The sequence below is a fragment of the Miniopterus natalensis genome, chromosome 5, assembly GCF_054644295.1.
Source record: "Miniopterus natalensis isolate mMinNat1 chromosome 5, mMinNat1.hap1, whole genome shotgun sequence".
NCBI classification, from domain to species: Eukaryota; Metazoa; Chordata; class Mammalia; order Chiroptera; family Miniopteridae; genus Miniopterus; species Miniopterus natalensis.
In genome coordinates this window covers 58,067,125-58,210,076 of record NC_142085.1, presented here as the reverse complement: position 1 = coordinate 58,210,076, position 142,952 = coordinate 58,067,125, and the positions used below count along the sequence as shown (strand labels likewise).

Below are 142,952 nucleotides of genomic sequence, written 5' to 3'. Positions count from 1 at the left end.
TTCTAGTTCCTTCAGGTATAAAGTTAAATTGTTTATTTGGGATTTTTCTAGAGGTGGACACTTCAGCTATAAACTTCCTCTTAGAACTGCTTTTGCTATATCCCATAAATTTTGGAAAGTTGTGTTTTCAATTTCATTTGCCTCAAAATATTTTTTGATTTTCTGTTTAATTTCCTCTTTGATCCTCTGATGGTTTAGTAGCATGTTGTTTAGTCTCCACGTTTATCTTTTTCCCGGTTTTCTTTCTATAGTTGACTTATAGTTTCATGCCGTTGAAGTCAGAAAAGGCGCTTGATATGATTTCAGTCTCCTTGAATTTATTGAGATTTGTTTTGTGGCCTAATATATGATCAATATTGGAGAATGTCCCATGTGCACTTGAAAAGAATGCATATGCTGCAATCTTTGGACAAAATGTTCTGTAAATATCTATTAAGTTGATTTGGTCTAATATGACATTTAAGGCTATTGTTTCCTATGACTTCCTGTCTGATGATCTATCCATTGATCTAAGTGGGGCGTTAAACCTGTGTTTAGCATTTTAATTTTGCAAATATCAAAGGGAAAACCTTAAATATGATTTCTTGTTTGAATGCTTTCTAAAAGAATTTACTTCTAAATGCCTTAAGCTACTGAATAAAGCAAAATTTTGGTTGTCAAGAGAAACTACATTCTATTTCTATGCCTACACCTGCAACTAACTTATATTGTGACATTGGATTGATCTCTTGCCTCATTTTCTCCATCTGAAAATATGAAACTGTTTATATACAACTACCTCATAGGAATGGTATGTTCCCTAATGAGTTCCTATTTATAAAGCACTTTGAGATCATGAGATAAAAGGATTTATAAAATATAAAAACATATCTGTTCTTTACGTCTAAATGCCAACAGTAACTGTACACCTATATAGACCTTTCATCTGTAGTTTATATTATTTAAACTTATTATTTAATAACCAAAATATCCTTACTGACTCACTCTATTCAGAAATGCCAGTCTTTCCTATTTAGGACAGCCTTATTTTTCAGCTAAATATTAAGACTTTTCCACCCTCCAAGATATTTTCTCCATCTAGCCCAATTCAGCATAGATGCTCATACTAAAGTGCTAAATTATGTGGTCATGGATTTTCAATTATGCTATATGTAATGCAATATATGCTACCTGCTATGCTACCATTTTAATATTTTAAATTGAGAAGCCAACAATATCTCTGCATTACCTTAGTGGCTAAAGCATAATCTTTCAGTGTCTCTATTCTCCAAATCATAAAATAAGAATAGTACTGTAATGGTGATTATTTGGTACAAAGCTGGAGTACTACTGAACTGTTACAACAGAAATAAAATTTAAACACATATACACTTACACACACAACCTACGAACCTTATTGTGAATGCTTTGATTAAAAATACATGCACAAAGCCCGAGAGCGTGGCTCAGTGGTTGAGCATCCACCTATCACCCAGGAGATGGCTGTTTGATTCAAGTCAGGTCACATGCCCGGGGTTCAGGCTCGATCCCCAGCAGGGAGCATGAAGGAGGCAGCTGTTAATGACTCATCATTGCTGTTTCTCTCTCTCCCCCCACCCTTGCTCTCTCTGAAATCAATTAAAAAATATATTTTAAAAAAGTTTTAAAAATAGACGCACAGAAATTCTACAACCGTGACTTGTAACTAACGATAAATGAAGAATTTCTTGCAAAAACCTGAAATGAGACTTTTAGAATTAGAAATGAGACTGATTAATTCTTTAGAAATGAGACTGAATTAACTCTCTGACCTTGACTTCCTCACCTCTTTCAGAAATCCCCTCAACCGGCTCCTTGCCTAGTATTCCCCCTAATCCTCCCAAGTCCAGGTTAATAAGCTCCTTGATATACCTCTTCCCTAGTTCTCCCGGACACAAGGCTGCCAACTCGTGCTGCAGGTGCTTTTCTGCCCGGCGCCCGGCTCTCCATCCCGCTGACCCCGTGACCTTGGATTTCTTGCCCCCAGAACCGCGAGAAAACGAACTGCTATTGTTTGAGCCACCCGGTCTGTGATACTGTTATAGTAGCCCTAGCAAGCTAATACGCATAATAAAACCACTGTAAAATAGTAATAACAATAAGCACTGTGAAAAAGAAACAAAAGCCCCAAAATGGAGTCGCTTTTTTCTTTTCCCCCAACCTTTCCCAGCAATCCCGCCCCCAGGTTCCAATTCGGGCCGCCCCTCCCCTGGGCTTCCCCATCCCAACTCCCAGGGGCCTGGGGGCCCCCTCTGCTCCCCAAGACTTGCCCTCCTCCCCACAGAAACTTACCCAAGGAAACAGACGCAGGGCTCCTCGCGAGCAGCCACGCCGAAGGCCGCAGCGGGCGGGAGGGGACGGGGGACCTGAGCGCGGTGGCGGTGGCGGTGGCGGTGGCGGGCTCGGGTTACCGTGTCTGGGCCGCCGGGCGCGTCAGCGGGGGGCTGCTAGGTTAGCGCGCCGCTCGGGGCCTGACCTTTCCCGCCGACTCGGGCTCGGCGTTCACACAACATGGCCGCCGCCCAACATGGCGTCGCTTGTGCTCGTTAAGGCACCAAACCAAGACCTAACACCTGACCCAGCTGCAGCCTCAGCCTCCCGCGGGAGGGGAATTTTAAACCAATCCGTTCAGAATTCCCTGCTGAATGCGCTTTCCATCCTGGGGATGTTCGATCAAAGGCTGAGCATATACCTGACGCACAGGTTTTTAAAACAAAACAAAACAAAACAAAACAAAACAACTTGTGGAAGGAAGTTATCTGTCAAACAGGTCAGGGAGGAAGTATGAATTCAAACATGAACGGACGGGGAGTTGGGCTCGATGATCTTCGAAAAGCCTTCAAGTTGAGGACCTCTGACTCCTCTGGTTTTCATGAGAAATTCTGGAAAGTGCTGACAAAGCGGGGGAGGTGTCCGGGCCCTTTTGAGCGCTCTCCGATGGACACTCACGAGCACGGCAGGGGAGCCCCGGGTGCGGCGCGGCGGAAGGAGCGGCCGGCCCGCGGAGGCCCCGCTGGCTCCCGTCAGGCCCCGCGCCGAGGCCCCGCTGGCTCCCGTCAGGCCCCGCGCCGAGGCCGCCAGTTCAAGCCCGCCCGGGGCTGCGCCTCCCCCACATCAATGTTCCCCCCCCTTCCGCTCTCCCTCTCTCAAAAAAAAAAAAAAAAAAAAAAACGGAAAAAATATCCTCTGGTGAGAATTAACTAAAAATATATATATAATTTTAAAAAAAGAACATGACAGGGTAAGAGAGAGCACCAAAGAAAAAGAGAAGGAAGTGGATGATTAGGCAATTTAACTGGAATTAAACGAAGCATTCTATCTATCCACCCTCCAGCCCGTCCATAGTCCAATAAAAAATGATAGAGTAGAACTATTTTAAAACGAAGATTATATTAGTTTCCTATTACTGCGGTAACATTCACCACCATCCCAGTGGCTGAAGACAGCACAGACTGACTCTCCTACCGTTCTGGAGGTCAGAGATCTAAAACGTTACTGGGCCAAAACCGGGGTGCGATCAGGGCTGGTTTCTTCTGCGGTTTCCAAGGGAAACTGTGTCCCCTGCCTCCTCCAGCTTCCAAAGGCTGCCAACATTCTCTGTGAGCTGGCGACGTCGCTCCAATCTCTGGCTCCCTTTCTGACTGACACTCCTGACTCCTCTAATAAGGACCCTTGTGATTACTTGGGGTCCATCCAGGTATTCAGCATAATCTTCTCATCTCAGGGTGCTTAACTTAATCGTCTTTTATCATGTAAGGGTACACATTCACAGGTTCTGAGGGTTATTAGGACGCGGCCTTCTTTAGGAGGCCATTACTCTGGCAAGCATTTGCTTTCATTGTGAGAAATATGATGGGAAAGTATTCAAAACTGAGGCCACTGACCCAGCATTTGTAGGAAATATGCAATTACAGAGCATGGTGGTGGGAAAGCAATGAATCAGGATTCAGGGGACCTGGGTTCTAGTCCTGTCCCTGCCGTTAGCTGGCTGTAGGACCTTGAGCAAGTCATTCCCTCTTCCCTGGAATTTTCCTTGCCTTTGAAATAAACTCTATAATTTTCTGCTGGGGAATTGTTAAACCAGCACTCTTGGCCGAATTTTTCTTCCTTGTGATAAACTTTCCTAAAAGTTTTTGTTCACTGTTGCTATGAACCAAATGTTTCTCTTCATAGCCAGAAAAACTCTGGGGCACTTTACAAAGCATGCCATTCAGTCTCTGTAATGGTGTCAGTCTGCACTCTGTGCGTGTCATTCAAGTCTCTTAAGAAAATTATGTTCTCCTGGAGAATATTATGCTAAGTGAAATAAGCCAGGCAGCGAAAGACAAACATCACATGATCTCGCTTACACGTGGAATCTAAAGAACTTAATACACTGATGAACAGAACAGATTCAATGACGTGGGAGCATAGATGAGACTGACGAATGTCAGAGGGATGGAGGAGGGCAGGTGGGTGGAGGGGGAGAGAGTAACCAAAGAATTTATAGGCACATATGCACAACCCAAGGACAGGGACAATGGTGGGGAGGGGCCTGGGGAGGGGGGAGGGACGGGGTGGAACGGGCCATTGGGGACAAAAAAGGGGCATTTGTAATATTTTAAACAAAACTAAAATTTTTAAAAAAAGAAAGAAAATTATGTTCTAAAGGTCATTAAGACTTATGAATTCTATATGAATACAACATCCTAGGCTTGTTCGCTGAAATACTATTTGAAACTATGGTTTAAATATTGTACATGAATTCACTTATTCAGCAAACACTCACTGAGCATCTACTAGGTGCAAAGCACGGTGCTAGGCTGATTCCTGGCAAGCTTGGTACTTGAGTATAATAAACACTACAATACCTAATAGATTAAGTGGAATGCCTGAACATTTCCAGCCAGCAGACAATTCAATGAACATTCATGAGGACTAAGCAGAGGAAATAAAGAACTTGAGTTCTCTAACCTTAAGTAATGCCATACAAATATAATATAAGGCAATATATGAAAATTGCCTCAATATCAAGGTAGGGTTTTTTTCCAAAGTTTTCAGTTTCCTTTATAACTTATAAAACAAGTGTCAGCCTTCACCTCTACCACCTTCTACGTGCTGCTTCTTCTACTACAGGAATATGAAAACAGGCATTTTGACCATAGCTTCTGAGTATTTTTCCTGTTACAAATAGTATAATCCCATTTTTTAATTTTGAAAGTATGTGAGTGGTTTTTCCCTACAGGATGGAATTTTGAGTGTGTGTGTTTTTCTTTTTCATTTCTCTACATTTTCTAATTTTTTAATAATGAATAATTATTTACCATATAAAGAATATATAAAAATGTTTTAATAGAAAATAGATCCTTACCTCTTATGATGAATTTATCCTCAATGTAAGCGCTCTGTTGAAAAAGGTAGACATACTACTCAATATCCACAATAGTAGTGCATGTCTATACCACCTGATAGCTTTTAAGTAATAATTATAGTAATAAAGCATTTATGAGATTGCAGGTTTAAATTTTGACTTCTCTCCAACTCATTCTGGAACCTTGGGAACTGTTCAACTTCTCTGCACTGTGGTTTTTGGCCATATTTCTTCCCCAACCTGGCACAAGTTAAGAGCAATATGGGCTTTGATGGTCAAACAGCCTTTGAAAACATTTTATTTATTATATTTATAATCACTAATGGTCACTTTATGATGTAAAAAATTGAGGGAGCTAATTTGGCACAATTATTGTAAATCTCTCTAAACTAGTCAGTCTCAAAACTTGACGAGCTAATTAATTTCCAAATTAGATACTAAATTCTCATTGAAAATCAACAGGAGAAAGACAAGCTAATATAAGCACCTGTGTAAGGTTATAATTTTTGTTTTTCACAAGCATTCACAAAACACTTTCTTTTTTCTTAACATCTTTATTTTTGAAAGTATTATAAATGTCCCCTTTTCCCCATTGACCCCCTCCAGCCCACTCCCACCAGTACGGTTATAATTTAACCAGTGGTTCCCATTTGAGGTGACCACCTTCCTACACAGAAAAGGAAATATTTAACACTTTTATCTGTTTTCTTCCATGGAGTTTGAAGGGATTTACAATTGAGAAGCAGTAATGAATTATTCTAACTCCAGCTACTTTCACAAATTTCAGGATGGAGCCCAATTCACAAATACAGCACATCAAAGGTAGTAGTCTTATGAGAGGGTTGTACTCCTTTACTCAACCCCAGAAGGATTAAGTCACCCAAGACCACATGATTACAAAAAGAGGAGGGTAGATCGTTGAGTTTCCAGTCTCTGAAGCAATTCAGGAGCCCTGTTTGGTGTTTTCCTGGATCACACAGACCTCCTTTATACTTTTCAGCCCCAACAATCTCTAGTACTCAAGTATTTTGGCTTGGTGTTTCAGTCCTGCTCCCTTATTCATTCAACAGCCATTTTTGAACACCTGTCCCATGCCAGCCACTGTATTAAATGTTAGGGGAAAACCCAACACGTAGTATTGTGCCATTCACAAGCCAGTTTCAAACACCATGTCATTTGGCCATGTAAAGTGAGCTATTTAGAGTCAAGACCCAAGATTTCTGGTCCCTACTTATTTCTTTCTCTCCTGTAGAGCACCTCCTAATGGTGCTTAAAGGCAAGACCTTGGCTGCTGACAATCTGTGGCTAAGGGGACATTGTGGGTCAGCCCTGCTCTGACCCGTTTTTGAAACTGACCAACTCTTTATGAAGAGGTTGGCAAATGGTATGAAACAAATTTTGTCAATCTTCTTACTACTGTTGTAGCATAATTTTAATTGGGATAAAAAGCTGTGGAACTAGGTTTTCCTTGTTAGACTAGAAATCAGGAAGGCAACATGTCAAGAAATCTAGAAAACAGCAGTGGAACACTGTGCTGATGTGCATTTAGTGCTCGGCGGAGGGCAACAGGTGGAAGCAGGAAATGGATGGTGTCCAGGAATTGCTACACATATTTCAAGCAATTATCTACTTGCCTCACAAACCAAAAGGGTTTTGGGTGTTATTTTCCATTTTTTAACAATACTGTACTTTCCAGAGCAACCAAAAATTTAAAAGCCTTTTAGATTATCATCTTGAAAACAGCCCTGAGGACAGATAAAACTCAAAAAAAACCCACCAGACCCACCTAAAGTGGCAATGATCCTGTTCCTTTGAGCACTTGGTCAACAACTATTTATTGAACATCTATTTGTCAGGCTTTCTTGGGGATACAGTGGTTTGTACAAAAGCCTGACAAGCTTTCAGCTCAGAGTCAGCCTAGGTGCAATTTTTTTCCGTCATCTGGAACCTGGGTTCATCCAACACCAGCCGCCTCCACCATGCCGCCTAAATTCAACCCCAACAAGATTAAAGTCTTATATCTGAGGTACCCCAATGGGGAAGTTGGTGCCATATCTCACCTGGCCCCCAAGGGTAGCCCCCTGGGCCTGTCTCCAAAAAAGGTTGGTGATGACATCGCCAAGGCAACCAGTGGTTGGAAGGGTCTGAGGATTACAGTGAAGCTGACCATTCAGAACAGGCAGGCCCAGATTGAGGTAGCACTTTCTGCCTCTGCCCCAATAGTCAAAGCCCTCAAAAAACCGCCAAGAGACAGAAAGAAGCAAAAACAAGACAAACAAAAGAACAAAACATTAAGCATAGTAGAAATACAACTTTTGATGAGATTGTGAACATTGCCCAACAGATGCTGCACTGATTTTAACTAAAGAACTCTCTGAGTCCGGCTGGCATGGCTCAGTGGTTGAGCGGCGACCCATGAACCAAGGGACCACAGTTTAATTCCCAGTCAGGGCTCAATCCCCCAGTGGGGGGCATGCAGGAGGCAGCCAATCGATGATTCTCTCTCATGACTGATGTTTCTATCTCTCTCTCCCTCTCCCTTCCTCTCTTTGAAATCAATAAAAACATATTTAAAAATAGAACTCTCTAAAATCATTAAAAAGACCTGGGGACTGTCCAGTCTATGGGCTGCCACCCTTACAAATGCCCAGCTAGTTAAATTTTTTTCACTTCTCTGTCTCCCTCCTTAAGCTCACTGAAGGGAGAGACTGTGTGGCATCTATTAACCCCCAGCAGCTAGCACAGTAATTGGTGTTGGTGAAGGAATAAATACACAAAATATGCAGTGGAATGCCCAGCTAGTTAAGGACTACAAAGGCAAATATTTCAACTAAAGATCATTTGACAACCAAAACAAAAGACAGACAAGGACGCTGCTGGGAAATGGTCAGAGAAGGAGATGACACTTCAACTCAGCCTTGAAGGACAAGAGAGAACAGCACATGCAGAGCTCCTAAAGCAAAAAGTCCTGGGCTGCTCCCTCAGCCTAGAGAACAGAGAGGGAAAACATACAAGATGAGATCTGAAATGGAGCGGGAGCCAGATGAAGAAGGGCCTGGAGGTAGAGGAGGCAGCTGCGTTTTATTCCGAGTCCAGCGGAGAGCCCTAAGAGAAGTGGAGTGGCAGCTTCTCGAGTGTGTGTTTTCATCTGTGCCACACACAGTGGCAACAACATTAAAGTAAAATGGCCACCTAACGTGGCACCAAAGTGACCACCACCTTTGCCTCATTCATTTGGATACTACTTTGGAGGATTAACTATGACTATCTATGTTTTATTCTTTACTAAACACTTCCTTTTTAATAAAGATTGTGCCAGGTTTTACCCAAGTTATCACATTAAATCTTTATACAAACTACATCCAAACCATCTGTGAGTCTTTGACAAGAGGCTTCAGAGGCCTCCCTGTGCCAGGGCATCGAAGCCGGGTTGTTGAGATGACATTCTGATAACACAGCAGGAAGAGAGTCGAGATGAGAATCTGCTTCCGCAACATTTTCCACACCAAGGCCAATAAATGTGCTGTAGATTTTGATCAGGAGTAAAATCCTTCCTTCACTCAGCATGTATTTTAGGGCACCGGAGATATGAAAACGGATAGAACGCAATCCCAGTCCTTGTCCTAGTCGCGTAGTATGGAATCTACCGTTGTGAGTACATGAAACAGTCCCTTCCTCCCTTTCCCTGCCCAAAAGGCCACTAGCTGCCACTCACTGCAGGCGGCAGCAGTGGCAGTGTCCACACACGGGAGATCCTGGGCGCTGGGTGCTGGGGTCTGTTTCTTTGTTTCATTAAATTGCTGTCTCTCTCAGCCCGTGTGGCCCACTCCATTCATCCAGCCACACCAAGGAAAATGGACACCTTAACTGGAAAACCCAGCTAAGGTGGTTGGAGAGTTGGGGTTGGCAGTGTTAGGAAAACACTGTGGCTAGGAACAGCGGGCTTTACAGTTTTCACACTGATTGCCAAGGTCACCCTGCTCTGAATCTGGAAGATACAAGGGAGCCAACAGGACAAGTACAGGTTAGAGTTTAGAGAAAAGAGGGAGGGAGGAGTAACAGCATCTCATTGTGGGGTCTGGGGATGCTCCATGAAGCAGGTGACTTCTGAGTCAATGGGAAGGGAGGGCATGTAAACCAGAGAGGCCATTTTTCAAGCAGGTTAGCTAATGAGAGACAGAGAGAGAGAAACAGGGAGGGAGGAATGGAAGAGAGAGAGGGAGAGAGGGAGAAAGAGAGGGGGCATTAGTTAGAAGGAAACAGAGGATTCAATCAGGGCATGTTTTAACACCAGAGTGACTTGAGCATGGGTGCAGGTTGAGAGACAAAGCAGAGGTGGCTGAAGGAGCAAGCTCTCAGAGGGGCTGTGAGGCGACCGGCGTGGCCCAAGCAGAGTGGGCAGCTCACCGTGTGTCCTGGGGAGAGCAGGTGAGGTTAGTTGTAAATGTAGATAAAATGGAGCGGAAGCAGGCTGTTCAGGTCTTGAAACTGTGTAGCTCAATTTTCTCAATGAAGTAGGGAGTCCATTCCTGAGGCTGATGAGGATCGATCAGGGGAGGCTCAGAAAGAGAGAAGAAGCTTTGCAAAAGTCATTGAAGGCTGCTAATTAGAGACAGAGAGGTCTTGTTGTGGTTTACGGGTGTGTAGTTTCCTTTAGCAAATGACAGAAGCCTGGATGTCCCTTGGAGGGAGGTAGACTGTGGAGTGAGCAATAGAATGTCAGAGGAAGGGGTGGTAAAGTTCAAGTTATCAACTGGATAGTCAAGACTAGATAGAAATGTCAGAGGTCAACAGAGGACTGACGCACTTTGACAAAGTAGGGAGGCATGAGATTGGCGGGGGAAGAGGAAGTATGGGCGTGAGATTGTGATAGCTGGAAAAACTGTGAACTGGGTCAAATAGTGTCTTCCAAAAGTCTATGTCCACCCAGAACCTCAGAATGTGACCTTATTTGGTAATAGGCTCTTTGCACATGTAATTAGTTAAGAAGTCCTACTGCATTAGAGTAGGCCCTAAATCCAATGACTGGTCTTCTTTTAAGAAAATGAGATACAGGGATACACACACAGAGAGAGAGGAGAAACAGAAAGGGACAGAGATGGGAGTGACACCTCTAGAAACCAAACAATACCAAGGATTGCTGGCAACTTCCAGGAGCTAGGAGCAAGGCATGGAACAGATTCTCCTTAAGGCTTGTGGAAGGAAGTCACTCTACCAACACTTTGATTTTGGACTTCTAGTCTCCAGAACTGTGAGCAAATAAATTTCTGTTGCTTTAAGGCATTCAGTTTATGATATTTGTTATGACGATCCAGACAGGAAGAAGGTTATGGTTGGAGAGTTGGGGTTGACAGAGGCAGCGTCCCCTCCCCCACTTTTGTGCTCTGCCACAGCAGTGAGGAGGAAGAGAGTTGGTAGATGCTAGGGAGAGCCTGTGAGGTGGACTCGTGGAACTTGGCAACTCATTAGGTGATAGGCTGGCGAGGGGAGGGAAAGTGCATAAAAGGGGCAAAAATGATTCCAAGGTTTCACAGTCAGTAAATGAGAGACCACCTACCCTGATCACCTCATTCTGTGAATGGCACTACCATCCTCCCAGAGAAGAGGGCGCCGTCTGAGAAGATTCAGTAATCTTGGTGTCTTCTCTGTTCCCACTCTACCCACTTGATGATCTCCCTCTGGATGTGTGGAGATAGCAGCCACCTTCAGCAAGTCCTGAGCCTGGGCCCCCTCCGGTCAGCAGGGGCTGTGGCTCCAGGCAGGGCTGGGAAACTGCAGTCAGGGGTTACCTCCTCCCGTTTCTAGATCACAGCCAAACCTGCTCCTGCTTCTTGTCCCGAGGAATGGAGTGAAGAAATAAAACGGAGTCACTGTGGTCAGCTGCTGAATTATTAAAATAAAGTAGGCTGAGGAATGAAGAAATAATTCTATTCTTTGCCTCAACTAGCCTGAGAACTTAAACTTCTGAACTTTCTAGTCCAAGTCAATGCCTGGATATACATCAGATCCTCAGATGACCATCAGAGTGACTTCAAGAAGAAATATTGTTCCATTGTTTAGACCACCAGACATCTGAAGATGACTATCTTCGACCAATTCACAGGCTAAGAATGCAGGACTGTAAGATCTTTTAAGTAAGCTTTGCTGTTTATTTCTAGCCAAAGCCTTCTGACTCTTTTTGAGTATGTCCAAAAGGACCCATCTCCTAATGTTGTCATATCTGATTCCGACAGCAAGTTGTTGTTGTTGTTCTTTTTTGTTTATAAGTACAACACCTCGGTCTACATTCCTGGCATAGAAACAAAGAGCTGGCTAAAGATAATACCTTATTCTATGGAGCCCTGGAGGTCAAAACCAGAGGATCAGGGTGGGCAGCTCTCTTCAAGAGCCTGAAAGCCCTTTTCCTCCCCACACAATTTTGGTCTCCCCTTCCCTCTGTTTGCTCAGACGATTCTTAGCTGTAATAGAATCCTTTTGCTCTGTTTGCAGCCTGATACCAAGAGAGAATTCATGCTTATTTATTAAACCTTTGGAAAGAATAGAGTTGAGTAGGATGAAAATTAAGACTAGAATCAAATCAAAGGCTTAGTTGATCTATTATGCATGCTACCACCCACGTAGCCCAGCTCTGCTGATTGAGAGATAAGGGGGAAAGGGCTGGAGGGGAAGAACCACCAGAAACAGGTGAAAGGAAAGTTTTCTTTACTGAAGACTCTTCTAGTCCACAGCTCTGTGTCATCCAGTGATATAACCACATTTCAGGGCCACTGTAGCATAGTAGGAGTACAGGAGAAATGCAAGCTTCTCATTAATCCATTCAGTGTTTTGAGTACCTACCGTGTCCTGGGCATTGTGTGAGTAAGGCTCTAGGAAAATAAAGAATATACACTCCCTGTTCTTGTGTAGTGGCAAGGATTGGGGATTAAGGCCTGGTACCCAGCACACAGAGGAGGGAACTGTAGCTACCACCTGGGGAAGTTGGGAAGGTTTCAAGGAGGAGATGATAATTCAGGTAATTCAGCAAGGAGAATAGAAGATAGGTAAGTATTAGAAACAGCATGTACTAAAGTAGAGTTGTAAAGAACATATTTTGTTCAAGGAACATTAAGAAACTGAAGGCAGCCCAATCGGCATGGCTCAGAGGTTGAGCATCGCCCTAGGATCCAGGAGATCACTGTTCGATTCCTGGTCAGGGCACATGCCCAGGTTTCAGGCTCGATCCCCTGTTGGGGGCGTGCAGGAGGCAGACGATCAATGACTCTGTCATCATTGATGTTTCTATCTCTCTCTCTTTCTCCCTTCCTAACATTTAAGAAAGAAAGAAAGAAAGAAAGAAAGGAAAGGAAGGAAGGAAGGAAGGAAGGAAGGAAGGAAGGAAGGAAGGAAGGAAGGAAGGAAGGAAGGAAGGAAGAAAGAAAGAAAGAAAGAAAGAAAGAAAGAAAGAAAGAAAGAAAGAAAGAAAGAAAGAAAGAAAGAAAGAAAGAAAGAAAGAGGGAGGGAGGGAGGGAGGGAGGGAGGGAGGGAGGGAGGGAGGGAGGGAGGGAGGGAGGGAGGGAGGGAGGGACTGAAGGCAATGGCAGGGGATGTGGCCAGAGAGATAGGCTGGGACTATACTATGAAGAACCTTTTCTACCACACTAGACATTTGGATTTTATCATGTGATGGAGCTCTTCTGGGAGTCTTATGTTTTTAACATTTTAATTTGTTAAAAAATTATCTTTAGTTGATTTTAGAGAGGAAGGGAGAGAGAGAGAGAGAAACATCAATTGGTTGCCTCCCGCACACACCCCAGCCAGGGCTGGGGATCAAGCCTGCAACCGAGGTACGTGCCCTTGGCTGGGATCGAACCGGGGACCCTTCAGTCCGAGGGCTGACACTCTAACCACTGAGCAAAACCACCCAGGGCCAACCCGCCACCTTTTGGTGTACAGGATGATGCTCCAGTCAACTGAGCCGCACCAGCCACTTAAAGACTCTGCTGGGAGTCTTCAGGTAGGAAAGCTGCTTGGTGAGATCTTAGCTTTAAAACGATAGATTGGACTGAGGCTGGGAGGTTAGGGATGAACAATGACAGGCAAGGATATGGCGAGAAGAGGAAACTGGCAGAAGAGAGGGAGGGGAGAGAGCCAAGGCGAACTTTGAGACTCCCGGCTGGGCAACTGGGTGCACGGCAGTGCTCTTAACGGAGACGAGGGCGACAACATAGGCGGCGGGTTTGCCAGGGGAGCTGCACGGTCATTCCAAACCCGGGTACGGCACGCGGGTGCTCTCCGGGAAGGCCCAGGAAGCAGCCACCGGCAGACCCCATAGGGCAGGAGCAGGGACAAGCCTGCGGCGGAGATGCACCCACGGGGGGAGTCAAATGGATGCTACCACACGGTGTAGGAGTTAAGTATGAAAGTATGAGCTACAGACCAGAAGGTACCCAGAAGAGCTGGTGACCCAAGAGGCGGGAGCATGATAGATGGAGAAAGCTTTAAGGAGTAGAACACAAGAGTCTTCCACACTGGACAAACATCTGTGGGGAAGGGGAAGGAAAGCTCTCGGGTGGAAAGCAGCTGAAATCCTTCCTGTCTTTTTCTGTGTTTGGCTCTTGTCCACTGCCTCTGGCCTCATCCCTGCTCCAAATCTAACCCTGCGAGCCACAGGGGCGTCAACGCCAGGTGGACAGGTTAGTCCTTTCTGGGCAGCTCACTCGCTGCAACCTGGGAAGGAAAAGCAATTTATTTTCCTTGTTATAAGGTTTATTTTTTCACTATTATGAAATAAAAGATAAAATAAAAGAAAATTTGAAAATAATAAAAAAGGAGAGAATACTTATAATTTCAAAACCCACCATTAACCTTGTGGTATATTTCCTTCTTGTCGTCTTCTACATGCATTGGGGTTTTGCTTATTGTTACTTTTGTTTTATATATACATATAATGGTTCATTTAAAATGATATTATAAGCTATGTTATTATACATGTTTCATAAGTAACATGTTTAGGGGCTGCAGAAATTACTTTGATTGGAAATAATAATTTTTTGAATAGGTTATAACATGTTCTGGTAAAAAATTCAAAATGCAAAACGGGTGTACATGAAAACTAAGTCTCTCCAATGTTTACCTCCCTGCCACCCAGTTCACCTCAAACATAAAACTGGTTCCAGTCTGTTGTGTGTTCTTCCAGAGATATATGCAAATATGCTTTTGCAAATAAATGTTCCTTTTCCTCCCCCTAATGGTAGCATATTATACACAGTGTCTGTATTTTCTTTTTCTCACTTACCAGTGTATCTTGGAGTCTGCTCCAGGTTGCTAAATTAAAGTTTCTTGTTCTATTTATTGGAAAAACAATTTCTTATATGGTTCTCCCAGGAACAACTGGGCCCTCCCTTGAGCCAAAGTGACAGTAAGTGGCCTGCCTGCCAGGTCTGCCCACGTGAGACAAGAATGTGAAGCCTGAGATTTCCATCACCCGCCCACAGAATAGGTGCACTCAGAGACCCAGGACGCAGGAATATCTCGTTAATAAATGGAAGCAGCAAGTACAGAGAAAACAAGACGGGAAGAGTGAACTTTGCTCCAGAAATAAGGTTGTTTTCTCTCTCTCATTCACTGACTTGTGCAAATCCACATACTCCAGGACAACTCCCCAGCCTTCAGACTCTCCAATGCCTCAAATGCAGATGGATTCAATGGCCCTAACAAGTGAAGGGAAAGTCTTGGTATCCATAATGGGAGCTGCTCAAGCAATGGATCTTGTATCTTTGCTCCAGGTCCATTGCTGCGATTCTAATATAGGTCCTTGTCATTTCTGATCTGGGCTCCAATGAAGGCTTTCAGGTTGGTATTCTTTCTTCTGTTCCAGCCTTCTGTATTGGCCAGGACTATGTTCAGCTGTAACAGCAATGTTTACCTCAGTAGTTTTAAACAGCCAGGGCTTTATTATTTTCATGTAACAAAAAATCTGGGTGTGGGTTGATCAGAGCTCATATAGCTGCTCAAGGGTGTCATCTAAAAACCAAACTCATTCTATCTGCCCATTCTGTATCCTCGATATGAAATCTTCCTCCTCATGGTTGCAAGATGGCTGCTGCACCTCCAGATATTGTATCCTTCCCCCAGATAGGAAAAAGAAGAGTGTAAGGCAAAGTGACATACCTTTTCATCAGTTAAACGATAGCTTTCCCTGAGACTATTGGCTGTCCACTCAGTAGACTTCCAAAGTATATCTCATTAGCCACTTACGTTGTCACATACCACCCCTTGTGCCAAGGGAACCAGTCAATTTGCATTTTTGGCTGAACACATCAATGCCTTGAACAAAAACCAGGGTTTTGTTAGTAAAGAATTGATATCTAGAGCACCTGCTATATCTTCTCCAACATAGGCCCTGCTTCGAACCCTTCAGTGGTTTTCTACTGCTCTGAAAGCAAATCTAAAACCTTTAAAGTTGCTGTTATGGACTGAATTGTGTGTCCCCCCTCCAAATCCAAATGTTGAAGACCTAACCCCATTAGAAGATAAACTAAGGCAAAAATTTATTTGAATCGGGCAGCATCCAATCAAACAGGCAGAAAGAAGCTGTACAAAATGAAAGACTTTTTATAGGCAGAAGAGAGGAGGAACAAGGAAACTATTCTATGTGAAAAAGCCAGTTGCTTATCAGGAGTTTACTTTAAGGAATCACAGAGCAGAGTGCCTAACTGCTGTTGATCAGGTAATTCCTAATTGATTGATTCAAGATTCCATTTCTGGGAGAGCTGAAACTAAGTGTTGGTTTGGTGCCCTGGGACTTAGCATAAGTAACCCCATTTCGAGCCTGTTGTCTTGTTTTCTAACAACCAATACTTCAGAATGTAACTACATTTGGAGATAGGGCCTTTTGAAAAGTAATTAAGTTAAAAGGATGCCTTTAGGATGGGCCCTACTCAAATCTGACTAGTGCCCTTATAAGAAGAGTAAAGTAGGACCTACAGAGAGACACCAGGGATGCATGGGCATGGAGGAAATGCCCATCTGCAAAAAGATGACCATTTGCAAACCAAGGAGAGAGGCCTCAGGAGAAAGCAAATCTGCTGACATATCAATCCTGGTCTTCCAGCCTCCATTTCTCCACTGTGGGAAAATAAAGTTCTGTTATTTAAGCCATCTAGTCTGTGCTATTTTGTTATGATAGCCTGTGATATTGTGATTTATAATAAGTAATATATATTCGGTCTTCCTCCCATTCTGGGTACAAAGCTCCTAAAACCCTTGGATGATGAGAGCAGAGGAGGATGTTTGTTATGTTAATGAGGACACTTTTGGAAAGCCCTTAGATAACCTAAGGGTGGAAGCTCGTTGTCAGGGGAACCAACCATGTGATTAGAGCATTGAAAATTTCAATCCTTGTCCCCCAAACTTCATCTTGGTCTATGATTTAATCAATCACACCTATGGAATGAAGCCTCCATAGAGCTTCCAGATTGGTGAACACCTAGAGATTTTTGGAGAGTGGTGAGCCTAGAGGGCATAGAAGCGTGGTGCCCCTTCCTACATTGCCTCACCCATCTCTTCTACCTGGCCATTCCTAAGTTATATCCCTTACAATAAACCAGTGATCTAGTGAGTAAAATGTTTCTCTGAGTTCTGTGAGCCACTCTAGCAAATTAATCAAACCTAAGGAGAAGGTCATTGGAGCTTCCAATCTGTATCTGGGTTGGTCAGAAGCACAGAAAACATGGACTTGCGATGTTTGAGGCGTCTGAAGGTGGGGGGCAGCAGTCTTATAGAGCTGAGTGCTTAACCTGTGGAATCTGATGCTATCTCTAGGTAGACTGTGATAGAATTCAGCTACTTATTTGGCAGTGTGGGGGGAAAAGCACACATAATCTAAAGCAAACTAATTCAGTTGCTTAAAACATCTCAGCATGATCTGGATCCCCACTAACCTTGGGCTCCCTCTGATGCCATTCTCCCTCCTAGGCAGGCTGGCCTTCTCTAGTTACTAGAACAGGTGAGCCCTGTTTCAGGCTCTGGGCCTTTGCATGCACCTCCTTGCTTTTGAAATACCCAACTCCTTGTCCCATAGTTCACATATAACTTACTCTGATACTTCCCTGGCCACTCCATAGAACAAAGAGGCTCCCTGATATTCACTATCCCAGTTCTTGGCGTATTTCTTTTAGAGATCTTATGAAAGATTATGATGTGTAATAATTTTGATTACTTTTGTCACCAGTTGTTTGTCTTTTCTAGTAGAAGATCTCAGCCTCCATAAAGGTGGGAACCTATCTAATTCATAGTTGTGTCTCTATGGCTAGGACATCCTATACTTTCAATTAATAATTTCTGAAAAAGTAAATGGAATGTATGGAATGTATGTTGTCTGGTATTTCCTGTTGGTTAAATTTATATTTACTATGTGTTGAATGAAAGGAGGACGAGCAAGCCTGGCCTTTCTAGATGGAAGATGAGTGGCAGTTGGATACAATCACCACTAACAAATATGCCCCTGGGGTTTGGGGAATGACACTCTGTGCTTCCTTTAAGCCACTTAATGCGTTTTTCTGACTTCACTGGCTTGGAGTAAAGATAATCTTTTTTTAATCTATTTTTATTGATTTTTTTAGAGAGAGAAAAAGGAAGAGGGATAGAGAGAAACATTGATCGGCTGCCTCCTACACGCCCCCTACTGCAACCTGGGCACATGAATCGAACCGGTGACCACTTGGTTCACTCAACCACTGAGCAACACAGGTTGAGCAGAATAAAGATGATCTTCCAAGCAGTTTGCTTGTTAGTGGTTTTACTAACAGCATGGTGAGGGAAGAGTTTGGAAGTAATCGTGTGACTTAAAATTGGTCAGAATTTCATCAACTGCAGTGCATTCTCTTCTAACTCTGTTCCAACTCCACCTAGCTTAAGCAAACACATATCACAAAAGCTGAACTGTTCCACAAAAGACTAACAAATAGAAATTGGTATCTGCTTCAAGTCTCTAACACAGAGCCAGAAGTAAAAGGAATCTGTTATAATCTACACATCTAACATGAAACCAAGATTCACAGCAGTGATTCCCCTGCCTCAGCTGGCCCTAAACATCTCCTAGTCTGAGAAACCCCTGCCTGCCAGATTGCTGGAACAATGCAATATTATTTCAAAACATCTAAGTTTATGCAAAAGCAGAGAGACCAATTAATCAAAACAGGATATAATGAGTTCTTGAAGTTCCATTAATAAAATCTACTTCAAAAGGTATTTGTAGCCGGCTGGGTGTGGCTCAGCAGTTGAGCATCAACCTATGACCCAGGAGATCACCGTTCGATTCCGAGTCAGGGCACATGCCCGGGTTGTGGGCTCAACCCCCAGTAGAGGGGGCGTGCAGGAGGCAGCCGATCAATGACTCTCTCCTCATTGATGTTTCTATCTCTTTCCCTCTCCCTTCCTCTCTCTGAAATCAATAAAGACATGTGTGTTTTTTGTGTGTGTTTTTAAAATATATATATATTTGTACTTTCTGTCCCAAAGGTTTTAGAGCTTCTGAATATGTTTAAGGGGAGCAAAAATATTATGTTTCTGCTAAATGAATCTAATATGAGCAGAGTTGGCTAATCACCTCAATAATTAGCTCAGGGCTTTGCCTCTAAAAGATATCCAAATATTAGTTTTCCAATTTTTCTCATTTTATAACCATAGGTATGTCCTATTTTAAAAGACCATTGTATTTCTGAAAGGTTTTGGGGTGAACAACATTTTTGGAAACAAAATAATCTAATATCTAAAGATGCCAACTATTTTAGGAATCCTTATACTGAATTTTGTTTGAAATATTAATAAATATTTTAATGAAAATGTTCACTTTCTAATTCTTCATATTTATAAAAGTAGATTTTTGAGACTCAGATTTGTTTGTCTTAAAGTTTAAAAAGGATTACACACCATAACCAAGTAGGATTTATCTCAGGAATGTAAGATTGGCTTAACATAGAAAAATCAGTTAATGTAATATATCATACCAATACAACAAAGGTCAAATTCCACAGGATCATCTCAGTAGATACAGAAATTTCATTTGACAAAATTCAAGACCCCTTTATAATAAAATCACTTAACAAACTATGAATAGAAAGGAATTTCCTCAACCTGGCACAGGGCATCTACAAAAAACTTATAGTAAACATCATAATGGCGAAAGACTGGGTACTTTCCCCCTAAGACAGGGAAAAAGAGCAGAATGGTCTTTCTCCCATTTCTTTTTCTTTTTTAATATATCTTTATTGACTTCAGGGAGAGGAAAGGAGAAGGAGAGAGAAATAGAAACATCAATGATGAGAGAGTCATTGATCGGCTGCAGCCCACAACCCGGGCATGTGCCCTGACCGGGAATCGAACCCTGATCACCTGGATCCTAGGTCGATGCTCAACCGCTGAGCCACGCCCAGCCGGGCTCTCCCATTTCTCTTCAACATTGTGCAGGACATTCCAGCCAGGGCAATTAGGCAAGAATTAGAAATAGAAGACACCTAGATTGTAAAAGAAGAAGTAAAACTGTCCTATTAGCTGACAATGTGATCTTACATTGACACCCAATTAAAAATAAGGGGAGATCTAAATAGATATTTTTCCAAGGAAGATATACAAATAGCTAATTAGCACATCAAAAGATGCTTAACATAAACTGGTCATCAGAGAAATGTAAATCAAAACAACGAGAAACATATCTGCCTGAAAACAGCTCACGACACAGTTATTTATAAATAGCATCCAAAAAAACAAAAACACGAGATATTATTTCACACCCAATATGATGGCTATAATAAAAATGGTAAAGAACAAATGTTGGTGAGAATGTGGAGAAATTAGAAGCCTCATACATTGCAGGTGGGAATGTAAAAAAGTACAGCTGCCACAGAAAATAGTTTGGAGATTCCTCAAAAAGTTAGACATAATTACACATGAATTTAAATCTGCTCTTATCACCCTACGAATGACCTTTCTCCCCTCTGAAGCCCCAAAGCAACTTACCTCTTCCTTAGCTCAGAATATCATTATTACCCCATTTTCCCTTTCTGCCTCAGAACCTTGAATGTATGTGGGGTTCCCATAAATACATATGTAATTAAATGTGGTCATTTTCTCTTGTTACTCTGTCTCATGTTGATTTGATTATTAAACCAGCCAGAAGAACCTAGAAGGGAAGATAGGGAAAAGTTTCATTCTCTGCCATAGCCTCATGTGACAAAGTTTGGAGATTTTCATTACCTTCATCATCATCTTCTGAATACATTCCAAATTCCTTCAAGGTCGGTTCCCAGAACTGGAACAAATTCTGTGTAGATGTGATTTGAGCAGATTTGAGTACACTGGGACTCTATTACCTCTGCTTTTTTATTACTAGATGTTCCTATCAGGCTTTGCTGTTTTCAGACTTTGCTGTCTATCTCATGTATATTATTTCAGTCAACCTGAATATTCTACTCCTGTCAGTGCAGCTTAAATTTCTGTGAACTTTTCTGGAAGTCTGCTCACACTGATCACTGACGTTGGGTTTGTTTCCCAACTGTACAAACACGCCTCCCTTATCCTTCCTATGTTCATGTTCTCTTTTCTACTTCTGACTGAACTTTTCACTTATTAACTTTCTCCTTTTGGCTTCAGTTCATCTTCCTAGCCTACCAAGTTATTTTATATACCAAGATATTTTACATTTATGACATTTTATATTCTTACTGCTTTGTGTAATCCACAAACTTAATGTCTTCTCTTTATTCAAGTGCAAAAAAAATTGTTTGAGACAAAGGTCAAGGACAGAGTCCTTAGGCTGGCCAATAAAGATTACCTTTTGCAGATATCACAGATTTATTTATCATTCATCAAAATTATTTGGGTACAGTAGTTCTTCAAATTGCTTTAAATTGGCCTAAGTGCTCACACCTTAGATATCTTGAGAATATAGTAGATTAGTAATTAGAAGACAGGGGTTCTAGATGTTGTATAATTTCAAACAAGTTACTTAATCTCTCTAAACCTTTGTTTCATCAACTAGAAATTATATAGTACCTCCTTACTGTACCTCTTAGAGAATACTTTAAATATCAAATAAAACAAGCATGTGAAAATGCTTTCTAAAAATATTAGAAAAGCTCTAGCACATTATATATAACAATTACAAAAGGAAATATTAAAGCCCAATAATAAAATAACTAAATAAAATTTAACACATATAATTGAATATTATGTAGCTATCAAAAATGGTATTTAAAAAAAATTAATGACAGGAAAATGCTTATAGTATAACATTGATTTTAAAGAGCAGGACACCTAGTAATTAACTCTACTAGTAATGGGCTGATTACTGAAGGGGGAATAAAGGAGTTTTGACAAAATTTCTATTTCTTGATCTTGATAATGGTTAGACAATGTGTTCACTTTATAAAAATTCATCACATTCACTCACCTAAGCACTTCCCTGTATATGGGAATTCATTTAAGAAAAATTTACTTCAAAAAATTTTACATTTTTAATGGACCTGCCTTTTGACCCAGTGATCCCACTTCTAGGAATATATCCTAAGAAACCCGAAACACCAATCAGAAAGAATATATGCCCCCCGATGTTCACAGCAGTGCAATTTACAATAGTTAAGATCTGGAAACAGCCCAAGTGCCCCTCAGTAGATGAGTGGATAAAAAAGCTGTGGGACATTTACACCATGGAATATTACGCAGCTGTGAAGAAGAAGGATCTCTTACCCTTTGGGACAGTATGGAGGGACCTGGAGAAAATTATGCTAAGTGAAATAAGGCCAGCAGAGAAAGAAAAACATCACATGATCTCGCTTATATGTGGAATCTAAAGAACTTAATAAACTGATGAACAGAATAGATTCAATGACATGGAAGCATAGATGAGGCTGACGAACGTCAGAGGGATGGAGGAGGGCAGGTGGGTGGAGGGGGAGAGAGTAACCAAGAATTTTTGTGCTTATATACACAACCCAAGGACATGGACAATGGTGGGAGAGGGACTGGGGAGGGGAGTGGGACGGGGTGAAACGGGTCATTGGGGAGAAAAAGGGACATCTGTAATATTTTATAGAAAAATTTAAAAATTTTAAATAGCCCGGCCGGGTGTGGCTCAGCGGTTGAGTGTCAACCTAGGATCCAGCTGATCGGGGTTTGATTCCCGGTCAGGGCACATGCCCAGGTTGCGGGCTCGATCAATGACCCTCTCATCATCGATGTTTCTATCTGTCTCTCTCCCTCTCCTTTCCTCTCTCTGAAATCAATAAAGATATATAAAAATAAATAAATAAATAAATAAATAAATAAATAAATAAATAAATAAATAAAAATTTTAAATAAATTAAAAAATTTTATTTTTATAAAACTAGAACTCCAAATACTATTGTAAAATATTATTTTAAAACCCATATTTTTAAGAAGTAGCAAGTAGTACAGCAAATGTTAATAGGTGACATCTCCAGATGGTGAGACTACAGGTGACTTTTATTCTCTTCTCTGCAACTCTCTTCAATAATCAGAAAAACAATTTGTCTTTTCATAATCAGGGGAAAATCAAATCTGTATTTTAAAGAAAATGCTTTCTAAATTGTAAACATATACAATGGAAGGCATTATTCTAGCACAGTGCCTGAAACATAATGCTTGAGAAGAGTGGAGTGAATGATTACTCCTTTAGGTACTAGGCAAGTACCCCTTTCAAAAATGGAAGGGAATCAGCTGACACCCAGCTCCCAGAGAACTCGTGCTGGCTCCTAGCAATGATTACCTCCATTTCTAAGGTCTCCCTCTATGGAGGAAGCTGCTGGGGACAAAATTCAGACACATTTATGACATAGGCTAGCTCTAAATGATGAGCCCAGTGAATGGAAAAGGGGAATAATGGGCACAGAGATGAGTTCTCACACTCTTTCTGTCAGTGCCATAAAACCCAAGCTGCCTCTGAGAGGCTGAGCCAGAGGTGCTGTTGCAGGTTGTCATTTAAAGTCATGTCTCAGTCAGGCCCTGGCTGGGTAGCTCGGTTAGAGTGTCGTCCCGATACACCAAGGTTGGGGGTTCAATGCCTGGTCAGGACACAGACAAGAATCAACCAATGAAGGTATAAATAAGTGGAACAACAAATCAATGTTTCTCTCTCTTTCCCCCTTCCTTTCTCTCTCTAAAAAATAAAATAATAAAATAATAAAATAAAATAAAACAGGTTATTAAAAAAATAATGTCTCAGTCAGGTTGCCTTCCCATCTGCTTTTGTCACATGACTCTGGGGAGCTAGCTAAGAGATTAAAAAATAAACCTCTCCAAGTCCGTTGGAAATGCATCAGTTAAATAGGTTGTGCTTTGGCCTCCAGGCAACTCTTTCTCAGCTCACTTGCAGTGTTTGAGAGGGACAGAGGGGTTACCTGAACACAGCCTCAACTCTGGTTGCAGGTCCCTTCCCCTGGTCTGGTTCTAGAGGTAGTGTTTCTGCAGCCCTGGATTCCAGCTAAGTGGGAGAGCATGCCTTGCAGAGCCAACATCTGCTACTCTGCTTCTAGCTGAGCCCTCAGAAACCCAGCTTTGAGCTTGAGAAATCAATCTCGATCCAGTAAGTGTACTTAAAACTCAGGGGCTTTGATCTTTGCTTGGCAAAAGCCCTAACTGCTAAGTACTAGAGGCTTTGCCATTTCCTCTTTATCTGTCTTCTTTCATGCTGGCCCCAGCCCTGCTTAGTGGCAGGGGTACCCCTTTCAAAAATGGAAGAGAATCAGCTGACACAATGCCAGACTTTTGTCCCAGATTTGGAACACACCCAGAGAGTGGGGATGAAGGATCGGTGGTGGTGAGGAGGGTTGGGGGAGGGAAGAGAAAGTTCTTTAAAGGAAGCAACAGAACAAAAACAGAATTAAAATGCATGGTTATCTTCAAAGAAAGGCCTACCTTACATTTATGCCGTATTTTAAAACTTTTTTCCCAAAGGGCTTTGAAATGGAAAGAGCGCAGACTGGCTTCAATTCAACCACGGCGCAGTTAAAAACCCTACCACGGCCCACTCCGGGTGGCACAGGAAACAGTGAAATCGTTGCTGTTCTTACACTTGAACAGCGCAAATCGGTGTGAGAGGAAAACAACATATGTTTAAAAGCAAGTTGACTTTCTTTCCACAGCTCGCATAAAGCTCAAGCCAGCAAGCCCGTTTTACCCTGTTCACAGCGGCTTATTTAAGTGGATATGAATAATATTCTACACAATTTTATAATGTACATATGCTAGGATATATTTGCCTTCAATGCAATTAGAAGATGTTTTGATCATTTCTGCATGATCTATTGAAAGCGCATTAAGGTCAAATGAAGACCCTGTATTTTTTGCAGGTTCTGTATTTTATAATAGACTGATAGCTGAAATTTCATTAAAAAAGCAAAGCAACCTTCCCTTGTTGGTCAAGTTTTAACAGCGGTTTTAACACATTGTATGCGGGAAACGTATTTATACGTTTTACATAGACTGGTGGTAGAGCGCGCGATGAAAACTACCCATAAACAATGTGTTAACGTCCGTTTTAAAGCTTCCTTGATTCCTTTCCTGACCCCACCCCTCTGAAGGGTAGGGAGGCAAAATGGCTATACATGTAAATAAAAGGAAAGAGAGATTGGAAGAAGCTAGATAATCAGGTAATTGAAAACTGACTTGGGGTCAGTTCTTTTTCCCCCCTTCCTTCCTTGACTTAGGTAATAACATCTCTACTTTGGATTATGTTGAATACCAAGAAAAAAAAAATCAGCATTTAAGTTATAAAAAAGGAATCAAATTTTATGAAGTCATATATAGCTTAGTATTAGTATTAACATCCTACAAAAATTACGAAGAGCTTGGTATTTAAAAAAATAACAGCAGCAACAAAAACCCTAACTTGCTTTCCTCATCTACCAAAATACAAAATTAAGTAAAACTTAAGACAGGCAATTTACCATCTCTATTGAAATAAATACATATTCCCTAATTTTATATATGTTGTGTCCTGAAGTTCAAAAACAAGTGACAAAATGCACTTCTCACAGAAACAGTGATATAAATGAAGGATCAAGGGTTCCAGATGGTTCTACAACTATAACAAAAAGACTTTTCAATAAAGTTTTTGAATTAGATTTAAGTACTACATAATACTTCTCTTAGTGAAGCGGATGCATTCAAACACTTACTAGACACTCTTATCAAATATAAAAATTACATAGGAAACAAAGATCTATTACAAATCTCAAACAAGAGGTTATAGATTAAAGCAAACATACAAAAAACACCCTTAAGACAACATCCCACATACAGATGTGCTAAATTTACATTAAGATTGGAAATTGTTGGGGTAGGTCTTCCTGGTGGGGACGGGTCAAGGTGTCACAGGGTCCATCCTGTAAGTGGCTGGTGAGAGACCCATTGCTTTGCCTTCTGAAGTGCTATCTCCATTAGCATTAGCTGCTCCAGTCAGGGGCCAGGCACTGGGGAGGGACTATGCATCCATCATTTCTGATGCCCTTGTATGACTCCCCTTCTCCCCAACTAAGGTTCATCTACTTGCAGATGGCACAGTATGCGTCATTTTAGCCCCTTTTCCCTATTTAGGCATAAAAAGTAAATGTCTGCTTCAGATCTAAAACTGTGTGGGGTTTTGGTTAAATGTATAATCAAGCAACAAGGGTAAATGAGTGATACTAGCTCCCTCATTTTTATGGAGAAGACATTATTAGCCATCTGGAAAGGGGAGAGGGAAGAAAAATGGATTTACAAGAGAAGGGAAAGGATGCAGAAGGTAAAACTGAGGCTCTAGCTTTGCTTTAGTGTTAGCACACCCACATAAATGCATGCACATCTGGGCACAGAGGAGCTCCTTGACATGGAATTGAAAACAAAAGCATTTCTACTTCATGTAACAAGTTATGTTTATGTATGCTTGTGCTTTTACACCATAACTGGCTTGCACTTGTATAAAGGAGCTTCTCTGCCAGGGACTCAATCAAGGAACCTAAATTCTACACTTAGGAAAAACAAGTAAACAACACTAAAAGGAGGAAGTAGAAAGTGTTTTCCCATTTTCCTAGGCACAGGGCAGGTGTTCAAGAAAATTTTTGGAGGGCTCCAATATGGCAGCAAAGTAGGTAGGTATTATACTCACCTCCTCCCAGGAACAAACTGGAATTACAACTATATAATATATAGAGCAAGCAACCTGAATAACCAAGTGAAGACTAGCTGAACAGAAGTGTTATAACCAAGGATTTACAGAAGCCACATCTAGACCAGTAGGCAGGGCAGAGACATGAAAAGGGCCAACCCTAGCCCCACATGTGGTGGCTGAGGTTCTAGAAAAATATCTCAGCTGTGGGCGTTCCCCCTGAGAAGTGTGGGGTCTCAACCCCAAGCTGTGCCACGCAGCCCAGAGCACCAGAGCTGGAAAGAGGCACCCACATAATATTTGGCTGTGAAAATCAGTGGGGATTCTCTCTACCAGGGAGACACAGGGGTCTGCTAAACACACAGGCACCCTCTTAAAGGGCCAATGCACAACATCTCATTCACAGCCTCTCACCCTGGGCTCTGGCAGAGGGAGGGCAGGGCAGACTAGTCACATGAGGAGACTGGGGTTTGTGGCTCTGGGAGAGGTAAAGGGACAGCCTCCAGGATCCCTGTGCTGTCACTCTCCCACACCGCAGATACCATCATTCTTGGGTGGAGCACTCCCCTCCATACATCATCAGCCTGGGGGAATGTAATAGTCCCATCCTCTGGACTCCATCACCCCACCCCATGGAGCTTGCACCCTACTGAGTCAGCTGCTTAGGCTGGGGTGTAGAGGTCTGGGCAGATTCAGGAGGTGTCAGTGACTTAGTTATAAATCTTTGGGGCAGGGGTCATTCTCCCAACTTTCCCGTGAATCTAACTGGTGCCTCCTCCTCACAGGACACCCACTACCCCACTCTCCATGCTACTCATGGCTGCACCTTCTCAAAGTCTAGGCAGAAATTGGGACAGAGTTGAGTGGCTCTGGCAGAAAGGCCACTTCCTTTACCTTTTTCCAAGCCTGATCCACACCTCCCCCTAATGGAAGATCCACTAGCCTCATCTGGCAGCACAGCCCTGCTAAGATCAGGCTCCTGTCAGAATCTAGAACAGAGTTGTGTAGCTCTAGGACAGGAGCCATTTTCCCTAGCACACCCAACTGCTGCAGAACCATCCCTTCACATGGCCAAATCTTAGTCTGTTTGGGCCTGAAAAACTCTGCTGGCCTTACCCTCACAACTCCCTGAGAGCTGACGCTACCACAGAGGTGTGTGAGCACATAGGAGGTGGCAGCTAGACATTGCACACCCTGGGCCATTTGCTAAGCAGCCTCAGACCCAGTACTGGAACCAAGTTTGAACCTCTATCAATCTGGTGAACACCATTCACCCCTACATGGTGACTCACTGAGAACCTACCTCATGCAACTCAAATAATGACACAGGCTCTTTCAGTGACTAAGCTTAACAGTAGCCGGCAGGTGGAGGCAAGTCTCAGGGTGCCTTGGACTTTTGCTGACCTATCCCCTGTCCCCACGTCGGTAAAAGCTGGCCTTGGTGTACAGCTTGATCCTTCCTGCACACCCAGGCCCAGCAGTGGATCGCTTTGTAGCTCCAAACAGGTTGCCCAGAGCCAGTTACAGGGAGCATCTGACATTGGACCTCACCAGAATCTCTCCTAAGGGGCCCCAGAACCAACACACCCAGAGGCCAGCTTCAGACAACAGAGCAAGGTCCAATTAGCTTCACAAGCGGCATATCCAAGGGGAGATTTCGACCCTGCTGAGGTGAATTCTGCTTTGGGTGGTCAGCACCTGCACAATAGCTTGTATACCATGATCTGGGTTGATCCTCACAGTCAGCCACCCTGAGGGGTGACCCCATACACAGATGGGACAATAGTAATCATGAATCAGTTATAACAGAAGGGCCCATATAATTCACACAAGGGACATTCTTAGAGCATCCAGCTCAGGTTATCAAGGGGACTTGCCACTGGGTCCCACAGGACACCTACTACACAATGCCACCCTGTCAAGACTGGGAGACATAGAATAGAAACACATACAATAAATAGAAACACACACAAAGAGGTAGCTAATATGGGAAGAAAAAGAAACATGTCCCATATGAAAGAACAGGCAGTATCTCCAGAAAAAGAGCTAATATAAATGAAGGCAATTTATCAGATATAGAGATCAAAAAATGGCTATAAGGATGCTCAAAGGACTTAGTGAGAACTACAACAGCATGAAAAAGGACACAGAAATAATAAAGAACCAGTCAGAAAGGAAGAATACATTATCTGAAATGAAGGATATACTAGAAGGAACAACAGGAAGTGGGTGAAGCAGAGAATCAAATCAGCAATTTGCAAAACAAGGTAGCAAAACGAAAAGAAAATTTTTTAAAAATATAGTTTAAGGGACCTTTGGGACAACATGAAGTCTAACAAAATCAACATCATAGGAGTACCAGAAGGAGAAGAACAAGAGCTCAAGAACATATTTGAACAAATAATGACCAAAAACTTCCCTAACCTGGTGAAGAAAAAAGACACACCAGTCCAGGAAGTGCAGAAAGTCCCAAACAAGGTAAACCCAAAGGGGCCTATAGAGATATTATAATTAAAATGGTAAAGAAATTAAAAAAAAAAAAAGGAAAAAAAAAGCCCAGCCAGCGTGGCTCAGTGGTTGATCTAGGAGATCATGGTTTGATTCCCAGTTCAAGGCACATGCCTGGGTTGCAGGCTTGATCCCCAGTAGAGGGCATGCAGGAGGCAGCCAATCAATGACTCTCTCATCATTGATGTTTCTGTCTCTTTCTCTCTCCCTTCCTCTCTCTGAAATAATCAATAAAGATAGATATATATATATTTTTTTAAATGGCAAAGAGGACACAGAGAGAACCTTAGCCCTGGCCTGGTGGCTCAGTTGGTTGGAGCACTGTCCTATACACCAAAAAGGTTGTGGGTTTGATTTCCAGTCAGGGCACATACCTAGGTTGTGGGTTCCATCCCTGGTTAGGGGAGGCAACCCATCAGTGCTCCTCTCTCACAATGATGCTTCTCTCTCTCTCTAAAAAAAAAAAAAAAAAAAAATTAATTTAAAATACTTAAAAAACCCAAAACACTAACCAAGATTTGGAAGCAGCCCAACTTCCCATCAGTAGATGAGTGGATAAAAAAAAAAACACCTGTGGTACATTTACACAATCAATGGAATACCACTCGCCGTAAAAAAAAAAAAAAAAAAAGGAAAGCGTGCCTTTTGCAACAGCATGGATGGACATGGAAAGTATTATGCTAAATAACATAAGCCAGTCAGAGAAAGACAAGTACCATATTTTACTTACACAGGGAATCTAATTAACAAAATAAACTTATAAAGAAAATAGAAACAGACTCATAGATACAGAGAACAGACTGACAGCTGTCAGTGGGGAGAGGGTTGGCAGGCTGGGTGAAAAAGGTGAAGGGATTAAGCAAAAACAAACAAAAAACCTCATAGATACAGATTACCAGAGGGAATGGTGGGGTGGGGAGAGGTAGAAAAGGTAAAGGGGAGATAAATGGTGACGGAAGGAGGCTTGACTTGCAGTGGTCAACACACAATACAATATACAGATGATGTATTACAGAGTTGTACACTTGAAAACTATATAATTTTACTAACCAATGTTACCCCAGTAAATTCAATAAAAATATAAAAAATAAAAATAAAATTTCAAAACAAGCTGTTTGGCTTACTCAGTGTGCAAACACCTAGGACCTTCGTGTAACCTTTACCCTAAAGTGCCCTGTGTGTCTTAAATCCTACTCATTTTCTCCTTTTTCTGTCTACCCCTATCAAAACTTCTTTTCTCTCAGAGAAGGTGGGTTGGGCACCACTTAGTAAAATCTCTTAAAATAATCAATAGTAAGGTGATACATCAATGATCAGGTAGTAGACATCTCTCTTAGAGACCTGTTTTATGACAGAAAGCTTAAAATCTCAAATTAATCTCTAACTGGTAGCAAAACAACTGAAAAGTGAAAAATAAAAGCGAGGTTGTAGGTATATGTTGGGAGAAGGGGTTAACTTTCCAGGTAGGTCATACTGAGTGTGTATACAGTTCCTTTGAGCCATTTCTTCTTTTCATGGCTTCCTCCTTTTATCTAAAGTTTAACTCAGAAATTCTCTGAGATATCAATGGCTGTTCTGGAGATCCCTCCCCTGCCTCATCCACCCAATGAGATAGGTGACTTTGCAGGCTGGGTGGACAAATGGAAATATACCAGAGAAAAAATGGCACACTAGGCTGTAATGTCTCAAGTAAGAGGCTTACTTTCAACCTAATAATAGTATATTACTGTTCATAATATATAATATATATTTAGGTAAGTTATTATGTTATAAAAATATACAATCAAATCTTGTAAGAACTTTGAAATGACAGATGCCTGATAACTCTTTATGTAAACAGACTATAATAAAACTAGTTACTGGCTAAGTTCCATCAATTTTTTTTAATTCTCTTTGATTTTTTCTCCTGGTCTTCTGTTATCCTTTCTGCAGGTCGCTTCTTCAGCCCCTTCATTTTCCTGGTTTGTAATTTGCTTAGGTCTTGCTTCTGCATATGAATCCTTCCATAAGTTGTACCAAAAGTATCATGGGAGACATTTTTCTTCTTTTTTGGCTATAAAATAGAATATATATATTTAACGGTCTCTGCTATTATGAATTGGTAAAAAAAAAGTCGAATGTACAAGTACGTTACTAATAATTTCCATTAGTGAGCACCCCTTCAATGTTATAGCCCATAGTCCTATCAACCTTTCTTCTCAAATTCAAGTGTACATAGAAATTAATTGCGGATCTTGTTAAAATGCAGATCCTAATTCAGTAGGTCTAAGGTGGGACCTGAGATTCACTATTTCTAATCCCCAAGTAAATTGTCAGACCCCACACTCCAATAGACTACACTAACCTTTTTAACGTGCACTAAGAGAATTTCCTGTGTTTAAAGAATCGTGACTATCATATCTTTATTGGCATTCCAGAGATGCCATCTCTACTGGTCTTTTAAAACCATTCAAAAGTCAAAACATTTTTTACGCAAGTGTGGGCTACACATCCTGCGCTCTAAATCCCCAGTCTTCACAATGTCCAAAACAATTTTTCCTTTTGCTGAAAATGGGGAGCAGCCTTGGCTACCAGAAAGTTCTCAGCCACACTTGATCCTGGTTTCTGCAACTCTTTCATTATCCTTTGTGGTTCGCTTATTTGCTTCCTCCTTTTCTTGTCTCTGAAAGTCTGATTTTATCTATTATATTGATCTCTTTAGTATGTCCTTTAATGGATGCCACAAGTCCTTTTTGGAAAGAGTAGAATAAACAATCCACAAGTCATGTACCTTGAGGGCTTTTGGCATTTTCATGGATAACTTATAAAGGTCATCTGAAGCCAGATGTGTCCTCCTCAGCACCAGATCTAATGAGGGTCCCATCTCTTCCAATTCAATCCGTGGTGTTCTGCAACCAGATTTCTTCAACAGCAGCCTTCGTGAAATAAGAAAAAAATGTTGCTCTGACTTTGATAAACATCCTATTCCCACCCAATATTTTTGTCCAAGAGAATTACAGTTCCACAAAATGATATAAAATCTTTAGAAAGGCTAAGCATCTTAACTACTTTACACATTTAGGCCAAGTGTATTATTTGATTCACAGTTTAAAAAATAAAAAACTATACAATATTGTTGAGAAACAGCAAGTGAGATAGACAATTCTTCTAAGAAATGGAATCTTTTGATCTGACTTCATTTTACATTACGATTTACATAAGCATGAAAATAATTTTAATTGGATCTTTAAAACATTATGTTTAATGTTTCTCTAAGACCTATTTAGAATCAACTTTTCTCCACAGCACAGACATTTCCTGATCTCTATAGATTGGAATGAACTTTAAAATCTTAATATAACTACAACTTTCTGGATACCATATGTCCAAATAGCTCTGGATCTGGAAACATATGAGGGATATAGTGGGGAGGAGGGGAGACCAGCAAATTCTTTTTATGAGTGATACCACAAAAACAGCTGAAAGACTTGAAGATTATCCAAGCTGACTCAATTTGTTACAGTGGCCACATCTCCATATGGAAAAACAGAAGTGACTGAGTAACAATGTTTATATAAGATCAGCTTTTTCACACAAAAGCTGGAGTGTACGAGAAGCAACAGGTGATACGAAAGAAGAAAAAAGAAAAGGAAAGCACAGTAAGGAATGCCCAGGAGAGCAGCAAACACCAGGAAGTGCGTGTGCAAATGCTCATTACCAGCCCTTCGGGCCTTAAGTGCGTCACATGCAGATGGCCAACCAATACAGTCCACCCATGGGAGGTGCATTTACTGGCCACAGGAAAAGTCACAGTGATAAATATGCTGTATAAGACACAGTAATTTATAGCCAATTGAACAAGTCAAAAAAGAAAAATATCCCACCAGCCTAGAATACATAAAGAGCTGAAATGTTAAAACAAAACAAAAAAAAGCTATATGAACATTAAATGATAAATAGATAAATGAATATTAGTATGGGACTTGCGAAGGGAGCAAGCACAGGGGAAAAGAGCCTAAAAGAGAGTCCTTAGGCAGCCATTCTCTTCATATGGTTCCAGGAGAGAGGAACACCTGTCTCAGGCTCACTAAGGGGAAAATATTTTTAGAAGCCAAAGTTGGCTGGTTCAGGGCATCTTCCCAAAGAGCTAATTCCAAGCATACAGGAGCAGTGATCATTTGACTGTCACATCACACATACTTCTGCATTTGCATCCACATTTTCAGTACCTCCAAATAAACCATATTTGTAATGCTGAACTCATATCAAGATTAGTATCTTGATGAACGTCAAGAAAAAAAGGGTTTAATCCACAACTTAAGAAACCAGAGATATTACATATAAAATTTCGATTAAAAAGTTTTCTACTGTTGCCCTGCCAGTGTAGCTCAGTTGGTTGGGTGTCATCCCGTGTACCAAAAGGCTGCTGGTTGGATTCTTGGTCAGGGCACGTGCCTGTGTTGCAGGCTCAATCCCCGGTTGGGGGTATGCAGGAGACAGCCAATCGATTTTTTTTTTTCTGTCTCTCTCCCCCTCTCCCTTCCTCTCTAATTAAAAAATCAATTAAAAAAATTTTTGTTAAGTTTTCTATTGCTTAAAATGCTCATTTTCAAGTAAGTGGAAAACCTGTCGATTCAGGAAAGTTCATAGCATGCCTAATGGATTCAGATCACCCGAGTACCACTATATGTGGCAAAACTGCTTTAAAGCACCTTTTTATTTATAGAAGTGTCCTCCTAACAAAGTAATTTTTAATGGTATATAAAATTGTTTCCAAATAACTACATATGTTGCTGTTTATCAAAGAACTAAGTTACAGTGCCATCCTGTCTATGTAAATGACCTAATCTTAATCACTTCACTGAGCATGCTTACTGCCAGAAACAGAAGGAAATGCTCTCTAGTTTTCAGTTCCCTGCACGTGGTTTCTGATGATAGGACTTATCATCCTTTCTCTTTATTAAGCTTTTAATAGTGATATACATATATTTAAGTATATCTTTATTGATTTCAGAGAGAGAAAGGGAGAGGGGGAGATAGAAACATCCATGATTAGAGTCACTGATCGGCTGCCTCCTGCACACCCCCGACTGGGGATCAAGCCCACAAACCCAGGCATATGCCCTTACCGGGAATCAAACCTCGATCTCCTGGATCATAGGTCAATGCTCAACCGCCCAGCCACGCCACCCCAACTAATAGTTATATTTAGAATCTAAAATTATCACTTGTTAATCCTTTAAAAAACAACCTTACTCTTTTTCACAGGAAATGTATTAACAGAGGATTTATAAATGATTTTTGTGATCACACTAAGAAAAACAAAGACTATCGTTGACTCATTAAAAACAAGCAAAATTAAAACCATTTCCTTCACCTTCGCCCCATTATACACACTGCAACTTTTTTTTAAAGATACTGTAACCTCCCCAATCCAAGTTTTCATTTTCCATGGTTTCAGTTAGCCATGGTCAACAGTGGTTCAAAAACAGAAAATAGAAAATTCCAGAAATAAACTATTCAGAAGTTTTAAACTGCACATTGCTCTAAGTAGCCTCCTGAAAGTTCACACCATCCTGCCCTGTCAGGCCCAGGACATCAGTCGTCCCTTTGCCCAGCATCCCCATGCCGTACAAGCTTCCTGACCGTCACGGAGCAGCCACTGCTCCTGTATGCTTAGAATTACCTTTGGGAAGATGCCCTGAACCGTCAAGGTATTGCAGTGCTTGTGTTCCAGTTACCCTTATTTTACTTAATAATGGCCCCAAAGTACAAGAGTAGTGACACTAACAGGCCAGATATGCCAAAGAGAAGCCATAAAGTGCTTCCTTTAAGGGAAAAAGTGAAAGCTCTCAATTCAATAGAAGGAAAAAAATCATATACTGAGGTTGCTCAGATCTATGGTAAGAATGAATCTTCTATCCATGAAATTACAAAGGAAAAAAACACCTATGCTGTCTTACCTCAAACTGCTAAGGTTAAGGCCATAGTGCTTGATAAGTGCTTAGTTAAGACTGAAAGAGATATTAAGTTGGTGGGTGGAAGACATGAAGAGAACACGTGTTCTGAATGACAGCAATATGCTGCACCAGAAAACATCGAGCCTATCCGGGGACTTCAGCAAGGGATCTCCTAAAACAAGTGACTAAGTCATTCCCTGCAAGTAAGGGACGGTTATAGATTTAGGAATAGGTTTGGACTGAAAATATTTCAATTCCAGGCTTTCCTATCTCCAACCAAATATCTATTGCCCAGAACTTTTACATCGTATGCATCTCCATCTCAGATACTAACCTCAAGCTTTCTTTTCCCTATAAGCTCTAAATCAAAAGTGACATTCAGTTCTGCAAGACCATATGGTACGAGATACAGGGACACAAAGACAAAGAGAACTCAGTTCCTTCCCTCTCAAATGGGCTCCAGCTATTAGACATGTTAATTTCCATATACTGTTAAATATTATTTGCATACTTCTTGAGAAAGACTGGCATTACCACTCTTATTCAAACTGTAATTTCCTTCTTTTCCTTCTTTGCATATCCCTCTCTTCTGCTGAGATTCTGTTCTCATTACTTAAACCCCTTGCCTAGTAGGGCATGTCTGCTTGTAAAGCTATGCTAACACTTCATGCTTTGCTTATTTCTCCCCACAAAACCTAACCAATGCCACTGCAAAGGCACACGTGGAAGTTACTAAAGATTTTCATATTAATGGCTCTGGACCCATATCAAATAAAGTCTTCTAAGAAATACAAACTGCCAGTCACATAAAAGGAAATAACTGTTATAGGATATACAGGAAGAGGTCAGTAGCACTGATCTATTTCCCCAGTAGGTCAGGTCAAGGGTTATAGTAATATAATTTCATGTTCAGAATTCCTTTCATCCAAGCTCAAACCATTTTTATAAGCCTTACTAACCTTCACAAATAATGTGTATGAATATTACCTGTTACTTTTATCAATTGCTTAAGATCTGACGCACAGTAAAAGAGGTCAGGGCTCTGGACTAGTAGCTCTGTTGGTTAGAGGGTCATCCTTGAAGGGGGACAGGACCAAGTACAGCCTGCACAATGTCAGAGGAGCCACACTGTCAGACACTGTGATTTAGACCCAACGGAAGACAGAGAACCCAATTCTAAGTCTGTCATAGTCCTACCTCTACCTGCGCCCTCTTTCCCTCTTATAAAGGACCAATCTCAGAGGGACCTCAAAATTACCCAAGTGGTATTGCTACATTTGCAAATGAAAGACAGAGGCCCTGAGAAGTGACCTGCCCACATCATGTGGCTGAGCTCCAGCCCAGAGAGACAGGCCACTAACCTCAGAGGTGATGCTCATTCCTGGGAACAACTCTTTCTTCCCCTCCAAGAGTCACACGGCCTCTGGAGACTAAGCTAATCCATATACTCAGTCATTTTCCCAGTAGCAGTTAGTTCTCAATTATACTGTCCATTTTCTATTTCAAATCAATAGCTAACAGGCCTTATAGGGCATATATGAAACACCTGGAATTAAAATTTTACACTATGATTTTTACTCTCTGATTTTTAAAATTAAAATTTTTTTTCCATTATAGGAGCTGCCATGCTAACCTAATAGTGATTCCACGAATTATATTTTTCTTGAAGTAAATGGGTACGTGGATGTGTACAGTTACATTGCTAATTTATCCTTGTTCAGAAGTCTGATTTCTTAATTCTTTTTTAATTTTTTCCCTGTGCTTCTTTTTTTCTTTACAAATTAATCTTTCTTTTCACTAAATACAAGTTCTGACACTTTCTTTGAAACTGTTCACTATGAGAGAGTTTTTAAGGTATTATTAGTCATTTCATCTGTATCCTCATGGTCTTCTTGTTTAACAAAAAATTATGTCAGTGATTATTCATCTTTTATTTCTTGTTCTCTAAATAGGAGATACCAACTTTATAATAAAATATACTCTTAAAAGCCTCAAAATCAAGTTGGAAAATTCAAACAACAGATTTAAAGGGTTTTCAAGTTTAACAAGCCAAAAATGATTATAAAATCCTTGATTATATCTTGTAGTCATGTGGATATTTTATTGCATTTCCTTCTATTATTACTGAAAGGAGAGGAAAATAGAAAAACACAAGTGGTGGTATTAGTCATATGGTAAGAAGAACTGAGTATCTCTGACTCAATACAGTTGAGACAAAGATGGAAATTATTGACAGAAGAGACGAATATTCAGTTTCATTTGGATGCTTACTGGACATAAGCTGGTCAATCACGTATCAACACTGAGGCTTCTAGGCTGCCCTGCCATGCCACAGCGCAAAGTAACCATCAGCCTGAATCTGATGTTCAAAGGCAGGCAGTTTGTCAAAGTCAATGTACTCTCTAGGCTCTATCAACTCAAAAGGTACAACTGTAGCATGTCATCAAGCATTTTAATAAAAACAAAATCAGCTTGTTAAGATTTATACTGTGGTGGGGGTGGGGCAGAAGGTCTACGCTGAAGAAAGAGGGCAAATGAATCTAGGCACTGAGTCTCATTCCTTTCAGACTCCATTTTTTTAGACTCAGGGTTTTAAGATTTGCTTTGGCTGGTGTAGGTCTTGTGGCTTGGTGCTCTAAATCTAGTCAAGAAAAATAAGGACACTGCATAAAAGTAGGGAGGGTCAAGACTGCATTAGTGTTCTAAGCTCAGAGGGAGTGCAGCGCTAGGTGCTCCAGGGACCTGTAGGGTTTCAGACAGAAGTGAGCAGGGGAATGAAAAACTTGAGGACCAGCACAGAATAGCCACTGCTATTCTGCAAACTTTCCAAACAAACTTTTGGCCCAAAATCAATTCTAAGTTTGAGCTCTATAAAACAGTCACACTAAAATACTAACCATGGGGATTAATAGAAACATGCTAAGAAATGCACTTACTTATAGCTTCGAAAGTAAATCTTCCCATTCAGTGCAGTGAAGTGAAGGACACAGTCTAAACCGGCCAGGCGGATATTTGAAACTGTGGGGCCTCTGAAAAAATCTAAAAGCACACATTAAATTGTTTAAAAAAAAAGACTAACATGCTTTTAAAATTCAGTTATAAACAGCTGCATTCTAAATGCTCTGGTTTGTACCAATACTTACCTAAAAAGATAAGATAGATAGCATAAAACTAATCCCTGAAAACTGTCTGATTGTTCATCCCACCCCTCTACTAATCCCAACTATTTCTCTGTTTAGTTTATTAAGCCATTTTAATTTTTCAGTTTTGAAGTTCTTCCTCTAAACCAATGCTCAGCACAGAAGTGTCATATTTACCATAGATGTTAACTACCATGACGTAGAATTTTAACCTATAAGACAGGTAGGTTAAGATGACAAATTTCTATAAAAATGGCTGTTAAAACACTGGCTATTAAATGAGGGTTTGTTTTATGGCAGAGGCCAACAAGCAAGAAAAGTCTAACAAGAAGTTTCAATTATATGAACAAAGGATAAAAAAACTAAATTGTTAAAGGCAGAAAAGAACCAACATCAGTGATTACGCTTTTCCCCCCCAAAGATTGATGATCATACCACTGGTGGCACATGAGATGATTTTAAATGATATACAAGCAATATAATTTACTATATTATTTGTTTTATCATATACTATTTTTAATTCATTGTAGGAACATAAACTTCCCTTTTAAAAAGGAAACCACTCTTATTCAACACAGACTGGAAGTCCTAGCCACAGCGATTAGACAAGAAGAAAACATAAAAGGCATCCAAATTAGAAAGGAGAAAATAAAACGGTCATTATTTGCAGAAAACATGATATTATACATAGAAAATCCTAAAGACACCACCAAAAAACTATTAGATTTAATAAATGAATTCAGCAAGGTAGCAAGATACAAAATCAACACCCCAAAATCGATGGCATTTTTATACACCAATAATGTACTCTCAGAAAGAGAAACTAAAAAAAAATCCCATTTACCATTGCAACTAAAAAAATAAGATACCTAGGAACAAACTTAACCAAAGATACAACAGACCTGTACTTGGAAAACTACAGTACACTAAAAAAAGAAATAGAGGAAGATATAAACAAATGGGGAAATATACCATGTTCATGGATTGGAAGAATTAACACCATTAAAATGTCCATACTATCCAAAACAATCTATAAATTCAATGCAATCCCTATTAAAATACCAACAGCATATTTCACAGATCTAGAACAAACACTTCAAAAATTTATATGGAACCAAAAAACACCCCAAATAGCCATGGCAGTCTTGAGAAAAGAACAAAGTTGGAGGGATCACAATACCAGATATCAAGTTATACTACAAAGCCAACGTAATCAAAACAGCCTGGTACTGGCACAAGAACAGACATACAGAGCAGTGGAACAGAACAGAGACCCAAGAATTGACAGACGCCATTATGGTCAATATTAATTGACAAAGGAGGCAAGAACATACAGTGGAGTAAAGACAGTCTCTTCAATAAACTGTGGTGGGAAAATTGGACAGGTACATGGGAAAAAATGAAACTAGACCACTAACTTACACCATACAAAACTAAACTCAAAATGAATAAAGACTTAAATGTAAGACATGAAACTATAAAAATCCTAGAAAATGTAGGCAGCAAAATCTGACATCTCTCATAGTAATATGTTTGCTGACACATCTCCTAGGGCAGGAGAAACAAAGGAGAAAATAAACAAATGAGACTATATCAAAATAAAAAGCTTCTGCACAGCAAAATAAACCATCAACAAAACAAAAAGGGAGCCCACTGTATGGGAGAACATATTTGCCAATGACACATCTGATAAAGGGTTAATATCCAAAATATATAAGGAACTCATACAACTTAACAAAAGGAAGACAACCCAATTAAAAAGTGGGTAAAGGACCTAAATAGGCACTTCTCCAAAGAGGACATACAGATGGCTGTAGATGGCTAAGAAACATATGAAAAAATGCTCAACGTAGCTAATCATCAGAGAGATGCAAATTAAACCCACAATGAGGTATCACTTCACACCTGTCAGAATGGCAACCATCAACAAATCAAGAAATGACAAGTGCTGGCAAGGGTGTGGACAAAAGGGAACCCTAATATACTGCTGGTGGGAATGCAGACTGGTGTGGCCACTATGGAAAAGCAGTATGGAGTTTCCTTAAAAAATGAAAAGTTAACCTGCCATTTAACCTAGTGATCCCACTTCTAGGAATATATCCTGAGAAACCTGAAACACCAATCACAAAGAACTTATGCCCTCCATGTTCATAGCACAATTTACAATAGCCAAGATCTGGAAACAGTCCAAGTGCCCATCAGTAGATGAGCAGATAAAAAAGCTGTGGCACATTTACACCATGGAATACTATGCAGCTATAAAAAAGAAGGATCATTTATCCTTTGGCACAACAAGGAGGGAATTGGAGAATATTATGCTAAATGAAATAAGCCAGTCGAGAAAGACAAATACCACATGATCTTGCTTATATGTGGAATGTAATAAACAAAATGAACTGATGAACCAAATGGACCCAGAGACATAGAGCATGGAACAGACTGGGGGACCTCAGAGGGAAGGTGGGGAGGGGAGAATGGGTAGGAAGAGATTAACCGAAGAACTTACATGTTTATAAGCATAACCCATGGACACAGACATTGGCATGGGGATGCCTGGGGGTGGGTGCGGGTGGAGGGGATCAATGGGGGCAAAAAGGGGACATCTGTAATATTTTCAACAATATTTCAACAATAAAGATAAGAGAAAAAAAACTATAATATTTTCTCTAAGTTACAAGTCTAAGGGAAACTAGAAATGCTACTGGCAAAAAAAAAAAAGGGGGGAGGTAATTTAAAGAAAAATCCCCAGTGAACAATACTATGAGTACTAACTACATGGACTTTGCTAAAGCTATGAAGGCAGCACATGAATGAAAGAAGTCTGGAAAACAGCAATCAAGATTGGTCCCTACATTTTACTGCTAAAAGGATTAAACCCCAAGGAGGATAAATGGAAATACACCGATAACATTTAATAAGAAAACTGTATACATAAGTTTACCCAACTTAATTCCTTAGGAAGAGCTGCCCCGAGGCAAGTGACGCAGTAAACAGGAAATCTCATTCTGTCCCAATCTGTAGCCACCCAGCATTTTTCTTCCCTCTTCCCATTAGCTCATAAGATAAGGCTTATCTCCATGTGCATGGACATATATATCTTTTTTGTTTGCTTTTCCTTTCTTGTGGTTAACTGAAAGAAAATCACAGCACTTAATATGCATGCACATGTATACACCACCCTTCCCTACTACACCAAACAAAAATCTCTCAGGAATATTTTTATAAACCAAGTACATACTTTTTCAAGGTATTTGATTTATATTTTCATCATAATTTATGAATAGCTTTTCCATGATTTTGCCAAAACCTGACTATTCTGCAGTGGTCAAGTTACTAAAGCCCCACTCCTTGTTGTGGAGGCATTACTGAAGCCATAGTTATTCTAGGAACCAAGATATGTACATTTCAGTCTCTGCTAAAATAGCTTTTGTAATGCAAAACTTGCAGGCATATGTTTTTTCCATAGCTTTTTAAAAAAAAATTTTTTTTTAATGGTTTTGCCTGGCCGGGCGTGGCTCAGTAGTTGAGTGTCAACCTAGGATCCAGGCGATCGGGGTTCAATTCCCGGTCAGGGCACATGCCCAGGTTGCGGGCTCGATCCCCAGTCAGGGGGGTGCAGGAGGCAGCCAAACAATGACTCTCTCATCATTGATGTTTCTATCTCTCGCTCCCTTTCCTTTCCTCTCTCTGAAATCAATAAAGATATATATTTTTTAAAATCTTTAAAATTGGTTTTAAAGAAAGGAGGAGAGGAAGAGAGAAACATCGATCTTCTGCCTCCTGCATGCCCCCTACGGGGCATCGAGCCTGCAACCCTGGCATGTGTCCTGACAGGGAAATGAACCAGCAACCTCCCGGTACAGTGGACTACGGTCAACCAACTGACCCACTGAGGCCAGCGCTACTTTTCCCATAAGCTTTTAAGAATGAAAAGAAAAAAAAGAGAAATGAAAGTAGAAAGTTTTAAGAACACTGACTCTTACACACCACATACAAAAATTAATTCAAAATGGATCATAAACCTAAATGTAAATCTAAAACTATTAAGACTTCAAAAAAAAAATATAAGAAGAATCTTTGCAATCTTAGGATAAGCAAAGGTTTCTTAAATAAAACACAGTAAGAACATATCAGTAGAGAAAAAAATGTCTCAAAGAGATGTCCCAAAAAATTAAATAATTCTGCTCTTTGAAAGATATTGTTAAAACAAAAAGGCTGGGAGAAAATATTCAAAGATTATATATCACACATAGAAGGACAAAGGATTTCTCTCTCTCTTTTCCTCTCTCTCTCACACACACAAGCGTGCACACATACACACCCCTGCCTTATTACTCAATAATAATAAGACTAAACACAGAACTAAAAAAATTCTGGCAAAGATTTGAATAGACACTTCACCAAAGATATATGAATGGCCAATAAGCACATGAAAAGATGTCAAACATCATTAGTCATTAGAAAATACAAATTAAAACTGCAAGAATACCAATACTTTATTTTGTAGATCTGGCTTTGGGAACACATTACTATCAGTATACAACACACATTAGAATAACTAAAATGAAAAGGAATGGTCTACCAAGCATTGGCAAGAAGTCAGAGTAACTGGAGCTCTCATACACTGTTAGTGGGAATGTAAAATGGGACAACCTCATTGGAAAGCAATTTGGTGGTTTCTTAAAATGTTAGACATACACTATTCAAATGACTCTACCATTCTATTCCTAGATATTTACCCAATAGAAATGAAAACATATGCCCTTACAGAAATTTGTATATAAATATTCATAGCAGCCCTACTGATAATAGTCAAAAGCTGGAATCAACCTAAATGTCTATTGGCTGATGAAGGAATAAATAAATTATGGACTAGCTATAAATGGAATACTGCTTGGCAATAAAAAGAAATGACTACTGATACACACAACAACACAGATGAATCTAAAAAAAATTAGGTGAAGAAGCCAGAAAAGTACACACTATACAATTCCATTTACCTAAAATTCTAGAAAATGCAAACTAACCTATAATTAGCACAGAAAGCACAACAGTGTTTGCTTAGAATAGAGAAAAAGGATGGACTGCAACCCTGGCCGGGTGGCTCAGCTGGTTGGAGTGTCACCCCATACACCAAAAGGTCGTGGGTTTGATTCCTGGTCAAGGCAACCAAACATTTCTCTCTCTCCTCTCTCTCTAAAATCAGTATTAAAAAAAACAAAAACATATCCTCGGGTAAGGAAAGAAAAAAGATGGATTGCAAAGTGTTGCATCCAACAAGGAACTGGTTCACACCAAGATCCTAGTAAAGAACTGTACAGCCCTGGCTGGTGTAGCTCAGTGGATAGTGCTGGCACGAGCACCGCAGGGTCTTGAGTTTGATTCCTGCTCAAGGTCACAAGCCTGGGTTGCAGGTTCAATCCCTGCCCCTAGTCCGGGCATGTGCAGGAGGCAACCAACCAACCAACCAATCAATCTCTCCCTCCCCGCCCTTCCACTTTCTCGAAAAAAAAATAAAAAGAAAAAAAAATAAATGGAAAAAATACCCTCAAGTAAGGATTAACAAATACTAACAATAAAATAAAAGGAGGAGTTTTCACTGGCTGAACTCCAAGGCCAAAAAAAAAAATAAAACAATTACTGCATTGTGCTCATTGACAGCACATGGTACTAACGGTGGTACGAGTCCCACCAGGCCACAAGAAGGGGGCCAAGCTGGCTCCTGAGGAGGAAAAGATTTTAAACAAACAAACAAAAAATAATCAAAGAAAATTCAGAAGAAATGTGATGAAAGAAAAAAGAATAATCAGCACTCTTCTACAGGAGTAGTTCCAGCAGGGCAAGTTTCTGGCATGCATCGCTCCAAGATGAGGCCAATACGGCTGAGCAAGTGGCTACATGCTTGAGGACAAGAAGCTGGAGTTCTAGCTGAGGAAAATCAAGGCCCAGAAAGGCAAATAAATCCCTCTCCCTCCTATCTTAGCTCATGCAATAAACGTGTTTATTGTTAAAAAGAAAAATTAGGATAGCTGAACCTAAAAATAGGTATTTACTGGTTTTTGGTAAAGAAAGTAGGACCCACTAAAATTAACCACAAATCTATATAATATTTAAGAAACAGAAATAAAATCCAGGATGAACAAAATGGGTACCTGCCGTGAAAATACTGAAGAAGTTAACTTTTCTTTCTGGCCAGTCATGAGAGAGAGAGAGAGAGAGAGAAAGAGAGAGAGAGAGAGGGAGACACACACAACACACACACACACACACACACACACACACACACGAGAGAGAGAGAGAGAGAGAGAGAGAGAGAGAGAGAGAGAGAGAGAGACACACACACAACACACACACACCCTCTTCCTAGAGAGAAAGAGACACACACACACACACACACCACACCCCCCCCCCTCCTAGAAGGAAGAAAGCCTTTGATAAAATTCTCTTTCCCTACTGCTCTACTTTATTTCGTTTGAACACAAAACATAAGCCAGAAGTCTGCAGCCACCTTACCTCATATTTGTATTAAAAATTCAATTTCCCTTGGTACCCAACAATCTCACTCCATTCCTCTACCTTTCTTTCTTCTTTCCCTAGATCCCTTTATTGTTTCACTCCCTCCCCTCATCACTGAAATATATGGATATTCCTGCCACCTAGTGGAAGCACAAAATAAGAGCAAGTTTTTATAAAAAGTATTTAAACAAAAGCAAACAAAGCATTCTCCCTTATAACAAATTATAAGTACTACCCTCACTGACAATAGAAGAACTAGGGGAATAAAGGGCAGGAAATCTGGGCCAATGCAGTACAAGTAATAGTAATTTTAGCTTAGCTAGAAAAACACCCTTGATATTTTTGGGTGCATAATATTAAAGGAAAGAAATGTTGGTCATTGTCTTTCATATATGATTTTTTTTAAATTCATGAAAAATAAAGGGAAGAACCTATAGCAAAGACTCTGCAGGGCTCTTGTTCACCACCACATGATGGATAGTAGAGGCAGAAAAGTTTTGGGTTTTGATTCTGGCTCACCTACTTAATAGCTCTTAACCTCTCTGAGCCTCCATTTTCCCACCTGTGAAATGGAATGTCGCCAAAATCAGGAGCTTTAGAAAGGATTAAATAGGTTATAGTGGTACTCAGTTTTCTTTTCTTTTTTTAATATATTTTTATTGATTTCAGAGAGAGGAAAGGAGAAGGAGAGAGCGAGACAGAAACATCAATGATGAGAGAGTCATTGATCGGCTGCCTAGCCCGCAACCCGGGCATGTGCCCTGACTGGGAATCAAACCCCGATCGCCTGGATCCTAGGTCGATGCTCAACCGCAGAGCCACACGCAGCCAGGCGGTACTCAGTTTTCTGAGAAGTCATTTAGTAATAAGAGAAATGAGAAGTTCTGAAAATTGTAAACCCAGCACTAAGACCATAAATAATCCCAATAAGAAAAACTGAAAGTGGTATGTCTGTCCACAAACCTTTTCTAGTCAACTCAGAACTGTAAAGAGCATGTATACAATTTATTTATAATATATACACCACCAACTTTTCAAAAGTGATCTAAGGCCAAGTATATAAAAATCCAAAAGGGCAACCAAAAAAGTCAATGGCTTAGCTTACAAGCTTGTAAGAACGATGCAAGAGAAGTTCAAATGAAATAAGTTTAAACTTGAGATAATGCTGAGTATCAGAAGTGTTTGTAGCTCTAGGTACAAACTAAATTTCTTTCCAGAGTTAGAAAAGAGCTGCAGATGTCACTGCAGAATATTAACTATTAGTAACAGTTAAGAAATCACGGAGAACAATTATGCCAGCTTTTCAAAAAAAGGAAGAAAAAGTGGTTCAAAACTGGTAAAATTAATGTCAATCCCAGACGATGGCAATAACTATACACTGGATTTTAAGAAGGTGATTTGTGAACACATAGGAAAGAATGTGGTCGTTACACAGAGTGTTAGGAACTAGCATATCTCACTAAGAATAAGTCATCTATGAAACAATATTACAAGGTTATTGTGAGAATGAAGCAAAATATATAACATACCTAGCATACACTTGGCACTTAAGATAACAATAATTAAATAAAAGGAGCTGGGGGGCTCACTGAGGATTTCCTGGGAAAGAAATAAAATTTGCAAGAACAGAAGCAAGCATATAAATAAGCATGAAATCAGAAAAAACAATAGGAATATGGATAACATATTTTCAATAAACCACTTTTAATGGAAAAGAAAGGAAGAAAATTGGAGGAGATCAAGAAAGCAAGTTTCAGTATGAAAAGCATCATATATCAGATTAAGAAAAACTAGTAGAGGTTTTTAATGGAAAGTGAATGATGTAATAACCACCTTGAAAATTGAACTTTTCAATTTTCTAAACTGAATTTAATGATGTCAAAAATGACAGAAGATGGGTGTGAGGGTTTTATAAAGTGTAAAATGCTATATAAATAGTTTGATACCAAAGTTACTATAGCATCAAGAATGTAATAATGACCTATAGAGTAAAACATCCCTTTAGCTCTCCCCTGCTAGTGAGGAATAAAGAAAATAATGAAAAGAGAAGAAACCAAAAAGAAAAAGTTGTATACCTAGAGTGACATGGCAAAGCACCACCGATGACAGTCAGATTGCGTACCTGAGCTACCCTGTGCATAAGTATTAAAACACTTACCAATGAGAAGGCTTTTTAGCCTTCGGTAGTCTTCTGTTACATCAAAATCATTACCAGCAAATATTAACATGGGTTTTGTTCCCTCAGGGCATTTACTATTCTACGAAACAAAAAATGTAATTATATAATTATCAAGTCTAAATTGTTTAATTGAGGATTTAAAAAGTAGTTTAATACTGCTCAGCCGGGTGTCACTCAGCGGTTGAGCATCGGCCTAGGATCCAGGAGATCGGGGTTCGATTCCAGGTCAGGGCACATGCCCAGGTTGCGGGCTAGGCAGCCGATCAATGACTCTCTCATCATTGATGTTTCTATCTCTCTCTCTCCCCCCTCCTTTCCTCTCTCTGAAATCAATAAAGATACATTAAAAAAAAAAAAAGTAGTTAATACTTATATGTAATGATTCATTTTCAGATTTCCTAAACTGTCCTAAAACTAGTCTATGAATGCTGATTTTAGACTTAAAACCAGAGTCGGGATTTTTAAACTTACAGATTTTTATATTAAAAATAATTTTTCATTCCACTCCTTCACGTTGCCAAATGAAAAAGTGGCCAAAGAAAGACATAAACTACCTGTTAACATTATTCTATGCAAAGAATAAAATATGAAGTTAAACTTGCTTAAAAAACAAACAAACAAAAAACAAAGCCCTCTAATAGTCAAAATAAATTTAATTTCTTTGAATTATTTGTACTGCTGTGCCTTTCCTACTGTATCACATAAACAGTATTTTTAAATGAAACATAAACTACCAACTAAACATTCACATGGGAAACAATATAATTTTATACAAGCCATAGAAAGTATGTGCTAATCCTCAGCAGGGTTGAAGCTCTTACTGGAAAAAGTATTTTGTTCAGTTCTGGATTTTCTACACCAAGAAGAATGTGATGTAAGTAATAAGAGGATTTAGATTTAAAAGCTACTGAAGTTAAAGAAAATCAAATAGAAAAAAACTCTTTAACTGAAGGATTAATTTATAAAGAAAGGTAAACAGCTGTTGTCTGAGCTTCCCAATGATTCTAATACCTCTGCTCTGACATCAATCAAGATTATCCAAATCCGGCAAAAAAAATACTTTTAAAAAAAGAAGAAAAAAACTGGAAAAAAGACAAACATCCCCTACTGTAGGACCAAAAGCCACCTGTTGCTGCTTCCCTAGTCATCAAACCACTCTTGTTGGCATTCTCTGCTTCCAAATCCTGAAACTTAACTGTCTACTTAGGAGATGTGCCTAAGGCCTGTCTGTCTGATCAAGGGCCTAAATGGACTTTCCAGATCCAATGACTCCACTGTGCTCCATCTGTCCTAACTGGCCCTCCTACTGCTATCCCTAGGTCTACAGAGGTTATTCAAATACTAAGAGAAAGTGAGGAAACACCAACTACAACTTTGGCTTTCAAACCATCCTGGCCACAATGCATAGCAATAAAGAATATTATTTTAAGTCATGACCCAAAATACACATCATAAAAATATAATTAAACAAATTATGTAAAACAGAACTTATCATGTAGATCACTGATATTTTTCACAATGTAAAACCACTGGAACTAGAAGAAACTACAACAGAAGAGCTTTATTCCAATAGCCTGAAAGGTACTATAATTTTAAATACTATATAAATACCATGATATAGTATAATAAAAATACTATAATTATGAAGTCCTTGAACTAACCTACTTAAGTGTTATTAAAAAAAAAAAAAAAAACACAGAAAAATAATTCTAATAAATTATAAACTTTTCAAATAAAATATCCTAGGAAAGTGTGATATAAGTTATACTACCTAATATAACATCAACTAGCCTTAAATTTTAATCATCTCACTCATTAAGGTTTATTTTATACAGAAACCTCCCAGAAGTTTGGCCATCTTAGAAAACAGGCTCCTAGAATAATCACGCCATTTCCTGGTAACATCTAATCTAACGTTGCTTAAGAATTAACAGAGGGCCTGGGCCTGGCCGGGTGTGGCTCAGTGGTTGAGCATCGACCCAGGATCCAGGAGATCGGGGATCGATTCCTGGTCAGGGCATATGCCCGGGTTGCGGGCTCCATCCCCAGCTGGGGGCATGCAGGAGGCAGCTGATCAGTGACTCTCTCATCATTGATGTTTCTCTCTCTCTCTCTCCCCCTCCTTTCCTCTCTCTGAAATCAATAAAGATATGTTTAAAAAATAAAATAAAATAAATCTTATCTAAAAAAAAAGAAGAATTAACAGAGGGATGAGGCTTGGCAATAAAAGTAGGCAAGTGAAATAGGAAATACCTGGTGAAGATGTCTTGAAAATGAGGCCGAGTAAAGAGAGAATAAATATAAGGAAAAAGTAGAACAAAATATGCAATCCAGCCCTGGCTAGCATGGTAAGTGGTTAGAGCGTGAGCCTCTGGACCAAAGGGTCTTGGGTTCGATTCCCGGTCAAGGGCACATGCCTATGTTGCAGGTTCATTCCCCGGCCCCAGCTGGGGTGTGTGGGGGAGGCAACCAATTGGTGTATCTCTCTCACATAGATGTTTCTCTCTCTCACCCTCCTTCCCTCCCTTCCACTCTCTAAAAAAAAAAAATCAATGGAAAAAATATCCTCGGGTGAGGATTAACAAAAAACAAAAACAGAAAAACATGCAATCTAAAACAGACTAAAACCTGTAACCAAATAATGGGGTAAAAAGTGAAGGGCTGAATAACAGTCTATGCAGGGATTGCCAATGTAAGCATATACTCAGCAATTAATGAATTTTGTAGTTATGGATATGCTCCATGAGTGAAAATTTAGTCTTCAGTTTAAATGGTTATTGTTAAGAATGAGCCCTGAAAAACAATTCATGGTCCAGTTTACAAGCTGCAGTGATAGAAGTATTTCTTTGCTTTGGAAGTGAAGTGGAAAGAGTAGAGGGGTTGGCATGCAGGCAATAGTCAGTGCTCATGCCCACTAACTGGTGACCAAGCTAGCAGCAGTGGCAAAGGTAAAATGGGGACATCTGCTGGGACTTGTGCACAGCCCCAAAGAAAAACTGTAAAGAGTGATGGCTTCCCATAATAAAGCACCACTGTTTACACACGTTACAAAATGCCTTCCAAAACAGTATTTTCAATAAGCATTTTCACGTATATTATCTCAGCTGATGTTATACCTACTCAATACTTGATTGTAATTGAGGGTCCTGGAAGTAACTGACTTTATCAGGTAATAAATCATCTAAATGGCCAAGACAGGCCTCAAACCCCAGTGTTCAGCCTCTGAATCCAATCTCAGGCTCTGTTCTACACTGTACCTGAGGAAGCTGCGGCAGCTAAGTGGGGACCTGGTAAAGGCCTTTTCTCAAACCCACAGGAAGCCTGAAAGTCATGCCCTCTTCCTCTTTTTAGAGGAGGTTGGGAAAAGGAGTTATTATATATTTGTTACAATTCTTTCAACTATATCGCGAACCTCAAAGACCCATAAACTGAGAACTATTGTATTTTCCATTACAAACTTCAATATCCTTCCTTTCAAAGCCCTAATTGGTTATATAATTTACTGTATGTATGACTCTAATTCACCAACGGAATTCCTCTGGGCTTCAATCTCTAAATCTATACAAGAGGGAAAATAATTTCAGCCTTTCATAGGGTAGCTTTGAAATCTACATGAAATAATGTATTTGATGGAACAGATTAAGTCAAGAATAAGAGTTCTGAAGGAATACAGCCCAATTTGGACCCAGGAGCTGAATTAGGACAGTTCTCTTGCCTTTCTAAGACTATTTACTACTTTCTAGTTCATAATCCATTCAAACAAAAAAGACACAAAGAAGCAAGTCCTTAAGGGGAGGCCTGAGCTAGCAATTTGGTGGCTAGTAGCCAAAATATTATACAGGATCAGTTAAAGCTTCCTAGGTTTAGAACAGGGTTCACTTTGAAAATTCTAGTATTTCTATAGCTCTATAAAATAGGTGCTGTGATAACTCAAAGGGAGAGGATAGCATTGAAACCATGGCCTAGACAATAGTTAGTAATCACTCTGAAGTCTAACTATAAGATGACCCATATCTGTTATCTGCTATAAATATATTCCTCTCTTTAAAGTAAAGGTAAAATGAAATTGTGCTTTTATCTTAGAGCACAACAGTATAAAAACAAAGTTCTTTTTTATTTAAAGATGTCTTTATTGATTTCAGAGAGAGGGAGGGAGGGAGAAAAACATCAGGGATGAGAGTCATTGACTGGCTGCCTCCTGCATGCCCCCTGTGCCCTGAACCAGGAATAGAGCCTCCATCTCCTGGATCATAGGTCGATGCTCAACCACTGAGCCACGCCAGCCAGGCAGTTCTTTCTTATTTAAGCTACAAAACTGTATCAACACTCTTTACCACAAGATGTCACTATTGCCCAAAAGTAACTTTACAAAATGTTTCTTATTTTCATCAGTATCTTACCTTAATATCTTTTAGAGAGACAAACTTCTCAATACCTAATTCAATCATATCCAGTACATGGTAGTCATACATACGACCTAGAAGGAAAATACATTTTCTTTTAAGCATTTATTTTTCCCAAACAGCTTATCTGCAATGTTCCCACTTATCTGCAATGTTCAAAATGTTCTAATATCCGCTTCTTTTCTTTCTCCTTATACCCCTTTAACATGTCTGCTCTTCTTTAAATTTTCAACACAGGATAGAGTATTGTAATCTTGGTCCTGGAAGGGATCTTAGAGATCATTTAGCCAACCTCCCTTATTTTACAGAAGAGTAAATAAAGGCTCACAGATGGTAGGGGGTTTGCTTGCCTAAGCCATTGAGTATGCCAGACCAAGTCTCAAAACACATGAGCAAGGGGTTATTTTTTCAAATGTATCCATTAAACAGATATTTATTAGGAAAGGGTTAATGTATTCAAGTAGGAATGCTACTTTGTTTTTTTTTCCTACTCTAATACTGATTTAGGATATATGTTTTATATTAGAAAAATATCTACAACTTGAGGTAGGGTAGTATCTTTCTTTACCTTTAGACCAATAGACAAAAAATTTTATTCCCAAGTCACATGGAAAAAATATTAGTCTAGAGTTTACTAGTTACTCCTGACTCCTCAACATCATCAATTAATTGTCAAAGAAGTGACTCTATAAATAAAAATACAAAAAAGTAAAGGATACTTACCTATTACTAGGTTATTTGGCCGCTTCTTATTATGGGAGCCAAACATAAATAAAGAACAATCTGACTTCTTTGAAAAGAATTCCTATAAAACCAAAGAAATTCCATTCAATCAATAAATATAAGAAACTTAAGAATTATATCTCTAAACTAAAAAAAAAAAAAAAAAAAAAAAAAAAAGTGTATCAGTTTTTTACAGTGGAAGTTAATGGAGACTTAATGAATTATGTGGGAATAAACAGATAAAAAGAACTTTATTTCTACTTTTTACTTCAAATTTTCTGACTTGGGGTTTATAGGGAAAAGGTGTAAGTTCAAAACAAAAAATATGTGAAAACTATTAGGTTAATAAATAGATAGAGACCATTTATATTTTCAACTATGCAGTTATTTTGAAAGAGCAGACCAAGTATTTCATTTGCTGAACAGATGCCTTTCCTCATGGGATATTACTACGTATCATTAATCAACATGGTGTTTTTAGATGTTTATAGCTGGACTCGAGTTTACAATGTGTATGTCTACTTTTCTTTTTTCTTAATTTTATTTATCTTATTAATCTTAGAGAGAGGGAGGGGGAGAGAGAGAGAGAGAGAAAAGAGAGGGAGAGAGAGAAAAGAGAGGGAGAGAGAAACATCTATCAGTTGCCTCCCGAATGCACCCTGACTGGGGATCAAACCCACCAGCTTTTGGTGTATGAGATGACACTCCAACCAACTGAGCCACACCAGCCAGGGTGCATATGTCTATTTTTCTTCTTAAATTTATCTTTATTGTAGTATTACAGATGTCCCCTTTTTTTCTACCCATTGATCCCCTCCACCTCGCATCAGCCCCACCCCCAGGCTTGCAAGCAGTGAATAATAGGTACTAGTGATAGTGAAATGTAAGTTCTATAGTCATATTTTGAAAGTATAAAAGTCTTATTTCCCCTCCATTTTATATCAGAATTCTCTCACATAGGATGATTTCTAATTTTTAAAAATCATATATTAGAAGTACTAAATAAATTAGTCTGAATAATCACTTACATGCTCTCTTAAATCAAAAGAATTTCATACTTACCAATGATGTCTGATCCTCAAATGGTCTCGTAATATTTTTCCTACAAATATTTTTTAAAAGGTGAGGCTAATTTTAATAATCTTAATAATTCAACCATAACAATATATAAGTAAATATAATTCTATATTCAGATGATCAAAAAAAGCTAGAAAGACATTCATTCATTCAAGTATTTATTTAGTGCCTATTATGTGCTAGGCATTGTTCTAGGAGCTAGAGATACGATAATACCATGTCAAACAAGAGCATTGCTTTTTTGATCTTACATTCTATTGGGAAAAACTAAACAATTTCAAAAAATAGTAACTGTTGTGACAAAAAATGAAATAGGGTATTGTGTCAGTGTGAAAAGTGGATGACTATTTGAGGTGAGACTTGAAAAATGAGGAGTTAGCCATGGAAAAGATTTGAGGTTAGGAGTTCTGCAGGAAGAAGGAATAGAAGCAACAAAGATTCTGAGATGGAAATAAGCTTAGACTATTCAAGAAACAGAAAGAAGGCAAGCGTCTCTGGGGCTTAGTGAGCAAAGGGATAATGGGGGTTAAAGATGTAGACACAGCCCTAGCCGGTATGGCTCAGTGGGCTGAAGGGTCCCGGGTTTGATTCCAACCAAGGGCATGTACCTGGGTTGCAGGCTCGATCCCTGGCCCTCTCAGGGCACGTGCAGGAGGCAACCAGTCGATGTGTCTCTCACATCGATGTTTCTCTCTCTCTCCCTTCCACTCTCTCTGAAAAGCAATGAAAAAAATATCCTCAGGTGAGGATTTAAAAAAAAAAAAAAAATGTAGACACAACCCAGATATGTAGTACCTTTTCGGGCAAGGTTAAGGAATGACTGGACTGAAATTTCCCTTTAAAGGACTGCTCTGTCTTCTATATGAGAAGGGAATGGAGTATTGTAAGAGTGAAAGGAGTCAGTAAGAAGCTATAGCAATAACCCAGGAGAGAAAGAAAAAAATGGGGGATTGGATCGTAGTAGTAGTAGTGAAGATGGAGAAGCAGTAGGTAGAGAAATGTAGAACATGCTATCTTTCATGCAAAAGAGAGAGAAATAATATATATTTTTATTTGCTTAAATATTCATAAAGAAATTCTGATAAAATGTTAAGAAACTAGTGATAGTTGTTCTGGAATAAGTGTGGTTTATATTTTCGTGTATAATTTCTGATTTTTAATCATAAAATTTAATAAAACAGTTCATAATTTTTATAAATTTAAAGAGAAAATCGTATGTACAACATGATCTCAATTTTGTTTAAAGAATAGACATACAGATATAAAAATAAATGGGGAGGAAATTATGTCAAAATGTACCGCGCTTATCTATGGGTGATTACTTACCCATTATCCTAATTATTAAGATAAATACATTATTACTTTTATAATCAGTAAAAAAAAAAAGTATTTTGATTAATAGCTTACAGCAATTCACAAATAAGAAAATATGACCTGTTGAAAACATATGGAAATATAAGTTAAACAGAATATCATTTTCATTTCTTCTTCCTTTTTTTTTTTTAAAGTATGTTTTGTTGATTTCAGAGAGAGGAAGGGTGAGGGGGAGAGAGAGAGAGAGAGATACACCAATGATGAGAGTCACTGATCAGCTGCCTCCTGCACCCTCCCTGCTGGGGATCGAGCCCACAACCCAAGCATGAGCCCTGACTGGGAATCAAACCACCATCTCCGGGATCATAAGCTGATGCTCAACCACTGAGTCACACTGGCCGGACTTATTTTCATTTCTTAATTTTAAAAAATAAACCAAAAGTAGGTAAAGGCCCATGAAATTTATATATTGAATTCTCCCAAAAGGGGAAACTTTTCAAAAAGCAATAATGTTAATATGCTGTATTGGACATGAAGTTGTAACCTGTAACATCAAGTCTAGGAATCTCATATAGGAACTAATTCAAAAGGTATCTCCTTTGTGTAAGAATGGCCACTTTAGCATTATTTATAAGAACAAAAAAGTGAAAAACCCAAATTCCCCCAAATTAAGGAAAAAGGCATTAGACTGGCATTAAAAATAATACTGAGCCCTGGCCAGGTAGCTCAGTTGGTTAGAGCGTCACCGTGATAAGCCAAGGTTGTGGGTTTGATCTCCAGTGAGGGCATATACAAGAATCAATCAATGAATGTATAAATAAATGTAACAACAAACTGATGTTTCTCTCTTTCTCCCTTCCTCTCACTCTCTAAAATCAATAAATAAATTTTTAAAATTAAAAAATAATAATAATACTGAAGGGACCACCATTTATAACATAACTGGAAAAGGTTTGATATAAATTGCATATATAAAACAACAGAGATAAATTTTAAATTCATTTTGCTAATGAAAAAAGACACCAGAGGCTACATGTCATATAACTCCATTTATGTGACATTCTGAAAACGGAAACACTAAGGATGTAAAACAAATCACTGGTTACAGAGGGGAGAAAGGGGAAGGACTATAACAGAGCACTGCATGAAGGAATTTTCAGGATAATGGAACTGTTTCTGTATGACTGAGTTGCAGACACAACTCAATGCATCTGCTGAAACCCACAAAATTGTACACTACAAAGAGTAAATTTTACATACATAAATTAAGATGTGGTAGAAAACCCAAAACAGAATGAAACAATAATAAACAACCCTAACTGTAGTAAAAATGAATAGCAACTGCATTGAAGGGGCTGAAAAAAAAAACACCCCAAAACCTAAGCTAAGTTAAATTGGAAAACTATATTTTGATTGGTTACTGTAAGGCTAAAGACACACACAGGAAAATTCTGTACTCTAGTTACAACATTGTTTCTTATAGGATTAGACAATCTGAAACTATGTATATACTACAATTATATGAGTAAGTAAATATATTATAAATAATGGAAGCCAGGTTTCTTACTGTCAGAAGTTACAAACAAGAAAAGGAGAAAGGCTAAAATGAAGTCTGTGGTACTGGATTGGAATTGAAAGTATCAGTATGAACACAAGGTTTTAAAATACATAGGGGGGGCAAAAGTAGGTTTACAGTTGTGAGTTTGCAAAACACAGTTCTTGTATTATTTATTAATTATTGTATTATTTTCCATACAAACAACTGTAAACTTAATTTTGCTCCACCCTGTATATGATTTTTCAATTCTCACCAGAGGATATGTTGTTTTAAAGATTTTTGGACAGAGAGGAAGGGAGACAGAGAGAGAAACATTGATGTGAGAGAAACACATCAATTAGTTGCCCCCTGCATACACCCCTGTACACACCACAGTAATTACTGTTGTAGACTAGATCCACAGATGGATGCTAAAAGTTTAAGAATAAGAATTATGTGCACCCAGCTGGCGTGGCCCAGTGGTTGAGCATCATCCTATGATCCAGGAGATTGAGGTTCAATTCCCAGTCCCAGCACATGCCCAGGCTTTGAGCTCGATCCCCAGTAGGGGGTGTGCAGGAGGCAGCTGAACACTGACACTCTCTCTTTCCCTCTCCCTTCCTCTCTCTGAAATCAAAACAGACATATAAAAAAAGAAAAAGGATTATTTGCATAGTCTTTGCATAGTCTCAAAGCATCTCCTTCAAACTTTGTAATTTACTAATTACAAAGAGAAAAGCAGTAACTTCATAGTGGAGAAACCCAGCAGACACCACTTTAACCAAGGTTAACGCCACAAGTACAAGGCATCTTGTACTCCCTGGTAAGATTTACTGAGAAAAGCCATCACTTTTGTGGTATTATTTTTTTTTCTCCCCCAATACTACGGAGAAGATATGCAGATTCAAAAAACAGAGTCACATACAGAAACAAAACATAATGGACCAAAAAAAAAAGAGAGAGACACCGTAGGCATTCGAGGAGGGAGGGGACTTTTGTGGTATTCTTGCCAAAAATGTATAACCTCAATCTATTCATGAGAACCTTAAGGCAAATCCAAAATGAGGGATATTTTACAAAATAATTGACAAGTACTCATCAAAAGTGCCAAGGTAATGAAAGACTGAAGAGCTGTCACAAATTGGAGGAAACCACGGGGACATGACAACTAAATGCAATGTGGGACCCTGGTAGAGAAAAAGGACCTTAGTGGAAAAACTGGTCCAAACCAAATTAAGTCTGTAATTTAGTTAACATTATTGTACCAATGTTAATTTCTTACTTTTGACAATTACACTATAGCTATGGAAGATGTAACATTAAGGGAAGCTGGGTGGCCCTGGAGCATGTGGCTCAGTTGGTTGAGTGTCGTACCATGCACCAAAACGTCACTGGTTTGATTCCGGGTCACGGCATCTGCCCAGGTTTCAGGCTCAATCCCCAGTAGGGGGCATACAGGAGACAGCCAATAGATGTTTCTCTCTCTCTAAAATCAATACAAACATATTTTAAAAAAGAAAGAGCGCCCGGCTGGGTATGGCTCAGTGGTTGAGTGTCGTCAACCTAGGATCGAGGCGATCAGGGTTAGATTCCCGTTCAGGGCACATGCCAGGGTTGCAGGCTCGATCCCCAGTCAGGGGCGTGCAGGAGGCAGCTGATCAATGACTCTCTCATCATTGATGTTTCTCTCTCTTTCTCCCCCTCTCCTTTCCTCTCTCTAAAATCAATAGAGAGATATTTTTAAAAATAAAAATTAAAGAAATAGAAAGAAGCTGGGTGAAGGACATGGGAATGCTAATTTTTTGCAACTTTTCTGTAAGTCTATAATTATTTCAAAATAACATATGCTACTATTATAATGATGTAAAACTATTCACTACAAATGAAAACAGACTGGAAAGAAACTTAAAAATACAAATAGCTATATATAAGGAACTATAGTGGGGGGTTTCTGTTTTGTTTTGTGTAAATATATCTTTATTGGTTTCAGAGAGAGGAAGGGAGAGGGAGAGAGATAGAAACCTCAATGATGAGAGAGAGTCATTGATCGGCTGCCTCCTGGATGCCCCGGACTGGGGATGGAGCTGGCAACCCGAGCATGTGCCCTGACCAGGAATCGAACTGCTATCTCCTGGATCCTAGGTCAATGCTCAACCACTGAGCCATGCCCAGGCGGGCCTATAGTTGTTGTTTTCTTAAAAAAAAATTTTTCTAAATCTTTCATAGAGTGGTTGTTACTTTTACACTGTAGTAATACAATTTAAAGTAAAGTAAAAGAAATCATGACTTACTTTTTATACAGAACGCCATATGGTTTTTTCAACGCATACTGTAAAAAAAAATAATTTAAAGCTTTCAAAGCAGAGGTAAAAATAAAGCATTGGAACAGTCATTACACAGGATTATTCTAGTCCCTAAATCCTATTCTGATGTCTTCTGCTTGACTACCTTTTGATCACTTATAACAACCTGCAACATAAACTTAATATTCTAATTCAGACTGGACCTTCCTAATTACAATTTTCTATGCTCTTTGAATAGTCTATCCAACTTAAATGCCTCCCTTCATTTCTTTAAATTCTACCTACTCTGTTCTTTCCAGGAAAATAATTTTAGAGTAGAAAGAAGAGTAGAAGAAAACCGAAAAAATAAATCCTATCAGGAAAGGCTGATAGAATTGATATAATGTCTGGAGAAAGAGAACTGAGAAAGTCATAATAATGACAATCAGAATACTAGCTAGTTTAAACATAGCCCTTTAAAAAGTTCCTGTTAGTCAATCTCTTTTCACTTTTTTCCTACTTCTTTTCACTCATCCACTAATAATCACTTATTGCCTATATGGTCAGTACTGCTTTACCATAGGTAATAAAGATCTAAGGCATTACCTTGCATTAGAGGAAGGGGTAAATGAAGGAAAACAACGAAAAATGAGGTGAAATAATCATTCATTAACTATTAGAGCTGGCAAACAAAAGAAATTCAGCAGTAAAATCTATCATTTTAAGTACTAACACTTATGATGATCCTTGACCACATTTCCCTGCCTCAGTGGAATGGACATTACCACCTATTCTTGACAACTCCAGAGTCATCAGTATGAGTGTTAGCCATTGTAATAATTTGTAATATTGTACTGTTCTTAGAGATTACTTAAATATGTAGGGTTATTGTGCTGAAAGGATTTGGGGAAGACGGGAGAAGTAACCCATTAACACAACTGACATTCAGACAGCCATAAAGGATGAGCATATACTAGACACTCAGGAATCTGAATTGACTATTGTGTTTAACAAGCACAGGGAATTTAGTCAAGTTTAAGAATCTATTCAATTACTTAGTCATTTTAACTCAAAGAATCTATCTGCTGCACTCAAGGCCTAAATATTCAACTACTTATTATATATCCCTACAGACTATGCCTTTCATTCACTGATTAAACATTTACTGAGTATTTATTGAGCACCTACCATGTGTCAGACACTGGGCTAGACACCAGGTTACAGAAGTGCATAAAGCTTTTACCTTCACCACTGAAATCACATGTCCTAAACTGAACATATCACTTTCCCCCAAAATCTGCTCCACACGATACATTCTTTAATTGGCATTATTGCTCATCAGGCACCAAAGACAGAAAGCTGGTAAGTCATACTTCTTACTCATGCCCAAACTCTTTTACCTTCAACATCTATTTTCTCTGATCATCTCTCATTTTCATTGCCACCACAGGACTCCAGATGCTCTTTATCTGCTGACAGCAAAGACTTAATTTCCTACATTTGCTTCAACCCTTTCTAGTCAAGCTGATTAAAAGCATCGTATCTCTCACTTAAAATCTTTCAATGGTTCCACTTGAGCTTTCAGAATAAAGCTCAAACTCCATGTTATTGCCTTATCCTGCCTATTCTTCTAGTTTCATCTAACCCGCTCTTCTTTCACCATCCCAATTATCTGCAGTTCCCCAATGCATCATGCTCCTTCCTTCACACTTTGAACAAGCTTTTTCTCAGCCTTGGAAACCATTCTCTTCCCTCCCTGATCTTGCTCTAACGCTGCCTCCCATCCCACCTCATGCATGCCTCTAGCGCAGCACTCAATTCACAATGTTACAATTTTTTACTTGTCTGTCTCCCTCACTAAGCTCATTGAAGGGAGAGACTGTGTTTTAAATAACTATTAATCCCCAGCACCTAACACGGTAACTGGTGTTGGTGAAGGAATATACAGTAATACCCAGTTATTTCACTTTACAAATTAGATACAGTATGTTCCTTAAATGTGAGCAAAACAAATTTTAGTAACTGAAACCAGCTGCTTTAAGGAAAACCGGTAATCAGTGCCTTGGTAAAGCACAGAGCATCCAACCCGTGCTTTTCTCTAAGGCTAGTCATTCTTAAAGCTAGAATAACTTACCCATGTATTTATGTGTCCAGCAGCCTGATTCATACGTGCCCCTGACCGGGAATCAAACCCACGGTCCTTCGATGTGTGGGCTGATGCTCTAACTACTGAGCAACACCGCCCAGGGCTCAAAACTATTTTAAAAATGAGGATATATATACGTACCACATCTCTAAGTACTTGTGTCACTGTTGAATTTGCATTTCCCCCTTTAATAAGCATGGCATTTTTAATATTTTCACTGAGTTTCGGTTCTCTCTTCTCAAGGAATCTCTTGGCTCTTTTCGTTTTGGGCTTTCTGTTCAGAAAAATCACAATTCATAACAACTTAAAACATTTTCTTCATATTATAAAACCATAACTTGACTAATGTGCATAATCTTAAAAATCAACAGAAACATTACATAACATTTAGCAGTTAGGGTTCCAACATTAAACAAAATCTCATTTTTTAAGAAGATAATTGGTAAAAAATATCATTTATTACTGCTAAGTAAGTTAATTTTATTAGCTTTTGTTTTTTTTAAAGGCTTTCCTTTTAATATTCCCAGCATTCTTTTATTACTGCTTCTATCAAACCTTTTTTTATTAAAGGGGAAAAAGAACTCAAGCGAATACTGTTGCTATTTTCTCACTTATATGTGGAATCTAAAGAACTTAATAAACTGATGAACAAAACAGATTCAGTGACATGGAAGCATGGAATAGACTGGCAAATCTCAGAGGGAAGGTGGGGGTGGATGAGTGGGTGGGGGAGGAGAGATTAACCAAAGAATTTATATGCATACATGCACAACCCAAGGACACAGACAGTAGTGCGGTGAGAGACTGGGGAGAGGGGTGAAAGGGGTCAATGGGGAGAAAAAGAGACATCTGTAATATTTTGAACAATTAGAAAAGCAGTCAAACTATACTCTGTAACCTAACACAAAGAATTGCACACCAACTGCTGATCAACTTGTGGGCAGTTGCTAAACATAAGGAGGTTAATTATTGCTTATCTTTCCTCCAAGTTTAAGACCACAATGCCTGTCCTAGCCAGTTGCTCACTGGTTAGAGTGTCTGCCCGAGGACTGAAGGGTCCAGGTTCAGTTCCAGCCAAGGGCATGTACCTCCAGTGCAGGCTCAATGCAGGAGGCAACCAATCTATGTGTCTCTTTCACATCAATGTTCCCCTCTCTCCCTCCCTCCCTCTCTCTCCCTCGCCCCCTTCCACTCTCTGAAAAGCAATGGAAAAAATATCCCCGGTGAGGATAAAAAAAATAAAATAAAAGACAATGCCTGCCAGGAAGTATACACTATCCCACTTCAACATCACTGCTGAAAAAGTCACATACTGTCACCAAAGGGGAATCGCTCTATTAAGGCTTAATCTTCACCAAGACCTATGAGACAAGTACAATTATAATCTTCAATTTATAGGTGAGGCAGTTGAGGCCAGGGAGGTAGTCTGCCCAAGGTCACACAGCTTATAAGTAGGCAAATCTTCAAAATGAGCTAGATTTAAAACTCATCTAGACCAATCACCCTGCAAAATATGAAGGAAAAACAAATCCATTATTCTGATTTTATAATGTGACAGAAATAGAATGTTTTTATACTTTCCTGTTCAGAAAAAGGGCTTCCCCTCTGCTTCCACTACAGTGAGATCTTGCTTTCCCAATAGTTCTCTGCCATCTACTGAAAGAATTCCTCCTCTCTTAAATAACTATTACCTTCCCTCCTTCTTCCAGGCCCATGGGCACTTCAGGAAAGAGGAAACACACACACACACCAGAATATACACACACTTTAGTCTACCGTGCATATTTTAAATATTCTCCTCCAGATAAAATGTTAAGCACATCGAGCACATATAAAGCTTCTAATCATTTAATGGTTGATAACACACACACATTATTTATTAAACCAAACCAAGAGGTATTTAGTGTGTCTATATAACAATATAAACGCTATATGCTCTACAATGTGGATTATTACTTCTCACTAACCAGCAATGAATGCATATACGTTACATATTATAAAACATGTAACACCTTAAACGTTTTATTTGCTATTTGTCCCCCAATTAGACTAGTTTTACTAATCTGTCATCTTTGCAGTCCCCACATCTAGAGGTATAGCGAATGCACTTAAGAAATCTCTAAACTGATACTAAAATACTTTGTTGTTTACATGTTAACCCAGGTAAATTGTAAGAAAACCACAGCAAACAACAGCAGGGCCTTGTAGGAGACCAACAAATGCTTTTCCAATTGATTCAAAACAGACATCACTCAAGGATAACTCATAGACGTGTACAAGGTTGGGAGGGAAAGAAAAAGCTAATGAGCATTTTTACGCGCTGTAGCAAAGGCTTTACGCCCATTCTCTCAAATAATCCCCCCAGTTCTACGAGGTACCATTACGAACGCTATTTCACAGAGTGAGACTCGGGGAAATTAAATGGCCCCAAGTCGCAAAGCTTCAGTGGACGCCGCCGGTTTGTCATCTGGATCTGTCAGATTCCGAGGCCTGGGTTTGTAACCTGCGCCTCTCCCACCTCCCTCGCACTTCGGCAACCAGCGCCTTTCTAACTGGCTAGGATAACCTGCGCGACCTCCCCCCGCGGCTGCCACGGTGGCTGCCCCGCTCCGCGCTCCCAGCAGGCGGCACCGACCCGGGGAGACCCAGGCCGGGGCACGGACAGGCCTCCCCCCGGCTCCGAGCAGCGAGTGTACGGATGCAGAAGGGTAACCGGGGGCGCGGGGTGCAGTGGCTACATCACTCCATCCCTCCGGAGGAGCCCTTCTACCCCACGTTCCCCGCGGCTGGGAGTCGGCGAACTTACACAACCCGATCCAAGGCGTCCATCGCTCCCGCAACGCGAGCTGAACAAACGAACACACGTGCACCGAGCGGGTACCGCGGCGCAGCCCGTGCCCGGAACAGGCGGAACCGGAACCTGCGCGAACGTCACTTCCTGGGACCGCCGCGCCTCGGACGCCTGGAGGCGCTAGCGGGCATTCGGGGGTGGAATCGCGTTCTGTTCCCTTGGTTACGGGTTTTCGCAGCGCCTAGGTCCCGGAAATTAAAGCTCTAAGCAACATCGCCTCTAGCAGCTTCGCGTACACACCTGTGTGTAGATCCTGAGTCACCCCTTCAGGGACCAGGTGTAATTCTTCTAAGAATACCCCAGGATGGTAAAAGGGTTGATAGGTACTCCTACAGTCACTAAAAATACCAATGTGCAATGTGCACTTTTTACCCAACTGTGAGATCAGTGAGACAGCTTATAATTACCGCAGTGTCTGGCACATTTGTGTCTATTCAAATCTTTGCCCATTTAAAAATATATATTTTTTATTGACCTTTTAGAGAGGAAGGGAGAGGGAGAAAGAGAAACACCCATGTGAGTGGAGAACGTCAATTTGCTGCCTCCTGGACGCCCCCTACCGGGGGATCGAGCATTCAATCCAGGCCTGTGCCCTGACAGGAAACCAACCAGCAACCTCTAGATGCAGACGCCCAACCAATTGAGCCACACTGGCCAGGGCTCCATCCAATTACTTTTAATCTGTGTGTCTGTATATATAACGTGGGTTTCTTGCCCTGACCTGTGTGACTCAGCTGGTTGGACCATACACTGAGTGGTCATGGGTTCTAGTCCCCGTTCAGGGCACATACCCAGGTTTTGGGTTTGATCCCTGGTCAGGATACATTCGCGACCAATGTTCCTCCCTCACACTGATGTCTCTCTGCCCTCTCTCTTCCTCTCTCACAAAAATAAAAGTATATCCCCAGGTGAGGATTAAAAAATAAATAGCCCGCCGGTGGGGCTCAGTGGTTGAGCGTGGACCCACGAACCAAGAGGTCAGAGTTCCACGACGCGTCAGGGCGCATGCCCGGTTCGGGCTCCATCCCCAGGAGGGGCCTGCAGGAGGCAGCCCACCCATGTTTCTCTCTCACGGATGTTTTTCTCTCTCTATGCCTCTCCCTTCCTTTCTCTCTAAAATCAATAAAAACATATGTTTTAAAAAATAAATAATGCGGGTTTCTTGTAGATAACAGTTGGGTCTTGTTTCTTGATCCACTCCGACAATCTCTGTGTTTTGATTAGTGTAATTAGACCACTGCCCTTCAAAGTGATTTTTTTATATAGTTGAATTAATATCGACCACATCTATTTGTTTTCTATATGTTGCCCGCGTTCTTTCTTCTCTTCCAATCTTCTGCTGCCTTTTGCGGTTTAATTGAACATATGACTCCAGTTCCTCTTCTTTTTAGCATATTTGGTTACACTTTTTAAAAATATATCTTTATTGATTTCAGAGAGGAAGGGAGAGAGAGCGCGAGCCCGAGGGTCCCTGACGCGCAGCCTCCGCAGGCCCCGCGCCAGAATCCAACCGCCTCTCCCGGTCCCGCCTCCACGATGCTCGGCCGCTGAGCCACGCCAGCCGGGCTGGCTTATACTTCTTAAACACTTTTTTAGAGGTTGCCTTTTACAGCACGGAGGCCCAGGGAAAGGGCCCCCAAACTGAAAATGTACCGCCATAAGCCGAGGGCAGTGGCAGCCTGAGGAAAGAGGGTTACTCCGCGTGGTAACTGGGGGAGGCGGGCGAGGGACATTGACAAACGCGCTGCATTTTGGGAAGGTGCCGGACAAAATGGATCCAAAACGCGCCGCCTGGCAAGTGCCGCATAGGATGAAAGCGGGGAGGAGAGCCACGGGCACTAGTGCAGGAGTGCCAACAGGTACAAGAAACGACAGGCCTGACCGGGCCAAGACGTGGGCCTGTGCCGGCAGCCAGCAGACCGAGGGGCGGAGGCGGGCGGGTGCGGGTGGCGGGCGGCAGTTCCCCGGGGCCGGGCGCCCGGGCGGCCTCGGCTCCGCGCTGAGCTCCGGTCCAGCGCGTGTCAGGCAGCGGTCACCTCTCTAGAAGCTCGAAAAGGATTTTTAAGAAATGGATTTTTCCCTTGGAGCAGCCAGAAGGAATGCAGCCCTACCTACACCTTGATTTTATCTCCGTAAGATCGGAATCTTGAATTTGACACCCAGAACAGTAACATAAATTTATGTTACTTTAAGCCACTGTTTGTAGGAATTTCTTACAGCAGCACTAGGGCACTAATACAATCACAAATTGGGAGCATCGAATATGAATAGAAAATAGCTTAAGACATGAGAGTGAAAATCTTATTTTAGATCTGAGAAAAGTAGGACCTCTGCTACCATGACATGAAAAAGAAACTTTTTTTAACCCTTACTGAGGATGTTTTTATTTTTTTTCAAGACAGAGGGAGGGAGGGAGAGGAAAAAACATCCATTGCCTTCCGTACACGCACCACAACCAGGGACCAAACCCACAACCTGGGCATGTGCCCGTCCAAGAATCGAACCAGAGGCCTTTGATGCACAGGACGATGTTCCACCAACTGAGCCACACTGGCCAGGGTTACCTTGACAATTTTATTAATGATATGCAAGTATGGCTACATTAAACCCAGATACGAAATACCAGTAACTGCCACCCCCCCAAATATAAACAAAAAAATTAACAAAAAAACAGTACCTAGAAACTAAAAATTGTCATTAAAAAAGGTATATTCACTCTGCATTGAATTAATAATGTAAAGTGTACTAGACAATTTCATAAACAGAATTTTCTTATTCCACAAGGAAATAATGGTGGAAATGATAAAAGTCATAAAATCCATCTCCAAAGTCAATAAAAACTTTTCTGAAAGATTATGCAAGCCTTATGCTTGAAGTTTGTTCAGTTTCACCCTAGCCGGTTGCTCAGTGGTTAGAGCATCAGCTGGCAGAATGGTCACGGGTTCGATTCCGGCCAACAGCACATACCTGGGTTACAGGCTCGATCCCTGGCCTGGTCAGGGTGAGTGCAACCAATCGTGTCTCTCACGCCAACAGTTCTCTCTCTCTCTCTCTCCCTTTCCTTTCCACTCTCTCTGAAAAACAATGGCAAAAATATCCTCAGGTGAGGATTAAAAAAAAAGAAGCTTGTTCAGTTTCACATAGGCTGTTGGAACAAAAGTAAATGAAGCCTGGCTGGCGTGGCTCAGCAGCTGAGCATCAACCTATGATGCAGATCACAGTTCAATCCCCGGTCAGAGCACATACCCGGGTTGTGGGCTTCATTCCCCAGTGGGGAAGCATGCAGGAGGCAGCCAGTCAATGGCTCTCATCATTGATGTTTCTCTCTCTCCCTTTCTCTCTCTGAAATCAATGAAGATATATTTATTTTTTAAAAGTAAATGAAAAATAGATTCTTAAAATTTTTAAACTGCTGTTGAATGAACAGAAAAACATGTATCAACAGTTTCACTAAACTGGCCACGTGTCAATAAATTTATGATGATCCATGTATTACATAATGAACAAATGGGTGAATTTTCAAACATTTCAATAATGGCCTGAAGGAATGATGCCCGTTGAGACAGCTTAACAATATGGTCCTTTTGAGTAGAGTATCATTATTTGTAAGCAAAAACCACCCATTGCACTCAGTGTCAGAAGTAGAAGTTAGTGTGACAGCTAGAGACTAGTTCCAAGATTAGTTTGTAAGTAATCCTGGTAAGTTAGTAAGGCAGATCAACGGTGTAGAAATCCTAGTTTTACAAAGTATTCCATAGTTGAAAAAAATATATTTTTACTAAATTTGAAACATTTAATCTTATTAATAGATAAGGAGCTAAAACATGCACTCTTTGGAACTTATGACTTTATTTTCCTCTTCAATTTAAGGTATAAAGTACCTCATAGTCTAGATGTTCCTTTTGCAAGATTACAAATCTCAGGAATCTTCCACTCAACTTCTTTATACTTTTCTAAATAGTTCAAGTTTGCTGAAATGCATACTGTGTCAATTAGGATTAAGTGTGGTATTACAGAGTGAGTTAAACAAGTTATTTCACTCAGGTAAAGGCCAGAGGTGGGCAGTTGCGATGAACAGCAGCAGCAGTCACAGGTTTGGAATGACATTCACACTCACAGGACCCAGTAAGCCTTGCGGGACCCAGCCGGGCACTAGATTCACTTTGTAGGAAATGGCACAACAGCATGAGCTGTTTCAGCAGGAGTCTTTACCCCAGCTGCCCAAGTGTCAACTCAGGTGTAAGGGAAGATCATTGGGTGGGTACAGAAGCCATGCTGGCTTAGAAGCTTCATGTTCCCTAAGAAACAGTATCTCTTGAAATAGCCCATAGGGTCTTTGTAATAAAGAAACATAGCATTTAAGACCAAAGCCCATGCTTTCCAAAGGCCTTTTATAGTTCTTGTCAGTCTTCCTGGCCCAGATATAATTTACCAGTAAAGGGTCATCTTTAATCATAAACAATATTGCCTGGCATCACAGCTGATGTTCTTTTAGTATCTTGTCTAATACAATTCCAGAGAAAACAGTGCTGAAAAGTTAACTTGAGGCCTTTTTACTGGGAGAGTTTTATTAACTCTATTCATAGCAGTCCAGGGCAGCATCATAAAATTAGGACCCAATCTTCTATCTTCTTGCTCTGCCACTCATGGCCTCTATTTCCAAGGCTACTTTATAGTCCAAGAAGCCTGCTGGAGCTCTAGCCATCACATCCATGTTCCAGCAGAAAGAGAGATGAGCTGGCCCATTTCTGTTTACACCTTAAGGTTTAAGGAAACTTCCCAGAATCATCTATCACTCAACACTTCTAATTCCATGACACTGGCCAGAACTTGGTCATATGGCCATATATATACCAAGAAAAGCTAGGCACACTGATAACCAGAATAAATCCTGGGGTTCTATTCCAAAGGAAAAAAGAAAGAACAGATACTGGACAAGGTTATTAGCAGTTTCCTACATATACATATGATGGGGAAAACAAGCTTTTTAATAAACAAAAGCTAAGGCCAAAGTCACATAAAAATTGGGAAGATATACATGCTTATGGTTTGGAAATGTTTTAAATGAAGTTTTTTTGTAAAAAGTTACACAACTTATTGAAGAAAAAATTCCTCATTTATAACATTAGTTATCTAACTTGTCATAACATACAATTATATCTCCAACAGTTATGATGTAATTAATGTAAGATGTGTTTTAACTTATTAGTACCAGGTTAAACCACATGAAATTGCCTGCTTTTTATAGTCAGAAACAATCAGATATTGGCAATTTCATACAGTTCGATCAAAGTTTGTGAATATTTTATGTAAAAAAATAAAAATTAGAGCAGATCTAGGTAATCACAATAGAATGTTACAGCTAAATTCCAATAATCTTTTTCAAGTGGGAAAGGAATGGAATTACAGCTGGGATAGCAGGAACTTAACCTTTATCCTTAAGCACTTGCGAATTATTTTTCTGTTCCTAGATAATTACTGTGGTAGACTGGATAATGACCCCCCCCCCCCCCCCAAAGATTCTCATGCCCTACTGCTCAGTTCTATACCTGTTGAAGTTACATAGCAAAAAGGACTCTGCAGATCAATTAAGGTTATAGACCTTCAAATAGTGAAGTCATCCAGGTGGACCCAGTATAATCAAATGGACCGTTAAAGGTGGAAGGCAAGAAAGATTGGTCAGATAGGATAATTGAAGCAGAATAGATATTAAGCAGGAGAGGAACCTGACCTGCCATTGCTGGCTTTGAAGAGAAGGGGACCATGAGCCAAGGAATGCAGGCAGCCTCTAGAGGCTGGGAATGACCCTTAGCTGACAGCAAGGAAATGGGACCTTGATCCTTCAATCTCAAGGAACCGAATTCTGCCAATAACTGAATGAACAAGGAAATGTCATCTCCACCCCTACCTTCCATTCCAGAAAAGAATGAAGTCCTGCCAACACCTTGATTTTAGCCCAGGTAAGACCCATGTCAGACTGCTGACCTACAAAACTGTATGAAAATACATTTGTGTTGTTTTATCTACTAAATTTGTGGTAATTTGTGATGATTATAATAGAAAACTTATATACTTACCTTAGTAAAACCTCCAGTTTAAAGGACTCATCAATGTTCCCTATAGTTATTTTAACCATTTTTTTTTTAATCCTCACTCGAGGACATGATTTTTTATATTGGTTTTTTAAAAAAAATATGTCTTTATTGATTTCAGAGAGAGGAAAGGAGAGGGAGAGAGAAACATCAACGATGAGAAAGTCATTGATCAGCTGCCTCCTGCACGCTCCCTACTGGGGACTGAGCCCGCAACCTGGGCATGTGCCCTGACCAGGAATCGAACCTCGATCTCCTGGATCCTAGGTCAATGCTCAACTGCTGAGCCACTCCAGCCGGGCTATATTGATATTTTTAGAGAGAAAGCAGGGGGGAATGGAGGGAGAAAAACACCAGTGTAAGTAACATTTATTGGTTGGCTCCTGTACATGCCCCATCTAGGGGTCAAACCTACAACCTGGATATGTGCCCTGACCAGGAATTGAACCTGCTACCTTTTGGTGTAAAGGACACTCCAGCCAACTGAGCCACACTGGCCAGGGCTAACCATATTTTTTAAAAATTCTATCTGTTCCTTAATGATTATGATATATTAAGTTGTAGCTATAACTGAAAATGTGTACAACCAATAAAAATAATAAAATACTGAACAACTGAAAGCTACACAATTATTTTATATAAAAACTTTTAAAAATTCTGACTATTATTAAAAACCATTTCATTTAGGAGTGATTTCTAAGGTAGCATCTTGAGTTTCCATAAAAACAGAACTTTCTGTTTCAGAAGGAATATCAGTAAGAGGACCAGAATCTTCTATTTCCAAGTGTGGTGATTTCTCCTGTTCATAACTCAGGTTTGAATTATCTTTCATTTGAATCTCTTGCTCTTCCAATTCCACAGGTTTATCTGGGGCTGGAGCTACAACTTCTTCATCTTCATTTTCATGTAGAAAGTTACAAATCATGTTGGGTCTATAGGAAAAATCATTATCCTCGATTTGCAGCCATTCCACACCACCTAATTGGGGGGGTGAGTGGGGAGTATTTAAAGGTGGGAAGACAAACCAAGAAAGAAACATAAACAATGAATTTTAGTTATTTAAGTATATTCTTCTTTAAATTTTCATCCCATCAATATATGTCAAAGTAAAACTCCAACATAAACCAAGAACCATGGTTCCTGTAACTACTAATAAATAATCACATAATTTCCATCTTACTTGGAGACCTTGTTATGCTTATAGAGTATATATCATCAAAATCACTAAAAGTGCCCGGCTGGGCATGGCTCAGTGGTTGAGCATCAACCTAGAATCTAGGAGATCATGGTTCGATTCCCAGTCAGGGCACATGCCCAAGGTTGCAGGCTTGATCCCCAGTCAGGGGCATGCAGGAAGCAGGTCATGAATGATGACTCTCTCATCACTGATGTTTCTCTCTCTCTCCCTCTCCCTTCCTCTCTCTGAAATCAGTAAAGATATATTTTTTAAAAATCACTAAAAGTAACCTACTTTAGTTACTATTCCAAGCTTGTCTTCCATAGTTCAATACCCAACTTATTCTGAGAGATAATTTGAGCTCTCACTACCATCTCATACCTTAGACTCTAAGGCTTCGAGTAAGGAAGACTGTCACTTCTCTACCATTTTCTCCTTACCCACTTAGTTTTCATAATACCATGGAAGATTCTACTCTATCATCTCAAATCAGCACTTATGTGTCATCCTGAGTTGGGACATCCAATTATCAAATAAAACACCTCTCAAAAAACCATGAAAAAATGTGTTTTCTTTCCTATACTCAAAGTCAAAGCCCTAACCCCTCAATAAACCCCTATAATCAAGAACTGCTCCAATAATGCTAGTAATTTTTTCTTTTATTCTTATTACCCTTTCAGGAAAATATTTTCCATGGATCCTCAATAGTTTTTTTGTTGTTTTTTTAGTTTCAGGGTTAATATTTAATGCTTAAAGTCTGTGATACTTGCAACAGTGTTTTGGGTTGTTTTGAAAAAAGTTTAGGCTTATTAAGAATTTTTTCCCCAGCCCGGCCGGGCGTGGCTCAGGGGTTGAGTGTCGACCTAGGATCCAGGTGATCGGGGTTCCATTCCCAGTCAGGGCACATGCCCGGGTTGTGGGCTCGATCAATGACTCTCATCATTGATGTTTCTATCTCTCTCTCTCCCTTTCCCTTCCTCTCTGAAATCAATATATTTAAAAAAAAAAAAAGAATTTTTTCCCCCAGTGTTGCAACAAAATATAGTTTTTTTGTAGTTATTTGCTTAATTCTTTTTTTTCCTTTTTACTGAATTTATCGGGGCCTCATTAATTTCTACAGCAAGCCCAAGCTGTTTAGTCTCATCCTTAAAATTTCATTAGATATTAAGATACCCCAACCTCTCTCACCACCCTATTCCCTCTTCCATCTGCTCCTATTCCTCACCATTAACTCTTCTGCAGCTGTTTGTTGACACTGTCTAACTGCTGATCCCATGGGTCTTCTCATGTTATTCCTATATAGTCTCCATCAAAAATTGATTAGTCCTGCCCAGCAAGCGTGGCTCAGTGGTTCAGCATCGACCTAGGATCCAGGAGATCAAGGTTCGATTCCCAGTCAGGGCACATGCCCGGGTTGTGGGCTCAACCCCCAGCAAGGGGCGTGCAGGAGGCAGCTGGTCAATGACTCTCTCATGATTGATGTTTCTCTCTCTTCCCCCTCTCCCTTCCTCTCTCTGAAATCAATAAAGGTATATATATTTTTAAAAATTGACTAGTCCTTTTCTCTCCAGTTCAGCTTCAACTACTGACCTGCATACTTTTTCCTGCAAGAGCACTGTTCTGCCACTCACCCAGGTTCAAAACCTTGAAGCCATTCTCTCTTTTTTTTTTCCCAGGGGAGATCATAAACACAGACCTCTACTACCACAAATTATGCAGTTGAATTTCCCACATTTAGGGAAATAGTAGGGGTCAGCACATCTGGAGTGCAACGGATAAGCCTCACCCTGAGAAAACCACCTTCCTAATCATGGTATCTCCCCTGCCAGGTAAGTATTGACACCATTCTTTACTCTTACTTAGTATAAAACTTGCCACATAAAAGATACTTAAAATTAACTGAATGAAATGGGTGTTGTTACATTCAGCCATGTGTTTCAATGTGATTTACTTTTATTTTTTTATTTTTTAAAATATATCTTTATTGCTTTCAGAGAGAGGAAGGGAGAGGGAGAGAGAGATAGAAACATCACTGATGAGAGAGTCATTGTTCAGCTGCCTCCTACATGCCCCCGACTGGGGTTTGAGCCCGCAAACTGGACATGTGCCCTGACCAGGAATTGAACCACAATCTCCTGGATCCTAGGTCGATGCTCAACCGCTGAGCCACACCTGGCTGGGCATGATTTACTTTTAGAGTGCAAGTTTCTAAAAGGTAAGGCCCACATCTCCTATCTGTTCTGTTCTGCCTCCAGCACATTGCCATGTTTGGTAGCCAGCCTCCAGATGGTCCCCAATGATCCTCACCTTCCTGTTATTCAAGCCCCGTGTAGTCCCCTCCCACACCGAATAGGATACTGCAGAAATGACAGAATGACTTCGAAGACTAGTTCATAAAAGACACCATGGCTTCTACCTTGTTCTCATGGACCAGGTGATCTGGGAGGAACCAGCTGTCATGTCTGGAGGGCACTCAAACAGTACTACGGGGAGGCAAGGAACTGAAGGCTCATGCTAACAGCCAGCACAAACTTGCCAGCCACCTGAGTGAGCTATCTTATAATTAGATCTTCCAGCCTTACTCAAGGCTTCATATATTGCAGCCCACCCAACATACTGACCGCAACCTCAGGGGGCCCCAGCCGGGACCACCTAGCTGAGTACTCCCAAACAGTGGGGTGTTGTTGTTCTAAGCCATTATGCAGCAACAGATAATACAGCCATGAATAATTGGTTACTCATTTATTTGATCAAACAAAACACCCAAATCTTCTCAAAGATCTATCAGATTACTAAAGACCACAGGAGAGGAAGTTCTATAATTTCCTTTAATAAGAGTACCTAAATGCTAGCTAAGCTTCTCTGATATGTATCTCCTTCTGAAGTTCATTCTATAACTTCAAATACCTCCTTCTTCCTGTTATTTTCATAGTGCCTAAAAAAGGGGATGGTTTGGTGATATACATGATAAGAACAAAGACTTGTTCTGCAGTTACGTTAGTATAATTAATTTCTACATGATTAATGTACCTTCAAATGTTTATTCCTTAAAATACAATAAATCTATCAAGCCATGAATATTCATCATTAGAGTCATATTTACAAGAGTTCCAAATTGTCTTTGAGCAATGAGCTCTTCAACCATCAGGTGATTATTTGTTCATCTCTACAAATATGTGCTGCTATGGGTGCAAGAAGCACTGGTCTAAAGTCTAGTCTGGGGCAATCAGCAACTAGAGAAGGTTAAATGAATGATAACTAAGAACTAGACTCAGGAATAACAACTGTGGTCCTCAAGTCCCTTCCTCACATACAAAGCCAGCTTCTTTCAGCTGTAAGTTTCTTGGGAAAGACTGCTACAGCTGCCAAAAGTTTCCAGGAGATCCTCTGAGGTTACACCTTGGTAATCCGGAACTGCTATCATCTTATCTTCTCCACTTACAAAGAATTTTAATTTTTAAAAAAAGCCCTGACAGGTTTGAATCAGTGGTTAGAGCACTGGCCTTCAAACTGAAGGGTTGTGGGTTCGATTCCCACCCAGTCAAGGGTGCATACCTCAGTCAAGGGCACATACCTCGGTTGCAGGCTTGATCCCGCCACCGTCCATGTGCCTGTGGGAGGCAACCAATCGATGCGTCTCTCTCACACTGATGTTTCTCCCTCTCTCTCCCCTCTACTCTCTCTAAAGAAAAACCAATAAGAAAAAAATATCCTTGGGCGAGGATTTAAAAAAAATTTTTTTTAATTTATTTTTAATTTAAAAATAAAATAAAGGAGATTGCTGACTTCCCTAGGGGTTGGAGATCATGTCAAGTTTCTTTTTTTTTTTTATCCCCACCTGATGGTATTTTTCCCATTGCTTTTGAGAGAGAGTAGAAGGGGGAGAAAGAGAAAGAGAGAAAGATCGATGTGAGAGAGACACATCGATTGATTGCCTCCCACACAAGCCCTGACCGGTGTCAGGGATCAAGCCTGCAACAGAAGTATGTGCCCTTGGCCGGAACCGAACCCTTCAGTCTGAGGGCCTCTAACCACTGAGCCAAACCAGCTAGGGCATGTCAAGTTTCTTGACAAACTCCCCACAACTATTTCCAATGCAAAGCAGATAGAGATTTCTAATATGTCCCCAGTGCCCTCTACTACTTTTGAGTTCAACTGAATTTTAAATCTATGTTTGGTTCTCTTCATGGAGCACCCTCAATAATATATTTAACATATTACATATAGTCATTACTATAAAGTACAAAAAATGTCCTGGTAGCAATGTGTCACTGTCAAAACCAATATTAAATCACCTATTTTCAGAGAACTATGTGAACTAACCTATGCTTTCTTCTCCTTCCTTCTTTTCTGTCAGAAGAGTTCTTGTCATGCTGAGCTTCTTCATTGTATGGCATTTATATTTTAGCACTGTTTTATTGTTGCCTTCTGCATCTACTAGAACATAAAATGAACTCAATTATTATACTGCTTAAAGGAATATAATAAATACAATGCAAATAAAATAATCATAGTAAGCCTCAATAATTCCAATTTAGTTAGGCTGAACGACTTCCTATCTAGATTTTGGAGTAAGTTCAAGATTTAACTCATCCCTCCTGCTCCAAGCAGAGAAGTGACAGATAAAATACATAAGAACTGAAGGCACAACTGGACTCAAAACAACAAACAACTCTAGGGGACAGCCACACAGAGCTATGAGTGAGATTAAAGTTATGTGCCTGCTAGGCTCCAGCCCTAAAGTAGGAAAGTGGAGCCAGAAATTTGGCTTTACTAAGGGGTAATGAGGTCTAAAATTCTACCACACAAAATAAAGGACCAAAGTCAGACTTACTACTTAAAGCCCAAGACTGGATGGAGTCAGCACATTCTCAATCATGAGGGAAGGCTGAGAAAAAACATGCTGCCAACCCGCTGCCTAGGGTTACAGCTTTAAAGAAAACTGGGCATAGGCAGGAGGGAGGATGAGGCTATGAGCTAAGAATGTGAAACACACTGCAGACTTCCATTAACTGCTACTGTGAGTGTAACTGACACGCATTTGAAAGCAACATGAAATTGTCACTATTTAGCCCAAATCCTTCATTTCATATTGTTGAACCCAACACACAGTCATCAATCTAGCAATTCCATTTCTAAGCGTATACTTTATACATTATTACATATATGCACAGAGAGAATAAAAATATTCACAGAATAAGAATATTCACAGAAGCATAATTAATAACATGGGCTCTGGCCCTGGCCACTGTGACTTAATTGGTTGAGCATCGTCCCATGCACCAAAAGGTAGTTGTTTCAATTCCTGGTAAGGGCACATGCCCAGGTTGCTGACTTGATCCCGGGTCAGGGTGCATGAGGGAGGCAGAGAGGCAGCCGATTGTTTTTCTCTCACACACTGATGTTTCTCTCTTTCTCTCTCTCTCTAAAAAAATCAGTAAAAACATATTTAAAAAAAACACACACATGTGCTCTGGAGCAGATCATCAGGGTTCAAATCCTGACTCTGCTTCTTACTTTGTATATGACCTTGGGAATGTTATTTGCCTGTTCTGTGCTTCAGTTTTTTTCCAATATAAAATGAAGTTAACAATGAGATCTACCTCGTAAACTTGTGAGAATTAAATGTTAAAACATGTAACATTCAGAATAGTGCTTGACATATATATAGAAGGCATTCAATAAGTTTTAGTTATTGATTATTACTGGTAAAAATGGAAGCAACCAACATGTCCATTAACTGGAGAATAATTTGTGGTACAGTCACAAACGGAATACTAAGAAACAAGGGAAACAGAGTTATATACACACACACACACACACACACACACATATATGTATCAGTATGAATCTCAAAACGTATCTCTATTTGAAAAAAGATTATAGAATGATATGCACAATATGCTATAACATATAAAGTTTGAAAATATACAAAAATGCTATTTATTCTTTGTGCATGCATACATATGTAATATAAAATCAGGTATAGGAAAGAAAAACACCAACTTCAGGTAAATGACTGATGACAGAAGGCAAAGTTTGGAGAGGGGTATACAAGGGGCTTCAACTGTATCTAGAATGCTTTTTAACTATCTGGCAAAATGGTTGAATTTGATACAGCTAGACAATGGGTACATGAAATGTTTCATTTTAATATTCACTGTACCTAAGTATGTTTTAAATATTTCATAGTAAAAAGAGTTAGCATGGTAATTACTTACCATGTTCAACATTTTCTTCAAATATAACACAGGTCCCAAGAGTGTCTGGGGAAAAATTTAAAGACAACTTGCTAAGAAATAACAGAGCTACTTTCTCCAAAAAGCATATTTAAAAAGGAGTTTCACCTCTCTGACATCTTCCTACCTTCATACTCTCCAGCAAAGACATAGCTGTCCATTTGCAGAATGGGCCTCTCAGTGTCAATTCCCTACATCAGAATATAGGAGCATAAAAATCATGAAAAAAAGCATTAGGGGTTGGATAAAATGGGTGAAGGTGGTCAAAAGATACAAACTTCCAATTATAAAATAAATGTCCTGGGGATGTAATGTGCAGCATGGTTACTACAGTCAAAAATACTCTATTGTATATTTTGAAACTTGCTAAGAGAATAAATCTTAAAAGTTCTCATCACAAAAAAATTAAATGTATAACTATGTGTGGTAATGGATGTTTACTAGACTTACTGGCAGTGATCATTTCATAATACATACAAATACTGAATCATTATGTCATACCCCTGAAATATAGTATGTTAATTATATATCAATTTTTTAAAAAAAGAAAGCCCAGCTGGGCGTGGCTTAGTGGTTAAGGATCAGCGTAGGATCCAGGAGATCACAGTTCAATTCCTTATCAGGGCACATGCCTGGGTTGCAGGCTTGATCCCCAGGTCAGGGGCGTGCAGGAGGCAGCCGATCAATGACTCTCCCATCACTGATGTTTCTATTTCTCTCTTCCTCTCCCTTCCTCTCTCTGAAATCAATAAAAAAAAATTTTTAATAAATAAAATAAAATATAAAAGAAAATAATAAAAGAAAAAAGAAAAAGCCACATGTAATCTTGCTACCAAGGAGATGGATCTCCGAAACCTGGGGAACCTCTTAGAGCTTCCTGTCCTGGCAAGCACAAGGTAAGTTAAAACTACACCCTGAAGGCTGCTTAATTCATACCCAAGTAAACAGGTCTATTTCAGTCAATATGCTCTTCAAGTTAAGGTAAGAACGGAGGAAGTTTTGTCAACAGTAGCTCCAAGATTTTAAAGCAAAGTGATAAAGCAGGCGGTAACTTTGAATACCATGGCTCCAGACAGCACAGTGTGAGGTACCTTCTCCCCTTCTCCACGTTCAAAAGGTGCATGTGTATCTGATTATCCTCTCTCCCGCCTCACTACCTAAAACGATGCTATGTATATATACACATATATATCTCAAAGTGCCACCTCCTCCGCGTCTTTAACTCTCTGCAGCCACACACCCAGGCGCCCGAGCAGTCAGGCACTGTCTCCCATCTGCTCCCGCAGCCGCCTGGGCATCTACGATTGTCTTTAGAGTTCACTGCTCAGTAACATGGAATTAATACATCAGTCTTTGGGGGGAGAGAGTTCACCATTCATTCTTGTTCTTCATTTAAGAAAATCTACAACCATCCCCCAATTCCAGAAGACTCACCAAAACCTTGCATTTATTTTCACATTTTGAGAGAAAGTCTGAATCGATAATTCCCGAAAATTCCACCAGAACCAGCTGCTCCTGGTGGAGGACAGAAGGGTTAACAAGCTGGCGTGCGCGGGGTGCAGCAAGAGGCAGTTCACAGGAGCACCCCAAACCCCCATCGCAACGACCCCACCTCCGCCAAAACGGGGCCCTGCTTCGGGGACGGAAGCAAGCGGCGTTACCTAAGGCGACTTCCTCTGCGTCCGCACTCTGAGGACAGCTCCTCAGAGCAATCAGGCCTGAGGCCAGCTCCCTCGCCCCCCCGCGGGCCGCCCTAGCTCCGCTCCGACCGCCCGGGGCGAGCGGCGGCCCAGGCGGCTCCGAGCTGCCGGCCGCATCCCGACTCCCTCCCCCTCGCGCAGCCGGCGCGGCCCTCACCGCCACCGCCCCTCGCGCAGGCTTCGGTCGTAGCTCTCACCGCGCCCCCTACCTCCTCTTCCTCATCCCCGGGACTCGGATCCTCGGCTGCCGCCATGATCCCACTCCTCCCCGCAGCCCCGGAGCGGCTGGCCACGCCCACCGCCGCCGCCATCTTGAGTACGGGCAGCCCCCTCCCCTTTCCGCCCGGTCTTGCTGCTGCTCAGGCCCTAACCCACTGCTGCCAGGAGGCGGGATGGCCGCTGCAGTGCCCACGTGGAGGCGGTTGCGGGCCCTCTCCTTGTTCCTTTCTTGAGCGCAGGAGCCGGGTCCCTGGCAGGCTTGGGAGGGCCTGTGACCGAGGGATCGCTTAGGCACCAGCCCAGGTGGGAGGAGAGGACCGATGAGGGAGAGAAGATAGAGAAGGTGCAAGCAAGGAAACCAGGTGCAGGGAAACAGAGGCCTTGTGTTAGCCGAGCCTACTTTCTTGGGAAGAAATAATTAATATTGTGGAGGAAAAAAGGAGAAGTAACTTCACAGGGTGAGCCGATCATAAATTCCTAAGTGGACAGGTCATGGTGGGTAGTCACACGCCAGGCATGTAACTTTTTAGTAAAAGGCTTGTATCTGCCTTAAGCAAGCCCTGTCGGTTGCTTCTCTGCAACTAGGTTAACACACCTTTGAAATAAGCAGTAATCTTGTTAACTGTCCTGGAATCCAGTCCCTGCAGTGCTTTCTCCCACAGCCTTGTAAACTTCCTTAGTTCTCGCCTTAATCAGATGCATAAAAGAAGCTTATTCCCTGGAGCATTTGAGATCTTGCTCAGAGACACAGGTTGGCAGTTTGGCTCAAACTCATAAAAACTCTCCACAGGTATAAACAGTCTTATGTTACAATATCTTGTGAGCACTAATCCTGATTCAGGTTTTCTCTGAGCCAAATTGAGAGCGTATTTCAGATTAACTAGTGTGTGGGCTTTAGAATGAGCTGCCCAAAGATATGCTTCTGTGATATGCAGATTGTTGATCTAAGGGCAATTTTAGCTTCAGGCTCAAGACAAACTTCTTTACCTAGATCTTAAATTACTGTACTTGTCCATAATAAGAGATTATCAGCGATAACCTTTTTGAGCCACCTACCTATATGGCACGGAAGCTTATGTTTACTAAATATCTGCTCTTCTTACCCTGCAATGACCCTTGGAAGACCCCTAGGCATTATTTTACCTCATCCCTAGCTTATCCCTGTCTTATACACCTCACTCTCCCTTTCTATCTCTGAACCTGTCCTGCAGGGGGGAGGGAGGGACTCTGACTCTCCCATGTAAGTGGGGTTCCCATACATACCTATGTGTTAAATGTAATTTTCTCTTGCTAATCTGTCTCGTGTCTATTTAATTATTAGACCAGCCAGAAGAATCTTGGGGCTATAGGAAAGTTTGTTCCTCCCCCGCACTAACCCCCACTATGAAAAAAGCCCTGGGCTAGAAAGTAGACTTGGTTTTCAGGCCTGTAGGAGCATAGGATCTAGAAGAGGAAAATAAAGGGACCCAACCAATTATGCACTAATCAGATTGTCTTACATGCTATAAGAGATACAAATTATTATGGGAGTGCAGAGGTCTGAGAAGTGAAGTTTGGGGTAGCCTTCTCTTTTTTTTTTGAGAATTTTTATGAGTTTATTTGAGTCAAACTGACAACATATGCCAGGGAGCAAAATCTCAAATGCTCCTGGGCAGAATTTCTTTCTTCCTTTCTTTTTTTTTAAGATTTTTAAATTGATTTTTAGAGAGAGAGGAAGGGAGACAGAGAGAGAGAGAGAGAGAGAGAAACATGGATCTGCTGCCTCCTGCACGCCCCCTACCAGGGTTCCATCCCGAAACCCAGCATGTGCCCTCACTAGAAATCAAACCCACAACCCTTCAGTAAACAGGAAGATACCCGACCAATTGAGTCACAGAGACCAGGGCCAGAATTTTCTTAAAGTAACCTCATGGATCGTTCTGATTATAAAATAAAGGATTTTTGTACACGAGACAAAATGATCTAGCTCCAAAGAACATGAGCTATGAGGTCCAATACTTGTCCAGTTCTGCTGCATTATTAGCAGCAAGGCCTTATGCAAGTTGTTTATTGTGAGGATTAAATGAGATACTGAATATAAAATAGACTTAGCCCAGTATTTGACACATTAAACACTTAATATGTCTTTATTAGTAGTAGTAATATACAAAATTTGAGAGTATCATGACTTTTAAAAAACATTTTCATATATATCTTTCAGGTTCTTTCTATTTACATATTTTAAAAAAAGAATCTGTTCAAATCGTACATTTGTTTATGTCGTCTATTTACTTTTCTCACAATATGCAGGATAAGGCAGGTTCTTGCATGTTTTCCATGGTAAATACAGATCTGCATCATAATTTTTAGTAACAGCAGCATAATATTTACTGTATAATATTGAGAATACACAACGCTTTAGTAAACGTCCTTGTACACTCTAACCCAATTGCCTCATTAAGTGATTTCATAGTTTAAAAAACAAAAAAAGCAGAACCCTCAACCTGACAGAAGTTGTAGATTCGAATTCTAGATCTGAAGCATAATAATTGCTATCTGGGACAAGCTGCTGCACTTTCTCAACCTCAGTGTTCTTATTTATCGAGGATAAAAATATTTATATTATTTTCTATTTTTATTTGAAGATTAGACCATGTACCTGGAAGTACTTTGTAAATTGAAAAATTACAGAAATTGTCAGATTTTATTGGGGTAAGGGGTAGATAAAGAAGAGAGCAAGCCAAGCTGAGGTAGCACAGGTGCTAAGGCTGGAGGAAGGCATGTGGGTGTAGCAAGGTCAGTGTGACAACTCAGGATGTCCCTTTCAGATAAACATGCTTCATACTTCTAGTCAGGGTTTTTATTGTTTACTCTTTATGAAGTAATTATTTATTTTGAATGACTTCCAAAAGGATACTGAGTGAAAAGTAAGCCTTCCATACCTGTCCCACTGTTCCCCTTTTTATAGGCAACCTTTTTTTTTTACCAGTTTCTTAAGTATCTCTTCAGAGATATTCTATGTATTTACAGAAACATGTATACAAAATCTGTAAAGTAATTTTCATATTCAAACATAGCACACAGACTAGAAAAACATTCCTTTGTAAGGAAAGAAGACATTATAGTACTGGCTCCATGGCCTAGAGCTCATGCCCTTCGAAAATTAGCTTAAAGGTTGAAACCACTCTCACACAGAAAACAGGAACTTATTGGGCAGAATAACTCATCAACATTGGCTTTGAAAGAGGAAGAAAAAAGCCTTTTGGTGATTGGGAGGAATTTCCATGGTATATAGTTGGAGTTTATTCTTAATAGTTTTACTTTCAATCCTGAAAAAAGGTAAGGTCCAGATGCCAGCTTAAAAAGACTAAATTACCTTCATTATCTTTGCTCCTGTCGGGCGTGGCTCAGCAGTTGAGCATCGACCTAGGATCCAGGCAATCAGGGTTCAATTCCTGGTCAGGGCACATGCCCGGGTTGCGGGAGGCAGCCGATCAATGACTCTCTCATCATTGATGTTTCTCTCTCTCTACCTCTCCTTTCCTCTCTCTGAAATCAATAAAGATATATATATTTAAAAATAGAAGCAATAAACAAGATGTGGTATATTTATATAATGGAATATTATTCAGCAATAAAAAGGAATGACATACAGATACATGCTACGGCATTGCCAAACTTGAAAACAGTACTTTAAGAAGCCAGACACAAAAGGCCACATATTTAATGAGTCCATTTATATGAGATGTACAGAACAGGCAAGCCTATATAGAGAGAAAGATTAGTGGTTGCCAGGGCCTGGGGGGAAGGGGAATGGGGAATGACTGCTACTGGATGTGGGGGTTTTTTTGGGAGTGATGAAAATGTTCAGGAATTAGTGGTGATGGTTGCAGAACTCTGTGAATACTGTAAACTAAAAATCACTGAATTGCAGACTTTAAGAGTAAATTTTATAGTATGTGAATTATATCTTTAAAAGCTGTTATTTAAAACTAACAATAGTAGAAGCAGCTAGTTTCAAACTGAACAGAGAAAAGAAAATTACTTGGGTGATTAAAGAAAAATCTTTGAAGGCCAGATGAGAGCCAGATACCATGGAAGCTACATAGCAGAAGTACCAAAAAAAAAAAAAAAAAAAAGGCTTAAGGACCCATGTCTGGAAGTTGGAAGGCTCTGATAAGGGCTGTCATTAGCTTCTTTTTTATTTTGTTTTTTACATTTTTATCGGTTTCAGAGAGAGAGGAAGGGAGAGGGAAAGAGAGAAACATCAATAATGAGAGCCATTGACTGGCTGCCTCCTATACACTCCCTGCTGGGGATCGAGCCGAAAACCTGGGCTTGTGCCCTGACCGGGAATTTAACCTCGATCTGGATCATAGGCTGATGCTCAACCACTGAGTCACTCTGCTCATTAGCTTCTTTTAACTGGACACTCTTTAGGCCTCATGATAGTCTCAAGAGGTAATAATTATGAAGAGTCATATTCAAAATATTTATGGACTAGTAGGGCACAGCACTCAGCCATGCTGGAGTAAGGTCATGGGAAAGCTGGGTAATGTCTAGAGCCAGCTAGAGGCTTGAGGCTGTTTCTTTTCACTGACTGATAGGGAAGTTTCAATAATTTAAGAGCTGGTATGGTTTCACCAGTACATACACGCTGACTGTCAGCCCTCATTAGTCTAACAGCCATTTTATACATTAGAAAACTGAAACAGAAAATTAGGAAACTTGCTTGTGTGACTTTTTCCTCTATACTGTTATCTTTTCTGGGAAAGCAGGGGAACCTTAAAAGTCCAACTGAGATGCCAACCCCTGCATCAGGCTAGCTAGAGTCAGAGGAATGAGATGGAACATTCAACCTCAGTAGAGTTAAAAGGGGAGACAAAGAACTAGGGAAAGGCACAGATAAAACTGGGCCAGCCACATCAATCTGTACTGCAAGACTTGAGTGACATTAGGATCAGTGTCTCTTTTTCTGTGAACTTGTCCATCACAGTGTAACTACATGGAAAAAAGAACCCTTATTTTCTTTTTTATTTATTGATTTTTAGAGAGGACGGGAGAGAGAGAGAGAAACATCGATATGTTGTTCCACTTATTTATGCATTCATTGATTGATTCTTGTAGGTGCCCTGACTGAGGATCTAATCCTAAACCTTGGCATATTGGGACAAAGCTCTAACCAACTGAGCTACCTGGACAGAGCAGAAATCTTATTTTCTTTAATCTGGCTTTTTATTTTGCTTTTTTTCCTTTGACTCAAACTGACATCATTCAGCACTCTGACTTACCCACATCCCTCTCTCTTGCTTAATCATTAAGCCCTTAGGACAATGAGGTTCTGGTCAGCATCCAGTAGCCTTAGAAACAAGGTCCTGGGTCTGTTCACTATTGAGACAGAGTTTTCAATCAAACTAAACATAGTATTATCTTGGCCTCAGTTTTAGCTCAGGACCCAGGAACAGATACTTGTGAATTGGACAGAACAACTCCATGGCTGACATCAGGACCAAATGCAATGATCAGTTAACCCCCTACCTAACACCAGTCAATCAGTAGAGGCCATGACCCTAACTCTATTAGTCATCATGATTATTTTTTCCCTATATAATTCATCCCCAGGAAGCCATTGGAGAGCCAGGTCTTTGAGCATGAGCTACCTGTGACTCCGGGCATGGCTCCATCTCCCTAATAAATCCTTACTTTCCAGTCTTCAGCCCACATCGGCTACTGCTGAGATTCCCATGGTTAAAGACACACAGATTCTTTCCTGTTTTGTGTTTTTTTGTACCCTCACCGGAGGATATTTTTTCCATTGCTTTTCAGAGAGTAGAAGGGAGGAAGAGAGAGAGAAACATCGAAGCATATCGATTGGTTGCCTCTGCATGCATCCCAACCAGGGCCTGGGATTGAGCCTGCAACCAAGGTCTACTTTAACCGCTGAGCCAAGCCGGCTAGGGCAGCCACACAGATTCTTGAAGTGCAGGGACTCTGCTTCCTCAGAGCGTGGGAATTCCTGCCATGTTGGGAACCTTAGTGTCCAGCCTTTCTAAGCAGACCACAGGTCCTGGCACCTGTCTAGGGTGCTGCTAGGGGAATGAGGTCACACCAATTTACACTCCTTCCCAACCTAAGGAAATCTCCATTTTTTTTCCTTCTGTTTTCAATAAAGGCACCCTCTCTTTTTCACTCTCAAACATCTAGCATACTTTCTTCAGTGAGTTCACTCTAACAACAGGTAGGAAAAGGCACGATCTTCAAGTAACTTAAGCTTTCCATTCTTTAGACATCCCAGATAAAGGATTACAAATGGCCTGACTACCTGCTTGGAAGGCATAAAGGGGACAATGTAGGGCATTAGTATCTTCATAAAGTATCTGCCATATCAATAAACTCTTTTTGGGAAAAATCAAACCTTGTCTTGTTGGTTTTAAGAGTTAAAGGAATTTTCATTCACCCCTAGGTTCACCCTAGGAGCCCAAGGGCTCAAAGTGCTCATTGAAAAGAGATTTGGTGGCTGTGGCTATCCTAGTACCCCGGAGATCTTGCGTGGTTCCTGAGGCATTGCAAGAAAGGGAGTCATGGTGAGAGGAGTAACGGATAAACCCTAAACCCATGGGAATTTTCTATAAAGGAAGAAAATTCCAAGTGTTCTAAGTAATGAAGTTCTACAACTAAGAAGTTATGGGCAAAAGTAAAAAAGGAAAGAAAAAAAAGTTAGGAGTAACAAAAGGAGGGAAAATTACAAGTACAATTTTAAAAAGCCATGTAATGGCCCTGGCCAGGTAGCTCAGTTAGAACATTGGCCCGACACGCCAAGATTTCGGGCTTGATCTGAGTCAGGGCACATACAAGAAGCAACCAATGAATGCACAAATAAGTGGAACAACAAATGGATATTTCTCTCTTCCTCCGTTTTTCTCTCTCTCTCTTCCTCCCTCTCCACTCCCCCCCTAAATCAATAAATGTAAAAAAGAAGAGTCATGTAAGGGACAAATTGCAGGTTTTGTGCAGCCACAGTTGGATCTAATAGAAAAAATCTAATTTGGTGGAGAGGGAAAATTTATTTTAATTGTAGTTAACAAGAGGAATCTTATTTAAAAATTCAGAAATATAATTTCTGAGAAATATAGATGGGGTTTTATACTCAGTATTTAAAAGCCTGCCACTAGGAGGAGACAAATGAATTAAAAATTGTTTAATCGGTTTTCTTTAGAACACATTTCCTAAATTAAGAAGAGCCTCATGAAAAATATATTTAGTAGAATCATTTTGTTTTAAAAATGAATATTTTTCTTTTTGTTTATTATTTTTAATATTTTAATTGATTTTGAGAGAGAAAGGAAGGGAAAGGAGAGGGAGAGAGAAACAGAAAGAACAATGTGAAAGCAGAACATCTATTGGGGCTGCCTCCTGCATGCCCTCTACTAGGGATGGAGGCCGAAACCCAGGCGTGTGACCTGACTGAGAATTGAACCAGGAAACTTTTGCTGCACAGGACCATACCCAGTCAACTGAGCAACACCACTGAGCCACACTGACCAGGGCTATTTATTTATTTATTTATTTATTTATTTATTTATTTATTTATAAATAAAGAGAGCAGAAAGAGAGAGAGAAGCACATCGATGTGAGAAAGAAACATTGATTCTCTGCCTCCCACACATGTGCCGAATGGGGATAAAATCTGAAACCTGGGTATGTGCCCTTACCGGGAATCAAACCCTCCACCTTTTGGTGTACTGGATGACGCTCCAACCAACCTAACCACATATGGATTTTAGAAAATTTATACCTTACTCTGTTTTAGATCTGAAAACTAAATGTTAGATCAGTGGCTCTCAAACTTCAGCTGCACCAGAATCACCTGGAGGGCAGATTTTCAGCCATAAACATAGAGTTTCTGATTCACTAGGTCTGGTATAGAACAGGACAGAAAATATACATTTCTAACAAGTTCCCAGGTAATGCTTATGCTTCTGGTCTGGGGAACATAGTTTAAGAACCATTGTGCTAGATGACCATAGAAGTAAACCATTTTTCAACAACCAGATTCAATTCGATATTGAGAACTTACTAACTAAAGTATTTCAGTTTGTTGGAAAGTAACTTAGTATTGGAAATAAGATTAAAATGATCATTTTTGGAGGGCTATGAATCCAAAAGAAAGCAGTTTAATAGAGGCACAGCACTACTGGAAGCTATTGGAGTGTGTTTTAGACAGTGGTGAAGTTAAATGGCACAGAGAAAGCCTGAGAGCAGAGAGACCAAGTGGAGCCTACAGAATCTTTTTCAACCAAGGGCAAGGTACCCTATATGAAGCACTGGATAAACACAGAAAATTGTCCTAAAGCATCATTTTGGCTCACTGACCAGTAACTAAAAGCATTCTTTTAACATTAAGACAAAAATATATGGAGGGTGAAAAGTCTGCGTAATTTTTTTTTTTTTTTATAAATTGTCCCCAAAGTGGTGCACTGTTCCAGAGGCATTGCAGTACTGGATCTATGTGCAGCGTGGGTGGAGCACGCTCCTGTTCCATCTCCCTGCTCCACAAATCCATTTAATATGTTGTCCTCAGACGGAGGACGTATCAGATGTTAAACTGATTAAGAACAGATACCTACCCTGGATCTTAGCCAAAAGGCTGAGAAGAGATTGCATAACCTTTAAAATTGATAGGAGCCCACCAAGATATTTCTCCAAAGTGGGTAGAGAAAGATTTAAAAGTTGCTTAGGGTTACATTCCCTAAGAGTACCATCCTCCATATGGTCTACATTTTCTCTGTAGTTAGAAGTACTTTCATGAAAAAGTCTGAGAAATACTGGTGTAGGTCAAAAGTAAATGACAGCTTGGAACATCATGACGACATTTATAGCTAGAAGAAACAGACACAAGTCCAGGAAGCACAGAGAGTTCCAAACAAGATGAACCCAAAGAGGCCCACACCAAGACATCATAATTAAAATGCAAAAGGTTAAAGACAAAGGGATAACCTTCAAAGCAGCAAGAGAAAAGCAGTTAGTTACCTACAAGGGAGCTCCAATAAGACTAGCAGCTGATTTCTCAGCAGAAACTTTGCAGGCCAGAAGGGAGTGGCAAGAAATATTCAAAGTGAAGAAAATTATGGAACTACAACCAAGATTGCTCTACCCAGCAAAGCTATCATTTAGAATTGAAGGTCAGATAAAGTGCTTCCCAGATAAGAAAAAGCTAAAGGAGTTCACCACCACCAGACCAGCACTACAGGAAATGTTGAAGGGTCTTCTTTACGAAGAAGGAGAAAAATAAATGATCAAAAATATGAACAAAAAAGTGGCAGTAAATATATGTCTATCAATGATTGAATCGAAAAAACAAAATAAACGAACAAACAGAACATTTTTAAAAAATATGTTTTTATTGATTTCAGAGAGAAGAAGGAAGAGAGAGAGAGAAACATCAGTGATGAGAGAGTCATTGATCGGCTGCCTCCTGCATGCCCCGCACTGGGGATCGAGCCCGCAACCCGGGCATGTGCCCTGACCTGGAATCGAACCGTGATCTCCTGGTTCGTGGGTTGACACTCAACCACTGAGCCCCGCCGTTCGGGCAGAACAGAACATTTTGATGGTTGCCAGATGGGAGGGTGCTGGGGGGATGGGTGAAAAAGGTGAAGGGATTAAGAAGAGCAAATTGGTAGTAACAGAACAGATATGGGGATGTCAAGTACAGCCTATATAATCCAGTCAATAATACTGGAATAACTACATATGGTGTCAGATGAGTACGGGAATAATCAGGATGATCACTTAGTAAGTTACATAATGTCTAATCACCTGGAGCAAATATAATATTGTATGTCATCTGTAATAAAAAAATAAAAAAATTTAAAAAACAAAAAGAAATAGGACTTGGGTGGCTGCATAAATGAAGAGGCGAAAACGAGAAAGTTGTTTTTAAAACCTCCCAGTTATGAGCCTGAGAGTCATTTTAGAAGTGGGCTATTGGCGACACGAGGTAGAGCCCCAGCTGCTCTGTCCAAACAGATAAAGGAATAATTAAGCAGGCTGTGCTTCTCAAGTGCGCCCCAGACCTGTGTGGCGAGCATGCCCGGGATTCTGTTACAGTGGCAGTGCCCAGGCCCTAGCCCAGACTAAATCGGAAATGCTGGGAATGCGGCCCAACAATTTGTGCAGCAACGAGCTGTCCAGGTAGTTCTGACGCACAATTAAGTAGAAAATTGAGCTAAGCCAGTTCGATTTCTTTTTTTTCCTTTCAAGAATTTTAAGTGGGATATAGAGAGAGAGAATCAGTCTGTTGGTCGTGGGGAGAGAAGCTAAAAGTTGGTTATACACAGACTGTGAGTAAGCTGGAATTATGAGTAAGCGGAAGCTACAACTAAGTGAAGTCATTGGCTGGTAGTCACAGAGACAGAGAGCACGGTGACAGCCTGTGGTTGGGAAGTAGTGCATTCCTGCGGCAGCCGAGAGTGACAAGTTGACTCAGTCTTCAGGTGTGCGTGGAATTTGTCCAGTTCCACGTTCATTTTAGTTCCCAATTGAAGCCCAATCAGATTGCTATTCTTAGGTTCCTGTGATATTATTATCTTTTTTGTCACATGTATCCTTAAAATAGACAGACTTCCCATTAACTGAAGTGACCTCAGTGGATCTGTGTTCCTAAAATATAAAGAGCTGATAAGGCTCCAAAGTAGATGGAACAAAAGTTTAAATTAATAAAAAAAAAACACTTGCTTTTTTAAAAAAATATATGGACACTTATTTTTAAATTAAAAAATAAAATAAAATTTACCATCTTAATCATTTTAAAGTGTACAGTTCAGTAGTTAAGTATATTTACGTTGTTGTGAAACTAATTCCCAGAAGGTTTTCATCTTGCAAAGAATTACTTTTTTAAAAATTACACATTGATGAAATGTATTTTAATGTCATCACCTTTTCCCTTATACAACTGAATAATTTCAGGTCTGATGCTTAGGTTCATACTTGGAGTTTGGGGATTTTTTGTCTGTTTTATTTTGTCTACTTGTTGTCACTCTGAAACAGTACTATTGTCTTTTCATCTGGGATGGCTCTTGACCTCTCCTCTCATTTCCTTTAGTTCCTGCCCTGATCCAGGTCTAAATGTCCCACTCTTAGACTTCAACATCTTCCATGTATGGTGGCTTTAACTTTTCTTTTTCTAATTTTTATATTTTTATAATTTTCACATTTTTCATATTGATCATCAAATAGTTATATTCATGCAGTTCAGGTAGAGTTATAAACATTAAAGATTCAATCAACGATTGATAAGTGAGGCAGCAACCTCAGCTGGCTTTCTCAATAACTTAGCACCCTAACTTGCCTGGATCCTTGACCTCACTTCTGGTAAAAGAGGGGTTGAATTAGAAGAGATAATGTCTCCATTTTCTCCCATCCCTGACAATGCCTATACCATTATGTTTTGCTTTATCATCTTGATGGCATTTTCCTTTATTTACATAATGTTACTTATTAAATAACTTGGTCTTACAGAATTAATTTTGTGTGCATGTGTGTTTAAATATATCTTTATTGATTTCAGAGAGAGGAAGGGAGAGGGTGAGAGAGAGATAGAAACATCAATGATGAGAGTCATTGATCGGCTGCCTCCTGCACGCCCCACACTGGGGATTGAGCCCAAAACCCAGGCACATGCCCTGACTGGGAATCGAATCGTGATCTCCTGGATCCTATGTCATGCTCAACCGCTGAGCCATGCTGGCCGGGTAGAGAATTAATGTTTTGTTACCAATACATTACAAGAAAAGAAGAGAAGTCAAAGTTCTAAGAACAAAACTGTTTATATTTAGGGTGTTTCAAATGTTTTAATTTGTTATGACATTTTGGGTCGTATCAGAACGTACCATACCTTATCAAACCTCACACTCTTCCTCTTCACCCACCAACTAACCCTTTTGTTCTAACCACGCCAATCTGTTGAAACTATACATCCTGCCTTCCCCCCACACACACTGGGCCTTTGCTAATGTTATTTGCTCCACCAGGCTGAACTTTGTTTCATTTCAGTCAATGCCCATTGCTTCTGTTACTCCAAGAAACCTGCCCTGACTTACGTTCATTTATCAAAGCCACATTTACTGAGTACTTAATTATTTGCCAAGCCCTCCCTCCACTTTTCATGTGAATTTCTGTATGCAACTTTAAATACTGTTGTTCATATTCTGTTTTGTATTTGTTAGTTTGCATATATGTATTTTTTTTCTCACCTCGATTTTACTTTTTAATCTTTTTAATACTTACCTGAGGATATTTCTTCCATTGCTTTCTCAGAGAGAGTGGAAGGGAGAGAGAGAGAGAGAGAGAGAGAGAGAGAGAGAGAGAGAGAGAGAGAGAAACATCCATTGGTTGCCTGCTGCATGTGCCCCAACCAGGGTAGGGGATCGAGCCTACAACTGAGGTACATGCCCTTGGCTGGAATCAAACCCGGAACCCGGACCCTTCAGTCCTCAGGCCGACACTCTAACCATTGAGCCAAACTGGCTAGGGCCTCACCTCGATTTTAATGCCTTAAGTTAATGTTTTAGGCTTCTTTGTACAGTGTTGTGGGTTCATTAAAGTTATTGAATGAATGGATGGATAAATGAAGTAAATAATGTGGAACTAGTTTAACTCAGAGGAATCTGAGGGAAACATTTGATTAGAATTTAAAAGTTATCCATGGAGCCGGTTTGGCTCAGTGGTTAGAGCATTGGCCCGTGGACTGAAGGGCCAAGGGAACGTACCTCAGTTGCAGGTTCAATCCCCATGATCCTCACATGAGCGGGAAGCAACCAATTGATGTGTCTCTCTCACACCGATGTTTCTCTCTCCCTCCCCCTTCCACTTTCTCTGAAGAGCAATGGAAAAAATATCCTCAGGTGAGGATTAAAAAAAAAAGTTATTTTAAGTCCAAACAGCTTTGAGGGTTATGTTGTGGATGATTCAATTGAGAGGCTTCTGTCTGCACTATACACTCCTCCTTAAGTATTTTATTTTTTATTGATTGATTGACCCCCCTCCACCCTGCACCCCCCCCCCCCACAGCATTCACCACACTATTGTCTGTGTCCACTATTGTCTGCGTTATGCATATAACTTCTTAGGTTAATCATTCCCCACCCACCCCTGTCTTCCCTCTGAGATTTGTCAGTCTGTTCCATGCTTCTGTGTCTCAATCTATTTTGTTCATCGGTTTATTTTGTTCATTAGATTCCACATATGAGTAAGATCATATGGTACTTGTCTTTCTCTAGCTGGCTTATTTCACTTAGCATAATACTCTCCAGATCCCTCCATGCTGTCTCAAAGGGTAAGGGATCCTTCCTTTTAACAGCTGCATAGTATTCCATGGTGTGAATGTCCAAGAAGATGCTTGATATTATTTCAATCTTCTTGAAATTGTAGAGACTGATTTTGTGTCCTAATGTGTGGTCTATCTTTGAGAATGTCCCACGTGCACTTGAGGAGAATATGTATTTGCAGCTTTGGTAACCCACAGAGTTTGTCCTTTCTTCCTTTCACCTTTTCTGTTCCAGAGACATTGACACATGAAACCAGGATACTGCCTTATTGCAGGGTAAGCCTGCAACAAAGAAACCCTAGATCTTTTACCACATGCTGATGAGCCAGAGATCACTACTCAGTCTTTTGTACTGCTTCCCCATAATTAAAACTCGCCTAAAAAGGGCAAGGATTCAAAATGAGTCTGGCATGTTTTCTTACTTACAAGAAAGCATTGTGTAGCTACAAAGGGCAACAAAACACAAAGCCTATTGTAACAACAGTCCTACGGCCAAGTCATCTCCTGTCCCAAGTCTCTGGAGATCATGTTGACTCCGGGGCCTCTTCTTCCTTCCCACTCTTGTCTCCTGGAGTTTTGCTAGCCTCTGACAGAACCAAATCAGAGGGTTTATAGCTCCCCATACCCCTTCCATTCTCAAGTGAGACGAGCTTTGGCAGCTGATCCCTCAAGGACAGATCCTTGACAGCAGGTGTGCCTGGGAAGTTTAAGGACAGTTTTTCTATAATAGGCTCCTTGTTGGTACATGTATCCAGACTGGATGTGATTAATTGACTCTTAAATGTAGGCTTTCTTCTTATCATGTGACTCCTGGAAAGTTACTTAAGATTAGAATTTTCATTTCCCTATTTGTAAAAAAGAACTTACAATAAATGCTAGTGCTAGACAGAACTTGTAAGGCAATTTACTATAACCCCTTAAATTTTTATACAGACTAGATCTAGAGAGGTTGAGGAATTTACTTAAGATCAAAGAGTGGGGTCAGGAATAAAAGTTGTGCAATTTAGTTAATTTTGCTATTAACAAAGGGCTAAAATTGGGGAATTTTGCTTGATGATTAAAATGCTATTGGTATTTTACTTTTTTTTTTTAAGATCTATTTGGTTTTATTAAGTGATTCATGAATCAGGCTACATTCCTTCTAGCAACTAGAAGAGTGCTCTCGTATTTTACTTTTTGATATTAATTATTTCTGACAATCTAGCTATGGAATAAAAAGATAAAGAACTGTTTTCTAGTATTTCATCCAATGAGAATATGAAATTATTACTATTAAACAAATATATATTACTATTAAACAGAAGGTCTAAAAGTTTTAAAGTTTCTTTGAATACATACATTTTATAATAATTTGGGATCATAATTTTAATTAATATATTAATAAATTGATTCTTTTAAAGTTGCAAGAATAGTACAAAGAATCCCCAGTCTTCACATTATAACATTAAATATATATATATATAGTTATATATACTCTTTTTTTAACCATTTAAGTGTAAGTTGCAGACATGATGGCCTTCAAACCTTAATTCTTTTTTTAAAACATGTTTTTATTGATTTGAGAGAGAGAGGAAGGGAGAGGGAGAGAAAGGGAGGAGACTCTCCATCGATGGGCAACCTCCTGTATTCCTCCCCCCTGGGATGGAACTGCAACTCGGGCACGCGCCCTGACCGGGAATCGAACTGGGGACCTTCTGGTGCCTGGGACGACGTTCAACCAACTGAGCTACACCGGCCGGAGCCTAACCTAATACCACACCCTGTAACTGTAGAGTAATCCAGTATCGGTCTTTTCAGCAACACCCACTCAGGCAGCTAATAATCGTGGTTGATAGCATCATTTTTAAATGGTAGCCTCTTCTGACTTGAACAATGGTAGATAAAAATCAGCTGTAAGAACAATACTCTAGCCTGTCATTCAACGGATATTTAATAAAGAGGGAGCTGGCGCCCTAGTGGGTGGAAGAATAAAACATCCATATTTTGCTCATTTGAGAGTTGCTGAGCTCCACAAAGTTGTTTTCTCTCTCTCTGTCTCTCTGTCTCTCTGTCTCTCTTTTATGCCCTATTTTCTCCTTATACACTGAAGCATTTTCTTTCAGAAGAAGAGGATTTAAAATAAAATTGTAGGTGCTCACAGGTGAAGGATTGAGGGATCAGATCAGGGATGTAAAGAGACCAGCTCTGAGCTCTCCAAGGATTCAGTTTTGTCTTCTCAGTTTCTTTATTGTGTTAGCTGTTTCTGCTTTTATGGAAGTTGAAGGACATCAAATAGGTCTTTAAGAAGTTTCTCTTCCTTGCTTCTATTGCATTGTCTTCCACATGACGTTAACGTTCAGCGGGTGCTTGCAGTACCAAGGAAACTCTTTCATTTGTCACCTTGAGTACACATTCTGTCTAACTCTGCACGTGAATCCTGATTACTCTGATTAACAGTCATAGATATTGTGAGATCATATTAAGGATACAGTGGACAATGAACACAGGTGCCCTCATCATAAAGCTGCCACAGGAGCTCTGAGTCGCAACAAGGGGGGTGGGGACAGAAGGTCAATAATAATACAGTACGTGGCATTTAGTTAAGTGCACTGGATTTCCAGGGCTACCCTTTGTGAACAAAGCACTCTTGTGTAGGAAGTTAGTTGTCATCACTATAGATCAGCATAAATAACCCTAGAGCAAAATGTCCTGCGTAAGCCAAGTTCCTCTCTATGAGCAAGAGAGTTTTATAGCAACAATTTTGTTTTGTTTTTTATTTTAATTTTTATTTATTTATTTATTTATTTATTTATTTATTTATTTAATCTTCACCCAAGGATGAGTTTATTGATTTTAGAGAGAGAGGAAGAGAGAGGGAGAGAGAAAGAGAGAAACAACAATGTGAGAAAGAAACATTGACCTCTTGCCTCCCCCACACCCCCCAACCCAGAATCAAAGAGGCAACCTTCTGGTGTGTGGGAAGATGCTCCGACCGACTGAGCCCCTGGCCAGGGCCATAGCAACAAGTTTACAGCAACAATCAGGCCTTTATTCCTGGTTTTAAGCACCAACATTTGGAACACACTTATTTCTATTTAAGAGGACAATTCTGTGAAAGATAGCTAAACTTCAGTTCCAGCCTCAGCTCCCGATGTGAAACAGCTTCTTACCAGAGGCCTAGGACGTGACTGGCTGGCTTGGGAACGTCTAGGACCGTGAGGGCACCACCATCTTTCTGGTGCCAGTGTGTCTTCGGTAATTAAGGTCTAAAGAAAAATACTTTTAAATGTGAACACAAATAAAATGCACTTTATTTTTGTTGCCCTGATAAATAAAAACATAAATAAAGTAAAAAAAAAAAAAAAAATTCCAACTAACCTATTGCCTGCTGCAGAAACGCAGAGTCAGCGACTCTTTATCAGGCTCCTCTGGTACATGACACTCTTCATGTGCTCATGAATGTGGGAATATTTTACAAAGTTGATGCAATTTGATTAGATTGCACTATGCTTTTTCCACAAGATACTGTTTCTTTTCATATTTTGAGCGATGTGGGATAGAAACTAGTTAAGGCTAAGAGCATTCAACATTAAACAAAAATTTTCCAGTCTTAAAAAAGTAGTTGTCATTGGATCTTTCTCTTCTTTTGTTTCACCTCATTCTTTAAAATGACATCTTCACTATAAGCAATGAACACCACTGAGTATCATCTTAACCAAATTCCCTCATTTGCATTTATTTTTCTCAAGTATTAACTCATATACCTGGGTTGGGTTTTTAAATTTTTTTTTTAAGGAGGGAGGCGCTTGATTCAGTGGCATAGAACTCCTATAACGGTTCATCACAATTTTCCACGTGGAAGTTACTCCGGTAGGTGAGGATCATAAATGGGCATCGCCAGTGGCTTTTCATAAGCCCCCGATAACTTTAGATAAACTTTAGGAAGAAGAAAAGAATATTTTACTTACATTATGCTAAATTAACAGCATCTATCCATCTTTCATGAACTTGTGTTCCACAGAACACTTCCCAGTATCTAATAAACAATTTGAGAGTGCGGGACCATGTGTGAGTTATTATTGTGTTCTTTGGTGTTGAGCACAAAACAGTACACACCTTGTAGGAGATTTATATACACTTGATGAATTGGAACAATTCGTTGCAAAACACCAGTTTGCAGATAAAAATTTAGTACATCAGGGCAAAAAAAGGATTGACTTGGGGAAACAAAGAAACCTCAGTTCTTATGTCCCTAATATGAAAACCTCATATATTTCTGTTCAGAAGTATATAACTCAATCCAACGGGGTGCCATTTAAAGTGGAAGCTTGGAAAAAAAAGATAAAATATAATAATAAGTAATTTTAAATTTCTTATGGTATTGCATTTGAGAGTATTGATGTTCTCTTTGGAAAAATGACTTTTTTAACTGGCATGGAAAGAAAGTGTTGCACTAGTAGTGGGGTTGTGGGGAAAGGCAACAGAAGTTTCTTAGAGCACTTAATCATGTCAGGGCTAACTTCCTGTCACAGATGTCACATCCTGGATTAGTCATGAGATAAGAAGTCCAGAACATGACCCAAAATGACAAATTATAATACAAAACTTAGATATAAGTGCTTTTCTTATTAAAGAAATGAATGAAAGAAAAAGCCTCGTGATCTTTAAGCAACTTCTTTAAGCCAAGAGCTGCCTCCTTTATAAAATGAGAAAGTTGTGTTGGATAATATTAGGTCCCTCCCGCACCGCTTACTTAATGCTCTTTCAGGATCAAAAAGTTCTCATGGCTGAAACAAGGAACCGACAAAAACCAGTTACGGTGAAAATAATGATAAAGATGACGATAGAATAATACATGGCATCACCTTTCAGTCATGCAAATCGGTGGATTCCTGCGGCGCTGTACCAGGCACTTTGATGTCACCCACAGTTATATTGCCCACCTTTGCCATTAAAGGGATTTACTGTGTTCTAGAGATAGACTGACTACACAGCAGCGTGGCGGTCAGGGCCTTTCTGTTCCAGTGCCGGGGGTGCAGCTCTCTAAGCTTCCTTCTTCTGCAAGTTATGAGCCGGGCGGTCACGCGCTGGTGTTCCCCACTGTCCTGTAGTCTCCCGCAGGGCAGGGTCACACCCCACTCATGTCTAGATCCCATTCCACCCGGCACAGTGCTTTGCTGACAGTAGGCACTCAATAAATGTCACTTGAATGATCTCTGACTATAAAATAATGGTGAAACTTAGTTTTCAAATGGCATTTCACACTAGAAACTATAATATTCATCTAGTATCTACCACCTAAAATATTTTCTTATGCTCATTAAACTTCAGACCCTTTCCTTAGGAGTCAGGTCAGGCTCACCCTTGTCCACGAAGCACTAACTGGTTGTTAGAGCCCTCGATGATGGCCTCTAATTTTTTGTATCACTCAGGTGGCCTAGCATATTGGGTGACATATTGGGTCTATATTGCGTTAGATTTTAAGTTTATCACAGAGAAGAGGAGTTCCATGTCTCCTTGTACCCTGTAAACACGGTGCATTCACAACAAAGGTGCTAAATAAATATTTATGTGTAATAAATAGTGATCATAATGGTCAATAATTCATGATTTACTGTTAAGATCAGTTGTTTATAGCAAACCCCAAAGTATTTTAGCTGCATGTTTTCTATGAGGAAGGTGCTTTGGGCACGGCAGCTTTGCTCCTGTGTTCCTTGGTGCAGGCCTCCTCCAAGTGCCTGCAGCCTGTCACAGCTTAAACCCAGGCAGAGCCTTCTGTGTATTTTATTGTCTTAGTTTTCCTGGAAGTCAGGAGATTTGGATGAAGAGCAAATGTTTAAGAAAAGAAATAAAGAAAATAAAAATGTTTTCCATGAGTTAACTGTGAATATGTTGTACATGAGTTAACTGTGAACATATTGTACAAAGGGTAACCAAAGAACAGACTAGCAGATTTTGAGGACATTATATCTAATGGAATAATCTGGATACACACAATTGAAAATATGTAATAATATATAACATAGAAATATAAATGTAATATATCAAATGTGATTGTATCTCCATACTCCAGAACTAGTCAAAGAAGGCCTGAGGGAAGGAGAGAGGCAAAAAGAGAGCAGAAGGAAAGAAGGAAAAAAAGGCAAGATCATATGGGTCTAGGGAGGAGGGATGGTACTAAGTGGAGTTTTGTGGAGACTGTGCGTGGCCTTTGGGTGGTATATTTAGCCAACTGGGTTACAGGAGTGGAGCTCACACTTCACAGCAGGTTAAGAAACTGGTAGTAAGGAGGAAAAGTTAAATTGATAAGGGGCCTTAAGGCTCAGTGTAGATAATGTACAGTTTCTATGAGGAGCTGCTTTAAAGGTTTATGAAAAAGAATTTATGACGTGTTCAAAACAGTGCTTGAGGAAAATGAATCTTGCTATAACAACAATAGTAACATTTATTGAACACTTACTATATGCCAGGTGCATATACAGGGGTGGGCGAAAGTAGGTTTTCAGTTGTGCGTACACCAACCAGTTTATTCTTTTATTATTATTTATTATTGTATTATTTCTTATACAAACAATGGTAAACCTACTTTTGCCCACCCCTGAATTAAGCGCTTTATATATTAGCCCATTTAATCTTAAAACAACCCTGTGAAGAAGACACAGTTATCTTTATAGTACAAGCAAGGACATTGAGGCAAAGATCTGTTAAAGTAGGTCCCATTGCTCTGAATAGCAGAGATGGGGCTATTTCATCCCCAAAATATTTACTGAACACTTACTATGTGGCAGGAGATGTTAGGTGCTAGGGAAGAAACAGTAAACCAAATCAGCAAAGTCCCTGCACATATGGAGCAAGATTTTGTTATTAGTAAAAAACCACAAAACCCGGTTATATATGCATAGACTTTGTCTAGGAGGAAACACAACAAACTGGCAACACTGGTTGCTTAGGTGTGAACACGCTGGAAGCAGGGGTACCAATGGAAAGGAAACCTCAAGAATTGTGCCTGTTGAATTTTAACACATGGATGTGTTACCTATTTGAAAATTATAATTATCTTTTTAAAAACTGAGTAATAAGATTGTGTGCCGTCTACTAAGACACTGTAAATGCAAACACACATATTTGCCTGTGTATGCACAGACTTTCTGGCAGTTCATACAAGAAACTGGCAAAACCAGATGCCTCTGAGGAAGGGAATTGGGTGGGTGGGAGATCGAGGTAGAAGAGTGACTGAATTTCACCCTATACTTATATGTGTCATTTGCATTCTTATGAATTTGGTAATTTAATATAATATGCAGAAGTATTAATTTTAAAATCAACTGAGTTTTGAAAGTAGTAAGCAGAAACATATGCATGAATAGGAGTTTTATATAGATAGAAAAATCCCACACATTTTTAAGATTTTATATACTGGTGTGATTTCTCTAAGTTGTAACTTTTACCACATTTAACATTCAAAGAAAAAGAGTGTGTGCATGTGTACACACACGCAGTGTAGGAGAACCAACAAAAATGTTGGTGCTTGTGAAAATAAGGGAATTAAAATACTTGGGCTTTGGCTAATGTGGGAAAAACTCCTCAGCTATCAAAATTGTCTAGATAAGTTTTCAAAAAATGCCTAAGGCAGTTTCACTTCATACAATAGACACTCTGTTGAAACAAGTTCAGGTCGTGGCCAACCTCCACCCATAGGCTTTAGGGTTTTTGTGTTTTCTTGTAGAACTAACTAACCCTGACCTGACAGCTTGCACTTTGCTCTAAATCTGAATTGATCTACTCAATCCCAAACACAGTTTGGATCATGAAACCCCTTATTCTTTCATGGGAGTAGGATGGCCAATTTGGTGAAATCATGATTAGAAAACTTACGTTGTTTTTTATTTTTTTTTTAAAACAATCTTTATTGACTTCAGAGAGAGGAAAGGAGGGGGAGAGAGAGAGAAACATCAGTGATGAGAGAGTCATTGATCGGCTGCCTAGCCCGCAACCCGGGCATGTGCCCTGACCAGGAATCGAACCCCGATCTCCTGGATCCTAGGTCGATGCTCAACCACTGAGACACGCCCAGCTGGGCAGAAAAGTTAGTTTTGTTGTACATATTTTAACTTTCAGGGTTTTAAAAACAGATTTTTTGCGGTATGACTGACATACAATAAATTGCCTATAATACCAAAAAGTGGAACAACTCGATCAATTGTAGTATGTGCCCAGCTATGACCACAAACAAGGTAGTGAACATATCCATCACCTCTAAAACTTCCCTTGTGCCCTTTCGTAAAACTCCCCTCCTGCCCCTTTGGACCATCTCCCCTTCCTAGGTAACCACAGATCTGCTTCCTATCATGTAGAATAGTTTGTATTTTCTAGAATTTATTTTGACTGATTTTTCTCCTTAGTGTAGGCTATACTTTCCCTTCTTTGCATGCCGAGTAATTTTGTACTGTACGGTAGTGTAAATTTTACCTTGTTAATCTCCTGAGCTTTGTTCTGGAATGCAGTTAAATTGCTTAAAACAAATTTGATCCTTTTGGGTCCTGCTTTGCAGGAACAAGGAAGCATTTGGTCTAGGGCTGATTTTACCTCATTGTTGACTACTCTACCCAATATCCTGTGAATGATGAGGTTTTATAGTCTGGCTGCTAGGAAAAGGAACTATTGCTAGCCCTGTGTAAACCCCAAGGATCATTCCCTTTAATCCTTTCAGGGGATTTTCCCCGAGGCCTCCTGGTAGCTTCATCACAAGGATCAATACACTTCTATTCCAGAAGAATGCTCTGTAGACGTTCTAAGCCTTTGTTCTTCCTGGGTGGGGCCCTGTCCTGTGAACTCTAGCTGTATTGGCCTCTCTGAACACACAGCTCCAAGTTCTCAGCCCACGGCACAGCTAAACTTTGCCAGGGTTCCCCTACCCTGTGTCACAGCCTGGAGTCTTTTCATCCAGTACATTCGGTTAATTATTTACCTTGTTTATTTCCCTTCCCTTGAAGTTCGCTTTCCTTTATTGCCTGTCATTCACTTAAAAAAAACACAAAACTGTTTTATATATTGCTTAGTTTTTTTGGTTGTTTCAGGTGAAAGAGCAAATCCCTTTCCCACTACTCCATCTTGGCCAGAAACAGAAGTTTATCTCCAACATTTTCTTTTAAATTCTTTTATAGATTTTAGAGAGGGAGGGAGGGAGAGAGAAACATCGATTGGTTGTCTCCCGCACGGACCCCGACTGGGGACTGAACCTGCAACCTAGGCATGTGCCCTGACCAGGAATCGAACCGGCGACATTTCTGTGCATGGGATGACACTCAACCAACTGAGCCACCTGGCCAGGGCTATCTCCAACTTTTAAAGAAATAATGTGCTTATACATCTTTCATCCTCATGACCCACAAGGCACTCTTGAGTGTTTAAGACATGATTGGCAATAAAAGATGGGAGGGAATTCTGGGGGAGCAGAGTAACTTTCCTTTCACCAAGCAGTACTTCATGCTCCGTCCATCCTCAGCTTCTCTTCCTAAGCTCACCAACACTATGTCTACTTGCCTGAAAGCCTGTGTTGTTTTCTGCTAAATGACAGTAATCCTGGCTGATCTTGATGGAAGTCAGGTTACTTTGGGCAGTTCTGTTCCTTCCTGCCTCTAATATTAAATACCTACTATGTGCCAGGTATATGATTCTAGATACCTGGTACATTAGCTCTTACTATGTAACTACCCCCAAATTTAGCAGCTTAAAATAAACCTCCTCTCTCACAATTTCTCTGAAATTTGGGAGCAGCTTAACTGGGTGGTTCTAGGCCAGGGGGGTCATGAAGGTGCATTCAACATGTTAGCAGGGCATCTGAAGGCTTGACTGGGTCTAGCTCATTTATTTCCAAGATGCCTTTTATGATCTATCTTTGGAGGTTATACTCTAGAATCTCTGCAATATCCTGTTGGCTACATAAGTCAGCCCTATCACTGTTGGAATCACTGGAGGCCGTCTTGGAAGCTGGTCTCCATATCTGGGAAACAAAGAAACCAAATAGACAAAATCCCTGCCCTCAAAGTTTACCTTCTAAATATAATTACTCAGTATCTAATGAAAAGAAAAAAAAAGATTAAGGGTCATTAGGACTGCTTTGGTGTTGGGCTGAAATTTAAAACAGGATGGTCAGGATAGGTCTTACTGAGATTAAACAGACTTATATTGGTGAGGGAGTGAGCTACGTAGATAACTAAAGAACATTCCAGCACAGTAAGTGCAAAGCTCCTGAGACAGAATCATGCCTGGTGTATTCTGGGAACAAAAAGGAGCCAGTGTACCTGGGGAGCGATGAGCAGATGAGTTTAGAGGGGAGGAGGAGACAGATTTCATAAGGCCCTGTAGGCCACTGTAAGGACTTCAGCTCGAAACTGAGGGAAGTGGGGAGCTACTGGAAGATTTGAGCACAGGGTTTTATACTTTTTATTTCCTCTCACTGTCTTGCACTTCTGCTAGGTAAGCATCTGCAGATTGATTTCAGGGGAGCCACATGTGAAAATGCTCTGACTTATATGCTATACTAGTGACCATTTTGGGTAGCCCCGGGGCAACCAGAGGGGAAGTTCTGAGGCAGATGAAACATCGTGAGCCTTCAGACTACACCACAAAGCTAAAAAAACTTAGAGATACCATTAAAATAATTCAAAAATTTAGTAGTAAGTTAATTTCAACAGCTTTTTGCAGCAAAGTTCTCTTCACAAGTCCCACTGCGTTGCCCATTCTTTTGCATGGAAATAAAGGCGGCTTCCTTTTGTCCACTCTAACACGCTTGTTATACAGGGTGTCCCCCAAAATGTACACACTTCAAATAATTCCAATAGGTTGAATCTGAAAAGAAGTATCAATTGAGCCATCAGAAAAAAGTGTGTGTTTTGGGGACACCCTGTATTATGACAGCGTAACAGGTAGTACATCACAGAACAAATATAGTGCCATTTTTTTTTTTTTTTTTAAATTCATGTTAAGACCTGGTAACTTGGTAAGAAAAACTTTGATCAAATTTCCTTACAGGACAGAAAAGTTACCAAGTTAAGAATTTATTGATCCTAACTGTTGGGTGCAAGGCTAGATTGGGATGAAACTGATTTAATCAGTCTACAGTGCCTTTGAGCAGTCTTGCCCCAGTATAGTAACAACGGTGACTGTTTTAAATAGGGTGATCTTTTCAGCTCTAAGAACTTTTTGTCCTAGGACGCGGGTGTCATTGCACTTCTTGACTTCATATGTATTTTATTTTTTAAAATACATCTTTATTGATTTCAGAGAGGGAGAGGGAGAAATAGAAACATCAGTGATGAGGGAGTCGTCACTGATCGGCTGCCTCCTACACGCCCCCAACTGGGGATTGAGCCTGCAACCCCAGCAATGTGCCCTGACCAGGAATCAAACTGCGACCTCCTGGATCCTAAGTTGATGCTCAACCAGGGCCATGCCCGGCCGGGCGACTTCATATGTATTTTAATGCTGTATAAATGTCCAATAAAAATTTCTAAAAAGTAACCCAGAATTATTCTGCCGTAGCATAGAGCTCATCTCCTTTGGGTGGTTAGTACCGGCACTCAAATGTTTTTTGAACAAAGACCTAATGAACAAGTGAGTTGTGTGGTGGGTGTAGCATCTGGTCCCAAGTGCCATTTGAATCCCTGCTTCTTATAAGGATGGCATGACTTCTGCAAAGACAGGAAAATGACCCTCACACCATTTCCCCTCTCATTCCCAGGACTCTACATTCTGAAGTACAAACTGGGGTAGATCAGGCTACAAAGAGTCTACTGACTGTTACCAGTTTGCAACAGGTAAGTACAGAAACTGAGGGCGTTTAGCTTTTATAACTATTTGGCAGTAATTTTGCCTGCTGAATAAACTTTAAAAATCAGGCTGCATCTATCTAAAAATTCATTTTCAGAGGTACTGACTTACTGTAGTCATGTCTGTGACAGGTTGGGAAAAGCTGGTTTTCAATGTCAAAAATTTGTCTAGATGGCCCTTTACCTCAGATGTCATCAGAAGAATGCTGATTCCCAAGTCAATCCAACTTTGTCTTTTTGGATATATGAAATAGCCTCAGTCTTGGAACCTACCCAATCCATATAGCTTGTCCTCCATTCTATTTCTGCATCAGGCCTGAAGTCCATATGCTCAGCTCAGCATGGCTCCACAGGGGTGTCTGCTCAGTGGGAGCTCTAATTCACACGCTACTTACTTACTATCCCTGCATGGAATCAGGGAGCAAGAGCAGGAACACTTGAAAAATGTGTTCTTATTTACTATTCAAATAGTTCATGTACATTGTAGAAATATAAAGGCACACCCATAAATCCATCACCAAGATGACACTGTCAAACTTACATTTATTATTCTACATTTCTGTGCAATCTATAAATGCCTATTATACATGTACTTAAAACAAAAATGGTGACTATGTATTATTGTCGTAGAGCTTGCTTTCCTGTTAACATTGTTATCATGCCAACATAGATCTAGGAGTTCTGATAGCTTCAACATATTTCAACGTGTGATTACTTAACCAATCCCCTACCAGTGCACAAGTTTATTTCATTTGTGTTAAGCAACACTTTTACATCTTAAGTAAATAAACTTAAGAAGTTTGCAGAAAAGGTTAAACATTAAAGTGCCCATCATCTCAGAATCCTTTCCTTTAGTAGGAGTCTTAACTGGTCTCCTAGCATCTAGCCTACCTTGCTGCAGTCAACTTTGAAACTCCCTCCAGATTTTTGTTCCTTTAACTTTTCTGCCAAACTAAGTTTCAAGTATTTTTCTTAAACAGAAATCTTTAGCTGAGGACAATTTCTAGGGAGGAACTGAACAGTGAGCTGTCAGTAGCCAAATCTCCTGGTAAAGGAATCAATGAGTTGGTCCTGAAGGCAGAAGTTGAGGGGGAAATGAAATCTAAGTTTAGCATCCACCACAATCTTTCCACCAACATCATAACACCACTTCCCCATCTCCCTCCATTCTCGACACCTCCACCTAAATGGATTCTTGAGATATCTAGAGCAAGCAGTTCATCTTGATCTCTGAAAAAAGATCTGTCTGATAGTGGCATATCTTTGCTTGTGATTTAGTTGGTTCCTGGAACGGTTAGTTCAAAGATGACCTTTTCTATTTGTATTTCCCAACCTCCCTAAGCAAGAGGCACTCTTCTGTGCCTCTATCAACAGTGTTTGTCGACTTCCTCTATTAGGATGAGACAGATTCTTGAAGGGGTTGCGATTATTGGCACATTTTTATATTTTCAGCATATTTTTTGTTGTTAATTCTTACCCGAAGATATTTTTCATTAATTTTTTTTTTTAGGGTTAAACATCACTATGAGACACAACTTCACTAGTCCTTTGGTGTGTGGCCCAAAGCTCTAACCAGAGCCAAACCAGCCAGCATCTAGCACTATGACTTAAATTTAACTCATACTCAGCATTTTAAACAGACTGAACATTCCTCTACTTTTTCCTAGTTATATAGTGAACCAACTTCCTTGAAATTTTACTGTAATTGCATAGACCTGGAGTGGGGGTGCTGGTGAGTGAACAGCATCTATCAACATCACACTGGATCTGATGTGCCTTTAGCCACAGCTGGGTGCATTTTACAGCAGTCAAGGAAAATACACAGGCTATGTCAGAAGTGATGTGCATTGGGCGGGACAAGACAGGGGGAATCTATGGGGGAGCGTGAGACTTCAGTGTCCCCCTGAATGTCCAGCTGTCGCCCTTGTCAGCTTGCTCCTGGTTACTCTTTTTGGCACCGTTCTGTCCCACTGCCTATGTAGTTAGTGCAAAAGGATGCTTTTTTTGTTAGTGGTGTGTTTTGTGGGGTACTCCTGCGTGGGCAGATAGACTGAGGGGTGTCCGTCAGTTCAAGGTTTTACAGTCAACATGTAAAATCGACTAAAACTGCTTTTGTTTCAAAAATATCTGCCATCTTCTGTTCCTTCTTCTCTGCCTCAGAGAACATCAGTCACCGCCACCGCACAGTAACCGGGGCAGTTATTTTAAACGAGACCTTTTTCTCCAGCACTTGGGGGCTTCTTTCAGTCCTCAGGTTCCGTTACTAAACTCCCAAAGGCAGGGATAGTATCTTTACAGAATAAGACACAGACTATATAACCACCTCAACAGATGGGGGAAAAAGGGTACCTGACCAGATTCAACACCCACCCGTGAAAAAGACGAACTATAAACAGGCTATGTAAGACACCATCTATCTAGGCATCTGCGTAAAACCAAGAGCGAACATTCTTGATGAAATATTGAATACCTTCCTAAAACTGGAACAAGGCTAATGGTCTTCACACAGGACTAGGCCAAGACTGAGGCAAAGCCCTTAGGGCGCAGAATGCAAGGCTGCACTCACTCAGATGCCTACTGCCACCACTCCTGGAATTTTGTTCCCTAGGTGTCTTGCGTACCTCATCTTAGTCACATCAGCCCACTCTCATCACTTACATATTAGAGGTGTTAACCAGTGTAATAAGGAAACAAAAAGTTCAGCAAGGTCTCATGATACAAGGCTAAAAAATTATATATCTATAAACTAGTAACTGGAAAAAGAAATCCCCTAGCTAAAAGAAACCTAAAATACTCTAAAAAACTTTGTACTAAATAAAAGCATTGTATGTATAAGAGTACATACTATGTGAATCAATTCATATAAAATTCCAAAGGGAGAAACAAAACCCGTCTATGATGAAAAAAATTCAGAGTGGTCAACTTGGGGGTTCAGTGGAGTGCTTGGTTGCCTAGGTAGAGATGAGTGAACCTTTTGTCCTGATAATGGCTGTGGGCTAAACAGTGTATCCATTATGCAAAATAAGATTTGTGTATATCAATTTCAATTTATATCACTCTTACCTAAAAGATGTAATGAATAGGTGGATGCATCAAAGCGGAATTGAGGCTTGTTGAAGATAGGGTATGAAGGTTCAATGCACTACTTTATATGCTTGAAAATTCTCCAATTAAATGTTTAATTACAAATCTCCATCTATTTTCTGGGCTCCTAGCTCCTATGTCCAACAGCCTATTAGACATCCCTTGACGCTTTTCACCAATGGTTTTCTTCCCACCTTAGTCATATCAAGAACCTACGACCCTGCCTTAATTACACCCTAGATTTCTGGTTTGAGCATTCAGGAAAGCAGTGGATTGCAGAAAGTAGTTGAAGAGTTCAGTTTTGGGGTAAGAATCTGGACACTTGTCATCTTGTAAAGAATTAACAAAGCAGACCCTAAGAAGGAGCAAAGGGAAGTGGGAAGAAAGCTAGAAACAAACTAATGGAAAAATTTTATGAAAGTAACCAACAGTAGGATTTCCTGCAGAGAACCCAGGGACAAAGCACTTCACCCATTAAGACAGGAGGAAGAGAAGGGTGGATGATAAAGTAGTTTGAAGGTAGGAAGTCAGAATTGGTGACAATGATCTGGCTAGGACAATTAAAGTCAAGTCCTTTATTTTCCATAGTGCAACATCACATTTACCGTCTATGTGCCTGAATCTTATAAGCAAATTGTGCATTAGTGTCCCCCCAAACTCATCTGTTTCACACACATATGTAACATCTTGCTTTTCTATTCACATTTTGGAAAATATTCTCTAATAAGCTTATTCTAAGATTTGAAGACAGTTTTATAAGATTCTGATTTTCAGCTTACTGTTAGCCGGGAGACTGAGGAATAGAAATTTTACCAAATAAATGATCATAAAATATGTACTTGTATGGCAAAATGATCAAGCTTATAACTGTTCTAGTTAACAGAAATAATCATCAATGAAATAAAGGACGCTCACAGCTTGTTTCTTCCCCTCCTACCATTATGAGGCCTGTTCCATAAAATAAAGGGTGGAACATTTACTTTCAAACCTTTGACTTCTTAAGACCAAACTCACTAATACACATTATTCTTACAACTTACCCTTTCTAACCCGATATCCTAGTATACAGCCCAAACATTTCTTTTGACCTTCAGTGAATAAAGCCATATTCTCCCAGGAGCTTAAAGATCTTTTGCCTTCAAAACTCACAAACTTATAAAATGATCATTAAATGGAGATTTCCTCAAATAATTTAAAAACTTTAGATATCTAGTATTTGGTCATGTATACTATTTTAAAAATACATCAACAGAAAACTTTCTGAATGTCACTAGACAATCAATTAAGCAAACTTTTATTGAAGCTTAAATTGAGGTACAGAAATACATTTCAACCGATTTAAGTCCAACACCACCATGAAGAGAGAAATTATGGCACCAAAATTTCCCCTCCTCTATCATAATGTACTAGGATTAATTTAAATTATGATTTAATCTAGTTTTCATTTTTTCTAGGTTTTGCTTCATACAAATTTGTGGTTTTTCAACATTAGATAGAAATCTTAAATGCATTAGACAAAAATTAGACCTCAAGCCAACACATGTCATCAAATCTACTGGGACACTGTTCAAGAAAAGCCACTGTGAGCGTTGGTCCTCAAAACAGCACCGAAATAGCAGGTACTGTGTGCCAATTACATAATCAAACTGACTGATCAAAAGCTTCTTCAATGAAACTTTGAATCAAGAACGTGCTTAAAATAAGTCAAAAGTGATCCAACCACTTGATTTCAAACCAAGTAGATTTTATGATTAGAAACACTAAAAAAAGTGTTTCATTTATAAATATGGAAGGAACAAAAACACCACTGCATCAAGCCACAAAAAATTAAAAATTTTGAGGACAGAATACAAAATTTAGTCATGTTTGCTGTTTTCTAGGCTGCTTATATCTCATAGCATTTGCAAATATAGCTACAAATGCCAACTCTTGAAAGCCTGTATTTCTAGTCATTTCCCACTGACCCTTTTGTAATTTTGCATGTTATGTTTTATGGGCAGCGTTCTGCTTCACTGTGTATGTATGGATAACCTGAACAGTTCTCATTCTGGTCATTTGCAGGATCCTCTGAAACCACGGTGAAAGCAACACCAGCAATAGAAAGAACACATAAAGTCAGAACACTCTCATATGCATCACCAAGTCACAGAACTTCAAGTCACAAGATGACAAAGACACTGATGTCGCTCTGAACTCAAGTTTATGGTATATTATTAATGGAAAATAGTAGAAATGGCTGCTAAAATAAAAATTAAGATGATCTAATCTGACTTACTGAATCCAATACAACCTTTATCTGAAATCCTGCTAATATTCGGTGATAAAATTTTTTATACTAATACTTAGCAAGTTAGTAAAGACATGGTCCTCATGATAAGCTAATCTTATTTACTGGAGAGCTCAGAATGGCAAACAGTTCCCATATAGTTCTGCCAGTATATTGTAATATTAATCTATGTGTCTTCCTTGCTAATCAACACTACAAATTTATTTTTGTCACTATCTTCTAAAAGATCCAATGCCAATAAAAAAGAAGCCAAAATCCCTTGACCTTACAAGGATATTAAGCCTAGGCCCACCCCTTTCCCTCTCTGGTGTATAATACTGGTATAAACCCACAGTGTAACAGTGTATTGCTTTACTGGGGTGGGGATGGGAGGAGAGACACCATGGTGAGGAACAAAATCAATTAATGGAATAAAAGCTCGGGAAGCAACGTTAAAATAGTAATACACAAAATGGTTAACTGCAATCACTTTCTTAAGAGGACTCGACTTGTGGAAGAAAAACTTTAATTGCCATTGCAAAAAACATCTGTATGAAGTAGAAATTGGTTTCAATAACATTAGTAGAGAATACGTTCTAGAAATTGGAGGTAACTGGATGTAACATCCCGGCAGCAACTTAACAGAACAGTCCCGGATGGTTAGGCTGAGGCCAACTAAGGAGGACGAAAGCCTTGTCTGTGGGGGATTTTGGATGAAACCTGGAGAGATAGTACACTGCGCATAAACCAAATTGAATTGTTGTCACAAGTGTTGTAAAGTTTCATATAGTAAAAGTTTTTTTCTACATGCACTTCAGTTTCACAGCAAGAGTGGCATAGAATACCTAAACACAGAAGAGAGCATTCATGCAAGATATCTAACTCCTTGATATAATAATGCATACAATTCAAAATGATTACACTATCATTACATCTAGGGCTTTCTGCAACTACAAGGTGGTGGTTATGGAAAGCATGGCCCCCGGTATCAATATCTAAAAAGCAGCCACCACCTTCTTTTATGTGTGTTTCCTTTTTGCGTTTTTTCTTCATTTTTCTTAATCAACTCTGCTGTTGTTGCTGCTTCTTAGCAAAACTGGTAAAAACAAAGTTGTAATCATTGAACATAGCACTCTGGCAATCAAGACGTTTAAAACCTTCAATCTTCTGGGGCGAAGAAAGCACTGTGCGACATTTAGAACTCTGGGCAAAAAAATTAAATGAACCGTTAGTGATTCCAACCTGCAGAAGTTATTGCAAACAACAAAGTCATGCCACAAATATTTAAAACTACTATCTTAAAAACTGTGGTATTTGAAATATTTTGGCTGCCTTCTTATGGGCTTAAGTAAGTTATGCCCATCAGCCCCCACCCCCCACTCCAGGCCAATAAACGGGACAGAAGCAGCCCATCAATTAGGCTAAATATAAAGCAAGAACCAATAGAAGTCTAATGAAACACAGAAAGCTTTTCGTTCCAGTGACCTCAACTAGTAGCACCCTTATATCTGACTGATACATGCCATTTTATGACCTTCCTCACTACCCTTATTTTCTGGAAGATTTAATTGTCAATAAGACAAATTACCTGGTTTACAAACAAGGTGGTCACAAATTTTCCTGGCTTGAAGACTTCCACAACTTTCCTGATCAGGTCATCATAGGAGGTCTGACTTAAGTTTGTTTCAAAGCTAACATAAGAAAATTCTGGTTCTGGAGTGATGTGAATAGTCCAATAAGTTCCCTTAGAAAAATAGTTTTGTGTTAATAATGGAAAGGGCACACTTAAATATTTAAGTAAGTATTGAGTAAATATTATTACTTACATCCGATTTCATGCCATTCATTGAATACCCACAAGGATTGAACATTGTGGCATCAATGACAGAACCTGGTATCAGGTCACGAATTCCACTCTCCTGAAAAGAAAAAAGACTGAAATAAACAGAAATTTGAAAAATAAAACAAGAATGAGTTAAACAATATATTTTGGTCCCTAAGCAGAATCCAGAATTATTAAAAATCCTTACACGAGTGACATCCTTTGCAGTAACACCATCTTTCATGTAGAACTGGTCCATAACTGCTGGGTCAAGCTCACTCATCAGAATCTCCAGGGTTTGATCTGGCTGATTGATTACCCTACTCTCTGGGAAATCCAAAGTATACAAGTACCTATACAAAAGTAAAAAATCATTTCTAAAAATGACAACTGGCAGTTTAAAGTAAATCTTCTATAGAAGAAAAAAATCCATAAAGTTGTGTTCAACATACCAACAGTCAGAATTCATACGTCCCATACAATACGCTGCTCCGTCTGTTGAGGGAGGAGAATGGAAAGTAAATGGAAGAGACCCGTGAAAGGGTGGCTCTTTCTCACCCTTCCGTGGCTAGGGCGATGAGATACACTTCAGCAGCCAGAGTCGGTCTAAATAATGCTGAGAAAACTATGGCTACTTCTCTGCTAAAACTCCACTAGGAAATGGAATTTGGTTACCCATTTATCAACTCCCCCAAGTAAATAAAGTCATTTTATGTAATACATTCTTTCCCCATTGTTTCAGAGCCTCACTTAACACAGTAAATTAACACTTGGTAGATATTTACACTAAATTACAATTAGCACTCTGTGACTTAGACCAGTGGAGTTTTGTATTAGTAGGTAAGTTAAGAATAGAACATAAATGTTTTTCTTTTAAAATCATGCCCGTGACTGTCAAGTTATTACCATCACCCTAAGTTTTCAGCCTCATCTAGGACAAGGGTGCTGGATTAGATAACTTTTAGTTCCTTAACCTGAAGCTCAAAAAGGAAAGTCTATAGCACTGGTCAGGTGGCTCAGTTGGTTGGACAAGTCGTCCAGTACACCAAAGGGCTACAGGTTCAATTCCTAGTCAGGACGTGTATGGGAGGCAATCAATGGATGTTCTCTCTCTCTCTTTAAAAAGCAATAAAAACATATCCTTGGGTGATAAAAAAAAAAAGGGGGGAGGTCTATAAATAAAAGCTTTGTAAATGAGAAGAAAATCTTGCCCATTCTGAAGTCACACTATGATTTCAGTGTTGGTCATTTGTAAGTCAGCTCAATTCCTATATAGAATGCCAGACTAGTGTCTTAACACAGGATTATAAGTTATGAAGTCACTCACTGGGTATTTTTCTGGATGAAGGGATCATAGCCTTCATATTCACTTAGATATAAATCAGACCAAATGGCTAGATAAAGATGAACTCTCCCTCTAGCACATGACCAATTCCATGATTTTCTTTTTCCGTCATTTTAACAAGAATGACTTGAGGTATACACACTCATACTTAAAATTGTGTTCAGCTATATTGACATTTTATCTTAATTATATAACACGCTGATCTCTGAGAAGATATACTCTCTAACTTTAATAAAGCATTTACTTAAACTTACTTGGGAAAATTGCATTAAGAAACTCTATTTCTTCCTGGAAATTCCGGTGTGGGTACCCTTGGTGAGAAGGCTTCATGAAATTCTTACGAGAATAAAAGAAGCTCTAAAAAAGACAGACACATAAACCAATATCCATGAGTTAAGTGTAAGGAGCAACTTTGTTTTTAAGCTGTGGATAAGTCTCTACAGAGCATTAATAATGTAGAGTACATCAATGAGTTTCTAGAAACTAAAATGCCCAGTCTATAGATGATGGGTCTTAACAATTGTAGTGACAAGGCACAACATTTCTAGAGCAGTGGTTTCTAATCTGAGCTTTTAAATAGGCATGTAAGACAAAATTCTGTGAGAGAACATGTGTACATTAAACTTCAGGAGTCATTGAGTCACCCTGGCCAGTGTGCTCAGTGGTTAGAACGCCGTCTCATGCACTGAAGGGCTGTAGGTTTGATCCCTGTTTGGGTGTGTGTGGGAGGCAACTGATGGATGTTTCTCCCTCACAATGTTTCTCTCCCTCCCTTCCTCTCTCTAGAATCAATATCTAGAAAAATACATCATTGGGAAAAGAGTCAGTGATTCAAAAATTAAGAACATATTGCTTTAGATTTCTTAGAAGCATCAATAATAAAAACTCTTTTAGGTTCTAGTAACAAGATATCCTCTACCCTAATTAGGTGAAATACTCTGCTATTCTTCAGTATCAAGGATATTCTCTCCTGGTGTGCCCATCCTTACCCATTACAACTAAAGAAGCAATCAAGTATACAAATTTATTTATAACTTAAAGGATATAAATGTATTTTGATCACTTACTTGAATTGAGTCAAACCCACTGTAATCCCTAGCAAGTTTCAACAGGGGAACCAGTGCTTTCAGCAAGAGGGTGGTACCACATGTCTTCAAAATGAAACGTCTCTTGGAGACAAACATGCTACTCTCACTGCAATCGAAAAAAGTTACATTATTATAATGCTGCTTTTATGTACTACTGAGATACAATTAACCTATTATTGGACTATCATTTACAATATAAACTTTTGGGTAGTAATTTTAAAACGCTAAGATCTCAAGGGAGCAAATAATGTATGATAGTAGTTCTATTATACAAAATTTAAGTTCTAGAACTCACAGAAACACTCCTTGAATTAGGTATAAAGCATATTAGCTCATTACACAAACCCTCTTTTTTACTACTAAATTTTCTTCTTCACCTCACCTATTCTATTTTTTTACTAAGCTCATTCATATTTTACCTCATCTTGCACCACCCACTCTCACATGTATTTCTATAGCTACTTTATTACTTACACTAAGTAATAAGTCCAATGAGGAAAGGAATGTGTTTTTACTCACCATTACATCTCTATGGCCTGGCACATAAGTCTTTGATAAACATCTGTGTATGCCAAACACGAAGAGGTACCTTGCTCAATCCAAGGCCCGTTATAATATATATAAGAATTCAATGTATTTATTGAATAAATTATTTTTGTACCTATGAAAATGTTGAATGGCTTTCTTCTGTTATACATGGCAATCCTATTTGTATGGGGGAGCTAATTTTCACTTTGCCTAAAGTTCTGATATTGAAAGGCAGACCTGAATCTGTAAGGCAAAGCAGGCCATTCTACCCAGCTTTACAGATCCTTCCTGCCAAATACAACGAGTTAAAGATGGCAACCATCCCGAAAAGCTTTCAGGTTAGACTTCAAAACCTACTGCCTAGGAACACCTGAAGTAATAAACATTTTATACCATATTTTAAAAACAAGGTAAAAATAATTATAGAACTAAAGTCCAGAGGAATAATTTGCGATTCTATAAGAAGTATGATTCAGACTGAAATGTTAACTAACACTTGTTTTACAGGACTTACCTGAGTACATAAGCTTCCTGCTTGTCAGTTTTTGTCACACTTATGATTGAACATTGCACATCCTTCAAAAGTATGTCCCACTCGGATCTATTAACAAAAAAGGATGATTAATTCAGTACACTATTTGCCTACTCTCAAAAATTATAAATCTCTCACATTTAAAAGTTTTCCAATTATTAGTTTTCCACAGCATATTTTATATTTGTCAGCACATTCTTGTTCTAGCTTCTCTTATGAATACCAACATTTAGTCTTGTTCCAAAATTGCCTATCTATATTGACATCCATTAAATAAGATGATAGGTTTTTCTATATATGAAAAACAATTTAAAAAGTAAACTAGAAAAGTAGAAATTAAACTACTGGCAATTTACTAAGAAAAAGACAAATAGATAAAATACTGTGAACAAGCCTCATACAGAAGAAATTCAAAAGGCTCATAAACCAAGGAAAACCATTACCTTTCACTAGTTAAATGATTAAAGAAAAGCAAGTTAAAAGTTGAGAAGCAGTGTCAAAAAATGCCTCTGGGTGGCAATTCAACAGTACAGCATATCCATAAGATCTTGAGAATATAATGCAGCTCTTTAATGAGATGGGGAAATGCCTATTTCAACAAAGCAAAAAGTCTGTAGTACAGGCAATAATAGATAGCAAAATAGAAGCCATATGGGTCTAACTAAGTAAACTAGCTTTAATTTACCCCACTGAGACCTAAGCAAGTGCTTCCTATTTAGTGTGCTCACTATAAACAAAGACAACATAAAATTATTCCACAGTACATCTTAAAATTATCAGATTAAAGGCTAAAAATGTTTTAAGACACTTAATATTTGGTAGGTCATTCTTCTATACTAAACAAATTGGCATATTATGGTTAAAGTCTTCTTTTCCAGTTAAGACTTTATGTAAGAGAAATCCTCAATAGCACAGCCAGCATAAAAACAGGCATGTTTTATTCCTTTGTAGCAAAAAGCAAGCACAGTACCAATCAATCCTGCTGGAATTTTGTGCCTGTTTTATCGTTTTGCTAAAAGGAACTGTTACTGGCCCAACAGGCAACTGTATGACCAATCACAGAAGACAGTAATTTCTAAAATGGGTAAATTTATTTGCCCACAACTTTACCAAACATTTTTTAAAAGAGCTAACAATTGCCCTGGCCAGTGCAGCTCAGTTAGTTGGGCGTGGTCCCATACACCAAAATGTCGCCTGCTGCATTCTGGATCAGGGCACAGGACCAGGTTTCGGGATCTTCCCCGGTAGGGGGCATGCAGGAGGTAGCCCATCTGTGTTTCACTGTCACATCAACGTTTCTTTCTCCCTTCCTCTCTGTCTAAAAAACAAAACAAAAAAACTTTAAAAAAAAAAAAAAAAAGCTAACAATGAGCTCTCTATTTAAAAGGTAGTAATGATTATTTATATAAAGGAAAAACACATTAGATTGGATTATATTTTTGCAGTTTGCTTTGCATTTTTAAAATGGTACAACTGTTGGTTAAGGAAGGAAAAAAGTTACAATTAAGATCCAATTCTGAGTAACATTTAGAGATGGTTTTAATCCTCTTATTTTAGGTAGCCAAGCACTGGCTTTGGGTTTAAAATTTTCTAAGACTCAAAGTTCATTTGAGAGCCCACAGTATTTCAATTCCACAAATAGTATGTTTTACTGCAAAAAGAAATAATGAGACCCAAAAAACACAGGGTTCTTACAGAACCTATTACTTTTCTGCTTTGTGACATTTCTTGCAATTATTCCTGGGCTTGGTTTCTTTACCTCATGGGTAATAAAACTCACTTCAGAGGACGAAATTAAATCAAACAATGCACATCAAATTTACCTACTAAATACTAAGAATTCAAATACTGAAGATTATTCTTCCAGTAATACTACCTGCTAATGTCATTACCTACTGACTTCCCACTAGAATTCAGCATTCTTGCAAATAGTTTCTTCTACCTACTGGACATAATAATGAATCTTTTCCTATCACCCCTTCTCAGTTATTTATAAGACCTCCCCCAAGTTTTACTGAAATCAAATTGACATGCAGTACGTTAATATATAAGTTTAAGGTGTACAGCATGATAATGGCTAGACGTACATACATTGTGAAATGATTACCACAATAAGTTTAGTTGGCATCCATCATCTCATATAGATACAATAAAGACAAAGCAAAGCAAAAGAAAAATTTTTTTCTCTGTGATGAGAACTCTTCACAAGGATTTACTCTCTTAATTTTCCTTTTTAAAAATTTTACTTATTTTCTTGTACAGCTTTGTTTTCACTGGATTTAAATACTGTCTTGACTCTTCATGTGATTCTGTTTCCAACCTGAACCTATCTGAATTTATCCTCAGGTATTTTTCCCCAACTGTCCTTCAACATATCTTTTAAGTGAGTCTTGGCCAAGCCCTGAAGGTGAAGAATATAATTACGTTGAGACAATGTAAACTTTGACTGCTGGAATAGATTTCATCCTACCTAGAACCCTTGTCCCAAAACCCCTTTCTTCCAGCTCAAGTTACCCCATTACCCCTACCAGATCAAATCTGTCATTAAAAGGATTTAAAACTTGTAAGATTTGCCAAAGTACTTTACTTGTGCAGCAATTTTGGTATTCACATAAATTCTACTAGTCATTCCACGTAGTTAGGGACTATGCCTAGCCCAGTTCATAACAGGCCTTTCAATATTTGTTAAATCTGTCAATAACTATTATAGTTAGATCTGAAGAAAAATCATAAACACACTTAAATTTTTAAAATCTAAACTAATGCCCAGCTGGCGTGGCCCATTTGGTTGAGCATCATCCCAAGCATATGCACGAAGAGGTCACCGGTTTGATCCCGGCAGGGCGCCCCAATAGGGGGTGTGCATGAGGCGGCTGATCACTGTTCCTCAACCTTGTTCTCCCTCCTTTCCTTCTCTCTCTAAAATCAATATAAAAACATTAAAAAAAAAAATCTACTGTTACACGATCCTTTAGTTTTTAAAACTGGTCATCATAATTCATTTGACAAAGATTCATTTGACAGAATTATCCTGTCAACCAACTATAGATATATATTCTACTTAAATGTCATTTTCTTTTAATCTACATAAATGAAGCTTACTCATTTCACTGCTAAATAACTAAGTTGCTATAGAACTCATTCATTATAATAAACCTAGATGTGGATTATTTTCTCAAATACTTTTTATGTAATACTCTCCTTTTTCTCGGTATCTGCTGACCCAAAATGATAAACCTCGGGTTTGTCCCACAGGCTTTTTTCTCTGTTCCTGACTGGATAATTCCTACCAATCTATCTTCAAGCTCCTTCACTCTTTTGTCATGTCCATTCTACTAAAGCCCATCCAGTAAACTTTTTATTACTTCTTATAGAATGATTATGACAGCTGCCTTTAAATCTTGATCTGTATCACCTCAAGGTTGGTGTCTGTTGACTGTCTTCCTTCGAGAGATGCCGAGAATTTCCTGGTCATTTGCATAATTGAGCAATTTATGATTGCACCCTGAACATTTTGATCATGTTATGTAATTAAAAAAAAAAATGTTTACATTGATTTTAGAGGGCCAGGAGTGGGGGGTGGCGGGGAGAGAAAGAGAGAGATGGACATCGATCAGCTGGCCTCCTGTATTCACAACCCAGGATTGAACCTGCAACCCAGGCATGAGCCCTGACTGGAGATCTACCCAGTACCCCTTCAGTGCAGCAAAGGATTTGAGCCAAACTGGCCAGGGTATGTTATATAACTTTAAATCTTATTTAAATCCTATGGAGCATGTTGATTTAAGAATTATTTTAGCAGGCAATTGAAATGGTTATGGTTCGGTCTTCCAAGTTCATATCCAACTTCTTTCTATGGGTTATGTTCCGGCTTCAGTTTAGTTTGGAAAGGCTATTACGCATGCCATGGTATTCAGATCTATCCTGCACTCAGTGGCCAGTCTGGGACTGGGAGGTGAGCTATCAGTTTTCAAAGCCCTTGATCTTCGGTTTAGGGTTGGAGCCATACATGCCATACACGAGCAGCTCAGGGGTGTTCCTAACCATCTTTAGGGCACTCACTTTCTTTAACTCTTTCTCATCTCCATAACAGCTCTGACAATTTCTGGCTCAGAGGCAGCAGGAGGGGAGCCTTTGGGTCCTCTGGCTAGAAAGCCAAGGCTTTAGTTTTTCCACTCTGCAGCAGGCTGCCTGTGATTGTCTTTCTCTCTTGGGCCAAAAGGGAAGATGACAAAGAGGAAAAAAGAACAACAGGAACCACAGTTCTTCTGGTCAAAAAACATTACCCCCTCCCTTGGAGTTTAGGCATCTGCCTGGTTACAATTACTAGAGGACTGCGTGAGCTGCGGCAGGACAGAACAGAAGATAAAAACAAAAACAAAAAGGGATTTCCCCCTTCTCTTTGACCCAAAGGGACTACCTCCTTTTCTGTCTTTACAGACCAGAAAAAGAAGACTGCTTGGAGCTCTTTATTTGCACCTGGTGTGCAGTTCTGGGTTTCTGGCAGCCTTTGAGACCACCCCAGGAGATTCCAGAGGAAAAAAAAGAAACAGGAAACCATGGCCGGTTCAGTGGTATTTTGAATTCTGGTTTCCTTTTCCCATTCACCTGCTAACACTTACTTTTCAGAGTCCTCGAATAGCTGCACCACGCATTCTGTCCTGGGTTTTTAGTTGCATTTAGGAAGGTGCTTATACCACCTTAATGAAAACCACACAGTGCTCTTGTAACTCATTCACCATTACTTAATAAACTGCAACCAAACAGAAACCCTCAAGCAGTCTGTTTCCAAAGTCACAGTGTGAAAGAAAGCAATTGTTAAAACACCTTAAACACAGTTGGATGGCCTATCAACCACATGATTATAAAGACATAATCCTAGGAGAACTGCTCAACTCAAAACTATAATAAATCAAAGGGGGGGGGTAGGAAAAAGAAAGATGTGACAGAAATAAAACTGAAGTTAATATAATGCTATACATGTGCATAAAGGGAATGGTGAAAAACCAACACCAAAACAGCCAAGAATTCCAGCATATCATTTAATCACATTTCCGTGGGAAAAATAAACCTCCTTTTGTAAATAAAGCTTCATTGGATTCTAGCCACACCTACTCATTTATATATTGTCTATGGTTACTTTCTCCCTGTAAGGGCAGAGCTGAGTAGTTGCAACATAGACTATCTTGCAAAATTTAAAACTCTCTGGCCCTTTATAGAATTGTTGACTCCTGTTTTAGAGGAAAAGTTTTCAGTGCCCTGCTTCGTGTCCAAAATTTAATGATGAAAAAGACAAAGTGTTTTGTACAGCTGACCGAGGCGGTTTCTAAATTAACTTGTTTGTGATTTCAAAGTGCAATAGTATCAAGTTAGAAATGTTACAGCAGGCTCAGTATGCTGGAAGGTGTCCCTGCTTTGTCCCCAGGCACACTAACACCTGATTAGTCTATACTATAAACTATTTTACAAAATTGGTCTTTTTCTCATTCATTGCTGTTTTACTTATGTTTTAAACACAGATGAGTTCAAGAAATCAATCATAAACTGACCAAGCAGAAGGCGACAATTTTTGGAATGTATCTCATAATACTGATTTAGTGATTAGAAAATATTGCACAATTGCTGGGTGTTAGAAAACAAAGGAAATCAATAGATCAAATGAACATACTCCTATTTGAATTACATTTCCTTTACTTAAATGCCGCCACCTCACCTCATTGTTCTAACTCAGTGATTTTCAACTAAGGATGACTGTGACCCAGAAACGTTGGGCAGTATTTAGAGACATTTTTGGTTTTCACACTGGGGAGATAGGAGTGGGGGCGGCGTTGCTGGCATGTAGTCTAAACTATAATAGGACTGTTATCATAATAAAAAATTATCTAGCCCAAAATGTCAACAATGTTGAGGTCAAGAAGCCCTAATTAACTTAATGTAAAGTATTAAAAAATACTATCAGATGATGATAAATTATCCCAAAGAAGTAACGTGCTGTTTACCAAGGTAGTATTATGGACTGAGTGATCTGTCACTAGGCATGAAACAAAACACATCTCAGGTCAAATGACCTTTAACAAAAATACCAAGACTACACAATTGGAAAAAGACAGAATCTTCATTAAGTGATGTTGGAAAAACTGGGTATCCACACAAAAGAATGAAGTTGAAGCCTTACAGTATACCATATGCAAAATTAACTCAAAACGGTTGTTAAAGACTTACATTAAAACCTAAAACTACAAAACTCCTAGGAGAAAACAGGGAAAAGTCTGATGCAGGATTTAGCAATGTTTTCTTCCATGCAACACACAAAGCACAGGCAACCAAAGCAAAAATAGACAAACAGGACTACATCACAGTAACTTCTGTGCATCATAGGAAAACACTCAACAGAGTGAAAAGACACTCTACAGAATGGGAGAAAATATTTGCAAATCATATCTGACAAAAGGTTAATATCCAGAATCTATAAGAAAAACTCCAACAAAAGCAACCAAATTTAAGAAATGGCCAAAGGACTTGAATACACAATTCTCCAAAAAAGACATGCAAATGGCCAACAAGCATATGAAAAGATGCTCTACATCACTAATCATAAGAAAGGCTAATCAAAACCACTTCACATCCATTATGATGTAAAAACAAAAAGGAAATAAATAAATGCTGGCAAGGATGTGGAGAAATTTTAACAACAGTGTACCTTTTGTGAAAATTATCATATGACCAATATTCCACTTCTGGGTACATATCCAAAATAATTCAAAACAAGATCTGGAAGGGGTATCTGCACATCCATGTTAATTGTAACTCACAACCATCAAAATGTAGAAGCAACCCAAATATCCATCAAGAGATTAATGGATAATGAAAATGTGGTATATACATATAACGAATTATTCACCTTTAAAGGAAATCCTATCACATGCCACAATGGGATGAATCTAGAGACATTACACTAATTGAAATAAGCCAGTCACAAAAGGACAAATATTTATGTGTTTCCACTTATATGAAGTATCTAAAAAGAAAGTAGAAAGGTAGTTGTCAAGGGCTGAGGGAGAGGAGAGATTAGTATTTTATGGGTATAGTTTCAGTATAGCTTCCCAAGAGGAAATAAGTTCTAAAGGCCTCTTGGGCAACAATAATATACTTAATACTGAACCGTACACTTTTAAAAGTGGCTAAAATGATATTTAACGTCACATTTTTTAAAACCACAATTTAACAATGTAAATGACTGCAGGAACAATGCTACTGGTCGGTTTTCTTCCTCATCGCCTTAAGAGTTATAGAGTTGAGCCCGGCCGGGCGTGGCTCAGCAGCTGAGCTTGGAACTAGGGTCCAGGCGGTCAGGGCACATGCCCGGTTTCGGGCTTGATCAATGACCCTCTCATCATTGATGTTTCTATCTCTCTCTCCCTCTCCTTTCTTCTCTCTGAAATAGATGTATTTAAAAAAAAAAAAAAAAGTTGAGTTGGACTCTATTCTGAGGTCCAGTAGGTCAGACGCTACAGATGGTGCCTAAAATTTGCATTTAAAAGGCCTCCATGTGATTGGATTCCGCTGATGAATTATTTCCTTAAAGTAAATATCACTGGTTTCAGAGTTATCAATTTACTCAAAAAGCCTGTTTGAGGCTTCTCTCAACTATGACTTTAGCTGACCAAAATAAATTCTGACTTTGCCCTCCTAGGGCAGTTAATTCAAGATATCAAGAGAAATAAGTAATCTCTTTTTGTTCAAACAAATGACACCGGAAGAGACTGCTAATTATAACCACAATTCTGCATCTCAAATCTCTACCCCAAATTTAAGTCACTATCAGTATAATTACTGCTATATTCAGTTAATACTTCTGATGTGTACTTCTTAAAGGTGGTTTAGAGACAGCAGTGCTGTTAGAAATGTAATGAGTTTAATTCAACAGGAAGCTTTTCTACTTCAAAACATTTACACTAAAAGGTTTTTTGGCAATGGGTTGTAAATTCTTTCAATGTAAATTATCAATACTGCAATACTGTGCAATGATGTAGTCAAGTAAGGTGTAAGTTCTGGGAAAGTTAATGCTGAGGTGTAATTTACTATCTTTGCAACGGCCCCTAATCCTTTACTGCAAATTATATATTAGCTTATAAAAATAAAATACCTGAAAAGTTTTTCACAATTAATGAAATATTTATCCTTTTTACCTCCACTAGAATTTCCCATCTGAACCCATCTCATTACTAAGAATAAGTCAGGTCTGTGATGAAGTCATAAGCGAAAAACCTACTTTATTGTCCTGAAAGATCAAATTAAACTATCTTTTCTTCTCACCAAAATTTCTTATTTTCTAACAGACTTCCACCTTCCCTCCATAAAGCTGCCATTAAAATAAGACTTTTGTTTGGTCCAGCAATTTATTTAGTCCAGCAACTCTAAGACATTTTTGTACATCCTTTTGAAATCTGAAAAGTTAGCAGACAAAACTGCAGGTTAAACCTAAAATACTGTTATAGTGTAGTAAGAAGCTAGGAAAATTCTAAGACATGCAGAATAGGGAAACTGAGACAGATAAACAGCAGTTTGCCCTTAGTAAATCCTATCTTCCCTAAACCAAGGTCACTGAAGAGTAAATGGTTTGCGTTCCTCCTTCCTTGTCAGTGGAGATTGATAGCTTAAATCATCCTACTCAGGGAAACAGATAACAGAAATCCAATCAGTGCCATTTGTCAACCCCACCCAAAGCAAAGTCAGAGAATAAATCTCATTTTGGTACATCAGCATAAAGCTGATGAATATTCTATTGATCTGCCCCTAAGACCTCCCATAAACACCCAGACTTTAAAACCCCTGAAAATGAACGTCCCAGGGTGTGCTCCCCTCTTCCCCAAGGGGACTCCACGACACTTGCAGCCAGGGGAGCAATGAGTAGTGGCAGCTCGTCCCTGGCTTACCCCATGAACCTGTCTCCTTCTCTCTCTCTGACTTCCCAGTGAACCAAGACAGCCCAGCCTAGGCTCTCCTGTTACTTCTATTGACCTTCCTTGTTTCAATAGCCTAAATATATTTTTGCTACGGCCAATAAATTCTTGCTTTCTTTCTGCACTTTGTCTCGATTGAAATCTTTCCGTCAAGAAGACAAGAACAGAGGTCTTGTCGTCTTTCCAGTAACAATACTATTCCTTGTTTTTACACTTCAACTTTAAATACCGCATAAAATAAGTCGGTTTTAGAACACATCACCCATTCTTTTATTTACTTGGATATGCAGGGACTACTGCTTTTCTCCAACAGATGATTAACCAGTATTCTTTAACGCGGGCCATACCAGACAAGATTTTCCTATTAAAAATGAATCCCCTCCAATTACATGTGTCCCTTTTACCTCCCTTGAGAAATTAGTAAAAAAGACTCTCAGTATTACACAATTGCTTGGAAAGATAAGCCAATTTTACTTTAAGTGTGTTCTATTCCCTCATGCCACATAAAAAAAATCAACTCCAGATGGACTGCAGCTATAAATATGAAAGGTAAAACAATGTTTAGGGGGAAAAAAACCTTAATTACTTTGGGATGAGCAAAGATATGTCAAATAGTTGTGGACAAGCTCAGGGGAGGCCTGCATAGTGGCCTTACAAACTCAGAGACCAACAGTAACCACATGGGATAGTCTGAAATGAAAATGTCCTAACTAAAAAGCAAATCTAATGGTCGAAATAAACTGACGAACAAAACAGAAACAAAGGTATGGATACATGGAACAGACCTGACAGTTGTCAAAAGGGAGTGGGCACTGGATGAAAGAAGGTGAAGAGATTAGCCAAAGAACATATATGTCTTAACCCACAGACAAAGACAGCAGTGTGGTGATGGCCAGAGGAAAAGGGGTGGGGATGGGGACATCTATAATACTGAAAAGGAAAAAAGTAAATGAATAAGAGAAAAAATAAAATCAAGTAATGGCGGGTAGTCTTGTACTGGGCAGGTATATTCCCCGATAAAGGTTGACCTTTACCTTAACTGAGCTTATTGTTTTTTTTGCATCTAAGATAACATTTGTCACAGTAATTTCCTTTTCTAGACCCCTAAGGGCACAGTCACTGCACCAGAGCAGACCAGACTCCTGTTACTGTTATCATGTTAATTGTTCACTGTTAATTATCCCGTACCCACTAATGTAAAAGAAATGTGTCTATTCCTTCTACTTTTTATCCAATCCCAGAGATTTCACAGTTTTGCTTTCTCCTGCCTCCCTAATCACCAATAAACTTCATGTAACCCCCTAAGTGTTTCCCCTTGTATTCTGATGTATAAAATAAGTGGTAAAACCGACATTTCCAGTGCACTTTCTCAATCAGTTGTCCTCAATTTGGTTCAAATAAACTCAAAAATTCTCTACAGGCTTGGATGTTTCTTATGCCAATATAGTACATAAAAACTGCTAACTATTAAAGGGAAATTTTCATAAATTGAACTGTATTAAACTTATGAGTTTCTATTTTTAAAGGTATCATTAATAGAATAAAGAAAACCATAGAGTATTTTTGTAATACACATATTAGACAGAGAATTCATCTGTAATATACTAAGAACTGTAAAAACAAAGTCACCCTAGAAGAAAAATAGGCAAATGGACTTGAACAAGCATTTCACAAAAGATATCTAAACGGTGAATAAAGATATAAAAAAAGGAAGCTCAACTCCATTAGTATGATGGGGAACACATACTACTACTACTACTACCACACACACAATAGCTAAACTCAGTGGTTAGAGTGTCAGGTGGCACACCAAAGGGTTGCATGTTTGATTCCGGGTCAAAGGAACATACACCTGGGTTGCCGGGCACATGCGGGAGGCAACCAGTCAATTGTCCCTCTCACATCTCCCCCCCAACTCCCACCCCTTTCCATTCTCTCTGAAAAAAGCAATGAAAAAAATATCCTCAGGCGAGGATTTAAAAAAACACACAACCACCACCACAACAAAAAAAAACAAGCTTTAGATGAAGATATGGAGCAACTGGAACCCTCAAGCTAAGATGTATGTGGGATTTCTGGCTAGTTATATTCCTTAGATTTGAGTGATAGTTACTTGAGTGATCAGTTTGTGAAAATTAGGCCTATACTTATGATTTTCATAACTTTTAGGCTTCAACAAAAAGTTAAAATCTGTACTCAAAAAATAAGCTGTCTTATTAACAGCCAGATTTTTTGTATTACATTTATTAAGCCACCCACCACTTCCAATTAAATATTTTTGTCCTTATACCTCACAAAAGCAGCTTTTCTCTAAAGTCATTTCAGCAGCGTTCCAAATTCATATTTGTCTTTGTTACTGTAAGATTTGGAGGCATATAATGCTCTAAGTTGATTTCATATAGATGCTGGTTGCTAGATTTACATACTTGGGGGAGGGCAGAGAGGGCTTAACAGCAACCAAAATTATCCTTTGATTTGTAGGATAAATACAACATACATGCTAATAATAGTTAAATTAACATTTCTATTAGCAAGGCAATTCAATCACATGTAAGGTGAAAATCACTGAAAAGATGATGCTACTATGCAAAAAAAATCAGGTTGTTTATCGGAGACACGCATACATTTATTTTAACCTGTGTTGTAGAACTTCAAATTCTATTCATCTTTACATTTAATCTACAAGATTTCTGACATACATACCTAATTGTAAATCACAAGATTGTGAGGCAAGGACAAGCAAGGACTTTCTGGCTTCCAAATTTTTATGCCATTCAATAGTGACCACTTCCATCTCTCACAAAAGGTCCCTCAGGCCTCTTTATAATCCAACCCTTCCCTTACTCCTATCCCTCCCTCAGGCAACTACTGATCTGATTAGTATGCATTTTTTTGAGTTTTCACAGAAATTAAATCTTACATTATAGTTCTTTTACGGAAACTGCCAAACCATTTTCCAAAGTGGTTTGTTCGCTTTCCATTCCCACCAGCAGTGCATGAGAGTTCTGGTTCCTTCACAGCTTGTCAGGGGTTTGGAAATCAAAATCATGCCAATCCCAAAATGAGCAGGAAAATGTGTCCCCTTCTCTATTTACAAGAATGTGTGTAAAAGGCTGGAATTATGTCTTCCTTGAATGTTAGAACACTCTGATAAAACCACCTAGGCCTAGAATTTTCTTTATGGGGAGATTAACGACTAATTTAATTAATGTAATGGTTATAGGACTATATAGATTTCTATTTCTTCTTGCATCAATGTTGGAAAGGTTATTTTTCTAGGACTTTTCCCCTAAAATCCATTTAATGTTATAGCACGTGTTGTAATCCTGTTAGGACATTTGTGCCTTCTCACTCTCAATGTCCTTAGGTGTAAAAACTAGATTAACTTTTAATTTTAATAAAATCTGTTCATGTCTTTTCATTGTGACCTTCCATCTACTTACATTTTAATTTAATTACTGAGTAGGGGCGTGAGGCAAGGACAAGCAAGGACTTTCTGGCTTCTAAATTTTTATGTCACTCAATAAAAACAAAACTACTAAAGATTGAGTCATTATATTAATCCTTCTACAGAATAATCAATTTAAAATTTCCCAGTGACACTATCTCCTCTATTTGAATAAAAACTACATTAAATTATTAGGGCATCCTTTAATGTGTAGCCGTTTAGATTACAACCTGCTATACTCTGAGAGACTGATTTTGTCCTAAAAAGCAAAGAATCAAAGATAAATATAAAACATTTGTAACACTTGTACAGTGGTTACTATATGTCACTGTTTTCAAGCACATATATATACACACTAACCCACTTAATCCTCACAACTACTGGGTGAAGTAGGCACCATTACTGTCTCTATTTTAAAGATGAGGAAACATCACACAGCTAGTTATTAAATGTTGTTTGATTAAAATCTAGACATTCCAGAGGCCATACACCATTTAATTATGCATACTCTTCTAGAGGATGGGTTATCCTTTCACAGTCTCTGGGGACCTACAACGCCCTCCTAGTGTCTAGACTCCAGTGATTCCCTCTTGCCAGGTCATAGATTTCAGGTGATTTATCTACTAACATATAGTATCTCCTCAGGTACTTTTTAAACCTCCTAGTAACAAAACCTATCCAGTGCACCCCTGTTTGACAGTTCACTGAAAAACTTTCCCAGAAAGGTTACCAATGGCCTTCTCAGTTAAATTGGTATTTTTTAGTTCTTAGTTACTTCATCTACAACAGCTGAAACACGCTGGAAAACTCTCAAAAGAGTAGTTTAACGAATATTAATGTCTACAAAATGTATGGCACTAAATCATGAACTGTACAAAACAGAATATTCTGTCCTTGAAGATTAAACCTTTGCCATCATTTTAAGAGCCACATTCAAGTAGTAAAATAACTGCTACTGATAAAAGCACGAAGGAAAAGTTATTCTCAAGTATTTAAAGAAAGGAAGCCACCCTTTTGTAAGCCTCTGTCTCCCTCCTGGACCCAGGGAACTCTTAACCACCAAAATAAATTATGACATTCTACCCAAGAACTTGGGAAGAGGAAAAAACCCTCTTCCCTTTATTAAGAAGGTACCCTTTACAAATAAAGCTTTAAAACATTTAATGAGCCAGAGCCAAACAAGCGTATTCATTTTAATAAAGATTTTCTAGATAATCCGATCACAATCGTTTTATCAAAAGCATATCACCAACACCAGGGAGTTTTCCCATTTGTGAAATGGAGGAAATACTAAGCTTCCCCATATTTGTAAGAAAAGTGACTGCTTCCTGTAATATACACATAAAGTGCTCAGAACTGAGCCTGGCACATGGTAAATATTTTAAGTGTCGCACAAAGCTTGAAAAACGAGAACTGTGACATGAGCTATCACAATGCTTTTCTACAAGAGAATGCTTCAAGACATAATGCCTTAAAGTCTCGGCAGCACGTGTCCTCCTGGATTCCCTTCTTCAGTTGCTTTTTGTCAGGGTCGGCGGCGAGCGCGGCCAACATTCCTGAAACGCCCATTGGCCCACGCCCTGGGCCAAGCTCTCGGTAGGGCCCGGGAGCTCATTGGCTGTCCACTCTCAATGAAGCGGCCACGCCGGCTCCTGCGCGGCTCCGCCGCACTCGCGAGCGGAGGAGCCTAGAAAGGCAAGGGGCGGCTAGCGGCCCGAGCGCGGCGAGGAACAGGCCGAGGCACCTGCGGAACCGCCTGCGCCTTTATTTGCGCTTGGCTTTCCCAAAGACCACGAGAAGACCCCTCGCTTTCTGCGCTGCCAGCGCAGCTCCCTCGCGTCATTGCCGGGGTGGGAGGCTGGGGCCCCAGATTCCTCTGCTGGCTTAGGCTTATAAAGGTTATTATGTCCCGAGCCTGACGGGCCTCTAGCCCGTAAACGTTGGCAAACCTTACACCTCGCCAGGACCCCACTGACTCGGTAACAGGTTATACAAACCAAGGTCAAGAGACTCGGGAGCACGCCTCGGCGGCCTCCGCGGCCGTCTCCGCAGATCGGCCTGAAAGGCTTTGGTGCAGAGCATGTTAGGGCGGCGGTGGGGCCCAGCCACTGCGACACTGCCGCTCCCCCCCGAACCCCCGCCGTCCGGGCGCCACAAGCTGCCGGCGCGGACCGCGAGCCGGAGGCCTGCTCGTAGCCCCTCAGCCCGCGACCCCGCGGGCCCCCTCCTACCCGCTGCACGCGGCGAGAACGAGCCCGCTTCAGACCCGCTCCCTCCCTCCTCCACTCCCCAAAGCGGGCACGCCCGAATTAGCGCCTGACTAAGCCCGCCGAGCCACACCTGCCGGGAGGGAGCCCGTGCGGCCCCCCTAGACACCCCCGCCCGGAGCCTCGGACCTTCGACTCCAGAAGGGATAGTCGGGGGCGCGGGCCCCCAAACCGCCCCGAGCGGCGCCGCCCGCTGCCCGGCCGGGGTCGTTACCTGAGCACGCGGCCGCACCGGCCTCCTCCCCTCCCCCCGGGCAGCTCCCTGCCCGGCAACGGCGGCGGGAGAAACCGGCTCGGGCCCCGCGTGGACGCAGCCGCTCCCTCGAGCACCGGGAGCCCGCTCCACGGCCTCGAAACGACCCCAGAACGCGGACCTGTACCCACCTGCAGGCTGCGAAAATCCGGCCCCTGACCTCCGCCCGTTCAGGCGGCGACAGCCCAAGAACCGACTGTGGGCGAGCGCCCTGAAAACCCACCTTGGGATGGTGCGAAGATCCCCAGATCCTTGATTTGCGTCGGGTTGCTGCCTGGAGAACCAAACCTCCAGTAGCTTCTCGGTCCCTTCGAAAAAATGTGCAGCTTCCATCACCGTGAGACTGGCGAACAACCAACAACCACAGAAAATCAACTAAATTAAATCTCTTCTCCCGCCGCTGCTGCGGATTGTTCCAGCTGTTTCAGGTTCCTTTTTTTTTTTTTTTTTTGCTATAATTTTATATTAACTTTTTTTAAAAAAAGGATTAATAAAATTTTCCCGGCTTTTTTTGTGTGTGAGCAAAAGTTGAACGTGAGTCTGTTGGAAATAGAGGCAGATACAGTTCAGTCTCTTGTAGTCCGCTGTTTCCCCGTTAGAGAGAGCAGAGCGAGCGCTAGCTAATGTCGCCGGCCATACTGTGGAAGCGAGGGCGATGCGTGAGCAGCGAGTTTATATACCCCGTCTCTCTCGAAAAGCCAGGAAGTGACGCACGTCCCGCCCCTGCGGCTCATAGCTGCAGCCGCCTGTCAATCACCAGCCGCCCAGTTGCGGCTGGCTGGCCGCTGGCCTGCGGGGAGCGCGGGGAGCTGCCGGCCGCGCTGCGGCTCGGGTTCGCGCCGCATCTAGGGCGGGAGATGGCTCTATGATGTGTGCCTGGGGGCTAGGAACCTGGCACCGAAGGCTGAGTGGGTGGGAGAGCGCAGAGGGAGTGGAGAAAGGCTCTGCAGCTAAGCGTAAAGCGACTCGTTAGCTGATAACATGGGCGGGTCCTGCGGGAGGTTGGCGGGGTTCGGCGGGGGCGGCGGCCACTGCTGGGCCGGCGTGGTGGTTTTGATCCCGTGCAGCTCGCCGCGATTGCTGAGGTACTTGGCCATTCTCCGAAGTGTGTTTCCCCTGCGCGAGGGAAGCCAGGCGTTAAAATCCAGCGTTTGTCTGTGACTGTGACGCACACGTTGCCAAGGGTCGGATTAGAAGGCGCTTTAATTCTGCTCACGCCTTAGCTGATGTGCAAACCTACGCAGTTCTCGACCCGTTGACACAATAGCCAGAAGCTTTGTCTTATTTAAAAACGGAAAAGCAACGTGGCTCCCGGCCCTGGAGGGCTCGGGTTCTACCTGCCTCCCGCCGTGTGGCTCGCCAAAGGCTCGGCGTCGGCTGAGCACGGCAGCTGCCGTGAAGCGCTGGCAACTCCACGCTCCATTAGGTCAACTGGTGGGAATCTATTCTGCAAAACTATTTCTAGAAACTGATTTATTTAATATAATTAGAAATTGATGTTTTTTTTCATTGAAGTTGAACTAATTGAAAGGGGTCCCCACTACCTCCAAAATTTACAGTGCTACCATCTTAGTGTATCAGAATGTACATGGAAATTAATGTAACAAGGATCCAAAGCTATCACTAGTGGTTATTTAAAGAATCATGTATCTAATATTTCTATATTCAACGTAGAGTGTCAAACAGTTGTCAAGTAGTATTCAGTTTAACCTGAGGTGGCGAAATTGTGGTAACAAAGTTATGAATTTTACTAAAAACGGAAGAAAAAGCCAACCTGAGATAAAAATTACCTCTGTGACGAGACAGACTTTCCCCCTGTCATCCGTAAAGACTTTCCTCAACTGAAAATGAAATCAGATAATGTCGTAAGCGTGAAAAACCTAATGAAAATGGCATGGTTTTGAGTTTGCACTCTAGATGCCCGGCAGGGTAGAACTTGTCTTACAAAAACGTTTATTTATTCACATTTCTCCATAAAACCTGTTGAAAGAAGCTGTGTTGTTGGGTAGGTACAGATACTACTCTTGCCATGTTTTTAAAAGCATCCAGTTCAAACTGGGGATTGGGACAAAAGATAATGTTGCTTATTTTATTGTAATGACAATTCAAAGAGAATGTGGTGGTTATACTTGGAATAAAGATAAAAGAAGTATGTGTTTTACAAGCTATTCACTTATTTTGATGTTGCTTATTGTAATGAAGAATCAGTCTACTAAACCACCTCAAACACTAATTGTGGTATAAACATAATTTGCCTTATAATTGCTTATAATTAGTTGCTTTTCAATTACTATTATGCTTTTTCCCAATGCAATTTAAGTTAATATAAGTGCCAAAAATCTTGGCAAGGTAAATCCTTGTTAATTTGATATAGGATAATTTTGTTGTTGCTGCTGTTAATCCTCACCCAAGGATATTTTTTCCATTAATTTTTTTAGAGCGAGTGGAAGGGAGGGGGAGAGGCAGAGAGAAACTCTCCCTCTGTGAGAGAGACATATCAATTGGTTGCCTCCGACTTGGGGCCAGGGATCCAGCCTTCACCTGAGTTATATGCCCTGGACCAACAATTGAACCCAAGACCCTTTCTGTGCGTGGGCTGTTGCTTTAACCACTGAGCCAAACCAGCTAGGGCTGATATGGGACAATTTTGAAAGTGTCTACCAACTGAACTGGTCCTTTGTAAAATGTATTATTTTTCCTAAATGGCCCCCTTGGATGATTTACCACAGAGCAGCCAGGGTGATTTTTTTAAAACATAAATCCAATTTGACACTCTTTAATATTATTTTAACATTTAAATTTTAATATTTTAAAATTCTCCAGTGGTTTCCTATCACACTTGAAGTCAGCCTTAGCCTTCAAACCCCTACATGATCTGGTCCCAGACTAATTGTGTCCAAGCTCATTTCCACCATTCACTCTCTGTGCCCCAGACATACTGATATTTCTCTTTCTTGGCCATTTTTATTTGTCTGAAATGCTCTTTCTCCTCCTCTTTGTATGGCTTGTTCATTCTTGTCACTGAGGTCTTAGCTTAAATGTCACCTCTTCTCAGAGGTCACTAGTAGGGCACAGGCTAAGCTACTATAACAAAGAGATCCCCAAATACAGTAACTCAAAAAAGATTACAGTTTATTTCGCTCTTATATAACAGTCCAGAGCTAGGCTGGCAGTAAAAGGTGAAATGGGCAGTTTGGCCCCATGAGATCATTCAGGGACCCAGGTTTCTTCTAGCCTGTTTTTATCATAGAGTGCAGACTTCATTCACGTGATTGAAGTTGGTCCACATCTATCTATATTCCATCCTGGAAAAAGTTGAAAAAGAGAAAGTGGAGAAAAAACAATTTCTTTATGAAAACAAGACCAGGAACATTAGTTCTGCTCATTTAGTCACATGTTTACACCTAGCTGCAAGGGAGGCTGCGAAATATGGTTACTACCTGGGTAGCTAGTTGCCCAGTCAAAACTTGGGCAATTCTGTTACTAAAAGAAGGAAAGAATGGGTGTGGGGGACAATCTGCGGGCTTGCCACACCTTTACTTACCACCTAATCTACAGTAGCCAGCTAGTTACTCCCTCACACATCATTCTACTTTAATTTCTTGCATAATTCTTATTGTTTTCTTGTATTTACTTGTCGTTGATTGTCAGCTCCCTGTCACCTTCCGATTAGACTTTAAGCTACCTAAAACTTATTTGTCTTTGCTCAATACTTTATAACATTGCCTTATAACATGGCTTAAGGTTGGTATTCAATCAGTATTAGTTGAATAAATGAGTCTCTAAGTATCCTCCTGATAGATGCTACTACTCTTTCAAACTAACCTTATTTCCCAACGTTCCCTCAAAGTCCCCTCTATTCCCTGCACTATCAAAATCTTACTCAATTTCCAATACTAACTACAATTCCAAGTAACATTCTCTGGGACAATACTCCAGCCCACACTGACTGCATCAACTATCTATTGTTGCATAACCACACAGACTTGAGACAACACACATTTATCTCATTATTTGTGTGGGTTAGGTGTTTGCACATGGCTTACTTAGCTGGGCCCTCTGCCTCAGGATCTCTCTCAAAACAGCAATCAAGGTACTGGTCTGTGTGGCAGTCTCATCTCAAGGTTATACTAGGAAAGGATCTGTTTCCAAGCTCACCTGGTTGTCAGCAGTATTCAGTTCCTTACAACCTGTTGGACTGAGGGCCTCAGTTCCTTGCCATGTGGGCCTCTTTACAGGTCAGCTCACAACATAATAGCTTGTTTTATCAAAGCCAGAAACAGAGAGTCTGCTGGTAGGACAGAAATTGCAATCTTATATAATTATGGGGGTGGCATCCCCTCATCTTTGCCATATTCTAAGAAGCTTAGAAGAAAGTCCTAAGTTCTGCTGGCACTTCTGAAAGGGAGTGGATTCCGCAAAGGCATGGATACCAGGAGTCGGGGATCATTGAGGACCCATCATATTTGCTACCCTCTGGGAACTCCAAAAGCATTTGTAATTAAGATCACACTGCCATGTAATAGCTTCATTGTTGGTTTAATCCACCAACTAAATTGGCAATCCATATTTTTTATTTTGATATTCCAATCTCAAGGCACATGTAAGTTTTTATATACTTTTGGATTAAATTTAAAGTGACTGGTTGGTATGCTGGAGCTGACTTCTTCCTATTTGCAAAAGCCATTTGTTAAGTTTTCAGAACTTTTAGGAGCCAGCTGCATCACATTGTAGCTTGAAATTGCCATGGTGGGAGTATTTACTTCATGGAAATTGGTAAACTCTACAATCAAGGCTCTCCATACTCTCCAAGAGGCAGGTGTTAAACATTCACCAGTATACCACTGGTTGTCACAAATCTGTCACTTTGTGATGTTGAAAACATGGTTTTCTCTAATATAAATATGAGTTCTAACACCCAAGACTGTTGTGGGGCTTCATTGCTGTTATATTGATACAAGTGATTTGGAAGCTATAAAACAGCATATAAAGATAAGATATGGTATTATTACTACAAAATGCAGAAGCAAAAGTACTGAAGAAAGGAATGACACTGTAATGCCTGAGATGTTTTACATTAAATTGTGAAACAAAAGTACCCAGATATATCCTAAAAGCTGCTGACTTCTCTAGTGTGACTAATGCGAATAACAGGAGATATGCAAAAGGTGAAAATGCAGTTTTATTTGGAATGACTCCTCTTAATGTTCCCCATTGTGTTTCAACTTATCAGACATAGAGGAAAGAAAAATGATAGAAAAAGTGGAACTGATAAGAGAGAATGAGAAACTCAGAATATAACAAATTTAATAATAGTGTTTCTTAGGACAACTTAAAATATTTAACAGCCCACATAAGGTTAAAAATAAGAAAACATATCGCCGGCGTGGCTCAGCGGTTGAGCATTGACCTAGGAACCAGGAGATCAAGGTTCGATTCCTGGTCAGAGCACATGCGCGGGTTGCAGGCTCGATCTCCAGTAGGGGGCGTGCAGGAGGCAGCTGATCAATGACTCTCTCATCATTGCTGTTTCTCTCTCTCTCTCTCCCTCTCCCTTCCTCTCTCTGAAATCAATAAAGATATACATTTTTAAAAGAAGAAAGAAAAAGAAAATATAGACAATGAGTGGAAATGGACAATGAGAGTTACTAACAATGTAGTTGACCATTGTCCTGGCAAGATATGCTAACATAATTTTCTTACTCATTTTCATCAGTAATTAAGTATTCATTAAGCAAAGAATTTGTAATGTGCTGTTAGCTAATTTTATGTGGTTCATGAAACTTTTGCTTTCAATTTTTAAATATTTTAGATGATAGACTCTTTGAAGGATTTTGTATTTTTTTCTTTTGAGATATTTTTTACTGTTTTTGAGCTCCATTTTTGTATTTTCTTTTTCTATCATGACCTCAACTTGTCAGCTAAAGAATTGAAAAATAACTGTTTTGAATGTGTATTAAAATATAAAGTAAGTGTAAAAACATCACAAATTAAAATTTGTTCAGTTATTTTTCTTCCAAAACGTATAATTATCTGTTAAAATTAAAGACAACAAATATATGAATTATAATTCATATAATTATAATTAATAATAAGTTATAAAGTTTTTAAAATTAATTTTTGAAAATTTAATAAAACCGATTAAATATTAACTACCTGCAATTCCAGTATAACATGTCCATTTTGCTACTAATGTATAGAGTTTGTATCACATTTTATGTATGTTATGTCTATACCTACACATATACAAATTTAAGAATAATATAAAAGTATTCAGTATTGTAAAATGTACCTCAGTCACTATGCTCAACTATTTGAATTTTTACCCTAATTCGTGAGCATCTCTGGTGTCCTGAGAGAAGCAAGAAAATGGTTACTCGACACTAGTAAAGATACTTTATTAGTCAAAAGCTATTGCATTCACAATGAGGAAAATCATTTGAAAAATTAATTATTTTGTCTTTTTAAAAAATCTGTTTCTGATATTCAAATCTTCCAGATATTCCAAAGCAAGGTCATTCTCCTATGTCAACAACACCCTTAACCTTAAACCTTAATGGCGTTTGTATTTAGTTGCCTTTTGTGTTGTTGACATATGACAGAGATGTGGAGTATTTCCCTGGGGTTTAGTTGGTATTAGTTCCAGAAGTGGATAAGTTTCTGAGTCACACTATACTGGCAATGTGCAGTAGATTTTGAGTGACAGAGGTGCCGGTGTGTTATTCAATAAATGAATTCTGGAGTATGTTTGTGATATGCAGGGTCCAGGACAGGGCCCTTCTGAGGTCCCAGGTACCGGATCCAGGGTTCACAGAATTGTTATTTCTGGACTGTAACTTCCAATGTTACCAGACCAAAGGGGTCTGCTTGCCTGCGCACAACAAAGCCCAATGAGACACAAACGAGTTTGTAGCCAATAAAGTAAGGATTTATTAAGGAGATGGTGCCATGCCCAGAGTCACAGGTAGCTCATGCTCAAAGACCTGGCTCTCCAATGGCTTCCTGGGGATGAATTATATAGGGAAAAAATAATCATGATGACTAATAGAGTTAGGGTCATGGCCTCTACTGATTGACTGGTGTTAGGTAGGGGGTAATTGATCATTGCATTTGGTCTTGATGTCAGCCATGGAGTTGTTCTGTCCAATTCACAAGTATTTGTTCCTGGGTCCTGAGCTAAAACAAACTGAGGCCAAGATATTTAGTTTGATTAAAAATTCTGTCTCAATAGTCAGTAGACCCAGGACCTTGTTTCTAAGGCTACTGGATGCTGACCAGAACCTCATTGTCCTGAGGGCTTAATAAATTAAGCAAGAGAGAAGGAGATGGGTAAGTCAGGGTGCTAGGTGAGGACAGTTTAAGTAAAAGGAAACAAACAAAATAAAAGGCCAGATTAAAGAAAATATGGTTTCCGTGTGGTTATAAGCCCTACCTTTCTTTTGATATTTTCTCAATCTTGAGGAATATCGGGCAGTAGAGTCCAGGTTCAATCAAGAGAGAGGATTAGCCTGTAAAATAGAGTCAGATTTGTCTGCCCATCCTGCCCCTCTTATCTGGCTCTTAAAATCTCATATGCCAACCTCTTCCATGATGGTTACTGAGCCTTAGAGGAGGGGGCACTCTAGGTGTTCAATTTACAAGCAGGAGCTGCAGTGATAGAAGAAGCAGGAGGCCAGGATACCTTTACCCTAAGTAAAAATTAAAGCAAACCATAAGTTAGTCTCTGAGTCTTTAAAAAACTGCCAGTCGAGAAAACCTCCAGATGAAAGGCTCAGAGCTTCATTTTTGCTGAAATAAAGGCAGGTAGTGACAACTTGACAGGTGCTCTCATCTGCAGTCCAAATGTCCCTGATGGATGTCCTGACACCAGCTCCAGCAAGCTCTCTGTGTGGCTTATACAGTATGTTTCCAGAACTATCTAAGCAAGAGCTGTTGTGATGACCCCTCTGAAGTTTACATTATTTCGTCTAGCTGGGGTCTACAATTGTAAGGCTCAGAAAATACAGTTTTAATTCTCAATAATTCCAAGGCAAAGGACTGGAGAAAAATGAAATACCAGTTCAGAGGGCTGCAGCCAAACACTTTCATTAGAAAAATTCAGGATCCAGTCCAGTCCACAGGTGAAGATAATTAACCGATTTAGAATCTAATATCAATAATTGGGTATTATGGTTTCTATTGAAACAATTTTCCTCTCTAAAATCATTCTCATTTTATCAAAGATAGCCAAGTTAAGATTAATTTATTGTATAAATCCAGGTCAATAAATTCAGCCTGTTATCTGCATAAGTATGATAAGAATAGTAATTGGTCATATAAGATATAGGCTCTTTTAAATGCTTTACTGGAGTTTCATAAAGTATTTCTAGATTGAACTATAATTAGTCTCTCAGGGCTAAGAAGCCAAGTCATATACTTCCCAACAGTATTTGCCTGCAATACCTATCACTTTGGGTGAATTCCTCAGGTTCTTGAGGTTCCCCCAAATACCTTGAGGTTCTTCCTTTGCAGTCTCCCAGGAAAGCAACCTTTGTTTCTCACCTAGAAAGACTGCTGTGAACCATGTAAGGAAACAGGCCATTTCTCCAAGGGACTTTCACCGACTTCCAAAGTCAATCATAATCCCTTAAAGCTTTCTGGTGACCTCCAGAGTCTATGCATGACTCTCTCAAACATGACATTCCAGTAGAGTCTTGGTAATAAACCAATTTCCATTGTGTCCTGTTATAAAAAAATAACATATTCCTATTGAATTTTTGCAAACAACCATATTGCCATAAAAATAATAATATTCATTCAGAGTCTCCAAACTTCTAGAAGGATCAGGCGGGGAGAAAAATAGAAATGTTTCAATATTATTTACAAAGGTATAATTTACCAAATTGCTCTAAGTCATAGGCAGTTTAAGAGAAAACAAGTTTCCTTATACCTGGAAAACAAAAAGGTTAAAAATTAGCAATATTTTTAACAAGATATAAAAATTATCATCCTCAGTTCATTCAGTTCCATATAAGTAATTTTTGTCTATCTTGATCCTGTGCCAGCAGTTCTTAAATCCAGTTATTCCTTAGAGCTTTATAAATCTTCAGTTTAAAGGTATAATCTTAAAGTTCATTTTTAGAAAACTCTGTTTTAGAATAAGTCAGAGTCCTTTTATGGATCTTTCTGAAGACAAAGCATACTTGCAAAAGCATCAGAGAAAAACAATGACTGTAAATGACAAAACAAAAACACACACCTTAAAATGACATAGTTATAGATCTGATTATAATGCAGTTGACAAAGAACTTTGCTTTTCTCTAACATAACATTTTAAGATAAAAAGAATTACAAATGATTATTGTATCCGGACTTGTAGACTCTTGGAGATTTTAACATAATAGCCACTATATAATACCCATTTAATAATAAGAATATATACATACAAATACAACACAATTATTTCCTTAGTTGATAAAGCTTTCCGTACAATTCAAACCTATCAAATGGACCTAATTACTTCAAAACCTCTTGCAAGGAGGAAAAAAAATTCTTGAGGTCATCAAGGGACAACCCAAAGCCATTTCTGGGTTAAGAAGAAGGTCTCCTGCTAAAATTTGAACCCCAGAAGTTCATCAAACACACTTGACAAAAAAGATCATATATCATTATAAAACAATATTAAATTGCCCCAGCTAATTTGCACAGTGGTTAGAGCGTTGGCCCTGGGACTGAAGGGTCACAGGGTCTATTCTGGCCAAGGGCATGTACCTCGGTTGCAGGCTCGATCCCTGGCTTGGTTGGGAGCATAAGGGAGGCAATCAGTTGATGAGTCTCTCTCACATGGATGTCTCTCTCTCTCTCTCTCTCTCTCCCTCTTCCACTCTCTCTGAAAAGCAATGAAAAAAATATCCTCAGGTGAGGATTTAAAAAAAACAGAAAACAAAAAACCAATTTTAGATTAATTATGTACCCAAAGTGACAATAAAAAGGTATCAAATAAAAATGCAGGTTAGCAAAACTTTAGTTCTTAGGATTAAGAAAAATGTTTTCTTAAGGAATCAAGGACCCAATCAAGACAATAGAAAACTATTTTAATAAAACTGAATCTTTGCTTTCTGGCAGAAAACTTTCAATAATATCTTATCTGGAGTAGAATAAATACAAAAACAAGTTTTTTTAACAGAGTGAAAGAAAACCCTCTTATTCTGCGTTAGCTTACATTTGATATTTAAATTTATTTACTTAAGTAAATTCCAATTTTATGCAGCTTCATCATGTATAAAATCACCTCGAGATTTTTCTTTATAGACCATCTACAACTTTCATAGTCCCTCCTAGTCTGTCCCTCCTATTCATTCTGAAACAACCATCATTATTTTAGGACAAACCTTGTTCTTCTAATTCCTTCAAAAAATGTATTTCCATATTATATATATATATTTATTACTAAAAACGCACAGTTTCCATTTTAATTAGAAATCTTAACTCTTAGAAACCTCAGTTTCTGGTGACAACAAAAAAGTAAGCAATTAGTATTCTTTGGAGTAATACACTTATGAACACATTTAATAATTTCTAAAACTATATTTCCTCATAGCACAATTTTTTTTAATGTGGCATAAGATATGTTTACTAATGGCTCCAAATATCGGTAGTTTATAATAAGCAGGCAGTAATAGATAAACCTAGGTTCAGTAATGGTCTACATATTTAATGACTGTCCATTATTTAAAATTTTTAAAGTTTCAAGTTACCAAAGAGATTTACTTATGAAGCCATTTAAGTACAATATAACTATTGCTAAAGAGTTGACGTAAAATAAGTTTTTTATCCCATTTACATTTGTTTAATTTATTTACTCCTAACATTTATGTTTAGATTACTTATAAAGGTTTTATTATACTGTTATTTTTCTTGCTGAAATTTTGCTACAGGGATAACATAAACTTACTTAACTAATAAGCTAAGGCAGAATAAAAGTATTATTTAATGCTGATGATTTTAAGGGTATGCATATTTAACCAAACCAAACCAAACCAGACTCAAAGCAGCTTTAATATCATCAGATACTTTCTCAGGTCATATGATTCTGAAAGGCACTTGGGTTAGTTTCTGTTATATTTTTGAGCATTCTCATATAAGCCCTTGTTTGTTTAATCCAATTTAATAGAGCTCTTTTTAAAAAAAATTAACAATGCTATCTGGAGGTAGAAAATACCACAACGCACATGAACATACAGACACCTAGACATAGAGATCTTTTAGCCATGAGACAGGGACCATAAAGCAAAACTCACTTATTTAGAAAGGAAATAATTTAAATTGATCTGTTCAGATGGCTATGGTTTGTTTGTTTTTCACTAGTATTTGTGGAGAAAGCGCTTGGGAGCTGTATTTGTCCTTTGTAAGGATGTCTTGGAGCCATAGAGGCAGTTTGTGCTTTCAAAAAACACCCAGTCTCCTTTTTGTTTTCCTTCAGCCTTAGAAATTGAGAATGATAAAGATAGGTGGGCTTGAGTTGCTTCTAGAGCTGTATTTCTGGTTTTGTAAAGATTTGTAAGATATGGAAAACTGTTCTCAAAATTTGGGTTGAAACTTAAGTGACATCATAGGTTGATCTGCCTAATTTGTTTCTTTCCCTTTAGGGTTATAGCTTTTATTTTAGCTCAAAATAGAAATTCCTATCAGGCTCTGACATTAGTTTTCAATTTGGCCAAATTATTACAAGAGAGCAGTTATACTAACATATAAAAACTTGGTGAAACTTATACAAAACTCAACAAATTATGGATAGTAAATTGAAAACATTCTAAGGAAAAAGCAATGAATCTTAATATAACAAACTATGACAAATAGATTTAATACCATTTTGGGGATAAAGAAAATTACTATATCACAATTTAAATGCTATAATAAATCCAATTAATGAAAGAGTAACATAATATGAGGTATTAAATCAGGTGAAAAGAGCTAGAAGGAATAGTTAAGACAATCTTTTCAAAATAGTCTGGAATAGGTGTAGCATTCAGCAAAATGGCTGGGAAGCAATACCCTCAGCACTAAAGAAGAAAATACGCTCATCTATATCAAACAACTTCAATTCCCCAATTCAACCCTCCCACACACTGGAAATACAAAATACTAAAAATATAAAAAATATGAAACTGATGATTAAATAAGTAAAAATAAAATTAATTTATAATGCAAGGAAATGTACAAGATGAATGCAGCAGTGGCTTTAACAAAAACAAATTATGGTGGGCTTCTTTGAAGGTGTCATTCAACTTCAGAAGCTCCCTCAATAAGACACTTCACAATTGTATTTGTTGAGGTAGAATGCCCAGTGGCACACACAGGAGATGAAAAACATGGACTGAACACTAGTTTAATCAAAGCCTCAAGGATAGGAGGATGTGAACTTGGACACTGTTGCCTTTAGAATAAATTTCTATACTATTTATTGTGGCTCAAAGGGGATGATCATTAGTATGTGTGTACATGTGATCAACATTATCACAGTGTTCTGGAGAGATGCTTTTTTGACACTCAAAACTGGAAAGAAAATTGAAAGCACTCATCTGTCAGGCTCTTGTGATACTTTCTATCTTGGTATCCTTGGACATGCTGATCGCTCTACTGAGCAGCTTCAAGAACTGCTTCTCTATTTAGCAGTAATATGCAACATATTAGTGAAAGTATTCTCCATCAGAATTTTCTGTCACTACTCACTGCATAGGAGAGTCCACCAGAAGTTATCCATTACCTGAAGGTGCATTATACCAGCAAAAAAATACAATGAAATATCAGACTTTCGGAATGTGTTTTTCACGGGGTAGATTCAGAGGCATTATCACACGAACTTAAGAGAATGTGAAATCTGGAAGTCTATTTTCTCAGACTAGGAAGCATGGTGTAGAGAAAGAAAATACAAGGTACGGAGTCAGATATTGTAAGATCTTTAGATGGGACCATGTGCTCTACCACAGACACCAAGCTAAAAGTATGAAAGATTGATGTGTTCCCCACTTAGGACTGGGGATCTAAGAGAGGATCTCTCTGTCCACTGTCTTTGAGATCTCCTAAGTAACAGTTACAAAAGGTAGTAATCACCCCCCTTTCTCAAACACTTATGAAGAGTGTAGAAGAATCAGAGGAAATTGTTGAGGTACCTGAACAGGCAGACAGGACTGGAAATAGCTCCTTGCAGTTGCTGGCGGGCCAGATGGAATGGAAGAAGTGTATTCCCATCATCTGATAAGGTCTTCCAACTACAAGAAAGGGTAATGGAACTGGGATAGGTCCAGGGGCAGGACTACAAAGGCCTCAGCTCTGATCTGTATAAACTAAGAACGGAGCATCCGATGGAATCAAGTCCCCGAGGAGACACCCCCAAATAGGGGAGAGACCGCTTTGAAACAGCATGCCCCTCACTCTTCACAGACTTCACAAGGGCAGATAACAGAGTGCTGTGATCACAACAAACAGTCTGCCTTTTTGCCTCTGTTGGAACATCAGCATGACAGGAGAGCGAAAGGACAAATTTTACACACTGAAGGACAGAGCAAGTTGGGGAGAAGAAAAATTCCTTTGAGGATTCATAAGAAGTAAACTTCTGTTTACCCATAGAACTCTCTCACTTAGGGAGAGTTTTGCAAACACTATTAATGCTGTGGCTTCCTCTCTCCTTTCTGAGCTCTTCCACGTGT

The 142,952-nt window shown here is 39.6% G+C and overlaps 3 protein-coding genes and 2 non-coding genes across 7 annotated transcripts; all 5 read right to left on the bottom strand.

Moving 5' to 3' along the window:
- Positions 1–29,725: 29,725 nt before the first annotated feature.
- Positions 29,726–63,159, bottom strand: RPF2 (ribosome production factor 2 homolog). The gene is made up of 10 exons (XM_016217535.2): positions 63,081–63,159; positions 60,416–60,548; positions 58,138–58,175; positions 52,981–53,020; positions 51,919–52,000; positions 51,193–51,269; positions 46,772–46,871; positions 37,894–37,996; positions 31,789–31,933; positions 29,726–31,071 (listed from the first exon to the last, which is right to left on the bottom strand). Exons 1-10 carry the CDS (start codon positions 63,101–63,103, stop codon positions 30,892–30,894), a joined length of 921 nt encoding a protein of 306 aa, XP_016073021.1. The 5' UTR covers positions 63,104–63,159; the 3' UTR covers positions 29,726–30,891.
- A 4,844-nt stretch (positions 63,160–68,003) lies between these two features.
- GTF3C6 (general transcription factor IIIC subunit 6) lies at positions 68,004–78,644 on the bottom strand. 3 transcript variants are annotated; one of them, XM_016217477.2, is made up of 6 exons: positions 78,543–78,644; positions 78,068–78,148; positions 76,761–76,824; positions 76,616–76,660; positions 74,718–74,831; positions 68,004–70,195 (listed from the first exon to the last, which is right to left on the bottom strand). In XM_016217477.2, the coding sequence occupies exons 1-6, from the start codon at positions 78,642–78,644 to the stop codon at positions 69,897–69,899; spliced, it is 705 nt and encodes a 234-aa protein (XP_016072963.1). In that variant the 3' UTR covers positions 68,004–69,896. The 3 variants fall into 3 exon arrangements, with proteins under 3 accessions (XP_016072963.1, XP_087673679.1, XP_087673680.1); XM_087817553.1 differs by having other exon boundaries at positions 74,718–74,828; XM_087817554.1 differs by lacking the exon at positions 74,718–74,831.
- On the bottom strand, positions 72,068–72,231 carry LOC148093112 (U1 spliceosomal RNA). The gene has a single exon (XR_015714643.1). It is a non-coding gene; the product is annotated as a U1 spliceosomal RNA (small nuclear RNA).
- An 8,354-nt stretch (positions 78,645–86,998) lies between the features above and the next one.
- LOC148093111 (U2 spliceosomal RNA) lies at positions 86,999–87,190 on the bottom strand. Its single transcript, XR_015714644.1, has one exon. It is a non-coding gene; the product is annotated as a U2 spliceosomal RNA (small nuclear RNA).
- A 20,840-nt stretch (positions 87,191–108,030) lies between these two features.
- Positions 108,031–129,904, bottom strand: AMD1 (adenosylmethionine decarboxylase 1). The gene is made up of 9 exons (XM_087817552.1): positions 129,488–129,904; positions 114,316–114,402; positions 113,253–113,379; positions 112,440–112,542; positions 111,293–111,335; positions 111,049–111,193; positions 110,845–110,937; positions 110,607–110,762; positions 108,031–110,221 (listed from the first exon to the last, which is right to left on the bottom strand). Exons 1-9 carry the CDS (start codon positions 129,595–129,597, stop codon positions 110,081–110,083), a joined length of 1,005 nt encoding a protein of 334 aa, XP_087673678.1. The 5' UTR covers positions 129,598–129,904; the 3' UTR covers positions 108,031–110,080.
- Between the last annotated feature and the right edge of the window lie 13,048 nt (positions 129,905–142,952).

What these genes read in the sequence shown, in the direction of transcription:
- RPF2 (XM_016217535.2), bottom strand. Translation starts at nt 63,103, where the DNA reads ATGGACGCCTTGGATCGGGTTGT. An exon ending in TTGAGGATCAGACATCATTG is followed by an intron (nt 52,001 to 52,980) that starts GTAAGTATGAAA and finishes TTGGTTTTATAG; the next exon opens with GAATTCTTTTCAAAGAAGTC. An exon ending in ATTTACTTTCGAAGCTATAA is followed by an intron (nt 31,934 to 37,893) that starts GTAAGTGCATTT and finishes TATTTCACGAAG; the next exon opens with GCTGCTGTTGAAGAAATCTG.
- GTF3C6 (XM_016217477.2), bottom strand. Translation starts at nt 78,644, where the DNA reads ATGGCGGCGGCGGTGGGCGTGGCCAGCCGCTCCGGGGCTGCGGGGAGG. An exon ending in CCGGGGATGAGGAAGAGGAG is followed by an intron (nt 78,149 to 78,542) that starts GTAGGGGGCGCG and finishes GTCCTCCACCAG; the next exon opens with GAGCAGCTGGTTCTGGTGGA. An exon ending in CTTTGCTGGAGAGTATGAAG is followed by an intron (nt 76,661 to 76,760) that starts GTAGGAAGATGT and finishes ATTTTTCCCCAG; the next exon opens with ACACTCTTGGGACCTGTGTT.
- AMD1 (XM_087817552.1), bottom strand. Translation starts at nt 129,597, where the DNA reads ATGGAAGCTGCACATTTTTTCGAAGGGACCGAGAAGCTACTGGAGGTT. An exon ending in GATCTTCGCACCATCCCAAG is followed by an intron (nt 114,403 to 129,487) that starts GTGGGTTTTCAG and finishes TTTTGTTAATAG; the next exon opens with ATCCGAGTGGGACATACTTT. An exon ending in CAGGAAGCTTATGTACTCAG is followed by an intron (nt 113,380 to 114,315) that starts GTAAGTCCTGTA and finishes TTTCGATTGCAG; the next exon opens with TGAGAGTAGCATGTTTGTCT.